Source organism: Manis javanica, chromosome 13 (assembly GCF_040802235.1).
Source record: "Manis javanica isolate MJ-LG chromosome 13, MJ_LKY, whole genome shotgun sequence".
NCBI lineage: Eukaryota > Metazoa > Chordata > Mammalia > Pholidota > Manidae > Manis > Manis javanica.
Window position 1 is genome coordinate 98599558 of NC_133168.1, and position 132913 is coordinate 98732470.

The window sequence follows — 132913 nt, forward strand, 5'->3', positions numbered from 1 at the left end:
AGCCAGAAGAAGAAGAAAATCCTACCATTTGCAACAACATAGCTGGAGCTAGAGGGTATTATGCTCAGTGAAATAAGCCAGGCAGAGAAAGACAAGTATCAAATGATTTCACTCATCTGTGGAGTGTAACAACAAAGAAAAAAAACCTGAAGGAACAAAACAGCAGCAGACTCGCAGAACCCAAGAATGGACTGACAGTTACCAAAGGGAAAGGGACTGGGGAGGATGGGTGGGAAGGGAGGGATCAGTGGGATAAAAGGTGCATTACTATTAGCAGACATAATATAGGGGGGCCACGGGGAGGGCTGTACAACACAGAGAAAACAAGTAGGGATTCTATAGCATCTTACTATGCTGACGGACACTGATTGTAATCGGGTATGTGGGGGGTACTTGATGATGGGGGGTGTCTGGTAAACATAATGTTGCTCATGTAACTGTAGCTTGATACCAAAAAATAATCATAATAACAACTTAATAAAAAATTGAAAAAAAGATTATCATTTAAATTTGAAGGAGGGATTAAACAATTTCTAGATAAGCAAAAGCCGACAGAATTTAGCTCTCACCAACCATCTCTACAGTGTATTTTCGAGGGACTGATATAGATGGAAGTGTTCCTAACATTAAATAGCTGTCACCAGAAGTAACAAAAGGGGATAGACAAAGAGTACAGAATATGACACCTAATATATAAAGAATGAGGAGGGAAAATTAAAAAAACAGCCTCCTTTAGATTGTTTGTAATAGCATACTTAACTGAGTTAAGATAGATTCTTAGATAGTAAGGAAGGTAAGGCACCCTTGAACCTTTGGTCACCACGAACCTAAAGCCTGCAGTGGCAATAAAGACATACCTACTGCTAATCACCCTAAATGTAAATGGTCTGAATGCACCAATCAAAAGACACAGAGTCACTGAATGGATAAGAAAACAAGACCCATCTATATGCTGCCTACAAGAGACGACTCACTTCAAACCCAAGGACATACAAAGACTAAAAGTCAAGGGATGGAAAGAGATATTTCATGCAACTAATAGGGAGGAAAAAGCAGGTGTTGCAGTACTTGCATTAGACAAAATAGACTTGAAAACAAAGAAAGTCACAAGAGACAAAGACAGACATTACATAATGATAAAGGGGTCAATCCACAAAGAGGATATAAGCATTATAAATATCTATGCACCCTACACAGAAGCACCTACATACGTGAAACAAATACTCACAGGATTCAAAGGGGAAATAGAATCAATGCATTCATGTTAGGAGACTTCAACACTTCACTCACTCCAAAGAACAGATCAACCAGACAGAAAATAAGTAAGGACACAGAGGCCCTGAACAACACATTGGAACAATGGACCCGACAGACATCTACAGAACTCTCCACTCAAAAGCAGCAGGACACACATTCTTCTCAAGTGCACATGGCACATTTTCAAGAACAGATCATATACTAGGCCACAAAAAGAGCCTCAGGAAATTCAAAAGGATTGAAATTGTACAAACCAGCTTCTCAGACCACAAGGGTATGAAAGTAGAATTAAATTACACACAGACGAAAAAGCCTACAATCACATGGAGGCTTAACAACATGCTCCTAAATAACCACTGGCTCAATGACCAAATAAAAACAGAGATCAAGCGATATATGGCGAGAAATGACAACAATAATTCAACAACGAAAATCTGGGATGCAGCAAAGACACCGCCGAGAGGGAAGTATATTGCAGCACAGGCCTACCTCGGGGAAGAAGGGCAATCCCATATGGACACTGCAAACTCACAACTAACCAAGGAGACAAAGAAGAAAAACTGAGGCCCAAAGTCAGTAGAGGGAGGGACATACTAAAGAGTAGAGCAGAAATAAATAAAACAGAGAAGAATAAAACAATAGAGGGAATCAATGAAAGCAGGAGCTGGTTCTTTGAGAAAATAAACAAAATAGTAAACCCCTAGCCAGACTTATCAAGAAAAAAAGAGAGTCAACGCACATGAACAGAATCAGAAATGAGAAAGGAAAATACAGTACTGACAGCACAGAAATATGAAGAATTATGAGAGAATACTATGAAAAATTATATGGAAAGAAACTGGATAACCTAGAAGAAACGGTCAACTTTCGAGAAAAACGCAACCTCCCACGGCTGAGCCAGGAAGAAACAAAACCTGAACAGACCAGGGGCCGCAGGGACGCTGACCCGGGAACCCCCGACGGCAAGGCCGACAGGCACCTCGGGAAACACTTCTGATTCCGAAGGCGCGGCCCCCGGCGGCCCGTCCCCCGCCGCCCCGTCCGGGCCACGCCGGGCCCCTCAGCGCGCCCGGCCCTCGCCCTCGAGGCCGCCGCCGAGAACCTCCACACGCGGCAGGACGCCCTCCGGCCTCCCGCCTGCGCGGCCCCCGGCCGGGCCCAGCGAGGACCCACCACCCGCGCAGCCCGCCGAGCCCTCGCGCGGCCGCCCCCTCAGCGGCGCCCCCGCGCCCGCAGGCGGAGGCACAGGTCCACGCGGACACATACCCTTCGGCCCGCAGAGCCGTCGCTGTCGCCTTCACCCCTGAAGCGCGGCCCGCCCGGGACGCTCGGCCGCAGCTCCGCCGGGAGGAAGGCGCCGCCGAGCACAGCGCGGGTCCACCCTCACGCGGTCTCCGCGGGGCCCGCTGCGCGGACGGGGCGGCGGCCCGGAGCATGGACGGAGCCGCGGGAGCTGCCTGGGCCTACGGCGCCCGCGAGGCTACCGACTCTTGAATGTGGCGGCGGCGGCGGCGCCTGCAGCTACTCAGCAGCCGCCGAGCTCACTGGTTCCGCGCGCTCGCCCAATGGCTGCCGGCTCCGCGGCGGCGCCTGGCTTATTGGCCGCGAGTGCCGTCAGTCGGAGGCGGGCCTTCTCGAGACCTGCGCGCTCATTGGCCGCCACGGCAGTCCCGCGCCGGCTGTCATTTTCTTCGATAGACTTTCAGTTTTTTCATGAGATGACCCACACGTTAGTTTTTTAAAAAATTAATCAATTAATTAATTCAGGTGTCCTTAATACACAATCACATGAGCAACAATGTGGTTACTAGATTCCCCCCATTAAGTCCCCCCCCACACCCCATTACAGTCACTGACGATCCGCGTAGTGAGACGCTGTAGAGTCACTACTTGTCGTGTCCGGGTTGTACCGCCCTCCCCGCGCCCCCCCTGCCTTCTGTGCGCTGCCCCTGCTGCCCCTCATTCCCCTTGTCCCTCCCTCCCGAGTCCCTTTCCCGCTGGTAACTGTCAGTCCATTCTTGGGTTCTGTGCGTCTGCGGCTGTTTCGTTCCTTCAGTGTTTGCTTTGTTCTTATGCTCCACACGAGTGAAATCATTTGGTGCTTGTCTTTCTCCGCCTGGCTTGTTTCACTGAGCGTAATACCCTCTAGCTCCGTCCATGGTGTTGCACATGGTAGGAGTCGTTTTCTTCCTATGGCTGAATAATATTCCATTGTGTATATGCACCACATCTTCTTTATCCATTCATCTACTGAGGGACACTTAGGTCGCTTCCATTTCTTGGCTATTGTAAATAACTCACCTGTTATTAAGTTATTTAATTTTCAAGGGATTGGGGATTTTCTACATATCTTTGTATTACGGATTTGTAACTTAATGCACTACGGTCAGAGAACAAATACATTTTGTATGATTTCAATTCTTTGAAATTTAGTTCACTTTTGTGATCTATGTGATCAATATGTTACATGCTCCTGAAAATTCTGTTGTTGTGGAGTGGGATGTTCTATTAGTGTTGACTAGATCTAGTTGGTGGATACCATTCAGTTTTTCTGCATCTTTGCTGAGTTTTTTATCTACTTGTCCTATCGGTTACTGAGAAAAAAAGTGTTGACATATCCAAGTAGATTGATGGACTTGTCTGTGCTTTCCCTTGAGTTACATTAGTTTTTCTTTTCTTTCTGTTAGCATTTTGGGATGCTTTTAGGAGGTGCTGTAATATATCCTCCTGGCGAGTTTATACTTTCCTCATGATGTTTGGAGATGGGTGTGAGCGCGGGGCCCGGTCCCGCTGCCTCTGCGTGTCTTCGGCGCGGGCGCCCCGGCACTTGCACAGCGCACCTGCTGTTGCGGGAAAGCAGCGCGGGACGCGCGGCAGCAGGGTGCCCAGGGCGGCACGTGGCCGGCGGCGGGCGGCCCGGTCCGTGCCCGGGGTGGGGGGCGGGGCTCGAGGCCACGGACACCACCCTCGGGCGACGGGCGCGCCCAGGGGCCCAGGGACTGTGGTCCCCTCCTGTGGGGCCGGGCCTGCCCTACCTCCCTACCGTGGCCAGGAGGGGAAAAGCCCTGCCTCCGGGAGCGCAGCCCGGGCCCGGGGACGGGGATCTAAGGCCGGCGCTGGCCGGCGGGTGGGCGCGAGTGGAGGCGATCGGAGCGCAGGGCTTATGGGCTACCGCGCTGCGGAAGAAGCCCAAGGCCTGCCTGCGGGGTGGGGGACCCGCCGGCCTGCCCGCGGGTTGGCCCTGCCTCTGGGCGGGGATGCCAGGCTGAAGGGGGGTGTGCCCACTGCCACCCCCAGCCCCCATGAAAAGCCCTGACCGTTTGCGTGTCAGGAGGACGGTGGTTCTCCAAGGCAGGAGCCTGCCACTCCCTCGTTTGCTTGCAAGTCAATAAATTATTCTTTCCTTTCCTCAAAACCTTGTCACTGTGTTTTGTGGTTTGACCTCAGGGACGAGGAGCGGGTCTTGGCATCAGGAGCAGCACCCCCGACCCCCCGACCAAGTGCCCGCAGGGCCGCTCCCTCAGTGTCAGAGGCCACAGGGCCGAGCTGCCAGGGACGCAGAGCTCCCGGCTTCCTCCTTGCTAGCCACAGGGGACTGTGCCGGCCAGGAGTGCCTGCTGTGTGGCGGGTCAAGCACAAGCCTCTAGAACTCCCTGTAAAGTATACATTGAAAGCAGTACTGCCTTCCAGGAGAGCTTACAGACTGGAGTGACCACCAAGGCCTTGGAAGATGTCGGGTGGTGATTTCCGCAGACCCTTATTGAAGTCACTCACTTGGCCTACTCAGAAAAAGGATGAATCTTGGAGATGACAGTGCATGATGGTCACCGTCATCGGAGTGTCTCAGATTGCAGTCACTGCTGCACATGGGGCTTCATCACTTGGTCCCCAAGCACCCAGTGTGTAAGTATTGGTCAGGAAAATGCTCTTTGTTCTCCTGTGAGTAAAGACCAGCAGGGCAGTTACCTTTCAGCCGGCAAGGAGAGAAAACTATCTCAGAGGTATGTCCAATCTCCAGACTTAGGTTGTCCCTTAGTTCGAAGGAACCTTCCTGTCCTTTTCCTTCCAGAAGCCGTCACACTGGCCCATCCCATTGATGGCACTACGCCCACTGGACCCAGGGATCAGGAAGTACAACTTGTCTAAGCACCCTGATAGAGCAGTCACGGGTCAGAAGGTGGGAAATAAATGCAACACAAATTCAGGGGCCTTTCATCTTCGAGAAGTTTCTACAAGTCTATCGTGTGGGCATGCCTACCTCTCCTAAGGTGATGAATGAGGTGCTGTAACTGGACTCTCCTCCACCCCCCACACACAAAGGGCACAGCAGCCTGGTAGACCACCTTGCATTTCAGAGGCAGCACAGACCTCATTTCCAGTCTGCTACTCTGACCCATTTACTGATTGGTCTGAAAAGCACCTAGTCTGAGAGCAGCCTGGACCTTTGGAAGGTGGATGCCAGTAGATGGCAACACTTGGAACCCCTCTCATTGCTGCCCCTTAGAGGTGCACACCTGAAAACGGCCTACCGGGGGACTGACCAGCCCAAGATCACAAGGCCTGAACCCAGGCCTGACTTGTGTGCTGTTTCACGCTCCGTGCCAAGCCTGGTTTGCATTCTACCATCTCCGAATCTGTGCATCAGACACACGTGACACCAGCCCCCAGGAGTTTTAGGTGTCATCCATGTATATCTGGGGATGTCCCTAGGGAGGAATGTCTGGCGTGACCCTGCCTGTGCAGGTTGGGACGTTGGGCAGCTCCTGGGAGGTACCGTGGCCTCAGCAGGCCAGGAAACTGGGGAGAAAAAGCGGCCTGAGCTCAGCTCTTGTCTCCTCAGAGCTGGGACCCTGGAGACACTGCCAAAGAGCGAGGGAATGGCTCTGGTGGAGATCTGTGTAGTCGTGCATGGCAAGGGCCCGGAGGGTGGGCAGTCAGCAGCCCAGAGGGGCATGTGGTAGTGTCTGAATGCAGTGAGGGGCCCTTGAAGAAGTGATGTCACTGAAGACATGCCCAGTAGAACCTGAATTGTGACCCGGACGGAACCCAGATACTGGCCACAGACCCCAGTCCTGCTCACTTGACCGGAGGCGCTCGACAGAGCAACATGCGATCTTGTTGTGCGGAGCCTTCTGAAGGCGTGGGAGTCAGGGAAGCCGAGACGGAGAGTCCTGCTGCTCGCTGTGGGCGCTGGCTCAGTGACCTCCTCCACCGCCTCTGTCCGTGTCTCCCGAGGAGCCCCGAGGTAACACAGGGCGGCCCAGAGCGGGCCCCTCCAGGGCCAGGCCACAGTGTGACCCATCCCGGGCTGAGCTTCCCACGGCCCTTCCTGTGTGTGTGCGGTGGGCGTGGGGCATGGGTGGGTCTGAAGGCTGGGGATGAGAAGGGCCGTTCCTGGGTGGCAGCACGTTGTGAGGTGGTGGACCCCTAGCGGGGCAGTCATTGTCACAGCTCTGGTCTCAGCATTCAGCACGTGGAGGTGAGTGTTGGGACCAGGTACTTCCACCCACATGTTAGTCCTGAGCCGGGGGTCTCCTCTCCTACCCTCAGGGACTGGACATCTATGCAGAGATGGCCCCGTGTGCCTGATCTCGGGGGCAGGGTTTGGGGTCCACACTGCCCCCTGCGGGGAGGCCCACGCAGCCCCGGGTGCCTCCTCTGCAGCTACGAGGTGCCAGCTTTGCAGGGCTCCACCTGGGAAGCGAGGAGGAGCTGGTGGATGGATTCACCTACTCCATCTCCCTGGACCCGGGGCAGGCTGTCTACACCCAGGACCCCGTTCCAAACCTGGGGTTTGCTCTTGTCTCCTCAGAGCTGGGACCCTGGAGACACTGCCAAAGAGCGAGGGGAGGGCTCTGGTGGAGATCTGTGTAGTCGTGCATGGCAAGGGCCAGGAGGGTGGGCAGTCAGCAGCCCAGAGGGCTGGAACCCAGAGAGCCTGGAAACTCATTCCCGGGGGCACCCCGTGCCTCTCCTTGCTCGAAGCCCAGGGGGCTGGGGGTCTCGGGTGGGCTGCGAACCTCCCTCACCCTGGTGGTACCTGGGTTTCCCACTGACTATATCCCTCCTGCCCCCCTCAGCCTGAACATGAGCCAACTGTCCCTGGGACTGAGGTCCCCAAGCTCAGGGCTCCCCGGACACGTGTGAGGAGGAAGTGGAGAAAGCGCTCGGCACGAGTGGGACCAGCTCCAAACACCAGCCGGAGCGCTCCTGAGCTCACCCTCCCTCCCGAGGAAGCCGAGCAGCCGACCACGGGACAGCGGCTCCCCTGGTGAGCACCCACTCCCTCCTCGGCACAGTCGGGCCTCTGCCCACAGCCCGCAGTGTGTCTTGAGCGTGCCCACATGTGTCTGAACCGTGGTGTGCTCCTCTGACAGGTAGGGTGGCTGGTGATCAGCCTGTTAGGGTGCCCATGGGGAACACGGGCGGAGCCTCAGAGGGGCTCCCCAGGCACTGGGTGCTGCAGAAAGGACTGCCGGCCAAGCTGGGCCACTTCGGGGCTATTACTTCTCTGTACCTGATGAAAAGCCTTTGGCTTCACCCGTCAGTGGCCTCAGTTTGGAAAAGCACAAGGAAAGCAGCCTTGGGAGCAGAGGCTCGCGATTCCCTGTGGCTGGGCCCGGTCCTTGTCCTCACTGAGGCCACATGAGGGGCCTCTGGGGGCAGCAGAGGGGTACCTGGACAGGTTCTGGGGGGACTTCCTTCAGCAACAACAGGTGTGCAGCACCCACTTGGTGCAGGCCCTCTGGGCACACTTAGCATAACTGAGTGAAGGAAGCAGACACAATACTGGGACCCCGTCCAGCGGGGAGTCAGGCAGTCACTTCAGGTGTCATCTGCAGGTCGTGGCCAGGGAGCATCATGGGTGATGCCCTCACGGCCTCCTCATGTGATGGGGGGCATGACGAGGGCCCAGAGAAGGAACTGAAAATGTGAATTTTCACCGGGCACAGAGGGGGCGCTGCCCGTGTGCACAGAATGGGCAGAGGAGGCGTTTCGGGCTTGGGGCAGGGGGCGCCCAGCAGAGCACAGCAGGTCACTCACCTTTGGATTCCCACGGGTGGGCTGATGACTGGGGACTTCCTACTCTGGAGGATGGGAGAGGATTGGGTCCCAGGACAGACACGCAGGGTCAGGAAGGGGGGTGGCAGGTGTTTGAGCAGGCAGGGGAGGGCAGAGCGGCTGGAAGGACCAGGCTTCTCACTCTGCCACCCTCTGGCCTTCCCGCAGCCCAAGGAGAGGACGGGCTAGGCACCTTGCCTGGGAGCCTGAGAGTGTGCCCGGCGTCCATCATGACAGCCAGCCTTCATCCACCCTGGAGGGCCAAGTCCTCCACCACCTGAGCCAGAAGGAGCACCTGGAGCCCAGGGTGGCCGTGCTCAAAGGTGAGGGGCTGCAGCCAGGGGACCATCTAGGGTGGGCTTCCCAGACTGGGGTTCCCTTATAGGCAGTGAGGTGCGGGGAATCGGGCCCGGGGTGACCCTTCCTCTGTGTCCTGCTCCAGAACCACGGCAGAGGCAGCTGGGTCCAGAGACACAGAGAAGGCCGTCTTCGAGGCTAGAGCCCATCCCGGAGCTCCCTGAGACCCCTGAGTTGGAGCTACGGCCGGTGTCACCTGCTTCAGCCCCTGGAGAGCCGGAGGATGTCCCAGCAGTGGCCTCAGCCCCGGCGCCAGGCCCCGAGCTGGAGCCCCATGAGCCCCCAGGTGTGGGTCCCAGAACACCTGTCGGAACAGCAGTGGGCCTGCCACACCCAGAGTCGGGCCTGGACCCCACCAGACCCTGTGCCATGAGCCCCTGGGACATCCCAGGAGTGGTCTCATGCCCCGAGCTGCAGCCCCTTGAGCCCTTGGGCCCGGGGCACGTAGCACCTACCGGAATGGCACCAGTCACGGCAGAGACAGAGGCAGGGCCAGTGCCCACCAGCCCCTGTACCGGGAGCACCCCCTGTGCCGTGAGGGAGGAGCCGATCACCATCCTGCAGTTCCCCCGCCGCCTGGTAGCCGAGCAGCTGACCCTGATGTGTGCGGTGAGCGGAGCGGGCTCTCGGAGTCGGGGCTGGGCCTTACCTGTGTCACGGGCTGCCCCAGACCTGCCCTCCCCTGACGTGGACTCCCGTGATGTGGGCCCACGTCCCAGATTCCCCAGGGACTCACCCTGTGCCCTGGGAGACCCTCCCCACGCCCAAGACTGCACTGACCACAGGGGGACAGTAGGGCTGGCCCTTAGGGGTCCTTGCCGACCAATGAGGAGTGGAGGGAAGGTGGGCAGGGCCTGGCCGGGCTGGGAGGGGCAGGGCAGGGGAGGGGTGCTCAGGGAGGTGCCACTAGGGCCTTAGGTCCTCCGGCCATTGGCCTGGCAGGCCAGCACAGCCTCTGCACATCACAGGCCCCTGCAATGGACCTGACGGCGTGGGAGACACTGATACCACCAAAGGGCCTGGGTGGAGTTGTTTTGGGGGAAACTGCACCTGAGTGGGTACCGGGATCCATGGGGTTGCAGAATGGGAGGCAGATGCCCCAGGATGGCAGGGTGAGCTGCCTTGTGTTGCAGGGAGGAGGTGAGCGAGGGTGCCTGCGAGCAGAGCCCCTCCGTTCCCCACCACTGTGGGGCCCTGGGCATCCGGTCCTGGGTGCCTCAGTGGATGGGCTGCAAAGCCCGGACGGCCACAAGGCTCACAGCACACTCCCAGCTGCCTGGGCTCCAGCTCCGACCGGTGGCTGCCTGGCACAGCGGCACCAGGGGCACAGCTGGGTGACACCCCTTGTCATCCCCAGGAGCTGTTCACCAAGGCCAGCCATAATGAATGCAAGACCTACACTGCATACAAGCCACACATGGGAAGAAGGTACCAGCCAGAGAAGGCAAGCATTGAGCACGTGGCCCCCACCATCCATAAGGTCATGAAGCAATTTGAAGCCACGGTTAGGTTGGTCACCACCTCCTGCCTCGGGACCCCGAGCATGACGGCCCGAGACAGGGCCCAAGTGGTGGAGTTCTGGATCCGGGTGGCCAAGGTGAGTCATGGGACGGCCCCTGGGGTCCATCCTGGTGTCTTGGGACCTGCTCCCCCCCTTTCCCAAGTCTCATGATGAGTGCCTGCGGTCTGCCCTGCACGGTCCCTGGGCCCTCCTGCCAGGGTGTGGTGATCTGGACTCGCAGGCCCCAGGGGGGAACAGCCATCCTGCCCCTTCCTTGGGTTAAGCTACAGTCCTCCACCCAGGAGGGCGGCTCACCAGGTACCAGGTGTGCTGGGCTTAAGGACAGGAGTTCATGGGGGGACAGAGCAGAGAAGCAGGCCACGCTCTCAGCTCTGTCTTCCCTCCCAGGACTGTGAGACCTTCCTGAATTTTGCAGCCTTCCACGCGATTCTCGTGGCCCTGCAGTGCCCTCCTGTAGGTCGTCTGAAAAGGACCTGGGGACATGTTTCCTGGTGGGTAGTCCTGTCCCCGGGACCAGGGCACCTGAGGGGACAGGGATACCCCTAGGTCTGGGAGTGTCCCCTCAGTTGGCTGGGACTTCCTGGGAGGCGGCAGAGCCTAGGGACAGGGGTGGTGGGCTCTTGAAGCCCCTGTGGGTTAGGGCAGCGATACCCCTGGAGGAATCAGTTTCCCGCAATGTCAGGTGTGGGTTGAAGCCAACTGGAGATCTTGAGCATGCGTTCTGCAGCAGGAGGTCTCTGCCCCAAGGACAGCGACCTGGCCCAAAGCAGATTCGCCCCAGGGAGAACTGGGAATGGAGGCCCCGGGTGGAAACACGCAGCCCCCTCCCCAGGCCACGGAGTCCCCAGGGCTCAGGGCCGTGCTGGAAAGCCTCCTGCAGGACAGTTGATATCTGGGGTCCCCAGGAAAACGGGTCTGCCCCCAGACTCCCCACCTGCTGGCCACATGTCCCCTCCTCCTCTCCCTTCCCCTTAGGAAGAGCGCCTACATGTTTAGAAAACTTAAAAAGAGGGACAAGAATGCTGATCGGCAGTGTTTTCACGACGTAAATGAAGGCTAGAGGTCTGGAAGGGAGGGGTCCTTGGGGCAAGTCCTCTGCCGTGCGGGGCCCCAGCCTTGGGGCAGACTTGAGCTGTGCACGGTGAGAGGGGGGAGCTGATGGGGGAAGTAGGGTCCCCCAGGCACCCAAGTGCCTCGTCTGTCTCCCTCCCTGGCCACAGTTGACTGGGGGCCTGGCATCCAGTGAGGACCCAGAGGACAGGCCCCCGGTCAGGGCTGGGGCTGGCACGGGGTCGGCAGCAGGGGTGGGGCCTGTGGCTGAGCAAGGTCGGCGTCTCCCTGGGTCCCCTCAGACCGTTACCCTGGGGTGCGGACCTGCCAGGTGAGCGGGTCCAGGGAGCACAAGACGGGCTTCAGCTTGGTGCCCATCCCACCTTGTCGTGTGAGGGGAGCAGTGGTGATAGCCAGGTGACAGTGGGTGCTCAGGGCACCCTGGGAGGCAGGGACCTCCCCACATACTCTGCAGGTGAGGAGCCTCTCAGGGCCCTTAGCCGCAGCCCAAGGACACAAGAGAGGATGAGTGTGTGCCGGAGCTGGGGTCGCTCTAGGCTGAGGGCCTGCTGGAGGTGGGGACAGCATAGGTGCCAGGGGACGCGCGCAAGGCACCCATCAACCAAGGCCTGGTGGTGGGAGGCCGTGTGGGAGGGGAGCACGAGCACCTGAGTGTCCTGGACCTTGCAGGTGGCGACGCGCCTGTTGACGCGATGGCAGTGGGACCAGAAGACACCCCACTACCAGGAGAATCAGGTGAGAGTGGCATGGCCTGGTGCCACCAGCCCTGAGCTGCCAGCACTGGGGTGACCAGGAGGGCGAGAGCAGCTGGGTACGGGGAGAAGTTGGAGGACAGGTGCAGGGACCACAGGTCCTGGGATTGGCCAAAAGCCAGCCCTGGGAGGGACCGGGAGAGGAGCGCAGGGTGAAGGGAGGGGAGGGAGGCAGCAGAGGGTGGTCCAAGGGAGCTGGGGCTGCGGGTGTGGGGTTCAGGAGAAGCTCTGTGGGCGCCCCTGAGGTAGGCGGGGACTCATCACCTCCCCACCCCCGTGGCACAGGGCATGGTCCCCTTCCTTGGACATATTCTCGATGACGTGCCCATAGACCAACTCCCAGAACATAACGATGAAGTAAGTGAGCCCAGCTGGGCACAGGGGGGCAGGAGGGTGAACTTTGGGGAGGAGAGAGCCCCAGTGAGCCCACACCTCTCAGCACCCGGCCCCCACTACTTCTGAGAGTCTCCCCGCCACCCCAGGAGCTGGACCTCTAGGAGAGGACGCACATAAGCTCCCTGGTCCTGGCCCCAGGGAAGGCGGGGCTGAGGGCTAGAGGTGCAGCATCTGGGCAGGACTGTCCTCCCCCTCAGGCCCTGCCCAGGGGGAGGCGTGTTGCTCCTTCAGGGCAGGAAGCACATCAGGGGGCTGGCAGTGCCTGCCCGCCTGAGGCCCCGTCTCCCTGTCTGCCATCACGGAGAGTTGCATGGGAAGCTTGGCCTCAGCTCCCCAGTCCACTCCCCGCCTCTCGGTAGCCCCGATCCCGGGCCAGGTCCGGGTGCTGTTTCTGGGCAGGCCTGCCCCTTGGAGGGCCCTGGAGGTCCTCCACCTTGAGAAAGGGTGGGGACGTTCCGGCCTCATTCTGGGCTCAGGGGCTGTTTCCAATGCACTTAGTCTGCCTTGCTGCCTTCCAGGGTGATGGTATAAAATAAAGTTGAGTGCCCAGCCATGAAAGGTGAGGGATGGAGTCAGGATCCCCTGGGCGGGACCTTGTCCACCCCATCCCCTGGGTCTAACGTGTCTTGAGAGAGTTAGGCCACACAGAGCTGAGGACACTGAAGGCATTGTCAGGTGGGGGATGGGGGAGGCATCAAGGCCGCCTTCCTGGAGGAGGAGCTGGAGACCCAACAGGGGGAACATGCAGGGCTGGATGGCATTGGAGGGAAGGCGGGTTCCCGTGTGAGCAAAGATCCGGGACCATCCCAGTGCCCCCACTCCTCACCCCCCTCCTCGTCTGCATCCTGTCCTTCCTCTGCCCCAGGTCATTTCCATCCTATATGAGATCGGGATTCAAAGGCGCGTGGCCAGGCAGTACGACCTGGAGCCCGATGAGCACTTCCAGTCCTTTCTCCAGGCCATGGAGCCCCTGGATGAGCAGCAGAGGTGAGGCCGGCAGAGGTCAGGCGTGGGCTGCAGCTGCCCGCAGGCTCTGGGAGAAGGGACACTGACGTGTGGCTCCAAGGGCTCACAGGTGTCCCTCTGTCCTGCAGCTACAACCTGTCCTGCCAGCTGGAGCCAGAGGGCCAGAGGGCCGGCAGAAAGAGGCTGTTGCAGTTCTTCAGGTGCCACAAGATTTAAACTTCCTGGCCAGGGCCAGGTGAGTATTCTGGGCGGGGGCGATCGGCAGGGGGTGGGCTGCTCCACAGCCTCAGGGAAGCTTCGGGCCACATGGGGTGTGGGGGCGTCCTAAAGACAGGTGGGGCTGGGATCCCCCAGCTCCTTGGTGGACCAGTCCTGTCAGACTGAAGGGTGGTTCCCTTCCCCCACTGGCACTCGGTTTCCTTACTAAAGAGGCAGTTAGGACGGATGGCCCTAAGCCCAGGGTAGAGAACAAGAGACTCGTGCTCTTACCCACAGTGCATGCCTTCCTTCCCTTCTGCAGACCAAATATCAGCTGTTGTTGAGATGGAAGTACATGAAGACTGTTTAAAACAGTTGTGAAATGATAATTGCAGGTAGTTCATCTGTGCAGTTCAAGTTTCCAGTTTAAGGCAGATGATACACAACTGGAGAATTCTTCCCAGCTTATTAGGGGTCAGAACCTATTCCAATATTATGCCAAGAGGAAATTTACTTGCCCAAAAATATCGCTAAAGAAAGAATTTTAGTCTAGAAGAAAACATAGAATATTACTAGTTAAAGGCTATTGGAATTATGACAGGTCATTTTGTTTCAAAGTTTCCTTGTCATCATTGTCTTTTTACATTTAATAATACAGCAGCCTAAAAAATCTTTGGGACATAAACATGAGCAACTTCTTCATGAACATATCTCCCCGGGCAAGGAAAACATAAGCAAAAATGAACAAGTGGGACTACATCAAGCTGAAAAGCTTCTGTACAGCAAAGGACACCATCAATAGAACAAAAAGGCATACTACAGTATGGGAGAATATATATTCATAAATGATATATCCGATCAGTTACCAGCAAGGAAATTGAATTGGTAATCAAAAAACTACCTAAGAACAAAATCCCTGAACCAGGTGGTCTCACTGCTGAATTTTATCAAACGTTTAGTGAAGACCTAATTAATACCTATCCTCCTTAAAGTTTTCCAAAAAGTAGAAGATGAGGGAATACTCCCAAACTCATTCTACGAGGCCAACACCACAAAAAAAGAAAATTACAGACCAATATCCCTGATGAACACAAAGATGCAAAAATACTCAACAAAATATTAGCAAAAGAAATTCAAAAATTCATGAAAAAGATCATTCATCATGATCAAGTGGGATTTATTGCGGGGAAGCAAGGATTGGTACAATATTAAAAAAATCCATCAACATCACCCACCCCAGCAACAAAAAGAAGGACAGAAGCCAGATGATCATCTCCATAGATGCTGAAAAAGCATTTGACAAAATTCAACATCCATTCATGATAAAAACTCTCAACAAAGTGAGTCAGGAACCGTGGATGAAGCCCAAATATATATGAGAAATGTATTTTGGTGACCTGAATGACCAATGCATATTTTCCTTATGAATCACAGTATTGCAGTCTTATAGGCCCTCATAAGATCATTGTTTTTCTCTGAGAAGGGTGGCAGTAGAGGGTTTTGAGTGATAAGTGATTTGATTTGGCTGTGGCTACAAAAGGCTCCTTCAGCTGTCCTGTTGATAATCTGGAAGATGGCGAAGGTAGGGGCAGGGCCAGCAGACACACTGTTAACAGTGGTCCAGGTTTGGATTTTTTTTTTTGCAAAATGCAGTGTTGAGAAAATCAATACTCACCTCTGCGCCTCATCCCCAGGAATTCTGGCTTATTAGTCTGTGGTAAGGTGCCATTTTTAAAATCTCCACGTATGAGTCTAATGAAGAGCCAGGATTAAAAGTCACTTGGTTGGAGGGAAGCTTTTCAGAATTCTGCTCTTGCTACGCCTCCTGAAATGCCTTGATGCTGTCTATGACTTATTGATGCCACGTCCCCAAAGAAATCAGAAACAGCCCAGAACTCCTGTGTCCGTGGAGTAAGCACAGGGCAGCGAGGTGCTCTGCGCACAGGCCATCATGGCACTGTGAGCTCACAGGCCAAAATAACTAGACACCTGAGAAGTACATCCCTCATGAAAGAGAGATGAGAAACTGAATGTATCCCGTCTGAAGCAGAATTATTGAGATGAATGGATCCAGAATTTAAAATAAGCATCATAAAAAGTTTTTAAGGAAATAAAGGAAGATGTTAATCATATGAAGAAAAATTAAGAAATTGTTTAAAAGAACCTGGTGGAAAAATATTAAGCATGAAAAATACAATAGTTGAAGGAAAGAATGAATACAAGAGTCGGGGCGGAGAGCATGATGGAAACAGCTGAAGAGCAAATTAGTGAAAGAGAAGGTGAGATTGAAGAACCCTCCCAAGGGGCAGTAGGATATCATAAAGAGGGGGAAAATATACTTTTTTAAATGCCTTAGAATATGGAGGATAGAAACTGCCAACATGCAGAAAAGAAGAACTCTAGGAGAAGGGAAAGAATGGAGATGAAGAAATGTTTGAAGATAGAGAAAAGATTCAACTTTGTAAAATGGAAGACAAGAGGCCCTGGCTTGAAAAGGCTTATACAACACCAAACAAACAGATAAAGAAAAAAAACACCTACACCTAATTAGAGGCAGACATAAGAACATGAAAGATGGTTTCTAAATATTTCTAGAATGAAGCAGATTGCCAACAAACAAGAATCAGACTGACATCTAAGGGGACACTATGAGTGATATGGAAAGTAAGAGCAGATAGGAATATTAAGTTCGAGAAATAAATAAGGGGAAATAAAATTGAGTATACATCTTAAAATAAATTCAGGACTATTATAGCAGTTAGTACTAACTACTAGAAGGCCAAAAGCAAAATATATAACTTTTGAACTAGCAAAAAGGAATTCTTCCCATCTAGTGGGAAGCAGGAAAAAAAAGAAAGCCTTACTAAGTATAAATTGTGAAATATGTTCTAATATAACAATAATTGCAACAAATGGAAATGAATTAAACTCATTAATTAAGAAAAAAAACCTCTCAACAAAATGGGTATAGAGGGCAAGTACCTCAACATAATAAAGGCCATATATGATAAACCCACAGCCAACATCATACTTAACCGCAAGAAGCTGAAAGCTTTTCCTTTAAGATCGGGAACAAGACAGGGATGCCCACTCTCCCCACTGTTATTCAACATAGTTCTGGAGGTCCTAGCCATGGCAATCAGACAACACAAAGAAATAAAAGGCATCCAGATCAGTAAAGAAGAAGTCAAACTGTCCCTGTTTGCAGATGACATGATACTGTATACAAAAAACCCTAAAGAATCCACTCCAAAACTACTAGATCTAATATCTGAATTCAGCAAAGTTGCAGGATACAAAATTAATACACAGACATCTGCGGCTTTCCTATACACTAATGATGAGCTAGCAGAAATAGAAATCAGGAAAACAATTCCATTCGCAATTGCATCAAAAAGAATAAAATACCTAGGAATAAACCTAACCAAGGAAGTGAAAGACCTATACCCTGAAAAGTACAAGACACACATGAGAGAAATTAAAGAGGACAGCCCCACACAATACTTTTAACTGCAAACTTGTGAAACACCCTGAACCAGAGAACCAGCTGGGTCACTATAAAGTCATAAAGAGAAAATGAGGAAAAGAAACAGTGTTTTATTGGATTGAATTTTATTTAGTGATGAGAATGACTATCTTAGGGGTGATAATGGCATTGAGGTCTTGCAGAGAATGCTCCTATAAGAAACACACAAGTTTTCCAGGGGAAATGTCATATGTCTGCAACACTACTGGCTTAGAAAAACAAGCACAAACATTTGTATCTGTTTGTATACATAGAATGCTAAAGTAAGTGTGGCAAAATGAATTTGGGGGAAGGCTATATATGAGTGTTCATTATATTCTTCTTGCAGTGTTTATGCAGCTTCGAAATTTTTCAAAATAAAAAGGCAGGAAAAACAAATCACCCTCCCCCCTTCCCATCTGTCCTTCCTGCTGTCACTTCTCCTTCCATGCACAGCCAAGATTCCTTGGGGGTGTCTGTGCTCACTCTATGTGCTGATTTAATGTTCAATACAGCTGTTCAAACCGAAAAGCTCCTGATCTTTGTGGGTTTTTGTTTTTTTGCTTAACAAAGTGGTGTATGTCAATTCCTGTGGAATTGATATAAAATCTTTTATATATAATCTTATGAAGATTTCACATAAGAAATACTCCCACCACGGCTGATTTCCAGCCACTGTGGCGTCATTAAACAGAATTGGTAAGAGACGCGGCAGCGCACATAATAAAGCACTTCTCACATACAGGTGTGATCCAGGTAAAGAATCTCAGCAGCATAGTTACGTGTCATACAATAATCAGGGAGTGTTGAGTTTGAGTATTTATTATCTTTGTCTATAATTTGACCATAAGTTTATACAATGAATTTAAAAACAAATTTTTAGATTCAACAACTGGCTCCAAAATTCCTGAAAATTGGACTGTTGGCTTTCGTCAGCCAGTACAAGCTGGCTCCAGCACACCGCTGTAAAAAAATCTCAGCTGCCTGCAATCTGGCTTCCACCGCCGCCATCCAACCAAAGCCCTCCGGCTCCTCCCACGAGGGACCTCGCATTGCAAAATGCAAAGGACAGTGGATACCCCGCTGGCCTGCCCCCCTTGCCTTGCCTGCGTTCTCTGCAGCATTCCACGCTGCTTCCTTCACCTGCCCTCTCCATGTCCATCCAGGGCTTCTTCCTACCTGTTGACAAGTCCTGCCCAGTCTCCCTTAAGGGATCTTCTTTCTCCACTTTACCTTTGCGCCTTTGATATGCCTATTTGACACAGTCTCCCTAAGTAAACCTCGTCCAACTCCATGATTTCAACTACAACAAAGGAGCCTGAACCACAACCACAAACCTGTATATCCCAACCACTTAACTAGTTTGCTCGTCTTGGGGCAAAACACATTGCAAGCAGATCTGTTCAACCCTGAAGCCAGGGAGTGTATTTTGCCTCCCTTTCAAGTCTCATAGACCGTATCACAGTTTCATAATGCAAAAGGCTTCAAAAGAGCAAAGGCAACATACATTCACTCCCCCGCGGTATCAGCCCCCACTCTCCCCCGGCCTAGATTGCTTGGCCAAGTCAAGGTACCGTCACTTGGTGGTGGCATTCTCTAAATGGAAAATGGCATCCTGCTGGTGAAATGACAGAGGCCTGAGTGTTTCAGGGCACGGAGTGTCAACTCCCTGAATCCGTGCAGGAGCGGCCCACACCCAGCCTGGTCTCAGCTTCCCCTACCTGTTCTGGACCAAACCAACGGGCGCCTTCCCGAAGTGCTGCACGAAACGGGTTTGTTCGCTCTTGCTGCTGGAGCAGCTCACTTGCCCGGCAGTCGGTCCCCGTCGGTCACTGTCAGTGAGAGCCAGACTCAATCGGGCTGCTCCGCCAGTCAATCAGTCGGCCAGTACCCAACCGAACCGGTTTCTAAGGCCGGTCCCGCTATTTGTCCTTCCGGCTACCGGAAGCCCCGAGCTGCATGGGCATCCCCGCCCCTTCGCTGTCTTAGCCAAAGGTCTCCGCCTCACAGGAGTGCCCGCCCCACGGTCCCATCCAGTCACAGGCCCCCGCTCTCTCGAAATCCTGCCCTATCAGAGGCCTACCTATCAGGCTCCGCCCCATCGGAGTCGGAGCTCCAAGGCCCCACCCCCCACCGAGCCCTACCCAATCATAAGCCTCTCCCTCTCCGAGACCACGCCCCTAGGGCTGGCTTTCCTCATGAACACGCAACGCTAGGCAGACGGAGGATGACGCAATCGAACCGCGACGCGAGAAGGTCAGACGGGATCCTCCAACATGGCCGCGGCGGCCCTATGGGGGAGCTGGTGCCGCTGCCCGCAGGTGAGCGGACGTGCGGCGCAGGGAGGGCGGGCCAGGGAGCCCTGGGCCCGCGACCTCCAGAGCCTCCTTCTCCTTAGGTCTGTGGTCCCCTCGGCCCTTCCCCGGGCTAGACAGGAGGCTCAGGGTTGGGTCGTGGAGTCAGCCAGAGGCCGGGGCGGGGGGCCCGGAGCGAGGCCAGAGGGCGAGGGCCGAGCGTGCCCGGCCGGGGTCGGCAGTGCGCGGAGCTCGGCGGGGAGGGGATCACCACTCACCTACTGCTCAGACCCCACGTGCGCCGGGGAGTGCGTGGTGGCCGCGGCGTTTCGTGAAGAAAAAGGAACGAGAAGGCAGAAGACCGTGACGCTCACGGGTCGCGTTTGTACGCCAGGTCCCCTCGCCAGAGCATTTCCTGCCTCGCCTCTGACCCTCGGCGTGAAAGTGCGGGACGTACTTCTCGGCCTGACTGAGAACTTGGGTTCTTAGGGGCGGTGGGAGTCGGGGCATGTAAAGCGTACTCAGCTGCTCGTCGCTATTTTACAAGTTCAGTTTAGGAAACTGGGAACTCAGGTTAAGCAACCTGCCCACGGTCTCAAAAGTGGCGGGGTAGCTGACCTGGTTCAAAGACCACGTTATTCTGACACCAGAGCCAGACTCGGGGGGAAAGAAAATATCTCATGGGAATCTGAATGTTGGGAGAAAGAAGGTGTCTTCAACGCGGGACTGATTTTTTTTCTTAGCTGCTTATCTGTTGAGTCAGGGTTTAGAGGTTTAGTTCACACGTGTTTGGATTTGGGCACAAGACGTAGCGGGGGCCAGCGTCAGATTTGGTCCAAGTTAGACAGCCATCTCCTGTTTCAGACTGTTGCTGAGTCAGTGGCTCCAGGAATAATGTGCTTAAGTACATAGAGAAATACCAACAGGTTATTTAAACTCCCCAGAGTTACTCTTGAGTAGCTATGGGAGATGGTGGCATCAAAGTTTGAGATGATGGCTAGAATTCGTAGAGACAGGAAGCATGGAACAGGGAGAGAAAAGGCCCAGGGGATGTGGAAATGGGATGGTGGTTCTGTGGGGTCGTGGACCAGTTGCCTGGCTCCTGCAGGTGCAAAGGTGTAGCCTTGAAGAGGCCCTTGCCTCACGGAGCTCAAGTTCACCATAAAGTACAAGAAGAAATGTCTTTGATGTGACATGAGCAGGGTCTTTGCCCAAGTGACTCCCCTCGGTTACCCTGCTTGCAGCCCACCTCAGACCAGGGCATGGTAGGTTTATTGCAGAGTTCTGCCCAAGGCAAGTAATCTGTGTTTACTTCTGGCAGCCCAGTCTCCAAGGTCGGCAGAAGTGGGGTGAGCTTGTGAGAGCAGATTACCTGCTGCCAGCTTCGAGGCTTTGCTTGCCCATTTTAAGACTAAGATGAAATCAGACTGGCATATTGAGCCTTCCGCCATAGCATGGCATTTCCCAGGATGCATCTGGTTTCCCCCACGTTCAGAGGCGGGAGCAGACACAAGCCCTTAAGGTGCAGATCAGTGTTTTCTGTTTCCACCAGATTCCACTGGCTTCTCAGAATTTTGGGGAGATTGCAGAGCATCTAGCATGCAGTGGGCATGCTACGAAAATCAGCAGATCAGCAGGCGACCCTGCTTTGTCAGTGTGACCTGCTTGCTTCCTGGTCACCCTCTTATCTGAATGGATCTTTCTCTTTTCTCTCCCAATCAGAGATGCTTCAGCAGCAGAATCCAGTTTCTGTCCAGCCACAACCTTGCACTGCTGCCCCACGGTACCCATCAGATACGCCGGCCAGGTGGAGAGCTGTCCCTGGTGAGTGACTCAGGGCGCAAGCAGGCAGGCAGGCAGAAGGGGGCCGTCTGAAGAATCAGATCTAGTTCAGAAGACCGGGCCACACGACATGGCCCACACTGCCTGTGGCCTCTGACAGGCGAACATTCCACCTCCAAGGCCCTCGGAGTTCTAGAGTCCGGTGTGCCCGAGCCTGTCTGTATCCCAGGAAGTAGAGGACGTGGTCAGGGATGGGCCCTGCCACAGAGTGGCATGCTGTGTCAGCTCCGATAGTTGGAAAGGCGTCACGGTATGGAGCTGAGCGCCCCCTCCCTGCAGCTTCCACCTGTGGGTGCAAACCCTTTCCTGGTGACAGCCCTCTAGGCCCTGGAGCAGAGTCACCCTCTCTTGGGGCTTGGTTTCTCTGGGCCACATCTCCCCCCATCCTTTACGTCGCTCATCACAGATAGCATGTTCTAGAGCTTTCACCCCCCTCATCACTTCTCTTCAGCCTCACTTCTGTTGGTGCCTCTCTAAGCCCCAGACCAGGCCCTCTTCCCCCAGTCCTCAGGCTCCCTTACTTCTCCGCCTCGTCTCAGCCGCCCCCGTGCAGTCAGCCACTCGCCTGTGCCTGCCTCGCACGGGCTTTCTCTCCCTGCCCCTGTGTTGGGGCCATTGTGGGCATGGGGTGGGCCCTGCAGCCCTTCCCCTGAGTTGTCCCCTCGCACACCCTCAGTGTGCAGCCTGAGGGAGCAGTAGGTTGCCCGGTGGTGCCGTCCTGGCCAGCCGTTGGGCTTCCCCTGGAGAAAGGCTGGCCAGCACCCGCTCCTGCAGAGCAGCACCCCGGCTTGGCGCAGCATTCTCTGGGGCTTGATGGGGGCCGGGGCAGCAGGCGCCCCTGAAACGCAGCATGTCCCCTGCCACTGTGGAGAGCCGGCACATCCATGGTGGTGGGGGGATGACTGGCACATGCGGCTCATCCCTGTGCGTTGACACCCTCACTGCGATTCTTGAAGTTTTCTCTTTCCTGAGCCCGTTTTCAGCAACAGCTGACGATGCAGGGCTCTCTCCCCAAAGCCAGTGTCGTGGCAGGCACAGCACTGGCTCTTGCTCCCAGAGTGCGGCTCTCCTCTGGCCTCCTCAGGGCCTGGCCTCTGGGGGTGCTGGGTTTTCCTCCATGGGGGTGACCCCTGAGCTTGGGCTCTCAGTGACAGCAATCCTGCGGGCCAGAGAGGGATGTTTGTGCCAGTCTCAAAGCAGGGCCCTTGGGTGACGTGGGAGTGGCCCCAGAGGAAGGGGTCCCCCCAGGCCCCATAGCCCAGGGTTTAGGGCCCTGTGCAGGCTCCTTTGGGGTGAAGAGCCCCAGAATCCTGTCCTGGGCTCCAGTCCTGGGATGAGGGCCCGCTTGGATGTTGGCCTTTGCTCGTGAGTGTGTCTGAATCCCCGGGAAGATTCCAAACCACCTGTGGCTCATCCAGCGTTTCCTGTGTGTGGGACAAGGACGGAGCCTGGCATTTTGGTTTTTTTTCGTAGACTTTTATTTTTTTTGAGCAGTTTTAAATTCACAGAAGAGTGGTGTGGAAGGTACAGAGAGTCCCCATCCACGGCTTCTCCCCACCCCTCCCACCTGGGCACACAGTTCCCCGCATTTGGTACAGCTGATGAGCCAGTATTGCTGCTAGTAACAGACGCCGGTAGTTGATGGTCGGGCCTCTCCCAGTGTTGCGCATTCTTTGGGTTTGTTACTGTAGAGAGAGTGGCTTCCCTGCCCTAAAGGTCCTCTGTGCTCTGGCCGTGCCTCCTCCTCCAGCCCCACGGCAGCTGCCGATCCTTTCACCGTCTCTGTAGTTTCGCCTTTCCCGGGATGCCACAGAGTTGGGATCACACACCGTGGAGCCTGTTCAGATTGGCTTCTTTCACTGAACATTATGCCTTCAAGGTTCCTTCGTGGCTTGAGAGGGAATAACATTTCATTGTCTGGGGGAACCCACAGTTTATTTACTGCCTGACGCTTTTTTAAGTTTCTTTTATCTCCCTTTTAAAAGAGATGGCTACTGACTCTTAAATGTGCATCATCAACAGACAGGAGAAGATTTTTTAAATTCTCTGTTTTTTTTACATTCCTTTTAGTCCAAATCCTATTCTTCTGGAAACAGGAAAAGCTTTCTCTCTGGCTTGCTAGATAATATCAAACAGGACTTAGCCAAAAACAAAGAAATGAAAGAAAGTATTAAAAAGTTTCGAGATGAGGCCAGGAAGTTGGAAGAGTCCGACGCGCTGCAGGAAGCCAGGAGGAAATACGTGAGTCCCCTGGCTTCGCGTCTCCCTTGGCTGGCACACTTGCTTCCCAGCCCCGACGGCCCAGTAGAGCACAGGCCCAGGGTGCGGGGTCACCATGGTGACGGCAGGGAGCCAGCAGCCAGTGTGGGTCACCTGGCCTCCCTTCCCTGCCATCAGGGCAGTGTCCTCTGCAGCCCGCAGTGCTGGCTTCTGGGAGGTTGTGACAGGATCAGGGACTCAGAGCCCTCCCCACTGGCTGGGTCAAAACCTGCATCCCCAAGGTCCCCAGGCAACCCTCGCGCTCTAGGTTGGGGGTGGGATGCTCCTGAGACTCTCCTGGTCACGGTTCTCTGAGCAAAATGGGTGGGAGTGGGCTTCGGTGCGACTCGGATCACTAATTCCTGCTTCGTGTCTTCTTGAGCCGCTGCTAAGCACCCGCCTTTGGTTGTAAGGCACCTGTTGTATCATAACAAAACGCAACAACGTCCTTTCCCACAGAAAACCATTGAATCTGAGACCGTGCGGACGAGTGAAGTAATAAGGAGGAAGCTGGGGGAGATCACGGGCTCTGTGAAGGAGGTGCGCACCGGGCACCCCGCCACCTGTTTCCCCTGGGAGGAGGGCAGCTGGCAGCTGGCATGGGTGTCAGCTACCTGGCTGGGAGGAGGGCCACGTCGGCCTGCCCGCCTGCCAGCAGCTCACACCTGAGTTAGGAGCCCAGCAGCTTCCACAGGGACAGCTGGTGCTTGCTTCCTGCCCAGGAATGGACCGGAGGCACGGGGCGGGGGCGATGCAGTAAGGCCGCTCAGGGCAGGGCCTTCTCCTAGCTTGTTTGCTTTCCGTGGACAGGGCTCTGCATGCCCACCCGCCCTCTCCTTCCTCCCCCGGGACTGCTGCTCATCTGGGCCCATGGGGGCCCAGGGCGCCTGCCTGTGCACGGGTGGCCATGGACCCAGCGTCTAGCCCAGAAATTGTGCCCAGGTCTCAGTCCCTCTGCCCACAGCGCTGTGAGCTAGAGCTCCCGATCCCGCTTCTGCAGGCCCGGCCTGGCCTAGGTCCGGCAGCTCCCATGGGCCCCCAAGGCCGCCGCATTGACACGCCACTCCCTCCGCCTCAGTAGAGTCTCGATGAAGTCAGTAAAAGCGACTTTGGCCGGAAAATCAAGGAGGGTATGGAAGAGGCTGCCAAGACCGCCAAGCAGTCGGCTGAGTCGGTGTCAAAGGGTGGGGAGAAGTTGGGCAGGACCGCCGCCTTCAAAGCCCTCTCCCAGGTGAGCTGGCTGCCGAGGCCCCAGATCCCAGACCCGGGCTCCCGTCTCCTGGCAACCCTCGGGGTGCAGGGGCCCGCTGCTGGGAGGCCTGCTCGGGGTGCCAGGCGGTGGCCTTAGGTGTCACAGCGCCAGGGAGCAGCGGGTCAACGCACCAGGGCTCCCGCCTGCCCTTGGCTGCCAGCCCCTCAGCCGGCGCCCGTGGCCCGGGCGTCTTCAGGCTCGGGAAGGCCCCTGGCACCCATGCCGTGGTGGCTGCCCTTCCCTCCAGGGGGTGGAATCTGTGAGGAAGGAGATTGACGAAAGCGTCCTGGGGCAGACCGGGCCCTACCGGAGGCCAGAGCGGCTCCGGAGAAGGAAGGAGCTTTCAGGAGGAAAGTCCGAGGGGGAGAAGGTGTTCGAACCCAACGAGTAGGTACCAGCCGGGCCTGCAGCTGGGCCCCTGCCCCTGCTCGCCTGCTGCCCCTGCCCGCCTGTCCCTGTCTGGGGCCATGGGGGTCCCAGACCCCCGTCGGTTTCTCGAGCTATTTCCCTGCCTGAGGCTTCCTGGCCCCTGGGAGAACCTGGGGGGAAGGGCGGGTGGTGGGAAGGGGAGGGAAGGCAGGAGCCAACCAGTAGCCCAGGCCTGGCACCCTGCTGCTCCCTCCCCACCTGCCCCTGCTCACACTGCGCCCCTCCCCATCTGCCCCAGGGAGGCCCTGGGGGTCGTGCTGCACAAGGACTCCAAGTGGTACCAGCAGTGGAAAGACTTCAGGGACAACAACGTGGTGTTCAATCGTGAGTGTTCACGTTGCAGGGCTTGGCTAACACAGGGCGGTGACAGTGGGCACTAACTGACCGTGCCCTGTGTGCTGGCACAAGCCAGGCTCCCGCATTACAGCCGAGGAGACGGTCAGAGAGGACCAGTCACTTCCATAGGGCCTCCCAGCGAGGGAGCAGTGGAGGTGTGGCTGCACAGCGCCTGTGCAGTGGCCTGAGGGGAAGCCCCTGCGCATCTTGCTGCAGGGACCCTGCGGGGGGGGTGGGGTTACAACCTTCGCTGTAGCCAGATTCCACTGCGAGGTGCTCCCTCCCAAGGGATGTCAGCACTCCTTGCTCCCGGCCGTGTGCCCTTGTCCGGTGAGGATCACTAGGAGCGTCTCCTGCGTGGTGGAGGCACAGGGTAGTTCACATGGCTCTCACCTGGCCCGGAAGGTGGCGCCTCTCCGGAGGGCCCCTGACCCGCCCGCCTCCACAGGGTTCTTCGAGATGAAGCTGAGGTATGATGAGAGTGACAACGCGCTTATCCGGGCCTCCCGCGCGCTGACAGACAAGGTCACAGACTTGCTGGGTGAGTGGGGGCCCCAGACCATCCCCCGCAAGCCCTGGCGAGCTGCAGGCAGAGTCCGGCCCTCACGCACTCCTGGCTTTGCTGCCCCCAGGGGGCCTGTTCTCAAAGACGGAGATGTCGGAGGTGCTCACAGAGATCCTGCGGGTGGACCCCGCCTTCGACAAGGACCGGTTCCTGCGGCAGTGTGAGAAGGACATCATCCCCAACGTGCTGGAGGTGTGTGCCGTCCGGGGGCCGTCCGCCCGCAGGTGCACCCCAGGCCCCGAGCCTCAGCCTGCCCCAGGGCGAGCGCACCACCAGCACGGCCCAGCTCAGCAGACACCGCCACAGTCCTCAGAGGCCTGACTGCCCCCCGCACCCTGCCCTGTGAGCCCGCGCCTCTGAGAGGGCTTTTGGGGTGGCCCGCGGCCCCGCTGGTCCCAGGGAGCGCGGCTCTGGTGCTTCCTGCTTCACCCACACGTGTGCGTGCTCTGGGGATTGACTATCTTGAGGTCGGGCAGCTCCTGCCTCCCCTGCCCACCGAAACCTGCGGGGCCACTGCCATGTTCCCTCCCGCTCTGCGTGAAACTCAAGGTGGCCCTGGGCAGCTCCCCGGCCAGGAGCTTGTCTCCCGGGTGCCAGGGGCCGCTCGGGAGTGTGGGGAGCCGCAGGGAGGGTCCTGGGGTGCACACAGCTCCATGCAGGGGGACAGGAGCCCGGCAGCCAAAGGGGGCTTTCCCGAAAGGGTTCATCTTTGGGAGCCCCGAATCCCAGCTTTCAGCTCCCCCTTTTGTTCAGGGACCCACCACAGCTCACCTTCCCCGAGGCCCCTGCCTGGAGGTCAGCTGTCCTTTCCCTGCCGCCTCTCTGCCTCCAGCCCCCAAACGTGGTGGGAGCCCAGCCAGGCCCAGCCTTCGGAAGGCCGGCCCACCTGAGTGCCTCCTGCCCCTCCTGCCGCCTCTGTCCACCAGCCTCCTCCTGGTCCCTTCTCCCTGCCCAGCCTCCAGGTCCCTCGGCCACTCCGGGCTGGGTGGCTGGGGCTGGAAATGGAGTGGTTCCCGAAGGCAGCCTCCATGCAGTCCCCACGGGTACCTGGCTCCTCGCTCCCCCTCACGGGATGCAGCCCTCTTCCAGTTCCTGGGGAGCAGCACCCAGTGCACTTTGGGCACCCACCCGGGAAGAAGGCTGCCTGCCAGGTGGGCCTGGCCCTGCAGACGCCCGCCTGGGCTGCAGGCGGAGGGAGGCTCCTTGCCTCCCTGGCCGGGTTTCTGGCCACAGCCTGGGCCCCGCACACTGCAGGCCAGCCCCACTGGGACCCGGGGCCTGTGGAGGGAAGGTCCCGCTGGGACGACTGTGCCCAGGTTCTTCTGCCTGGAAACCTGCTCCCTTCCGAACTTATTATTTTGTTCCCCTCTTTTTAGGCCATGATTTCTGGAGAGCTTGACATTCTCAAAGACTGGTGCTATGAAGCTGTGAGTACTTCCTTTTTTTCTTCTCCATTTAGGCCTGAAAAATAAATCACAGTTTGAAGACAGACTGATTGGGTGGCTGGGTCTGGGAAGGGTGGGACCTGGGCTATGGGGGATACAGGCGGGGGCCTGGGGTCAGGGAGCAGGTAGCAAAGGATGAGGACAATTGGGGTGCATTAGACGCTTCCTCAGCACACGAGCCTTCGTCACCTTCCCCCCACCGGGCCAGATTCGGTGGTCACCAGGGTACAGCACAAAACAGAGTGCTGGTGGACTAGTTAGCCGTCCTCACGGCAAGCTCCCCAAACAGACTGCCATAGATTCCTGTCCCAGGAGTGGCCAGACAAGGCCCGGCTGCTCCCAGAGTCCTCTCTGGCGCCCAGGGCCGCGCAGCACTGGGCTGCGCCGGAGGCAGGTGGGCGTCCCCAGGAACACACAGTGCCCGGCCACCTCACCTCGCCTTGACCTGTGTCCTTCTCCGGTCATTTCTTTTCCCCCAGCTTCTTTGTGTTGAGCAACCCAGGCTCTCGGCTGCCTGTCTTCTGTACCCAGCTCCCAAACAACTTGGGAAAAGCAGAGGAGAAGGTGGCACATTTTCTTTTTAAACACTTGCCTGCACGGTGACTAATCCAACGGGCATTTATGTTGTTTTACTTTGGGACCATCACGACGTGGCTGATTATGTCTGCCAAAGCCACCGGGGGGCCCTGCAAATCCTTGCACAGGGGCGTTTTTAAATGTCATGTTTAAGAAACCTCACAAGAATCAGATTGGCACTGTTTCCCTTTTCTCGGCGGATCAGCTGCCTCCGGATAAACCGGATCTGCCGCAGTGCCTTCCAACATGGTTGCCTGCTGAGCCCTGGGAAGCCTCAGAGGACGGAGACAAGGCTGCACGTGTCCTGGGCATGGGAGCTGGCACAAGGCAGTGGGGGTGCCATCTGGGCACCACTGCCTCCCCGGCAGGCCAGGCTACCTGTAGCCGCATAGGAGGCGGTCCAGGCAGTTCATTTCCGAGCGGCTACGGGTTAGGACAAATCCTAGAAAAAGCGCTTGACTCCAGGCCAAGATTCAGAGAGGTGAACACGGGGAAGCTCAAGACTGGCCAGAGAGACCTCAATTTACCTCTGAGGGAGCGCACGGCAGGCGTGTCCCGAGGGGGTCACCCACGTTGCTGATTAATATCACTTTCCTTCGGTGGTCTTGGTACAGTCTTTCTAAGGGGGGGGAGTGTGGTCCAGGCCAGTGGATGGGTGGCACTGGCACCAACCCCCCTGCTTGGACCTGTGCCCCTGGCATCTGCCATGCCTGGTGGGGGGCAGGCACAGGAGACGTTTCTGGAAGGTGCAAGCGCTGAAAGCGGGCAGCTGGGCCGGGAAGCCCGCTGCAGGGAGTGTTCCCTGGGGGCTGCAGCCGTGGCTGGGCGGTGGCAGCTGCAGGGCCCCGTGGGGGACTCGTGTGTGGGTGGCCCCACAGGTGCGTGCACCTCTTGTTGCAGACCTACAGCCAGCTGGCCCACCCGATCCAGCAGGCCAAGGCGCTGGGCCTCCAGCTCCACTCGCGGGTCCTGGACATCGACAATGTCGACGTAAGTGTCCTCTTCGGCTTGTTGCCGCGCTGGGAAGGTGTGCTCGGTGGGGAGGAGCCCACTCCGCGCCCCACCCTCGAGCTGCTGCGGCAGGGCCCCTTTCCCCGAGACGTTCCCACAGGCCTGCAGTTAGAGAGTCCTTAGGCATGTGGTGGGCACAAAGCCCCAGCTTCAGGGCCCCCAAAGCAGTGCTGTCCTGGACCCTCACTAGGAAGGGCAGGGGCTTTCAGACTGCTTAGGACCCCCCGCAAGCATGTCCCCATTTCCTCCCCGTGGGGAGTGGGAAGCATGTCAGCACTCTCTCCCCTCCACCCCCACCTGCGCGGATGGCATCCGCGAGGTCCCGAGCCCCCTGCCTGTGCTGTGGACCCGCCTGTGCACACGGTGCTCCGCGAGGCTCCCTGCGTCTCCCCAGCCTGTGCGGGTCGGCGCTCCGCGAGCTTCTCTGCATCCACACAACCCCGCCCAGATACAGGGAGACTGCACACGTGCTCAGCAGTTCAGATCTCAGTTCCCGACAGGGACGGCCTCACGGGGTGCTGGGGCCGGGTGGCAGCGGGGAGGGGTCAGCAGGAAACGGGTGGGTCCCTCTCTGAACCTCGCCCACCCTTTCGCCCGCAGCTGGCCATGGGCAAGATGATGGAGCAGGGCCCTGTACTGATCATCACCTTCCAGGCCCAGCTGGTGATGGTGATCAAGAACCCCAAGGGCGAGCTGGTCGAGGGTGACCCGGTGAGTGAGGCAGGGAGCCCAGCACAGGTCGGCGTAAGACGGTGGCATGGGTGCTTCTGGCTACCCTGCTCTGAAGGCGGTTCATAGCCAGGAGGTTCTATGATGCCATGGGGACAGCAGGACAGTGCCTTGCAAAGTCCCAGGGCCCTAGTGGGGCCTGTGGAGGTCAGAGGGGTCTGACCTGTCTGATTTTAGCAAATGCTGAGTGGCCCTAGCCTCTCCCATGACCCCTGGCACCCTAAGCCAGCCCCTCCCTTGTCCCCCCAGCGTCCCTGTGGCCTGGCCTTCCCCCTACCCCACCCTCTGTCCGGCTCCTGCAGGACAAGGTGCTGCGCATGCTGTATGTGTGGGCCCTCTGCCGAGACCAGGACGAGCTCAACCCCTACGCAGCCTGGCGGCTTCTGGACATCTCCGCCTCCAGTACAGAGCAGATTCTTTGAACGCCGCTCAGGACGAACCCTGGGGCTGGACGATCACGCGGTGGACACACAGGGACAGGTCCTCCTGCAGCAGGGAGGCCTGTGGGGACAAGAGGCCTGCCTCACCCTCTTCCCAGGGCATCTGCACCACCAGACAAGGGTACAGCTGCTGAGGCTGCTCCGACAGCCCCAGCCCCGGTCCCTGCTCCGCCCTGTGGGGGCTGCTGGCTTGGGCCGCTGAGGCGCATGGACCAGACAGTGCCAAGACTCCAGGGCCCGGGGCTCCCTCCCAGGTGGGGTGGTGGGGCCCAGGCCCTGCCACTCAAGAGCGGCCCACTGGCTGTGTCGGCCAGGCCAGTTAGCTCCTTGTTACTTTTCACAGTGCCCTGACTATTCTGTACGTACGCCGGAGATTTGGAAATAAAACACCAAAGTGCAGGAGAACAACCTGGGTGTTTCGCGATGTTTGTGCCGAGGCTGAGGGTCTGGAGGGGTGGGAGTCGGGGCGGGAGCCGGCCAGGTGCTCGCAGGGAGGCCGTCAAGGTCACTGAAGAAACTGCAGCCCCAGAGGGAGCAGCGTGGTCTGATCAGGACCCTATTCCCAGGTGAAGGGCGATGAAAGCCACGGAGGTTTTCAGTGACCTGGCTGGGGTCTCAGGTTGGGTCTCCAGGACTGCAGGGGCTTGAGTGCCCTGAAGTGATATGTGGGGGTGCTGGGATCCCCCAACAGGTTGTGGGTGATGGGCATGGGCGTGCGAGGCAAAGGTCGGGGTGTCAGGTACTCGTGGGGGCGGGGAGGGTGGGGTCCTGGGTGCTCACGGCTCCCCTGCCAGGGTCCCCTCGGCGGGGCGGGGCTTCCCGGCGGCCGGGCGGGGTCGCAGACCGCGCTGCGCTCCCAGCACAGCCTCCGCCCCCCGCGGCGCCCCGCCCCCGTCGCCATGGGAACAAGCGAGGCGGCCCGGCTAGCGCGCGGCGCCCGCCTCGGTCTCCGCCGCTCCAGGCGGGTGGGGTGGGCTGAGTTCGGGCCGCCGCCGCTGTCGCCGCCGCCGCGGGGAAGGCCGGAGCAGAGAGCGCGGGTCGCGGAGGAGAGCGCGGCCTCCGGGCACCCGGTGCCCGTCCCGGTGCAAGCCAGGGTGAGGGGCGCGGCTGGCGGGCGGGCTGGAGGGCGGGGGCGGGGGCGGGGATGGCTCCCCGGACGCGGAGAACAAAGGGACGAGGCTGGGCCGGGCCGCGCGGCGTGCTGGCACCTGTTGTGCGCCGGCCGGGTCGGGCTCCCGGGGCCCGCTCTCCGCGGCCCCACCTGCGCGCACGCCCGGGGCTGGGTCTCCGCGCGGCGGCAGCGGTCCTCGGACCGGGTATGGGCGTCGCCCGGGACCAGGGGCGGGGCGGGGCGCAGGTCTCATCCTGATACCCGGGTGCCCTCCTCCGCAGGGCGCGCGGCGATGTGAGCCATGAGCGCGGCGTGGACCCTGTCCCCCGAGCCGCCCCCGCCGTCGACGGGGCCCCCGGTGGGCGCGGGCCTGGACGCCGAGCAGCGCACGGTGTTCGCCTTCGTGCTCTGCCTGCTGGTGGTGCTCGTGCTCCTAATGGTGCGCTGCGTGCGCATCCTGCTCGACCCCTACAGCCGCATGCCCGCCTCGTCTTGGACCGACCACAAGGAGGCGCTCGAGCGCGGGCAGTTCGACTACGCGCTGGTCTGAGCCTGGCGGGACCTCCTCCGAGGGCCCCCACCCGTCGGGGATGCCGTGGGGGCACGGCCGCCGCCGGGATCCCTCCCGGAGCCCCAGCCCCCGGCGGGAGGGCGTGAGGACCAGCCGGCCCTTCCCCTCCTCCCCCGCCCATCTTCCCTCCTGGCCAGGCCGGAGCCTCACTTCGTGCCTTCGTCCCGCCCTGCTCTCGCCCCGTGACACCGGTCCCGACTCCGAAGCCCGGGCGGGAAGAGGAACCCCCTCCGCCATCGTGTAGGTCACTAACGCCGAGCATGAGTACCATGTGCGTTCCCGGATGCGGGGAGCCCCGTGTCCCCCCTCCGACCCCGGTGGTCTGGCCATACTCCCGTGCCCCACCCCATCCCCTGTAAGCGCTGAGCCCCCTGGCTGGGCTCCGGCCCCGCGCAGGGTTTACGCCGCGCTCCTGTGTGCCCTGCGCTGCCCGCCTGGGAGACTGAGCCTGAGGAGCGACCATGCTGCTGTGTCCGGGATGCGTGGCGCCCTCCGAGGGGGAAGGGCGCGGCTAGGCTCACTCCCGCCCTCAGCCCTCCCCGTGCAGGTCAGCATGCCCCGCCCTTGGTCACCACCTGGACCCCTTGTAGGCCCTCCTGCCACTTCCCCTGACCCTTCCTGCCATCCCCCCATGGCCCTCCCCCTGCCTCTGAGCCAATGGTGATAATAAAAGCTATTATTGAATGCTTACTACGTGCCAAGAAGCTGTTGGCTTGGCGCCTCCTGCGCATGGCCTGTTCCCTCTTCGGGATGCAGTGTCAGCACTGCCCCTTACGGGCAGGGGGCCTGATGTCCGGGCAGCTTGAGTGGCTTGCCCACACTGCAGGGCTGGATGCTTGCCTGGCGGGAATGTGACCCCACGTCTGGCCTCCACACGCGGTTTGCTGCCCAGTGCTGTGGAAACACCCAGATCCACATTCCGGGGGTGGTGGTGGATGTATCACCATCTTGATAGACACCCCCCCCAGCTCCAGACACAGCCCAGACTCCCCATCCCTTCCCTTGATTTGGGGAGACTCCGGAGATGGAGGAATGGACTGAGCCTGGTGGGGAGGTGGGATGGGTGCCCTTGCCAGCTCCGGATGTTGTCTCCAAGAACTGGCATGGCCTCCTGGCACTGTGAGCATGCAAACCTTTGCCTGGCCCTCCTGCCCACCATCATGTGGACCTTGGAAACCATTGAGTGTGGCCCCCGTGGGGCTGTGATCGTGGAGTGGGCTGGCTCTGATCCACTGCCTGCCCCAGGGATGTGTTGTGCGCCCTCGGGAAGCCATGTGCAGTGTGTGTGGGGAGAAGAGTGTTTCTATAAAAGGCAGGCGGTGTGAACGCACAGGCTTTCCAGGCAGACAATTCACCAGTTCTCAGGGGACTAGTTGGGCTTGGGAGGAGGCGTGCCATGGGAGGGCACCGGGTTCCCCCAGCCCTCCTCCCAGACCTAACCCTGAATCCACACCTTAGGGAGATTGGAGGTGGGACCCCGTATCCCCTGACCAGGCCCACCTCCAGTTGCCCTCTCCCCTCCATCTGTATGTGAGGCAACCCCCACCTGGAAACCCTCCCTGTCGGGCCAGGCCCAGGCCTCCCCCACTGCCACAAAATCACCAAAGGTCACCCTCATGGCCACTGCCAAACCAAGGCCATTTCAGATGGGCCTGGCGGCAGCTGCTTCTACCAACAACTGCGTCCCCATCCCTGACGTGTCACCCCACCCCCAGGACCCCAAGCTCTGGCTCTCCCACCTCCGGCACTTCGGCATCCCCCACACACACTTTAACTCACAGGAGAAAAAGAACTAGGCGGACGGACGAAAGCTTTATTCAGTTACAGGGCACAGATCAGACATGGGAGAGGTAGGAAGTGGGGTGGGGGGTAGGGGGGTAGAATCTGACCATGGTTTTGGCCCAGCTGCCTCAGTGGTCCCCTAGGACCATGGCGCATCCTCTGTGGAAACCCCACTGCATCCAGCATCTTATTAAGGGCTGCCCTATGTATACCACCTGTGCACCGCGCAGGGGGCCTTCCATGACCTGACCCTCAGGACAACCTAGGGCCACTGAGCAGGGCTGAGGGCCAGGGACTCACAGACATCTAGGGTGGCCTCTACCTGCACGGCCTTCACCTTGAAGGGGGAGCCACCTGGCCAAGGAGCTCCAGGGGCACCAGGAACGGATTCAGGGGGCAGACCCCAGCTGCTTGCCAAGTGGATCTCTGTTCACCAGGCCCAGCATTCTCAGGGGCGTGGGGGGTAGCCTGGCCGTCCTCTTCTTGTTCCCTGGAGCCCGTCCCACCGCCCCCAGCCTTGGGCCCCAGGCTCTCCCTGGTTGGGTCTGGCTGAGGGGCCGTCAGGCTTAGGTATGTATCTGTCATATGTGCCACCAGGGCAGCGCAGGGCAGGCGCGGCAGCTCCTCAGGAAGGGCCATGAGCAAGTCAAGGACCACAGCTGATTCTGCAGATAGGGAGAAGGGGTGAGGAAGGGCCTGTGCCCGGGACCCCCCTCCCACAGCCCCTGCCCCCCATGCTTCTCACCAGCTGCAGAAAGCTCAGGGCCATGGTGACTGCGGGAGATGGCTGACAGGTACTTGTAGATCTTCTCGAAGTCCACAGACAGGTCTCCCTGGCCCGAGAGGCCGGCCCCGGATTCTGAAGGTGCCTCGGGGGCGGGGCCGGGGGCCTCGGGGGTGGAGCTAGGGGTATCCTGCCCTCCAGGGGCACTGAGCAGCCGTACCTTTCCACGTGCCTGCGTGGGCTTGGGGGGCTTGGAGTGCAGGAGGCTGACAGGCTCCGTGGCCGCGATGGTGAGCACCTGGCAGGCAGAGATCAGGGAAGGAATGGCGTGAGTCCTCCTCCAGCTGGCCACACCCCTGCCCTGCACGCCCTCCACATGTACCTCCTAGCCAAATCCTGTCACCCTGAGGAAGGCATCACATACATGAGGTGGCCTCAGAAGCGGGGACAATGAGGCTCAGGGTGTCTGGTGACTGGCCAGAGTGACAGAGCTGGCAAAAGGCAGGGCTCGGGACCCAAATCCACCTTACTGAGATTCATGACCCTTTCTCTGGGGACACCCCCGTCCCGCCTGAAGATGCCATACCTGTGAGAACCCCACAGTCAGGGCTTCCTCCAGCGGGCCTGTTATCTTCTCAGCCAGATCCACCCATACCTGGATGCGGCAATCAGAAGGTACAGGTCAGCCTAGGGAGGGTTCCCAGAAGCCCTGCCCCTCCTAGGAGTCTGTAAGTCTGGGGAGAGGAAATCCCAGGGCAAAATACCTCTAAAAACCGAAACCAGTCAAAGGGAGAAATAAAAGTTTAAAACCCATGTATTGCTTACAAACTGCAGTCCAGGGCCGGCTCTCCTCTGCTCCTGAAGCAAGCAAGCCAGCCCCTCCTTTTAAACTCTCAGAGGTGCCTACGGTTGCCCAGGTAATTACCCATAGACATGGAGATGAGCTTCTCTCCACCCCTGAGGATATGCAAATAAACTGAAGCCAACTCCGGAAATGTTAGAATTTTACCCACAGAATCCCTTACCGGGTTTTCACTAGGGGGCTGGCCCTGGAGAGCCTAGCCCTGCCTCACCTCAATGGGGGCTGGGATCTGCGTTTCCCGGAGCCTTCGACCCTGTGGGCCACCTGGATAGACCCTCTGAATGGCTTCCCGGGCCACGCGGCACTTGAGCTGCCGGAGAAAGTCCTGGATCTAGGGAAGAGAGAACGGGCTTCTCTAGGTCCAGGGCAGGGGAGAGACCAAAGCCCACTGCCATCACTCTTAGCCTCCCCTAGCGAGTGGTAAGGGTCTCAGGGCTGCCCGGGGTCTTGGGCCAAGAGCCCATGTGTTGACCAACTACCTAGCAAAGATGTAGGGTCCAGGCCCTCCCGGTATCCAGGACCCACCCACGTGATAATGATCGTCCTAGTCACCTCCCCGCTCCGTCCTGCATCTCACTTGAATCTCGCTTCACGCCGGCTCCCGCTGCACCCTCGCGGGTCTCAGGCCTCCACTCCTTCGGACTCGGGACTCGCTCCGCCCCTAGCCTCACGCAGGCACCGCCCCCGCCCAGCCGTCCTCCGAATATCGTCCAGCCCCCGCGCGGCGCGGCCTCCCCCTCGCCCCGCCCCTCAGTCTCGCCCCCGGCCGCACCTCGGCCCGCCCACCCATAGGCTCCGCCCCCTACCGCCCCGCCCCCAGCCTCGCTCCCTTCCCGGGATCCATTCACCTCGGCCTCGCTCCGGCCCGGCAGCTCCCGAGCCAGCTCGGTGGCGTCCGGCTCCGGCTGGCCCCGCCGCGCCTGCAGGAGGCGTAGCAGCTGCCTCTTCTCGCGGGCGCTCCAGGCCGCGGGACCGGTCACCTCGCCAAGATAGCGCGACGGCGCCGCTCGCCGCCGCTGCGGGGGCTTCATGCCGGCGGGGGAGGTGCCGTTTCCCTGATGGGCGGGCTTACGGAGGCCGCTGGGGCCAGAAAGCACCGCGCGGAGGCGGGGGCATATGGGGGCGTGGCTCTGCGCTCGCCAGCCCCGGGGCGCCGCCTGGACGGGAGACGTCCGGGGACCCGGCATCCGAAGTGACGTGGGGCGGGCGAGGGCGAGACCCCCGCCCACATTTTCTCTCATTCTGTGAGCTGGAGCTGAGTCCTTAGATCCGGGGCCCGCCCTCCGTTCCTGTCTTGTGAAACGCCTACTGCGTGCTTTGCTTCTTCAAGAGCGGTGGCCCAGCCCTGGGGACCTTGCGCAAGTGATTTAGCCGCGCCGAGCCTCAAGGTCCTCCTCATCTGTGTAACGGAGCTAGTAATCCCGCTCGTATCTCTGCTCAGGAAAGGGGGGGCGGTAGGAGTGGACAGTGAAGATCGCAGAAGTTGGGTGAGCCTCAGGGGTGGAGGGAAGTGGGGCTTACTTAAAATTTAAACTGGTGGGGTTGGGTGCCCCTTTCTGTTTGGGACAGAACGCCATTGTCCCCGGGGCTGTATCTGCCCCCTTGAATGGGAGTATGGCCCCGCCCCCAGCCCCACCCCTCCAGTCTGAACCGCTCCCAGACCGGAATCCCACCGGGCCTGGTCCCGGGCCACTGCTTCCTGCCCCCCCACCCCGCGCCAGGCGTACACGCAGACTTCAGAGCTCTGCAGGTCAGGTCAGATGTTTATTTTGAGACAGGGTGGGAGAGGGGTGTGCAGGGACCGTGGTCCCATCAGGTGCGATATCCACGGAGGCCGGTTCAGTACCGGCGGGCCTGGACCGAGGCCGTGGCTGGCGCGTCTCTGGACCCTGCTGGGGGCGCGCCATCCCTGGGAAGGGGCGACCCAAGTTAAGTGAGGGAGAGGACACAGGCCACTCCATCCCAGCCGATCACTGGCCTCCTCCGTCAGTCTGCGTGCCGGGGTGAGCGTGGTGTTAGGTCTGAATCCCGATTCTCGCCTACTGCCTGTTTGGGGAGCCCGCAATCGGCTGCGGGGACCCCCTTGCCTGAGTTCTAACCCCAGCACCACCAAACTTTGTGACCTCTGACAAATATCGACCTGAAGGCTGTTATGCAGAGTAAATTAGTTAACAGGCGTCAAACATTCACAACACTGTAAGCGCTGTGAAGTGTTCTCATCACCCGCCCCCTCCAGCTATCCTACCGGCCCCACTCCCCACTCCCGGCCCCACACTTTTACCTGCCTACTGGGACCTCCTGGGCTGGGGGCCGCTGGGCGAGTCTCTCGGGAGCGGGCTGGGGGTCTGGGGGCGCTGGGAGAGGCGGTCTGGGGAGCAGCGGGGGTGCTGCGCGTAGCGCCCGGGTCGAGCGCCCCCTGGGGGCGGCTACGGGCGTAGCGGACGCAAGTCTGGGGACGGTCAGGGCCCGCGCAGGGATAGCGGCCGCCTCGGGTCCCGACGCGCGCGAACAGACTGGGCCCGGAAGGAGATCCCAGCGGGCGGAGGTTGGTACCTGGGTGCGCGCAGATGAGGCCAAGCCCCGCGGCCAGCGCGGCGCCCAGCACAAAGGCGGCCAACACCAGCGCCACCACCGGCGCGGGCTCCAGGGCCGCCGTGGCCGGCGCGGCAGGCTTGGGGCGCATGGGTCGGCCCGGGACGCCCTTGGGTGGCTCTGTTCTCCCCACAGAGGAAACTGGGCCCAGGCCTCAGACGTCCTCCCCACCCACCTTCCCCTGCCCCAGGGATCCCGCGGAGGAGGACTGCGCGCTCACGGGGCGGCGGCCGCGGCACGGTGACCACGATGGGCTGCGTCAGCGTGTGCAGGTGGGGGCTGTCGGCACCCAGGCTCTCGCCGCGGCCGCGGCTGGCGCCCGCGCACGCCTCATCCTGAGGCAGACACTGCGGGAGTGGGAAGCATGAGACGGGGGTCGGGCCCTGGAATCCACGGGCTGGGCACTTGGATCCCCCAAAGATCTAAGTGCCCAGCCCTCTGTAGCAATCAGGAGTCACACCACTAGACCCCTGGGAATCTGGCCCCTTCAGGGGCCCAGAGCACAGCCCTTAAGATACACAAGCAGGCAGTCGCTCAGCCCACGAGGACCCCAGATTTCAGCCCCTTAATAAGGTCCCACACCCCTGAACATCTTACTTGTGAACATTACATGTGCACAGAGATGTGGCCCCTTAGCGGCCTGCTGCATGCAGCCACCCAGCCCTGGGGCACCTCAGATCTCCGCCCGAAGGACCCAGAGCCCTGCCCCCGAGAGAACCCAGGGCCCACTCCTTGTCCCTTGAGGAACCCTTGCGTAGAGCGCCATCGGCCCCTCAGTCGTCCATGTACCCAGCGCCACCCGGCCTGTGAGACCCAGTGTCTACCCCCAGCTCCGAGAGCCCCGTCCCCAGGCTCCAAAGCGCCCCAACTCCCAAATTGCCAAACCCCAAAGAGCTCCTCCCCAGATGCTAGAGGCGCTTGTGCCCAGCTCAGGAGTGGCCCCGGCGCCCCGATTCCTGGCCACGCGCCCGCGCACCTGCGACGGTGGCGGCAGCGTCAGAGGCGCGGGCGTCCGGCGGGCTTCCCGGAGGCGGCAGCAGCGACTCAGCTGGCAGTGCAGGAACTGCACCGAGGCGTTGGAGACCTGGCGCCAGAGGAAACTGAAGCGTGTGGGGGCGGGAGTCCCCCAGAGCGGGGGACGGCGGTGGAGGGAAGGCGACCGAGGAGTCGGCGGGGCAGCCCCCGCGCGGAAGCGCCAGAGCGGGCTCAGGGGATGGGCGCGAGGACGGCGTCACCTAGCATAGGTGTAGGGCCAGGCCCTAGCGCGGGGAGGGGCGGGCCAGGACCGCCTGGGGGCAGGGTGGCGATCAGGATCGGCCCCCGGCACCTGCCGCCCACCGGGCCCTGGCACGTGCCCTCACCCGCACCTGCACGAACACGCGGCTGTCGGCCGGGACCTCGAGCGGCCCCGCGCCGCGCGAGAAAGCGTCCTCCGCGTCCAACAGCTCCAAGCTGATAAGCGGTCCACGCGGCCAGGGCCCCTGCGTCGCTGGTGGGGAGAAAGGATGGCACAGAGCCAGGAAGACGCGCTGCGCCTTATGCCCTCGAGGCGAGTGACCCAGCCTCCTCGACCCCTTTGGAAAATGGATGCAGTTGCCGTGTAGGATTCACCCACTCTCGGCTCCACGCCGCGTTCACCGTGGGCGTAAGAGTGGTTATGATGGGCCTCCTCGAGACCCCAGGGACTGCGCCCAGCAGCAGCTGCTGGGCGCAAAGCGGCACACCCCTGGGAAAAGCCCCTCTTCCCGGACTTCACAGGAGGGTGAGGGGCTCCCTGGCGGACACCCGGTCTAGGGGGCCTGATGGCACAGGGTCGGACTGGGGATGCAGCTGCTTGGCTTTGGGGAGGGCGCCGGCCCTAGCGTCTGCTCCAGTGGAGACGCAGAGGCTGCCTGTCGTCAGTGGCCTGGGGCAAAGGCGAGCCGCCTTTGGGGGCCAGCGCTCCGCCGGGGTTTTGGCAAACCATGCTGCCAGTCAGGGCCACCTGCACACATCGGTCCCTGACAGTCGTCTGCCCGTTGCTGCCCTTCCAGTCCTTGGCCTCAACTTGTCTGCTGGGACTATTTGAAATTGGGGATCCCAGAGAGGCTGGAAAAGGGGGATGGGGTGGACACCACCTCCCACTCTCCCAGGCGGAGTGGATGAGAGGTCGTCCGAGAACGGTGACAAGAAGGGCTGTGTGACCGTGTCCCCCAGATCATACATACCAGGTGGCCTGCTGGGCAAGGTGGTGGTCCCCAGGAGCAGGGCCAGAAGCAGAAGCGTGGTACCCAGCATGCTGTACCCGCGGGGAGCCAGCGGCAGAGGCTCTAGCCGGGCAGCACCCAGGCCCACCAAGTAGGCATGCGTCCCGCCCTTGGCTGGGCAGCCACCCCAGGAAGCAGGGAGCAGGGGCGATGCACTAAGGGGTCGACGACAGCAGGTGTCCAAGGCCTGCTGGGGATTAAGGGCTCCTTTCCTGCCCTACCTGTGGCTGGTGGGGTGGGTGGGGAGGTCCTCACATTAGATACTTAACAAGCAGGTCACTTGAAACAGCACCCTACCAGGCCCACCTCTCTTCTCCACCCAGGGGCTGCCTCAGCTGGCACTGCTGCCCCTGCCCACCACCCCAGGGTCGCGGCTTCTGGGCCCTCCCGCCCAGGCTTCCAGGGTCACGACACACCACAGACTCAGAGGAAGAAATGGGAGGGGTTTTATTCTCAAGCATCTAAGGATTTATAAACGTGGGTGTTTTGTTTTTAAAAGGGACCAGGCGATACTGGTGGCCTGAGAAGGGGCTGAGGGCCAGCGGGCGGGGCCAGGCCCAGCTCCCCTACCTGCCTGCCCACTCCGCCCACTGCCTGGTGGAGACAGGGATGGCTGGTGGCTGGTGACGGAGGGGAAGGACATGGGGGGGAAGGCTCCCCCAGGCCTCCCATTTAACACTGAAGGGGGGTGGGGCGGGCAGACACACACACACACCAAACAGAAACTAGTTAAATAAAAAAATAGACCCAGGCAGCTGGCCTCGGGCCTGCACTAGCCCTGGGACCAGCCATGGGACCTTCAGGCCGCCCGCTCAGGCCCCCATGGCTGGGCCTGGCAAGGGAGGGCCGGGAGGCCAGGCCTGTTGGCCCCCCACTGTGCCCCCATCCCCATCCCCTCACAAAGGGGACTTGGGGCAAGAGAAGGTGGCTGTCCCTTCCCGAGGCTGGGGAGGGACAGAGAGGCTGGCTGGGGGTACTCTTTAAACATGCGGCTTCTTGTGAGTTCAAGAGTAACAGGTCCATAGGATAGATAGCATACAGTGGCGCCTAAGTCTAGACTGCTTCAGCTACATTCAGCGAGCTTCCTCACCTTTGGTGTTGGTTTTGTGGGGCTTTTTTGTTTTTGTTTTTGTTTTTGTTATTTTGTTGACCACGTGATTTGCATGCATCACCAACCAAAAGGAAACCCCCCTCCCGCTGCAGCTGCTGGCGGCCCCGGGGCCTGTGGACTGGCCAGCTCTGGGCGAGTCAGGAGGCACTCAGGACTATCGTGAGGGCGAGCCTCCCGGCACACCCCTAGCCCTCAGCCCGCCCACCTCTGTTCCCATCACACGTCCTCGGACCCCTACACCCCTCCTCATACCCTTGCTCCCCGCCTGCCCAGGCCCCTCGGCCCACTCCCGCCTTCAACTCCCCCACCACCTCCCTGCCGCACCTGCGTCTGCTGCCCTCCACCACACCCACACCCGCCTTTCCTGAAGGCCACCCTGGGTGGCCACGGCCCCTGGCTCCCTCTGTACCCTGAGGTCCTCAACTCACCCCCCACCCCAGCTGTGGCCAGTCTCCAGCCCTAAGGGAAAAGGAGCCCCCACAGCCCACCTCTGGGACACCCCTCTACCCGGCTGGGCCTTCAAGGCACAGTGGCCCAGGCCCCAGCCCCATGTGCCCCAGGCAGGTGGGCAGGGGCCCCCCACAAGCAGCTAAACATGACTTTGGTAAGAGTTTCTGAAGGTACTGACAAACCCCATGAGAACAGCTCTTCTCCCCCAACCCACCCCAAACACCCCACCCAGTACAATAAAATACAATAAACTCCAAAAAGGACCCCCTGAGATCAAAGAGAAAGAGGGACACCAACCAGCCCAGGTCTGGCTGCAGTTACAAGGCCCAGCCCACCTTCCTGGGGCAAGGATGCCAGCCGATGGTGACTGTCACCAGAGATCCAAGGGGACCCAGGAGTCCCCCGTGGAGCCTGGCATGGGCCAGGGGAGAGGCGAGGTGGGGAGGGAGCCGGGGAAAGCCAGAGAGGTAGAGAGGGGGTGACAGGAGGAGATGAGGTGGAGCATGTGCACAGCAGGGGGTGGGTGGCAGCACACTGCCAGTGAGGAGGGTGTGGGGTGGGGGCTCTCCCCAACCCTGGGGGCCGCCCCAGCCCAGAGGTTATGACTGAATAAATAGCGAGTCTGTCGCGGCCTGCTGTCTTCCGTTCACAGTGTCTGTTGGGGACTCGCACGGCCAGCTGACCCCAGGACAGGAAGGGCTGGGGCCTGGTGGGCACATCTGTCCACGGCCACCAGGCAAGGAGTCAGGGGTGGGTCGGCACCCCTACTTCCTGTCCTCAGCCCTCGGTGGCCATCTGGGTCCCAGGTCTCCCCTGGCGGGCAGCTAGGTGACCAGGTGGGAAAGGGGTGGCCTGCGGCCACGCCCCCGGCCCCCAGTAGGGCTGGCCATCGCCACGCGGCTACCTGAAGAAGGGCAGATGGTGTTGGCTCAGGACTCCACTAGTCCGCGGCGACTCAGTCTTCGCCATGACATCCTTGAACCAGGAAGCCACGTCCACCTCCAGCGTCTCGTAGCGCTTGATGAAGCTGTGTTCCTGGGGGCCCAAGGGTGGCTCTTAGGGCTGGGGCAGCTTTCCCTCTGGTCCAGCCCAGGCCCCAGGCATGGAGGGGAGGGGGCTGGGAGGACCGGGTACTCACAAGTAGCTTATTATACTTTGGTCTCTTCCTGTGATCTTTAGTAAGGCTGTGGAAGGAGAGAAGAGCAGTCAGCCTGGGAGGGGGCTCAGCTGCCCTCCCACCCAGACCAGAGATCCTTGAGGTCCCTGGGGAGGAGGAGCTGCGTCCCGGTGGTCCTACGCAGATGGCTGCCGAGCCGCAGAGGCCCTGGGGCCGGCACAGGGGGGTCCCACCTGTGATGCGAGCCCAAAGTGGGTCGTGAGGTGCCCGAGGGAGAGGTGGGGGGCTCCTCCAGAGAGATTCAGACAAGGACGACCTGCAGGCTGCAGGCTTAACTGCTACGGTTGCGGGACACATGCCCTCAGCCCTGGGGGACCTCTGCTTGCTCTGAAACTCCACAAGGCCACCCTGCTGACCAGCCCTGGGCCAGCAGTCCCCTGGGCCTGGGCCTGGGCCCACACCCCATTCCTGGCTCCTGGGGCTCAGGCGCCAGCCCCGACCTGCCTGTACCAAGCCCCACCCCCACCCCAGGAACTCCCACTGTTCCCAAACCTCCCCAGCAGCCAAGAGTGTTGGGCCAACCTGGCCTTGCCCGCCCAGGGCCCAGGACGAGGCAGAGGCTCCTCACCAGTCTTTGACGAAGGACTGAAAGTCCCCCGAGAAACCCATGTGGCCGGGCAGGAGTGGGGGCTCTTCCTGCAGGACTTTGGTGAGGACCTCGAAGTCCGTCTTGCAGTTCTGGTAGGGAAACTGGCCCGTGGCCAGTTCCACCTGGGGAGAGACGGGCAGCTGGGGCAGTGGCGGCCAGGCTCTGCCCTCCCCATGCTGAACCTGTCCAGATCCCGAAAGGGTGCTGTCTCCAGTCCGGGACCCCAACTCACCAAGGAGATGCCCAGGCTCCACACATCTGCCCGGATGTCGTAGTCTGGCTTGGTGGGATCCGGGGGGTCGATGCGCTCCGGCTGCCGGTGGGAGAAGGGGAGGATGTGCCCCTGCGGCTGGCCGTGCGCTGCTCAGACCCCCAACGCGCTCACTGGGCCCCCACTTACTGCCATGTAGGCAGCACAGCCTGCGCTCCGCGTTTTGGCCTTGGAGTCCACCAGGCGGCCGCTGATACCGAAGTCACAGAGTTTGATCTGGCCCCGCTCGTCCAGCAGGATGTTGGAGGGCTTGACGTCCCGGTGAATCACGCCATGCTTCTCCTTCAGGTAGAAGAGCGCCTTCACGATCTGCAGCGCGGACAGCGGAGGGCACCGGTGAGGGGGGCCAGGGCCTGGGGGCCACCCTCCCGGCCACATCCCAGCCGGACACCCACCGCCACCGTCATCTTGCCCAGGATGCGCTCCGGGATGGGACCCTCCACCCGCTTCTTGAGCTTTTCTGCGCACGTGCCCATGAGCTCCATGGCGATGAAGACGTCGGTCTGCGGAGGCAGCAGGGGGCTTGGGGGGCTGCAAACCTCCCTCCCACTCTATTCCAGCCTGGCACACTCAGGAAGCAGCAAGAAGAGGCTGCCCCCTCCCCCCACAGGCTACCAGCGGGCGAGGGGAAAGGAGCCCCTAGGCCTCTCTGGCGGCAGGGTGGGCTCACGTTGGTGATGAAGGTCCCGAAGCACTGCACGATGTAGGGGCAGTCGTGGCTCTTAAGCACCACGTCCAGGTCCATGAGGATCCGCTTGTTCTCCTCCTTGTTCCCAGAGCGCCGCATTTGCTGCAAGGGAAGAAGGGAGCCTTGGCTCTGGCCGTGGGGGCGGGGCCACCAGGGAGGGGAGGGGCCATCAGGAAGGGGCGGGGCTCACCTTGACGGCGATGACGTGGCCTGTCTTCCGGAAGCGCATCTTCCACACCTGGCCGCACGTGCCGCTGCCCATTTCCCCCAGGTTCTCCAGATCATTGATCTCTGCCTGGTAGCGCTGGCGAGGGCAGCCAGAGCTGAAGGGCCCACGGGGCTCCGGCATGCCTCCCTCAGAGAACCTAGTCCCGCTGCGGGGCCTGCCCACCGACCCCCCCCACCCCACCCCCGCCAGGGGCCATGAGGAGTGGTACCTGGCCCCCGATGGTCAGGTAGCCTGTCTGCTTCATGATCTCCTGCAGCTTCTGGTCAATCTCGATGCTGGGGGGACAGGGAATGGGTGCCAGTAGACAGGGTCCAAACCAATCTAAGGCCACCCAGTCCCAGAACTCAGAGATTCCCACAGACTTAGCCCCCCCAACACCGACCTGCAGATGACCCCCACTGGCCAGCTGGCCTGTTGCGATGGCTCACCTCTCCATGCTGCGCGGTGTGAACATGGTGGACGGAAGCCCCAGCATGTGCCGGGGCCGGGCAGGGGGCGTGGGGTGCTGCGGGGAACTTTCGGAGGATGGCGAGCGGCTGCCCCCATCATTGGCCAGCGGGAGCTGCAGGGCTGGGGTGGTGAGAACCAGGGGGAGAGAGGGGGTTAGCTCCCAGTCGGCCCCAGCTTCAGGGCTGGCACTCGGGGGACTCACGGCTCTGGTCTCTCCCTCCCTGACAGCCCTCAGGTAGGCCGCCCCCACCTGCTGGGCTACAGGAACTGGGGCCTCCCTCCACCCCTGGGCCCTTCTCAGGGTGCCCTCTCCCACCCCACTGACCTGGGAGGGGATGGAGTGGGCTGGTGGGGAGGGGTGGTCCCCAGAGGCTGAGGCACTGTCCCCAAGTCTGTGCTGGCAGAGAACCGAGGCTTGAGGCTAACGGCGCCCCTCACCCCAGCAGCCTCCCTGGCATGTCCCTTTCCTCCCCACCCCAACCCAGGCAGCAGGCCCAGGGCCACAGGACCCACACTCTGGGCCAAGAGAGAAGGGAATACCCACCAGCATCAGCCTGGGCTCTGGCCCTGTGGGCAGCACTGAACCTGGCTGCCAACCAGAGTCAGGCAGACCACCCTAGGAAGCCAGAGGGCAAGGGACCCAGCCTTCTGCCTGCCTTGCCCCACATTCTATTCCAAGGTCAGCGAGGGCCACCCTCTGGCCAGCAGGCTCATCTCTGAGCCTCCCTGCACAGCCTGTGGAGCTGGGGACAACAGGAATAGGGGCAGGACCCCAGGAGGCGCAGAGTCCTTCAGGTGAGGGGACCCAGGTGGCGCAGCCCCCCCGGGGCTGCTGGAACTGAGGGAGGGGGTGCTGGGCCAGCCAGTGGCATCTGGTTCTTCCCAGCAGCCTGCATGCAGACAGCTTGGGCATGCTACAGGCAGGCAGGCAGGCAGCGGGGCAGGCAGCGGGCACCCCAGAACGGGCAGGCAGCATTAGGGGGCCGGGGGTCAGGAGACAGACAGACGGGAGCCAAGGCTTGGGGCCCAGCTGCCCAGGGGAGGTGCTGCAGAGACAGGCCAGAGAAAGCCCTGGGACAGGACAGCAGGCTTCCCAAAGGGCTAGGAGCTTCCCTGGCTGGGCTGGCAACAGTGTGGGGGGACCAGAGGCTGGGGTGACCCCTGGAGGAGAGATGATCCTCCACTGACCCCAGTCAGAAGGGCACTGGCTACAGGCACGCTCCAAGGCTCGCCTTCTCACCGGGGCGGCCAAGGGGCCTCAGGGGCCGCCCCTCTCTCAGTAGCTCCTGCCTGGCCCACCTTCCCGCCGCCAGTTCTGCAGGCACCTGGTGATGTGGGCCCGGGACCCATGGGCAGGGGCACATATGCCTGAGCTGCTGGCAGCTGGCTGGCAGGTCTTTGACACTGGTCTGCAGCCCTAGGGAGGACGCAGGGCCTGCTAGGGCCTGGGAGGAGCAAAGGAAGAGCTCCAGGGACAAGGGGGACATGGCCAATCCCAGCAGTGTCCACTGGCCGGGAGGCCACGATGCCTGTGTGCCCTCCTGGCAGCCCGGCCCCCTGCTTTGTCACGCTGTGGCCAGAATCAGTCTTAATCCCTCCCTCTGCGGCTCAACAAATCTCAGGGAGCCTTAGGACCCCCATGCTCCCCCTGAACCCGGATTCTCTGGGGACACTGCCAGGTTCTCATCTCCTGGCTGGTGGTGGGGAGGGCGGTCGTACTGCCAAGAGCTCTGGGACGAGGACCACACTCCTACCCTCTGGACACCCCTTAGTGCCCCAACGGGGCTCCTCCCTCACCGGGTCCACCCAGCCCTGAGGGCTGCCCCCGAGCCCGGGGAAAAGGCTTCCGAGGGACAGAGGCTTCCAGCAGGCCCCTCAAACTGAAGCGCGGTGGGGATTTGAGGGGGGTTGGTGTCGGCTGGCTAAGGAACAGGGAGAGGCACAAAGAGGCCCTGAGAACAGAGATCCCAGAGGTGGTGCCGGGCCACACAGCAGGTTAGGAGGGCAGAGTGAAAGCAAGAGGCAGAGAGAGAGCGCGCACGGGAACACAGGGCCAACGGAGGCCCCCGATGTACCAGACTATCAGCCCGACGCGTGTGCATGCGCGCGTACACACACACACACACACACGACGTGACACAGACCCCCATACACGTGCAGACAGGCAGGCGACAGGCCAGAGCCCCCCGTCTCACACACACAGCCAGTCACACGTGCACTAGGCAGCCAACTGCACTTGCGAGCCCCTCCAAGCCAAGACATCCGCGTCCATCCCGCCCGCAGCCCGGCCCGTGCTCGGGCCTCTGCCTCCATTCACGTGCTCCCCCACCTTCCACAGCTTTGCTCCAGAGATTCCCCGACCGCCCCCTGCAGGAGCCCCGGCCCTGCTCTACTCCCTCTTCTCACAGCTGTCTCACGGCCCCCAGCCGCCCCCAACCCTGAATGTGCTCGCTGTTCCCCGCACCCGCACCCCCACCCCCTACCCCCACCGGAGTGTCAGCCGCACGCACGAGGAGGACTCAGTTCCTCAGTGCCCAGAACAGGCACAGCACGCAGGGGACAACGTGTGTTCGCTGAGTTGCTGAAATGAATCAGCAGGCTGGCCCACCTGCCTGGCACACCCATCTGTCCCTCTCTCACACACACGTGCCTGCATGCACACGCGGGACCCTCCTGAAGGCAGCAGACTCCCCATCAGTAAGGAAGCCCACTTATTCTTCCAGGGGGTCCAAACCTGAGTCTGACAGGAAGGGCAGAGCGGGAAGGGAGAGTTGACCGAGGCAGGGGCCGGAGGCCCAGACACTGACGGTGTGGAAGGAGAGAGAGTGAGACAGGAGATGCACGCACGCACGCGCACACAGCATGGGGGTGGGGATGGCATTCTGCGGGGCAGCGGTTAAGTCAATGGTGCAGATGTCCAAGCAGCGATGATAAAAAGGCTGGTACCTGCTCGCTGGGACGGGGCAGGAGCAGGGCTTAGAGTGATCACAATAACTGGATGGGGAAAAGGAAGAAAAAAAACAACACCACGATAAATCACAACAGAAACAACCGATTTGTCCAAAAGAAAAGAAATCAAATCATAACGAGGAGGAGGTGGGGAGGGCGGGGAGGCACCAAACCGCAGAGATGGGTACAGATGACAGAGATGGAGGGCGGGGAGGATGGCATGAGCTGACAAACACAGATGCCTGGAGGGGGTTCCTTGGGGCCTGCCCGCTGGGGACCTCGCCGTGCCTGGCTCTGCAGCCGGGACAGTCACCCCGTGAGGCGCCCTAGGCCTCACACCCAGCCCAGCATCACTGCCTCGGGGCTTTCTCTGAGCCCCCTAACAGACCACCTCCAGGGAGGAACCCAGGTCATCCCAGGTCAGAAAGGGGAGGGGAGTAGACCCCACACAGGTATTGGGGATGAGTGAGCTGTGGTCAGGCCGGGTGAGCAGAGTGAGGGTGGGGTACCCAGATAAGGGGGTGTCTTCCTCCTCCTGTCAGGACACCACAGGGACCTATGTATCTATAAGGACCATATCAGAAAATACACAGAACAACCTGCTGGTTGAGACACACACAGAAAGCACGTGGGGAAGGGGCTGCTGTTCATCAGGTCTGCGAGGAGGGGAAAATCTGATGCCCTCCAGCAGAGAGGCTTGGGGAGCACGGTGGTGACCAGGAGAGTAGAAATTATTCCAGGCCAGGTGTGGGTGTTGGGGGTGGGGACGGCTCTTGATTCCAGATGACAAAATGCCAGGGAGGTGAGCACTAAGACGGTGGGATCACAGGGCAGGTGTACGTGTGCTGCCGGCGTGCCTGGACGTCACACTGGCCTCAGGGCTCCCCGGCTAGGTGCGGGTGGGGGGAAATCACTTGAGCCCTGGCAACAAAGTGGCCAGGCTGGTGGTTGGGGGAGTCTATTTGTAGGGACCCATCGCAAGATGGTGGCAATGAAACCAGTCACAGAACATGGGGCCTGGTGCTGATGTGGGAGGGGGTCGGGGAACCCAATGACAAGGTCCCAGGCTAGGCGGACACGGTCACAGAGGGGAAGGCGAAGAATCACCTGGTCAGAGAAAGGTTACATGCGCTCAAGTGATCTCGGGCCAGGTGTGCATGGGTGTGAGTGGATCACCCGCTGAACCCACATGACACGGACCCACGTGCAAACAGGGGGGAGGGGGCCGGCAGGAGTGGACTCCTCTGGTGGGAAGGGATGTGTACATGTTTGCGGGGGACCTGGATGGGCTCGCGGCCTCGTGGTGTAGGGGGTACGCGACTCAACGTGGGTGACCGCGGCTCCGGGGATCACGGTGACGGGGGCGGGTCACCAGGTGGGGGGGAGCCTCGCCTGGGGCCGGGCAACTAGGCTCCCAGACCCCGCAAGGGTGAACCCCCGGGCCGGGAGAGCGCCCCCCGGGAGCCCGCCGTCCCCACGCCCCCGGGTCACGGTGACCCTCTCCCCGCGAGCTGACAGCAGGGGGCGGGGAGGAGGAGGAGTAAGAGCGCCCCGGAAGCGGGGGCGGGGCCTGTTTGCGTGGGCGGGGCCTCCCACGGCGCGCGCCCCGCCCCGCCCGCCCCCTCCCCCAAGCCGCCGTGCTTACTGGGCCTGGGCCGCTGGGGGCTGATATCTAGGTTGAGATCGATCCTCCGCCGGGCCTCGCGGTTCTCCTGCTTCAGCTTTGCTTCCAGGCGGGACAGCTTCTGCTCCAGGGAGGACGCCGCCATCTTCCCCGCCGCCGCCGCCGCCGCCGCCGCCGCCGCCGCCGCGCACCGCCCGGCCGTCCGTCAGTCCGGCAGACAAACACCGCACTGCGCCTGCGTTTGGATGACCCCGCCGAGCCGCCGTCTCACCCCGCTTGGCGCATGCCCGCGGCGCGCGCCCGCCCTTCCCTCGTGCGAACCTCTGCGCTTGCGTACTGGTCTCGAGCCTGGAGGGATGACTCCACCTAGAGCTCACGGCTGGCAACGTGCAGTCTCTCGAACCTGATGCGCATGCGCGATTTCCGGAGCTCCTGGGCGAGCGACGTAGTGTGGAGGCCCACCTACTCGGAGGGGAAAGCAGCGCGCATGCTTATAGAGTGGGAGACGAAATCAAGCGTGTGGCTCCTGGTGCGCACGCGCAGCCTTAGCTCTCAGAGGCTCTTGCCGGTGTTCTCCTGCTGTGACCTCAGTCTCTTCCTGGCTCTTAGGTGGCCGGACCTGTTTTCTGGCACCCACGCCCTCTCAGAATTGCCTTTCTTGTCTCAGATAGCACTTCATTAGGATCCTGTTATGCTTAATTGCTGCCTTCTCACCCTAATTAGGCACCCGTGGGATTCCCTTTCCATTTCAGCAAGCTCAGTGTCGCCCAAGGACAAACGGCAGAGGCCGCATAGGGCTCGGGCCGCTGTCAGAGCCCCAGGAATCCAGCGGCATGACCCTGACTTAAGCGACAGGGCCAAGGACAAAGCCAGAGCTCCAGGTCAGACCCGCGTGGGACTTTATTAAAGACCCCGCCCTCCATCTGTCCCGCCCTGGAATGTGCCCAGCTCCTGGACTATGCACAAGACGCGCCCTGGGGTTAGGCGTCTCAGCAGCCTAGACGTTTTCTTTAACTGGTCTGATGGGTGCTGGGGAAACGTCCCTATCCAAAATTCTAGTTCCTAGAGGGCAACTTGCCTGTGCTCTCAGTTGCCAGGAGGACACGCGCATTTTGCAGACACCTAAGAGGTGTCCAGTCTCAAGCGGTCAGAGTCAGACTGGCTGAGCCCAGAGCCCTGCCCTCTCCCAGTCCAGCTCAGGAACACTGCTGGGCGTTGAAGGTGTGTGGGGTCTTCTTTGGTGACTTCTGAATGGAGCAGATACAAAAGTGTGTAGTCAGGAGAATCACAGGGAAGGCAAAGGAAAAGAGGTCCTTCAGAAAAAAAGCTAGGCAGAAGATGCCGCCTAATTTCTCCTGATTTGTTAAGGGCCCTCTGTCCCTCTATTCCCAGGAGACTCCCACCCTCGATCCTGGCATGTGAGTGTCACCACTTAACTGTAGTTGGTGAAACAGAAGGCTTGGACACCAGAGATAAGAATTTTGGTTCTTGTAATTAGTGTTATTTATTAAGCACCTACTGGTATATGCTGCCTGGCACAGGTAATATTGGAAAGGTAAAGCTTGTGCCCATCCTCAGAGAAATGTAATATCCACAGATGTTCTGAGCCCTGGGGTATGCCAACCTTAGGACGTCCATGAATGGATATGTTGAGGGGCTTGGGGGTATCCATTGACTGCTTAAATTGTTTGCAGAACGTGGCTCGTACATGAGCATTTTCCTGAGGAAGGAGGTGTCCAGCTTTTCTCAGCTGCTCAAAGGGTCTAGGACTTAAAAAGGTTCAGAATCCTTGCTCTAGACATCTGGACATCTGTGCTGTCAGTTAGCATTGCCCAATAGACAGCACTAAGGACCACCTGCATCAGAACCCTGTGGGATGCTTATTTCCAGGCCAGGAACTTCCTGAGTCAGTCTTTCAGGGGTGGGGCCCCAGATGTTCTGTTTTGGGGATGTTGATTTTGATGCACCACCAAATATGAGAACCATTTTTCTGAGTTTGTGTATGTGCAGGTATCATTGGCCAACAACTTATAAATAATGATTAGCATCAGAGTTGTGGAGAGGGGGGTCCACACTGGTCCCCTGTGTCTGTGTGCCCTCCTTGGGAGAGAACCCCAGATCTGGGGTTGGTCAGGGGGAAAGGGTTGAAATCCCATTGGGATGTGACCCTCCCCCATATGTGGCACTAACTGAACATCCAGGGGGAAAGGGCAGCAGTTCTGGCCCAGGGCTGGGAGCAGACCAGCCAGCCAAAGACACAGGCATGGTTTTGGTCTGTGAATCCTGAGTTAATCTCTCTGTGACATTCCACCCCAAATCCACAGATTCCCATCCCTCCCCAGACAAACCAGTCACAGGATCTGGCTCAGGCCCCGCAAGGCTCACATCTGCTCTTCCTCTCCTGGCCTGGGCCCACCGGACCACCTCCCGAGAAGACAGTAGTAGAGATTCTGGGGTGAACCACCAGGAGTACCTCAGCCTGCCCCCGACCCTGGCTTCACTCTTCCATTTTCTCCCGCACCTCTGCCGGCAGGCCCTCGTAAAGAGTGTCCTCCACTAAGAGCCCTGACTTCTTGAGACCCCCACAGTTGCCCAGTTCTTCGGGCAGCGCCTCCCAGCGGTTGCCTTTGAGCTCTAGGCGGCTGAGGGCCGTGAGGGCCCCGACCTGGGGCGAGAGCTGGCTCAGATGGTTGTAGCCGAGAAGCAACGTCCGCAGCTTGCGGCAGAAGAAGAGCTCGTAGGGCAGGGCCTCCAGGGCATTGTAGGAGAGCGCCAGGTGCTGCAGATTCTGCAGGAGGCCCAGCTCGGGCGGCAGGGAGTGCAGCCCGTTACGGGAGACGTCCAGCAGTCGGAGGCTGGAGCACATGCCCAGCTGGGCGGGCAGGGTCTCCAGCTTGTTGTGGCTGAGGTACAGCTGCTCAAGGCCCCGGAGCTTCCGCACATGCTCGGGGACGTAGGCGATCTGGTTGTGCCACAGCCTGAGCGTGACCAGCTTCCGACAGTGCTGGAAACTGAGGATCTCCTCGATGGACCGCAGGTGGTTGTCCTTGAGGTCAAGTTCCTGCAGTGCACCCAGGCTGAACACAGCGTGAGGGATGCGCTCCAGCCCGCAGGCCACCAGCTCCAGCTGCCGCAGCGCCACCAGCTTTTTGAGGCTGTTCAGGGTGAGCACACGGGTCCCGTCGTTGTAGAGGCTGAGCCGCTGCAGGTGCCCCGCTACATCAGTCACGCTGGCTGGCACTTTGCTGGCGTTGCTCCGCAGGGACAGCACCTTGAGCTGCTTCAGCTCCCGGAGGCTCTCGAGGGTGGCTGCCCGGGCCAGCTCCGGGGGGAAGAGCCCCTCGAGGTGCAGCTCCTCCAGGCCACGCAGCCCGAACACCCAGAGGGGCACTTGGCGCAGCTCCTCGCACTTGACGCGCACGACCTTCAGGCGGTCCCGCAGGAAGGCCTGGGAGGAGAAGGGCAGCCTGGTGGGTGAGTGGAGCAGACTGACCTCCTGCAGGTTTACCAGCTGTGAGAGGCCCGGGGGGAAGGTGAGATCGCTGATGGCCTCCAGGCGGAGCGCCTCCAGCTCACTGAGCTCGAAGACAGTGTCCGGCAGCCCTGGGAGCATGCAGAGGGCCAGCTCAAGCCGGCCCTGAGCATTGCGCTGCAGCTTCTGCCGCAGCTTCTCGGGCGTCCACTCATGATTAAGGCTGAGCTGCTTCAGGCGGCTCTCGCTGACCTCGGAGAGGAAGACGGCGAAGCGCTTGGAGTACAGTGAGTCGTACTGGTCGATGAGATGCAGCATGAAGGCGAAGTCATTCCTGATGTCTGGGATGTCACCCATGCCGGTCTCCTCCCGCACAGAACGGAAGGAGTATTCCTTGAGGGGCCGATGGAAGAGCCAGTAGAGCGTGTACAGGCAGGTAATGCCGTAGATGCACACGAAGGAGATGTAGCAGAAAGCCAGCTTGGAGAAGAGGTGGGCCTTGGTGTGGTTACAGCAGAAGCGGACGTAGCCCGTGACCTCGGAGGTGTCCACCTGGCAGGACACCAGGAAGCTGATCTTCTCCACGTAGATGAGGCTGTAGACCAGGATGGCAAAGAACTTGCAGACTTTGAGCACCGTCTGCCGGATGTACATGGTGTACAAGATATCCCCCTCCTCCACGTGCAGGCGGAACTTCTTGACCTTCTCGAACAGGGCTTTGGCCTGTTCGCCCTCCTTCTTGTCCAACAGGGTGACGGCCGGAGGCTCAGTGACCACCTTCTCAGGTTCTGCCAGCACCTTCTCCTTCTCGCCCTCACCTGCCTTCCCCAGCCCTGCCGAGGATGCCTCATGATTCTCCCCAGAGACCTCGGACAGGGCCCGCGTGGTCCACGGCGAGTCGAAACACTTGCCCAGGATGGAGACGAAGTGCTCGATCTTGGAGCTGGTGCCTGGGAACTTGAACCAGAAGCTGGTGCAGACCATGAAGATGAGCGTGTGAATGACGACCAGGTAGGGGAAGTACTTGGCGTACCAGTGGAGCGCCGTCTCGTAGCAGAGCTGGTTGATGAAGCTGTACTGCTGCAGGTCCAGGTTGTTCTTGAGGCCGCTTACCTCCCGGGGGCCCCCAAGCTGCTCGGAGACCCCGTGAGGCAGCAGCTGCTGGCACGGAGCCTCTGATAAGTTCTCCCAGGGTTCACGACTGGGCAGACAGATGATCTTGTCTTGCGTCACCTGGGGATGGGGGAAAGGGCAAAAGAGGCTGAGGGGGGCCAGCAGGGCCCGAGGAGTTGAGGGGAGAGAAGCAGGCTGGAGGTGGGAGGATCCCTGAACCCTGACTGCCCCCAGCAGGCTGTGGCTTCAAAAGAGTCACTAAACCTGAGAGCACCAGTCTTTGTCTTAAAAAAAAAGGAGTTGGGTTGAATTGTGTCTGTGTCCCCCGGAAAGATACATAAGTCCTGACCCCAATACCTGTGAATGTGGCCTTGTTTAGAAATAGTCTGCAAAGCAGACACAATTGAGTTAAGATGAGGGCATTAGGAAGGGTCCCCTCCACCATGACAGTGTCCTTATGACAAGAAAAAAGGGGACAGAGACCTGCGCACAGAGGGAAGATGATGCGGAAACACAGCGAGGTCATCTATAAGCCACAGCCTGCCAGAAGCCACGAGGATCTAGGAGAGGCGTGGAACAGGTGCCATCCCCAAGCCCTTGGAAAAAAGAGACCTTATCCACTCTGATTTCGGATCCCAGTCACCAGCAATGGACTTCCGGACTTCCCAGGCCCCACCCCCGGAGGCCCTGCCCTCACCTGGAGCGTGCAGCCGAAGACCCCAATCATGAGCATAGCCACGGTGAGGTACTCGGCCAGCACATCCCACCAGGGTTTGAGCAACTTGAAGGCCGGCTGCGGCTCCGTGAACTGCTTGAACTCTGCCACCGGAATCATCTTGCCTGTGGGAGAGGAGGCAGGCGCCCAGGGACCCTCAGCAGGGGGCACCTGGCCACGGCCTGCACTGGAGCCGGACACAGGCCTATGCCCCCGGCCCCAGGTCTGGCAGACGCCCTTCCCCCTCCCCCAGAATTCACCTCCCTCTGGAGCCAAGAGGCTCCTGTTCTCACCACTTGTGCTGCCCGGCCCCTGGTCCTGTTCTGATGCCGCCTGCCCGCTCAGAGCTCAGGACGGGCGGCCGTCCCCCGGCTTGTGCGTGTGGCCTTCCCCAGGCATCTCCTCCCACCCCTTGTCACGGAGCAGCCCGAGGAACACTCGCTCTGCTGCTCCGTCTCCGGAAACCCGGTGTCCCTACAGCCAGGCTCCCTCCGCCCCTGGAGCAGAGAGTGCCCCCGGGCCCAGGACTTCCGGGGTGTGGGCCCCCACCCCCTTCAGGGGCGCTCTGGGCACCTCCTCCAACCTCCAACCGGAAAAGCCGGCTGGAGCCTGGCTCTGGTTACGGGCCCAGAGGCAGCAGGGAGTGGTGCAGTGGAAGGCTGCTCAGCCCCGGGGAGGGGGTGGGATGACCGGGGCACAAGGGTTTCCAGGTGGGCTGATGCCCAGGGCCTGAGGCAGAGGACAGACACCTGGGCTCTGATTGGGGCGGGGTGCCAGGATGGCGAGGAGCAGAGGATGCGGATGCGGCTCCCAGGGAGAAAGCCAGGGTGGCACCTACCACATGGCCAGGGCTGGGTTGCCAGGCCCCTGGGCGGCCTGCCCACTCTGTTTGTCCCTGGGCTTCCTTTCAGACCAAGGTATCATTATTCTAGATTTGGACAGCCAGGGGCAAGTCATAGCGGGGTGGGCATGGGCCACAAGCTGGAACGTCACCCCCACAGCCAGGCTGCAGGGTGGCCTCCCAAGAAATCCTCCTCTCTTCCTGAGGCTGGAAGGGAAGGGAAGGGAGACAGCAAGGCCTACCCTCCTGGCACCCATGTTCCACAGCCTACACAGCCCAATTTCCCGTGGGTTCTGAGAGCCTGCCGTCCTCCTGATAGCCTGTCACTGGGCACAGGCTGGACAGCAAGGGGTGGTCTCTGGACCGCAGGCCCGCCCACACCCATCAGTCTCTCTGACACCTCCATGCGTCTCTTTTTGGTCCCAACTGGCCCTGAAGGCCTTAGGGTGACTCCTAGGCAGGGACGGGGACAGGGTGGGGCAGGGATACAGGCTGCAGGCCCTGCCCATCCTGCTGAGGGTGGGGCAGTCCACTGCAGCCCTTAATCCCCCCAGAGGCTGCCAGTGATGGCATGCAACACGGGCACATGCCTGCCCACACCCTGGCTCCTGGGCTCTCTGACTCACCCAGGAGCAGGCGCACGCTAGGGGATTCACAAGTACAGTATCCCCGGCACATGTCAGTCCCTCACGCTCAGTCACACCCTGTCCTAAGCAAAAAGCAGAGGAGAAACGCCCCAGTGCATTAGCCAGTCTCTGTCACCAGGGGCAGCTCAGCAGCCCCCAGGGGCTGCATGAATATTGCAGCCACCAAAAGGGACACCTGGGGGCATTCTGGGGTGTGCACAGTGCGGGCATCCACTGAACTGAGGGCAGATCCAGGGCCAGGGAGCCGGTCAGACACCCTCTGCCAGGTCCAGCCCCTAGGTTCTCCCTGCCCAGAAAACCTGTCCCTTCTAGGGAACACTGCTCAGCTGCCCAGCCTAAGAACAGTGACCCTGGGGACTGTGGCAGGAATGCCACACATGCAGGCAGGGACCAACCTCATGACCGAGCCCAGCTCACAGCAGTGGAAGCTCCACCACCCACTGGCGAGGGACCACAGTCAAGGACCAGAAGCATACACCCAGGACCAGAGCCCAGGAGCCAGGGTGTGGGCAAGGTCCCCATGGAAGGCCCAGGGGCCCCCATGGAACGAGGTGCACACACAACACCGCCCAGGACACATGCTGCAGTTATCATTATCCGTCTCCATGACTCAAACCTGATGGCCTGAACCTGCCATTAAGCTTCCGCAGACACAAGGCTGGGCCCCCTTTGTCTGAGCAGGGCTGGTGGGGCAACTCGAGGGGCGGGGTGCCCCGAGGAAACAGCAGGGCCACAGGCAACTTAGAGCCACCAGTGCTCTCAGGGCCTCGTTTTATCCCACCTCTGTGGGCGTGGGAGCCAGAGCCCCCCTTTCCCAGACTCGAGCGTTGTGACAGAGCTTGCTCAAGGCTTCAAGGCACGAGTGGCGTTTCAGGCACGACCCCCCCAAGTCCCATCTGTCTGATCGCACCTGCTCTGTTTCACCCTGAGCAAGAACCTCTCACTGAGATGCAGCATCTTTCCTGAAAGAACCTCAGAGGGGGTTCTGGCCAAGGGGCAATGGGGGTGGCTCTTCTGCAGGCCAGGTTGGGGGTCTGTGTCAGCACAGGACGACGTTCATGCCCCCTACCCAGCTTTAGCTCGGCCCATCCATGCCTCACCCCTGCTTCTCCTGTCCTAGGCCCTCCCCAGGCCCCCACCTTGCTCCCCAAACCATGGTGGTGGAGGGTTCTTCTGATCTGGCCCCCTCTCCCCATCCACAGCCTGTGTTGGGGGCCAAAGAAGACACAGTGACAGGCCTTGGAGAACACAAGGTCCAACCTTTGATGTTTACACAAGAGAGAAATTGGGGTACGTGGCTGGGGAGGGTGGCCCCTTGGTGGCAGACCTAGGGTCGGGTCCAGGCCTGGGGACTCCCAACCTCCTACTTTTCCAAGCTTCCCTGCTAGGACTTGGGGGTCTGGGGAGTCTTGAGGTTCAAGAGTCCCAGAGTGGGACAACCTGGGGACCTAGGACCGCACGTGGTAAGGTTCTGGGGTGTTGGGGGGGTCCCAGAGACAGTGCTACTGCTATTGACTCTGCAGGCAAGAAGGAGGAAAGGGGTCAAGCCCCCCGGGGTCTTCCCCAGCCTGCTGATCTTCATTCCACCCTTTGCCCCCCAGAGCAATGCCCTTGGGCTAGCCACGGCTGAGGCTGTCTCCCCCCAGCCCCTTCCCCAGCTCCTTGAGTGCCTGGAGCAGGGTGGGCTTGGGCCACAGTGCCCCCCGTGCCTGGGATGGACCTCCAGACCCCCACCCCCACCCCCACCACTCCATCCCCAGCAGGGAGAGCCACCTACCCCACAGCTCAGGGCTGGATGATGGGCCCAACTGCTTGGTGTCTGGGAGCAGAGTGGCTGGGACTCCTGCAGGATTCCCGGGCCAGCCTGGGTGAGTCAGGGCCGGGGGCGGGGCAGGAGCCCAGGAGCCGCCCCACCGCCTTAGGGGAGCCCCAGCCCGGGCCCCACCTCCTCTTCCTCCCCAGGCAGAGCTCGCGGTTGACCCCTACTCCCCGGCCCACCGGACTGCGGGAGGAGGGCAGCCCTAGCCCAGCAGTCCCGAGAGGAGCCAGGGTGGGGGTGGGGGGCTGGGACTGAGGATCAAGGACTTTAGGATTCGGGGCGGCTGCAGCGCCTGGGGACACAAGGGGGTGGAGGCACTGTGCTCCCAAAGCCAACCTGGGGTCGCCCTGCAGGGAGCCAGGCTGAAGAGAACCCAAGGGAGGGCCTCCTCTGCCCACCCCGGGGGCAGCCACCAAGGAACCTGCGACCAGGAGAGGAGGGGAGGGGGCTTTCCCCTTCCTGCCCTGACCAACCACCCTCAGGAAGCCACCAGAAGGTTCTCGCCTGCCTGCCCCTGCCCAGCCTGGATGCCTGCCCTCTGCTTGGATAGCGAGGGGTAGGAAGCTTCTCCCAGGTCCCGGTGGGGGGCACAGAGGTCAGAAGGCTCTGGGAGTCAGGCTAGGAGGGGGGTTTCTGGAAAGGAGGATTTTGCCTTCCCACCCCCACTCTTTCCTCCCCACAGGGTTGGGTGGAGGAGGCCTGGGCTGGATTAGATGTGCAAATCGTCCAACTTGGCCCTCAGGCTTCTGTGGTTGAACCTTGACCTGCTCTGTCTGCAGAACTCCAGGGACTGGGGACCTGGTCAAGGTGGGAGAGAGGGACCCCTTCCCAATGAGTTCAGCAAATGAGCAACAGCCGGAGACCTGACCCAGGGCATTGGGACCCCATAGGCTTAGGTTCCTCTGTGAAATGCCGCAATGGGCGCCACGTTTGGGCACTGGGCCTCAGTGAGTTCCATGTGGGCGCGACCACAGGCCACCAAAAGCCAAACCTTCATTGTGTGCACAAGATAGGCAAGGCCCCTCCTCTCTCTGAGCCTCTGTCCCAGCAGGGCAGGAGACACAAATGGTACATGAGGATAAGGTTAGTTTGTGATATGACAGGGTTGGACATAGTCTCCTTGGGCTTCTTTGTGCCTCTGGAGAAGCTGGGGACCTGCGCCTGGAGGGGCAGATTCCAGTTTTCTGCCAGAACATCTTGATAACACATTGCTTTGGGCGCTTGTGCAAGGATCTCCGGGTCACTGGACGGAAGCCCCACGCACTTCAGACACCACATCTCCTCTGCTCCCGCAGTGGCCCCGGCACTTGGAGTGGTGTCTGGCACCCAGTGGGCATCCAGTACATGATGGATGGATGGATGAGTGAGGTTTTGTCTTAGATGCAGACCCTGAGACAAGGAACTGCATGCAGATAACTTTACCTGGAAGGCAATTCCAGGCAGCACTAGTGGTGGGGCAGTGGGGAGGTGAGGCTGAGAAGGGGCAGAAGTCAGTAAGCATTAATGACAGTGCGTTAATGAGTGAACAAGCCTGTGGGCAAAGAGGCTCCACTCAGCTGGGGAGCTCTGGGAGATGATGGGGAACATGCCTCCGATTGTCCCCACCCAAGGGGTGACAGAGCTGACATATTGATGCCTCAGCTCCTGTCTGTCCCCGCTGAGGTGGCTCTGAGGTGGGGGAGGGGTGTTGACTTCTGACTTCCCCTGCACGTGGGGACTGTGGGTGCTCAGGGTATAAGGAGGGAGGGGGCATCTGCCACAATGTAGATGCTTAGTGGCATGGCTGGGTCCCAGGACACCCTGCTCACACCGCTTTCCAGCTGTTCTCCAGAAAGGCTGCCTGCTTGGTAGTGCCTTAGTTTTCCCACATTGATAACATCCAGCCTTTTAAAAAATTGTACAAAATCTGCATCACATAGAATTTACCATCTTAAAACCATTCTTACATGTACAGTTCAGTGGCATTACGCACATTCATGGCATTCTGCAGCCGTCCCCACCATCCACTCCAGACCTTTCCATCTTCCCAGACTGAACCTCTGTCCCCATGAAACAGTCACTCCGTGTCCCCTTTCTGAGCCCCCAGCCCCACCACCCACTTTCTGTCTCTGTGGATGGGGCTCCTCTGGGGACCTCCTAGGAGTGGGATCAGAGAGGATTCATCCTCTTACATCTGGCTTATTTCACTGAGCACCGTGTCCTCAAGGTCCACCCACGTTGTAGCAGGTGTCACCACAGAATGTCCTTCCCTTTTATTTTTTATTAAAGTATCATTGATGTACAATCTTATGAAGGAGTCACATGAACAATATTTGGTTACTACATTCACCCATATTATCAAGCCCCCACCCCCACCCCGTTGCAGTCACTGTCCATTAGCATAGTGGAACGTCCTTTGGTTTTAAAGCTGGATAAGATGCACCACTTTCCTCCGCCAATGGACGGACACTCAAGTTGCTTCCACCTCTTAGCTGTTGTGAATAGTGCTGCTGTGAACACGGGTGTGCAGGTATTTCAAGTTCTCGTTTTCAGGTGAGATTGCTGGATCATACTGTCCTTTCTGTTTAATTTTTTGAGGACCTGACATACTGCTTTTCACAGCGGCTGCACCACTTTACATTTCTAAAAGTGCACAAGCGTTCAAATTCCCCCTACATTCTCACCACCACTTGTTCTCCCAGGGTGGGGGAGGGTCCATGGAAAAGATAGGGTCCAAAGAACACCCCCTCCTCACACTTCTGCCCCCTCCATGCCACGGTCCCCAGCCCAGCAAGGCTCTCCACAGAGACCACTGCCAAAATGGCACCTCCCACTCCCGCTGGCTGGCCTGGGCTGGCCAGCCTTCAACGGGGTTGTCTCTGTCCCTTCATGTCCCCGTTTTGACACCTCCTAGCCCGCCTCCCTTAACCTTGTCCCCGCGAAAGCGGGGCTCTGCCAGGAAGCCTTTGCTGACTTGACTTCACCCCTCCTTGACATCCTTGCTTTCTCTATTGCCCCCAAATCCGAGGTGCACCCCTCAATCCCCAAGGAGTAGGGGGTTTTCCGGAGTCTGGCAAAAGTCTTCGGAAGTGAGAGGCGAATAGGCCCCAGGGGATCCTGCGGGGCGGTCGCGAAGGCAACGACAGGGACCAAGGCCATCGAGCGGCCGGATTGGCCGATTGGCGTTGGTCCCGCCCCCAAAGTTGCCAGGGCCCAGCCTATCGGCGTGCAGGCGGGCCTTGGTCGCCAGGTGGTCGGGCAGGGGGCCACGGCAGGTGCGTGTGTTTGGTCGCGGCGAGGCCGGGCTGGGACCCCGCGGGACTCCCTCCAGGTCCCTCCCGCGGTGGCCGGGTCCTTGGGCGCAGCCGCGGAGAAGCCGCGCCGCCCTCCCTCCAGCACGCGCCTGCCCGCTTCTGCGCGCTCCCGGGTCCGGATCAAACACGCGCCCGCGGCTCCCCGCTTGCAGCCCGCCGCCCCCTCCCCTCGCCCGCCCGGCGCCCGCGGCCTCCCAGCCCCACCCCAGAAGACCGGAGCAGAGCGGCGGGCGGCTGGAGCCCGAGGTGAGCGCGGCGCGAGCAGGTGGAGGCGGCGGCCTGGACCCGGGTTCGGCGGGGGGCGGGGACGCGCCCGGGACGCGGCTCTTTGTCTCCCCGAGCCTGTTCGCGGGCAGCGGGGCCTCTACTCCTCCAGGCAGGTGCCTGCATCCCGCGGGGAGGCCCGGGGAGCGCGCTGGAGGCTGGCAACGGGACCCGGCCGTGAGCGTCCGGTCCTCCATCTGGAGCCTGTGGCATCATACCCCTTTCTCGAGTCTGGTGGCCTGGGTCTCGGAGGGGCCGAGGGGTAGGGGCGTGGATCTCGGGCCCTGAAAGGGAGCAGAGGCGGTGGGCTGCGGCGGGCAGGGCCTCTCCACTTTGGGGGAGGACCGCGGGGGTGGGACCTGGGGACAACAGCCCTGAGCAGCTGAGCTGGTGAGCAGGTGGGTGGCTGAGGGGGGAGGGAAGTGGATCCGGGCTGGGGCTTGGATGCCCATGGGTGGCGACGCTGGGGAAGTGCCAGTGGGGTGCCAGGGCTCGGGCTCCTGCGGTCAGAGCAGCGGTCTGATGCTGATCTCTGCCTCCCCGGCAGGTGCGGCATGGACAAGAGGGACAAGGCCAGGGCTGGGGCCACCGCGCGGACGCCGGCTTCTCGCCCTCCTGGCCTTCCGACCCCCAGACCCCCAGGGTCCCCCCGACCCCCTCCCCCAGTAACCAGCGCGGCCCTCCGAGTTCTGGGAGCCGCGGGAGCTGCGGGGCGAGGGCCCCTGGCTGAGCGAGCTGGGGGCGTCCGGGCAGCCGTCGTCCCAGAGACTGCTTCCCGGGTGGGACCAACGCGGAGCGCCGGGACCGGCCCCCGGAGCCCGGGTACCGGCCCCTTTCCCCGATTCGGACGCCACTTTCCTACCCCCTTTCTTTCTGAGGCCCCAGTTTCCCGCCCGTCTCCTGGCATGGTCTTGACTCGTCTTCTACCCGCAGCCTCCAGGCCCCCGGTGGCTGGGAGAGGGGAGCGGCCCCCTGCCAAGACCCCCAGCCCGGCCTCTGTCTCTAGCCCGGGGCGTTCCAGCGGCACCGCCAGGTAACACGCCTCCTCTCCCCTAGTCCCTTAGCCAAGGGTTAGTGTCACTATCTGGAACCTTTTAATTCTGCACTTGAATTGGGGCGTGGGAGCCGTTGCACGTCAGTGGGCGCCAGTGGAAAGCCATTAATGGCCCGCAGGAGCCCATATGCCTCATTTCACAGACGGGATAATGTAAACTTGGGAGAGGAAGCAGGGGCGGGAGCTCTGCCCTGAGCGCGTTCCCTCCTGTCCCCAGGGGAGGCCCTCTTGGGCAGAAGGGGCTCCGGCCCCAAGCTGAGGATGCTGCGGCCAGAGGAAAAGCCCCAGAAGCGCCCAGAAGGAGCGCCCTGAGCGCCGCGGCACGGAGAGGTAGGCGGCCTGGGGAGGAGCGGGGTTCCTGGGCAGTGAGAGGCATCAGCCGGGAAAGATCGGTGACCGTTCGGCCTTCTGCTTTGTCCCCAGACTTACCGGGGCCCCCTCCAGGCACCTCTTCCCCGGCCATCTCCCGTCGGTCCCGGGCTGCGGGCGCTGAGGTGGGTCTCCCCCGAGCAGCCCCGAGTGCTCGGCCGCGGCCTCCGAACGAGGCCCCCAAGAAATCAGTGGGCAGCGCCCCGGAGCGCAGCACAGTGGAGCCGAGCGCCGCCGCCAGAAGGCGACCCAGCGCCGGCGGGGGCCTCCAGAGGCCAGCTTCGCGCCCCCCGGCCTCCAGCGCCACTCCTCTGTCCTCTCCAGCCCGCTCTGGGGCCTCGCTCGCAGGAACACCCCGCGTTCCGGGGCATTCTTCGCAGTCCAAGTCGAAAGGGCAGCAGGTTCTGCGCCCCCCACAGGCCACGCCCCCAAGGAGGAGCTCAGTCCCCGGGCCTCGACCCTCTACTCCTTCGACCATACCCCCTCCGCCAGGTTTGCCCGCACAGCCGGCACCACCTCCCCTCACCACAGCCACTGGCCTGCCAGACACGCTCCCGCCCTCGCCTCCGACCACGCCCCCCTCGACACTACCCTGCCCTTTGGCCACGCCCTTTATACTAGCCCCTCCTCCCTCAGCTACATTCTCTCTTCAGACCCTCCCCTCCCCTCCAGCCACACCCCCTCTTCAGGCTCCACCCACACATCAGGGTGCCTCCTTTCCGGACTTGCCCGCCTCTCCTTCGGCCACTTTTCTGGTTCCATTCTCTCCATCAGTGGCGCCCCCTCCGCAAAGTATGACCCCCACCCACTCTTCTGTTTTGCCCCCTCTTCCGACACCGCGTTCTCCCTTGACCACACCCACTCCGCCGTCCTTTTCCGCTTTAACCACGCCTCCTCAGCGGGATAGTCCTGTCCTGTCTCCGCCCCCTCTTCAGACTCCGCCCTGTGCACTGGCCACGCCTCCAACGCAGGACCCTCCTCTGGCCACATTCCCTTCGCAAGCCTCTCTGACCAGCCTCTCTCCGCAGGGTCCCCTGTGCTCTACGTCGGTCTTGCCCTCGCTGTCTCTGCAGGCTCCTCCCTCTCCCCTTGCCACGCCCCCTCTACAAATCCCGCCTCTGGCCATGCCTCACTCACAGACACCGTCTCCTCTGACCACACCTCTTCCAGCCCTGCCCTCTCCCCAGACTCTGCCCCCTACACAGACCCCAACACCTCTGCAGGCCATTCCGTCTTCAGCCGAGGCCCCTCTGCAGGCTCCTCCTTCTCCTCTTACCCTGGACACGCCCCCTTACCCAGCCCCACCGTGTTTGGCCTTGCCCCCTCTTCAGGTCCCTCCCTCCTCCATGGCCGCATCCCCTCCTGAGGGTCCACATTGCCTGGCCTTGCCCTCTGTGCAGTCCCCTCCCTCTCCCCCTGCCTCACCCCCTCTGCAGGTCTCTCCCCTCCCCATGACCTCGCCTCCTCTACAGACCCCTCCTTCTCCCCCTATGCACGTCCCTCCCTTTCGCTTGGCCACGCCCCCTCATCAGGCCACGCCCTCCCTCCCTGCCTCAACCCCTCTGCAGGTCCCTCTCTCCCCTATGGCCACACTCCCTCCGCAGGCCCCACCTCCCTCTCCCCCTGCTTCCTCCACTCTGGAGGTCCCTCCGCAGCCCCTGGCCACGCCTCCTCCGCAGGCCCCTTCCTCTCCCCCTGCCTCCCCGACGCTGCAGGTCCCTCCGCTCCCCCTGACCACGCTCCCTTCGCAGGCCCCACCTTCCCTGGCCGCGCTCCCTTTGCAGGCATCCCCCTCTCCGCTGGCCTCACCCCCTCTGCACGCCCCACGCCGTCCCCCGACCCCAGGTCCCGATGCCCCGGTCTCGGGCCCGCGGCTGACCCTGGCGCTGGCCCCGGCTCCGCCGCCGCCGTCGCGCAGCCCATCCAGCACGCTGAGCGGCCCGGACCTAGCGGGCCACAGCAGCAGCGCCACGAGCACGCCGGAGGAGCTGCGCGGCTACGACAGCGGGCCGGAGGGCGGTGCTGCGGGCTCCCCGCCCGCCGACGCCGAGCTTGCTGCCTGCCATCCGGCCTCCTGGAGCCGCAGCCCCGCGCCGCCGCTGGCCGTTCGTGGCACCCCAGGTGAGCAGCCCTCCATGCCGCCGAGCCGAGGGGGTGAGGCGGGAGTGCAGGAAGCAGGGCTGCGGGCGAGGTGCTCCTCGGGGGCAGTGGGTCCTGAGACCGGGGCCGGGAGGGCTGGGGAGGGGTCGGAGGCGAAGCCTCTCCGCTCGGGGGCGTGGTCGTGGAGGGGCGGGGCAGGGCGCGGGCCTGCGGCGGCGGGGCTCCCACTCGGGCACAGCGTGGCCCTTCTCCCTGCAGGGGCGCCGCTTCCCTGGTCTCCCGCTGCCGGGTCGGGCTCCGCCGAGGGCCTGTGTACTATCTACGAGGCCGAAGGGCCCGAGTCGGCGCCTGCCGCCTCCGGCGTGCTGGATCCTGGGCCTGGGTCTGGCGCGGGCGGTGGGAAGGCGGCGGCGGCGGCGGCAGCGGCGGGGGTGGTCCCGCGGGGCGCAAAGCCGGCGCGCCTGGGCGAGCTGCCGCTGGGGGCGCTGCAGGCGAGCGTCGTGCAGCACCTGCTGAGCCGGACGCTGCTGCTCGCGGCAGCCGAAGGTGCCGCGGGCGGCGACGTCGGTGGGGACCCTGGGGGCTCGGGGGCCGGTGGCGTCGGGGGCGGTGCCCGGACTGCGCTCAGCGATGCTGAACTGGGCCGCTGGGCCGAACTGTTGTCTCCCCTGGACGAGTCCCGCGCCAGCATCACCTCGGTCACCAGCTTCTCCCCGGACGACGTGGCTTCCCCACAGGGTGACTGGACCGTGGTGGAGGTGGAGACCTTCCACTGAGCCAGACCGTGGGCCCACTCACTCACCCCGCCCCAGCTTTAAGATTCGCCCCTCCGATAACGCCTGTCTTAGATCCCCTACCCTCCTCCGCCAGAGTCCTGGTCTGTGGGTCGGTCTCAGCCCCCTAGAGCCCTAGAATTGTGGCCGAGGCTCCCGACCCACCCGCCTACGGCCAAGGTTCTGACTTCGAGCCCCGCCCCTTTGGCCTAGGACTCCCTCCCTTCCCTGGAGCCCCGCCCTCATCGGCCTGTGCCCCGCCCCATGTCCTGTGTTGTCAGCCGCGCGCAGCTCAGAGTTTGCAATAAAGCCTGGAAGTTGTAGCCTGGGCACCTTTGCGGTAGCCGCTGGGGCCGGGCCGGAGGCGGTGCTGGCGGCTGTGCGCGAGTAGATTGTAGCCCGGCTGAAGGCCTTGCGCACACTGGGCAGCAGCGGCTCCTGTACGGAGGATAAGACGGCACGCGAGACCGGGCAGCGGTGCGACCCGTCCAGCGCCGCGCCCCCACGTGCGTGGACGCGGGCCTTTTCCCGTCTGACGTTGGGCCAGGTGGAGCCGCACGACCGAGATGTTGAGCCAGTGTGTGGACAAAAGACCAAAACTCACTCTACAGTCCGTCAGGGGAGCCGGCGTCCCTTGGGGGTAGACACGTGGGAAGGGCTGGCTCAGGTCGGGCAAGTCTGGGGCCTTTCCTGAGGCCCCTCTTCACAATGCACAACCCCCTTACCTTCGCCACCCTGGGGTGCGTTTGGGAGGGAGGGGTAGCCCGAAAGAGGGCGACTTCGTACCCACCTTGCACCCTCCCAACTCTGGGTGCACTGCGCTCTGCTCACGGAGGAGGCTCCAGTGCAGAAGGCAGGCCTGTAGCAGGGCCCGAGATTCGTCAGGAGGACCCAGTATAGGGCCTAGGGCCCCGCCAAGGATTTCGTGTCCCTAGGGGGCTGACTGTGCCGTGTGGGGTCTTTGGGGAAGTAGCCTCGCCTAAGGCTGGGTGGGAGACCAGGTAGTCTGCCCATTGCCCCTCCTCACCAGGTGTCCTCTCCGTGCCCCTTTCTGCCTGCCAATCCATGGGCCTCACCTTTTCTCCCAACTTAGCATGTCCTCTGCAAGCCCCTCAGGCAGGCGTCCTCGCCTGTGGCTCACAGTGAAGGTCTTCACAGTCATCCTCTGTCCCCATATATCTCCCCATCTGAATTCCTTGCCCTTCCTTCCAAGGCCCAGTTACCTTGACCATGGACCCCCTTTGCCCAAGCCCAGCCCAGGCCCTTTATCCCAAGTTCCCCTACAGGAAACATCCTCTAGCCCTTTCTGCCTTAAGGGTCTTCTGCTTCATAGCAAGAATGATAGAGGCCAGTGGGGACCACAGCCCCCAGGGCAGGTGAAAGGACAGGGTATGACCCCGTGTTAGGCCCGTAGCCCTGTTTCTGCCCCCAGACCCAGTCCCCGAAGTCCACTCTAGCCAGGTTTCTGTCAGACACAGATCACCAAGTCCTGCCTGTCCCCACCCAAGATATGGCCACCTCCCAGCCTGGGGTCACAGGAGACAATTGGCTCTGTCCCACTGGGGCCCTGCCACTGCCACCCTGGGAGCCGGTGTGTGCAGGAAGCAAGCTCCATGGGGGAACCCCACAAAGGACGCTGCCTCTGGGCCTCCTTCCCCCAGGGAAGCCTCCACTCATTGCTCCCACCGCCCAGCTTAGTTTGGACTCTGCCCTGGCATCACTGACCCCCCAACTGTGGTCCCCTTACCTAAGCTCTCCCTGGCTCCCCGGTGCCCTCAGTTCAAAGCACAAACTGTGGCTCCAGAGCAGAGAAGTCAGTTCCTGGTATGGCCATGTCCACTCTCTCCTGTTCCTCATCACAGGACATCATGTGTCCCCTGCTGGTCCCTGCCTCATCTGGCTTTATGCTTTTGCCCTTGGATCCGGCTCCAACACCTTAGCCTCTTACAGGAAGCTTTCCCTGATCCCCCAACACTTCACACGCTAGCGCGTAGGCTCAGCCCCGACCCCCACCCCACGTCTGTCTCTGCTGCACTGGGAGTCCCTCAGAACCAGGCACGGAAGAAGAGCACCCTGAAGGCTTCAGTGAACGTGTGCTGAATGAATACAACCAGATCCTGCACCTTCCTGAAGCTCCAAGACCTCACACTCCCCATTGTCTCTCAGGGGAAGCCCAAGCTGAGTCACCCCAGTGGGAATCATGCCCCCAACCCACTCCTCCCCACCCATCTCCAGAGCCACCCTTCTGCAAATGCATGCTGGAAGGATCCGTCTGGCATCCTGACCTCTGGGGTCCTCTTTGACGTGCTCCCCCCCCAGCCCCCACACTTGCTCCCACCCCTCAGTGAATGTCCTGCTTTCCTCTCCATGCTGCCTCCATCCCGGGCAGCCTCTCAGCACCCTAGCTGGCCTGCTGTGACCTTTGCCCCTGATTCTCTTAGATGGAAGGAGGCTCCCAAGGGCGAGGACAGCCCACTGGCTTTGCAGGAAAGGGGCTGGGGACCCGGTCTGCTTGCAGTTCCTCCAGGCACTCCACACTCAGTGTCCCTTATCTGTGACTGTGTAAATACACTTTATTTTCCGTCTTTCCCACCTGGGCAACATGTGGAGTGTGAACAGGCAGTGTGCAAAATGGTGGTGGGCAGTGTGGGAGCACATAGGAGAGCCCCAAGATGCCCACTCTGGTCTCCAGACATTGTAACACTGAGGAGTGGGTGACCAGGAAGGGGGGCTGAGCATGGGTCCCCACCCCAGGGGGCGCCATGGAGACTGCTTGTGGCGCTGCTGCTCGAGGCTTCAGGAGCACCAGGGGTCAGCCCCGGGGGTCACGAGGCGGGGGTGGGGGTGGGGGTTTGGGGACATCGCTGGACTTTGGCACCGTTCTCAGCTCTGACTCCATAGAGGCCCCAGGGCCAGCAGGGGCAGGCGAGGGCAGGCAGCTCCCTGGGGGAGCCTCCTTCCCTGGGCTTGGCCCTGACCCTGGCTGGAGAGCGAGGCTAGGGGCACAGGAAGGGGAGCGGGGGCTGAGGGCCCCTGCAGAGAGGCTAGCCTGGGTCAGGGAGCCCTTCCATCGCTGGCCAAGACGGTGCGACGGGGGCATCTCACAGAGGAAGATGTGGGGCGCTGGGGAGAGGGGATGTCTTCACTTCCTCGCAGCTGCTCTGGGCCCCAGAAGCAGAGACAGTCGCTGCCCTGGCCTGGGCTGCTTCCCACCAGCCGCGCACACCCTGGTGCCTTGCACACAGTAGGGGGGCTTTGGTTTCTGCTGCAGGGGCCACAATGCCTGCACCAGGCAGGAAAGCCCAGCCTGGCCGTGTGTCCCCTGCGGCCAGGGTCCCCAGGAGCATGGTGGGAGGTACAGCCCAGCTTGGAGCTGCCCTTCTTCCTCAGGCCTCCTCTGCCTCCTAGGCCCTTACGGGCCTGGCCGCCCTTGTCCCAGAACTGCTGGAAGGAGGGAGCTTCCTGCTCATCCAGTCCCGGGACCTCTGGGGTGTCCCCTGCCCTGGCTGCTAAGAGGGGCACCCCCCCCCAGGTAACTGGGCCCGGAGGGGTCCGAACCAAGACGTGTGAACACTGCTGGGGAGGGGCGGCCTGCCGGGACCCTGTGATCCTCAGCCTCCGGCCCTACCCTCTCACCCCGCTGCGCTGGGCCCTCGGGTGGGCGTCAGTTTCTGCAGTCCAGCAGCCCGTGGACGCACAGGCAGCGGCCCCTGGCTCCGGGCGCGGGCACGGCCTCAGTTGTCCAGGCCCTGACTATAGGGTGCAGCCAGCTCGTCGGCGTCGCTGTCGGAGCTGCCCTCGCTGTCCTTGGCCGGCCGCTCCAGATGGCGGAAGAAGCGCGCGTCGCGCGGGGACAGCGGGTAGAGTGCGTCCTGCAGCGCCGCGCCCACGCCCACGCCCAGCAGCTCCTCGTCGGACGATGGCAGCGAGTCTTCGTCCAGGTGCCGCGCCAGGCTGAGCCCGTCGAAGGCCAGCGGGTCCTCGAAGGGCGGCGGACCCTTCAGCAGCCGCACCTGGGGCGGGACCGGCGCTGCAGGCGGGCACGGACGCCCCGCGGGCGGAGTCCGACCCCCGGCCTCCCCCGCTCGGCTCCCCGAGGCCCCCGCGCCCCGCCCGCGCCGCCCACCTCGGCCTTCAGCTCCTCGATCTGGTCCTTGAGCTCGCGGATGTACTGCGAGGAGTCCGAGTGGTTCAGCTGGCCCTGGATGCGGCCCTCCTCCCTCTGCGGGCGGCCAGGGCGCGCGGGGTCAGGGCGGCACCCGCCCTGGGGCCCGCCGCCCGCGCCCTTCCCGCCGCTCACCTGGATCTCCAGCTCGGCGATGCGCTGGCGCATCTCGGCCACCGCCGCCATGCTGTCCGCCTCCCTCAGGCGCACGGCCATCACTTCCTCCTTGCTCTGCGGGCGAGGGAGAGGGGAGGTCAGGCGCGCGGCGGGCCGGGGCCCCCGCAGCCAGGCCGCGGGCGGGCGCGCACCTTGCACTCTGCCTCCGCCTGCTTGCGGCGGCTTTCGCTGAGCTGCGTCTGCAGCCCCTTGTTCTGCGCCGCCAGGTACTGCAGCTTCTCCTGCAGCGCAGCGCGCTCCGCCTCCACACGGTCCAGCAGGTTCCGGTGGATGTGGTCCTGGGAGGGGGCACGCAGGGCGGGGGCGGGGTCACGGCCCGGCCGAGGGGCCCGCCCGCGATACCACGTGCCCGTCCCCAGCGCGCGGCCACCTGTGTCTCCAGCTCCACCACGCGCTGCCGCAGCTCGCGGCCCTCGGCCAGCGCCTGGGCCTCGCGCAGACGCACGCTCATCAGCTCGTCCTGCAGCTCGCCCAGTGCCATCTTCCGCGGGGACTCCTTCCAGCGGCCGCCGCGGGACAGATGGGCCTGGGGGCAGAGGCCAGGGTCAGTCCCGGCTGCAGGGCCGCCTGGAGGGCGCGCCCGGCCGCTTCGTGCGCGTCACCTGCCAGGTGTCCGACAGCTCCTGCAGCTGCAGCTTCAGCTCCCGCGCGGAGGCCACCGCCTCGCCCTCCCGCACCTTGAGTGCCTTCAGTTCCTCCTGCAGCTGCGCCACGTTGTTCTCGTCGGGCAGCGAGCTGTTCCTCTGCAGGAAGAGAAGTGATCAGAGCCCAGGGGCTGCAGAACCGGGACCCCAGCGCACATTTCCTCCGAGAGCCACCTTGGGCAGCCCTGCTGAGAGTGGGTGCACTCTGCACCCAGGAGGAGCTGGGAGCCGTCCCAGGACCACGAGAAGCAGGCCAGCACCTGCTCTGACGGGACTGTCCTAGGCTACACCCACCCCCCCATAAACGTTCCAGCCGCCCACCCGCCTGAGAACCCGAGACCCAGAACCTGTCCCAGGGGGAGCTGAGAAGCCCGCGGATTACAGCACCCTGTCCCTGCCCCCCACCCCAGGCCAGGCAGCTCCTCCCCACTGAAGGGGCTGAGGGCGTCCCAAGGGCTCAGGGGTGGGATTTGTGTTCTAGCTTCTTGGACAGAAGTCCAGCTTGCTGCCTAAGGTCCTCACTGGTCCTTGCTTGGCTCTGGGAGCTGGAGGGAGGGCCGTGGATCTACCAGGTGCCACTTCTGTCCAGTGCTGGGCTGGCTGATGAGGACTGTGAGGCAGATAGCCCCACACAAGGCTAGGGCCCAGATGCCCACCTGGGTGGGCACCCCAGATAATGCAGAGCTCCTACCAGTCTGTGAGGGGTCCTAGTGACCAGGACACTTCCCTGTTCCCCCAGGCTCTGTGGGTGTTGAGTCAATACTGAGTCAGCATGAAAGGAGTTGAGGACAGACCCAGGAGGCCTGGGGCCCCTTCAGGGCTGTAGGTGGGAGAAGGTGGCCCCGATCAGCCCCCTGGGTGCCTTTTCCATGAGAGTGGAGTCTGGGAGAGCAACGCTGACAGGCAGGGGCCTTCCCTCCCTCTCCATCCTGGAACCCAGCGCTGGGGGAGACACACAGGTGGGACATGTGTCCAGGGAGCCCAGGACAGCCACCACATGGCTGGCTGCTTGAGGCAGGCGTGCACCTCAAGGAGCTGTGCATACATGCGTGTGTGTGTGTGCCTCCAGGGCTTGGGAGGGTCTGTAAGTAAGGGCCTGATGTCCCAAGGGCCCAGACCCTAGGGGAGGCCATGTGGGAAGATGCAGAGGACAAGTGAGCCAGGGAGGCACCCCGGGCTTCTCGGCAGGGGTGGGGTGTCTGACTCCAGGCCATGCCCCACTGGCCCCCCAACCACCTCTTCTTGGCTAGGGCCTGGCCATGCCCCTCTCCAAGTGCACCCAGCAGCCTCCCAGAGTCCCCTAGTGCCCACCCGCTGCCCAGTCATACCTTCTCCATGTCTAGGACCTTGTCCTGCATCTCCCGCAGGGCCCCCAGGGTCTCCGTCTCCCGCAGCCGTGACTGTTCCAGCTCGGTCTCCAGGTGGGCCACGAAGTCTTCTGTGAGGCGCGGGTTGTCCTGGGGGCAGGCAGCCTTCCTACTAGCTGCCAGGGCCCAGGCCTTGGGCCCTCCCTGGGACCCCTGGGCTGCGAGGGGGGCTCAGGGCATGGGTAGAGGGGGTGAGGGGAGCCGACCCCCATCTTGGAGGCTCAGGTGCTCTGTGCTTAGCCTCTGCTGGGAAACCACACAGGGGACCTGGTGAAGGGGTCTGCCCCTGGCCTCGGGCTGCCTGAAGGACGCCAGTGACTGGTTCCCAGGCTCACTGTGGCTAGCGGAGGACGGGCTCTCCGAGGCACCCCTCCTGTGCATGGTCAGCGCCCAGATGTGGGTGGAGGTGCAGGCAGGGTCAGGCTAGGGTGCTCTTGCCCCCCACTTACCCTCTCTACCTCCCTCCTCTCCACCCCCCATTTCAAAATAGGATGGAGTGTGCAGGGGCCCCTTTCTTGCAGGGCATCCAGAAGCTCCTACGGCGCCCAGGTGGGGACTCCAGGGGTGACGGCTGCCGCCTGGCTCCGTGACAGAGGCCTGGCTGGTGGGCCAGGGAAGTCCCTTGGGCCAGAGCCGTGGCCTCATCTTGGTGGTTCTCTGGGAGGTGGCCTGGCCCCCTTGGCTGCCACCACTTCCACATGAGGGCCTCCTTCACAGCCTCCCACCCAGCTCCCGGGCCTGCTCACTGCCCTCGGCCGTGTGGGTCCTGTAGGCCCCTGGATACCGGCGGCCCCCCTTGGCTCAGGTGGACTCTGGGACCCACACCGACCCGGGGCCCTGCCAGGCTGTGCCTCCCCTGCGGCCTGTCCTGGAGAGAAGACCGTGCCCCAGAAGCGCCCTCTCCAGCACCTACCTGCCTCCCAGCCTCGCCTGTCTCTGCACCCTAATGGCCAGAGCTCCGGGGTGGCAGGTGAAGCCTCTGACCCCAAAGGGGGCACTGAGCGACGGTGGGGACGAGCCAGCCTTGGTTTCCCCGTTGGCCCTGCTGCCCCCGCAGCGGTGGGGTTGTAGCGCTGGCGGCACTGCCCGCAGGCCAGCAGGTAGGCGGGGCCTGAGAGCCCCCTCCGGGGCAGCGGACTACACGCCGTGCTCCAGCCCCAGGGCCCTCCCACCACTGGTCTGAGTTCCTGACCCAGGACAGACGTGGGCTGGTCCCGCGCCCCCACCCCGCCAGCTCAGACCAGACCCTCTTCTGACCGTAAAGTGTGGGGCTCCGGAGGAGGGAGCCCCCTCTCCTGTCCCTCATCTCAGCTGCTCTCCTGGAGAGCTGGCCCTTGGGAGACTCCAGGGCTCCCCCAAGGGACCACAGCCGCCTCAGCGGAGGGCGGGAGCCCTGCAGGGAGCCTGGTTACCGGGGGCCCCCGTGCTGAGGCTAAGGGCGAAACTGCACCCACTCTGAGTGGCCCCCAACTCCCCGCTTTCGCCGCAGCCCCCCCAAAGTAACGGGAAGGCTTATCGCGAACTGGCGCAGGAGCCCGGAAGGTAGCCGGGCGCGGGCCGGCCTCGTACCTGCCGCTCCTGCAGCTGCCGGATGGTGGTCTGCGCCCTCTGCAGGTCCTCGGCCGCCGAGCTGCACTGCTGCCGTACCACCGCCAGCTCCCGCTTGATGACGTAGTTCTCCTCGGCCTCCTGCGCCCGTGTCACCTGCCCCTGAGCACAGCGGGGACGGGTGCCGTGACCCTCTGCTCACACCCCAGGCCCTGCCTCGGGCCCGCCTTCGGGGGAGGCCCGGAGAGCGGGAGGTGAGCTGAAGGGCGAGGGGCGAGCCTCCCGCACTCAGAGCCTGGGATGGGGTGCCTCATCGGGCCTGAGCACGTGGGTGGGGAGGCAGGGGCAGGACACCGGGAAGAGCCTGGAGGGGCAGACCCGCCCTGGGCCCAGGCTCTGGGGGCTTAAATGGAGACGGGAAGCGCCTTCCGCTCCCCGCTCCTGGCTCTTGGCCTCTGTCTCGAGTGAGGAGAAACAGTGGTTATCTAGGGCCGACGGCAGCGCGGAGGCCTGGCCCTCCCTGCTGGTGAGGGTGGGGGCCTGCCCGGCCAAGGCTGGGAGGGGGAAATACACCGCTCCTGGACACCCCCTGCAGTTCTGGCCGACGGGGCCCTCACCTGCCCGGGCTAAGAGCACCCCCCAGCCTCATCCTATCACCACACCCAATTTGGGCCCCCCAATCCCAGGCTCAGAGCCACTGGGTGGCAGGCAGAAGTTTCCAGATAAAGCCATTCAAGATGAGGCAGTAGCAGAAGCAGATAAGAGAAGTTGGCAGGCTTGCAGGTAGAAGCAGAGAGGGGCACGAGGGCGGGGAGTGTGTGTGTGTGTGTGTGTGTGTGTGTGTGTGTGTGTGTGTGTGCGCGCGCGCGCGCGCAGTGCACACACCAGGGCCTGTCGCTGATGCACCCTCAGGGTCCCCTGGAGGTCACAGGTGTTCTGTACATGTGCATGTAGCCCAGACGCACCCACATGCACCCTGCTTTCACACGCTCTCCCCTCCCCCCAGGGCAGCCTGTCTCCCCTGTGAAGCGGTCCCCAGGCACCCCCATGCGCAACGCCAGGCCTGCCCCCCTCGCCCCCTGTGGCAGCGGCTGGGGAAGGAGTGCCTCCTGGTGTCGTGTCCCTGGCCAGGAAGGAGGAGGGAAGGGGAGACGAAAAGCTACAGTACCTGGATTAACCTATCAGCCAGAGCAGCGCTCTCCTACCCGGCGAGGGGTCCGAGTGACAGGGGGAGGAGGCAGAGCAGAAGGCGCGGGGACAGGAGAGGGGGAGACAGACAAGAACCACTCGTCACTAATGCGCTGGACTACTTCTAGAAGCAGGGGTGGGAGGAGTGGGCCCGGAGACCCAGAGAACCAGCAGGAGAGGACCCAGAGGTCCAAGCCAGAGCAGCTCCGTCCTGGGGAGGGGTCTGCGTGCCGCGGGGAGGGGCCTGCCCCTCGGGACTGGCCGGCCAGATGAGCGCCCTGGCCCTCACGCTGGAGCAAGGGGGAGCCATCCAGGGTGACGGCAGGGTGGCCGCCCTGGGCCGCAGGGTGTGTTCCAGTTGGGAGGCGGAACCAGCCTCCAGGCGTTGGGGAAGGAAATGGGGCCCACCTTTACCCCATCTTTCAAAACAGGTCGGGGCCAGGGCCGTGGCGGTGGCACCCCACCCTGGTGCCGGTGGCAAGGCCACTCCCCCCGCTGCTCTGAGTCTCCTTTCTCTTGAGGGTGAGGCTTCCAAATTACAGGGTGGGGTGCGTCGTGGCCCAGTTCCGGGGCCCCTCAGTCAAGGAAGCAGTTCTGCCTCCTTCCCCAACCCGGGCAGCCTGGGGGTGGGGGGGGACATGGGACACAGGTGGATTGTGGAGTTTTCAGCTGACCAACCTCAAGGGACGTTTCCCCGGGGCCCCAGTTATCCGGCAGCCCAAATCTAGGAGGGGCTCAGGGAGGGCCCGCGGGATCTGCACCCTGCTCCTCAGCCCGCCGGTTCTGGCTGCTGGGTGCTGCCTGGGGCCTGGGGATCCAGGCTGGTGCCAAGCCCCTCACCTTCTCCAAGGTCTCTATCCGCTGTTTCAGGAGCCGGTTCTCCGTCCGAAGCCTCTGTGGGGGGACGGGGGAGAGGGTGTCAGAGCTCCCTCCCACTCATGTACACACGGTGTGTGTCTGTCCCCTCTGTCCCCTCGGGGGCCTGGCCACCTCCAGGCAGGATGCAGCCAGCGTCTTATGTTCTGGGTCAGTGATTCCAGAAAACAGGGCCAATTCCTTCCCAACGGCTCACCAGATTTATTTTTAAAAAACAAACCTTATAATGTGATGGCTTCAATGGATGTGCACTCTGTCGGGGGGGGGCAGTGAGCACCCCCACCCACCTTGGGAGTCTGTTTCTACCCCGCGCTTGGGCCTGTCGGGGGCCAATATGGCGCCTACCACAGGGCAGAGGTCTCTCATTTTGGGGGGAAGACAGTCCCCCCCCCACCGCCCCTGATGGCTTTGCTTCAAGCTCCCGGGTTAAATTCAGTTATCCGACAAACTGCTCTTGGCATTTGGGTCCAGGCGAGGGGGGACTTGCTGATCACTCATGCTTCTGTTGGGCGGACAGCTCAATTTCTGTGAGCCACTGAGTGCCAGCTCTGCACGACACTTGTCACTCGCCCTGGCCTTGGTCGGTTCTGGCACTTCTCTCCCTGGCTCTGGCTTTTCCTCCTGCTCTGACGGATTCGGGTTAGGCATCTGTGTTTCTGCACCCCCCATGGCCCTTTGGGAAGCAGGTAAGGTTTGTATATGCCCTGCACCTAGTCCCAGCGGAGGTCCCCTTAAGAAGTAGGTACATAAATAGTTCGGGTCAGCAGAGTAGTGAGGGTCCCACCTCCCTGGGGATCACACATAGACCAGTTCCTGGTTTCTCCCAGGGAGAAGAAGGGGATGGAAACACCCAAGACACTCCCAGGAAGCAACTGCGGTCAGAGAGAATAGCAGACTTGATTGATGGTCATCGACGCATGTCATGGGTTGGGGAAACTGAGTCAGGGCTGTATCCAGCTCAGGTCTCTGGCACATCTGGAAGCCAGAGCCCTGACATCTGGCCCTTGGATTGCTCTCCCCTCTCTGGCCTCAACCAACCACTGCCTAAGCACAGAAAGCCTTGGGTGGGGGAGTCAGATACACCCGACTGACAGCACACCTCTCCTGCTCACTCCAGATGGAAGACAGGGGTGAACAAGGACTCGGGGGGCTGTGTGCAAATTGGCCTTCTTTTTTTCTTTTAAATGTGCTGTATTTTCGATGCCTTGACATCCTGTGGCCTTGCTGCTCCTGGGGAGTCTACCCTCCCAGGGCTAGCTAGTTCCTAGAGATAGTGAACAACCGCCTGCCAGCCTCTCACACACAGACCAGCCCATCCGAAGCCCACACCCCACCCGCCTCCCTATCTGACTCTCACACTCCCAGCCAAGAGTTCCCCTATCTTAAACGTCCCAGGATAATTAGGGACCACTCCTATAGCTCAGAGCTGGCAGAAATTATTCAAACCAGCCCGTGCTAAACTCGCTCACACTTGCTCACACTGCCTGGCCCCTGCCTTCCTGTGGAAAGTGCAGTAAAGACTCATGCCCATGCTTTGTCTTGCCTGCCTTCTGCCTGACCCTGGGCCTCCCTGTGCACCCCGAAAGGTGAGGCGTGCCCCCTTCTCTTGGGAACTATAATAAATTTCTTCCAAAGGCAGTTGTTTCTGTGTCTGTCACCTTACCATACCTGATTAAAACAAATCCCAGGTATGTTTAAAATAGCATAAATGTGAAAGAGCAAAGGGCAGGGCCCTGGGGGAAGGCATCTGCCTGAATCCTTGAAAACCTGTGGGGCTCTCAGGCTCCTCTCATGGGAAATTTCTGGGCTTGGCATGTGGACTGAGGATCTGCTGTGTCCCCAGATACAAGTGGCCCTCGTGGTAAACAACGGGATCACGCCCTTGTCTTGTGCGTGGGCAAGATGGGCACATGTTTGGACTGGTGCATAAGTCAAGCTGCCATTCCTGAGAGAGGGAGATGCTTGAAAACTCTGGAAGACCTACAGAGAGGGCCAGGGCAGCGATGCTCTCTTTCCCCCTTAGGTAGTGGGGGCAGGTGACCCAGATTCTAATCTAGGTTCTGCCTCTGTCTCTTTGAAGAGGTGGAGATGATGATGAAAGTGGTGCTAGTGGTAATAACAGTAATAATAACTGGAACAAGTGTCACCCCCATTTTGCAGAAGGGGACACTGAGGCTCAGAGAAGTGAATTCACCTTCCTGGGTCACACAACTGGTCCTTGGTAGAGCTGGGACTTAAGCCCTGGTCTGTGGGGCTCAGCCCCAGCCACTGTGGGACTGTGCCCATGAAGAGGACAGAGCCAGGCTGGGGTCTGTTGTCATGTCTGTCCCCCTCCCTCACTGGACCGGTCTCTGCTGTGCCTCTGGCATACAGTAGGTGCTCAATCAATGCTTGTTGAGTGAATAACTAAAATCATGTGTAGAAGGATGAAAACAGAAGGAAGGGGAGGGAGGGGAGGCTGGAGAAACCACAGGTGGGCGCAGACCCTGTCCCGCCCCCACCTCGGGGCCCCCACCATCCAGGGCGGCCTTCCTGCCGCTGCAGCCCGTTCTGACACCCCGGCTGCCGTGCTTGGGCCTCCCGCGCGGCTCCCTGGACAGCCCCGCACCCTCCCCTGCCCGTTTTTACCCACAATACTTCCTGGAGTCCACACTCTCTACTTACTGGTTCCGTGGCCGTACCCCCACTACGAGGGAGCCCCACAAGGGCCGGGACCCGGCCGCCTTGCTCACCGCCGAGTCTCCAGCCCCCGGCTGCCGTCGCTCACAGGCTGGGGCGGGCGGAGGGCGGACCCCTCGGCGGCAGAGGCCGGGTAGCGCGGGGCAGGGCCGCCCCCTAGCGGCCGCCTGCCCCACAGCGGGAGGACGCTTCCCGGGGCATTCGTCCCGGCCGCACCTCCCGGGGCCTCACCTTGATCTCGATCTGCTCCTCCATCTCCTTGCTCTTCATGGCCGCGTACTCCTTCTCCAGCCTGCGGAGGGAGGGGGGGGCTGACGAGGCTGCTCCCCTCCCGCGGGGACCCCCTTTCCGCCAGCATCCCCGCCGGCACTGACCTCTTCATCTTCTTGGGGTTGTACTTGACCTGGTACGCCTTGAGGATCAGCTTGTCCGGGCAGCTGTCGAACTGGTGCGGAATCACCCTCTGGAAGTACTGTGGGGACGGCGGCAGTCACCACATGGGGGTCCTGAACACAGGCACCGCCCTGGCCCCGGCTGCGCCCCGCTTCCCTGCAGGGGGGCCTGCGCGCTCCAGGAGGGAGGGTGGGCGGCCGCCAGTCAGCCAGGCCTGCCATGTCCTCGGTACAGGGCCCGGCCCGCTGTGGACACCCTGGCCACCGTGTGCAGAGCCAGCGGATGCGGGTGAGAAGCAGGAAGGGGCAGAAGCGGCAGCTGGCAGCCAGGACTTGGGTTTGTAGGGGAAGAGCAGGCTGCAGGAGCTGGTGAGGGCCGGCCCAGGGTGCGTGCGGTGGGCTCTGAGCACCGGGACCCTCGGGAGGAAGGGGGAGGCACGCGGATGCCCTCCGGCCGTGAGAGGAGACTGAACAGGTTGAGGAATGTGGGTGGCTGGAACCTCTGTGGTCTGCCCCCCCCCCAGCCCCCATCCCAGGGCCCCCGGGGCCCCTGCAAAGGGTTAATGCAGGCGGCTGGAGGATGCAGTTGCTGCGCCTTGAGGCCAGGCTGGCTCATGTTCCCCAGCCCAGCTGGTCCCCTCTGGCAGATGCGGACAATAGATGCCCGTGTTCGTGGACACAGCCGTGGCCTTTGTGCATTCTTTCCCAAAGCGCCAGCTGGAGGGTGCTGGGAGGGGCAGGGGCCCGCAAGATGGGTACCCGGCCGTGAGAAGCAGGGCAAGGCGGCTGGCTGGCTGCGGCTGGACGAGAGGCTGGGCCCTCGCTGGCCCAGTTGCTGGGTGGGAGACCCCACCCAGGCCTTGGGGTTTGGCTAGTACTCGCCGCCTTAGGCTCTGGGGGACCCGGAGCCGGGAGCAGGAGAGGGTGGTGTTGCCTCCCAGGGCTTGGCTTTGGCCTAGGTCTTCCTCTGTCCCTGCTGCCAGGCTGCTGGCCCTGGACTGTGTCTGGCAGAGCCCGGGGGCTCCTCAGGGCCCACGCTGGGCCCCCAGGGACCCCTTGGGGGCCAGGATAATGGGAAAGAATCAGGACGCTCAGCAGTCCTTCCTCCCTGGCATCTGGGCCCTCCCCCAGCTCTCGGGAGGGCTTGGCTTGCCCAGGTGCCCCCGATGGGGGGCAGTCCCACCCAGCCCGGTCCCCGCGGCCTACCTGGGACATGCCCTCCATGTCCAGCTGCATCAGCTCTGTCTGGTTCACCTGAAGAAGGGTGAGGCCCACCCGGAACACAATCTCCAGGCCCTGAAAGGGCACGGTTCAGTGCGTCGGGGTCCTGGTGTCCCACGGAGCTGTCTGACTCCTCCCCTGGGGCCTGCCCTCCCTGGGCCTGGGCCCAGCTGGGAGTCGCTTCCAGCGTGGGGTGTCCAGGAAGGGGCGTACAGGGTCCTCACCTCGTACATGAAGATATCGAAGACACGGGTGGCGACGGGCAGCGGGAAGGTGGTCAGGAATAGCGTGAGGAACCAGGATGAGGCATACATGGACGTGTGGAAGCTCTGGGCGCGGAAGTGGGTGTTCAAGTCCGGGAGCTGCTCCTGGGGGTGGGGAAGCCATCACTGAGGCGGCTGGGAGGCACAGCCGCCTGCGCCCACAGGCTCCATCCTGGAAGTGCTGGGCTCTGCACCCTCACCTCCAGGGAGCCTTCCCCACCTGCCCCAGGCAGCCCCAGCTCCCTTCCTCTGCACCCTCCGCACTGCTTCTGGGTGAGGCTGAAGCATCCAAGCACCCTGAGTAGCATGAGGCGGGAACCCAGGCACCACCCGGTGGGGGCAGCAGCTGGTAGCGGGTGCTGGGTGTACATGGTGGGGGACAGGCACTGGCATAGCTTCTTGTGGGACCCTCACCATTGCCCCAAGAGAAAGCTTCCGAGGCTCAGTGGGCATTACATCACTCCCCAAGTTCACCAGGAGAGCCAGGGGTGGGGCATGGCGTGAGCACATAGCAGCTCACCCCGTATTTCGTGACTGGCTAGTCTCTGGTGCCCCCACAGCCCTGTGGTGCTTCATGCCCAGCAGAGCTCAGGGGACACACGTTTGACTGGCCTGAACTTCAGACTGCTGGAAAGTGACAGAAACTGGGGAAACTGTGGCTGGAAAAGGTTGTTAGGACCCCCTGGACATGCTCTTTACCAAGAGAGCAGACTGTCAGCTGTCTCCCTGCCTGCTGGGAGCTCCCTCCCGGGCCCGGGGCTCCCAGGTGCTGGCTGGGGGAGGTGTGGGCCTGGGGGCTTCTGTGGGCCTGTGCTTGTGACAGGCTTCCTGAGCAGGCAGGGGTGTGTGTATGTGTGTGCCTGTGTGTGTGTGTGTGTATGTGTGTACGCACGCACACAGGCTCTGTCTGCCAGGCTGGCGGGCCCTGCAGGGGCTGCTATTTATACACCTATTTATAAACAGAGACGGCTGCAGCTCTCCGGTAATCAGCATGGGCAGGCAGACAACACTTCCTCCTTCCAGCGCCGCAGCGTACCTGGAAGCACCCTTGGGCAGTGTCCCATGGGCCCATCAGGACAGGCCCTTCCTGAGCAGGACCACTGGCAGTGATTTCTCGCAGAATTGTCACTCAGAGACCCACGGGGGCCTGGGTCGGCACCCGGGCGCAGGCTGCAGGGGAGCAGGCTCGCCACCTGCTCTTGCCTCCGCCTGCTCACCTGCAACATGTACTCGAACTGGTAGATGCAGAGCCCCAGCTCGGCCATGCTGGGCTTGAAGAGCTCCCGGAGGCGGTACTCCTGCATCAGCCGCACGAACACACAGAAGGCCTCCTCCTCGGGCATCTGCGGGACAGGCGGGTGGAAAGCGCCCAGGGCATGGCGCTGTGCTGTTTCTGTTCTATTTACGTTTCCTGGACACAGACTGTGCCGGGTTGCCTGGACCCTCACAACAAACCCCTGTATATAGTGTCACCCCTGGCTCACTGATGGGAAACCTCTCCAGGCCTGAGGTTCCTGCCTATGGCCTCCTGGCAGGAAACAGGGGGGCTGGGGTGAACCCCAGCTCTGGCTGCCTCCAGAACCCACAGATGGGATGCCCTCTGGCCCACACACCCCTGTCCCCGTTCTCCTTCCTAAGCCTGGATTCTCTGGAGGAAACCCCCGGCCCCAGGAAACACCACACTGGCTGGCCTGAGCCCTCCACCTGAACTCCTCCTCCAACCCTGGGAGAGGGCTGGGCAGGACACCCACCCTTCCAGCCCCACTGCGCCCACTGCCTGGGGCTTGGCCTGGCGGCTGTCAGAGGCCACAGGTGGATGAGCAGGGAGGCCACAGCCCATGAGGATACTGGATGGAGGGAGCACTGTGGGGCAGAGCCAGGGCACCGGCCCCCGTGGCGAGTCCGGCTGCAGGCCACCTACCTGCATGAGGAGCAGGCCCACGATGAAGGCGCTGCCCTGGCAGTAACCCACTTCCCGGTCCACCAGCGAGTACGCCTGCACAGGAACACACACGCATCAGGGCAGGCCTGGCCACGGCGTGCCCACGTGGGCAGTGCTCCGGCAGCCCCAGGCCTCACCTTCATGACATTGAAGAGGACCTCCTGGCCCAGGCTGTCCTGGCCCTTGAAGAACTCGTGCTCAGGGTAGGTGCGGGCAATGTCCCTGCGGATGAGCTTCTCGCAGGGCGAGGACATCTTGAGCAGCTCTGAGTACTGGTTCTTGACCGGCATGTCCGTAGCGCTGCACAGCAGCTGCCACACGATGGCCCGGAAGTGGTGCGGGATGCCCTTGCGGATCAGCTCCTGGCCGGGACGGGAAAGGGACAGAAGGCGGCGCTGGACTCAGCGGTGCAGCCGCCCTGCCACCAGGCCCAGCCCTGACACGGGGCTCACCCACCCCCGGCCCGGGGCCCAGTGCACAGCACGGAGTCCACCCTGCTTAGCCAGCCGCCCCCTCTCCGTTCTGGAACGCGCTGGGGCAGGAAACCAACGGGCGCCTGAGACGCCAGCCCCACTCAATGCTGTCCCCTCCCGCCCTGGCCAGGCACCCCGAGAGTGCGTGCACATCTCCACTCTGCTCCGGGGCCCCTGCTCAGAGCCCTGGCCTCCGCTGGTGCCGCAGTCTGGTGGTCCCACGGCTGTGCAGGCCACCCGCTGCCCCAGCCACCTTGATCAGCTTCTCCTTCTTGCGTCTCCACTCCTCCCACTCGTTGGCGATCCGGCCCCACAGGATCCACGTGTCCTCCTCCAGGTGGCTCAGGTTGGAGGAGGCCGAGGAGCTGGACACCAGCGAGGAGCCGCTGTTCCGCCGGGAGCCGTTCATGGAGCGCATGGACTTGGAGTCGGCCTCCAGGAGCCTGGGCAGGAAGGGCCGGTGGAGGTGGGCCCCATCCCCCCAGGGGTCCCCGGGCCGCCAGGGATTGGCTCTAGTGGTTCCTGCTGCGGGGCACTTGCTGAGCGACTTTGGCCAGTGCCCTGACCTGTCTGAGCCACAGTCCTTATCCTGGGGCCCCTGGTTAGGCCGGCTCCATTCTAAGCCCAGCACTGCACCCGAGCCACATGAGCATTAGCACATTTAGTGTCCTACCAACCCTAAGGGGCAGGTTAAGATCTGCGCTTTACAGATGAGGAGCAGAGAGGGGGAGGGGCTTGCCAGGTGTACCCAGCTAGCCATGTGTTTCTGATGCTTTGACATCTGGGGCCTCTCTGACCTTGGAGGGACGGCCCCTCCCAGGCCTAAAGGAGTCCTGGAAATGGTGAGGGACTGGCCAGCCTCTGCGCCTTTTGGGTGCATACCAGCCAGTCCAGAACCCACCCACCAACCACTTTTCTTCTCAGGCTGTCCTACTGGGGGCCACTCTCCCCTCGCCATCGGCCCAAGGCCAGGTCCCAGGCAGCTAGGCGGCCCCCGCCCCCAGAGCCCACCTCCCCTGCCTCAGCCTGCCTTCTTGCAGGAACAACAATAAAGGATCTTTCCCCACGCTTCCCCTGGCTCCCTCTGCCTCCTGACCGACCTGGTGCTCCCCGCTGTGGCCCCCCGGCCGTGCTCTACCCTCTCCGCGTGGGACTGTAACATAATGGCAGTCCTCTCCTGATCTGTTGGCCTTGCTATGCCTGGGCTACAGTCAATCTATGTTTACAGTGGGGGAGGCCCAGTTCTGGAGAGTCAGAGAAGCCTCCCTCCTCCCTCCAGCAAAGGCTTGGTCATTGAGGCCAGATTCACTGGGCCTCCTGGAACCTCGGTCTCCTCACCAGAATGGGGGAGCCGTCATGCAGGGTTCAGAGGAGGACCGCAGACATCCCTTGTGAAGCCTCTGGTGGGCTGTTACTTTGCCCAGAGCCGGGCCCAATTCTGAGTGTGAGGGGGCAGCCCAGAACTTCTGTTTGGGGCTCAGGCTGCACCCTCAAGGCCCCTCCTTGCCCCCAGGCCCCAACTCACCGGTTCTGCTCTTCAAGTTTGGCCAGCAGCTCCAGCTCATCGGGGCTGAGGTTCTCAGAGTCAGAGGTGGGGGAGCAGGTGGGGGCTGACAGGGCCTCCTGGGACGAGGAGTCAGGGCTCAGAGTGGGGCTCGCCATGGTGGGCCAGCTTGTCAGCAGAGAGCAGGGCCAGGTCACAGCTCTGTCTGGGGACCGGAGACACCTGTGGTCGGCACGGGGCGGGGTGCCCACCCTGTCTGGCTGGTTCGGGGCCAGCTGAGCATGCAGCTCGCCAGGGTACATTTCCTCAGCCCGGGCTTTCCAACTTTGGTCTGTCCTGCCAGTGTATCCCTCTATCCCTCATCCCCACGCACCCCAGCTCAGCTGATGGCCACGCCAACTGGCCACTCCAGATGCTAGCCACTGGGATCCCTGCCTGTGGAGTCCAGAAGGCGGATGGAGACAGGAGGACCATGGCCAGGGTCTGAGCTACACTGCTGTCCCTGGGCACCGGAGGCCAACTCTTGACTTGACACCCCTGAGTCTTCAGGAGGGCCGGGGGCCAAGGCGTCCTGTCCCTCTGGGCCCCTGCTGGGACCTTGGGAGTACAGGAGCCCCTGCTTCGGCGGCCTTTCCTGGCAGCTGTGGTCCCTGCCCCCAGTTGCGGCCTGCCCTGGGAACCCTGCCTCCATGCCGGACCTTCCCCATGTCACCAACCAAAGTGGGCTGCTGGGACGGCAGGAAGCGGAGATGCTCTACTGTTAATTGTCTGGTGCTACCAGTGGCCGGGAGAGCGACTCCCTTGGGCTGGGAAGCCAGGAGCCATCGAAGTGCTGGGAATCTGTGTCCTGTCGGATGCAGAGCTATAGGCGCTGACTGGTGTCCTGATCTCGGCCTGCCATGTGCTGGGCGGGTGCCATGTGCTGGGCGGGTGCCAGGCCCATCTCTCCTTGTCTTCCTGGGGATGTCGGCCGCCCTACTGGGGGCTTCAAGGACACTGGCCTCCTGCCTCCTGCCAACCTCAGGAGAGGAAGCTCGGGACCATGCCAAAGGCAAGGGCTCTGGGCTCCAACGGCCCTGTGTCTGACACATGGCTCTGTGGCCGTGGGCCGGTCACTCAGCTTACGGACTGGGGCTCTTAGGGGACCTCTCTGGGAGGGGCCTGAGAACTGAGAGTGCCTCCACACACCACACCGTGCCTGGCACTTAGCGACTGCTCCCTGAGCGCCGGCCATTCCTACCCCTCGGGGGTTCTGCTATGCCTAGTGTGGGCACTGCTGGCAGGATCTGGCATCGCCCTGGTGGGAGAGGCTACGGGTCAGAATGGCTAGGGGAGGGGAGGCAGGGCCTGGGGCTGGTGTTCCTTCTGCTCAGTCACACTGCCTCTGGTGAGTCCCGGCTGACTCCCACTGTCTAAGAGACAGGGGTCCCCAGGAAGAATATCATGCCCCCCTTAGCACCGTTGTGGATGCCTCCTTCGTGCCGCCCACTCCCCAGTGTGCTCTGTGCCAGGGGTCCACAGTATGTGGCCTGGACTCCGCCCGCCCTGGATCAGACAGCTTGGCCCGCAGAGAGGCCCTTGCCCAGTCCCTGCATACCCTGAAGGCCTTTTCCTCCCACTGCCCATCTGGCCAGAGACCACCTGCCCTAGACATGGAGCCAGTGAGCACTGCCTAGCCAGGAGTCCGTCATTCCTGAGAGGGACACGGGGGCCGCCGCGGGCCAGATGCAGAGTCAAAGCCTGAGGCCGGCTTGCGGCAGACATGGGCTGTGGACAAGAGGGGCTGGCCTGGAAGCACCAGTCCTGCTGGCCTCGGAGTTGGGAGACCGGGGAGAAGGTGGTGGAGGTGAGGATCAAGGCCTCGTAAGCACAGCTGGATTTGGGGAGCAGTGGGGGCCTCAGAGAAAGAGACCACGTGTGGCAGGTCTTGCTGAGCCCAGGGGCCCTAGCCTCAGGGCATACTTCCGACATTTTCCTCAAAGAGCCGGAGAGAATGGCTCAGCTCTGGGTTTCTGATTACAAAAAACAACCAGAGGCCTTCCACTAGCAGAGTCTGTTGAGCTATTTGTCACATATTCATGTGTGCTTCATACAGGAAATAAAATTGATCCAGTGCACAGGGCTGAGATTCCCCGTCTGAGAAGCAGGACCTTCTGACCCCTCAGAAAGTTCCTCTCAGCTGCCCCCCAGATCCTGAACACTGGCAGGCCCCGGCAGCCATCCTCCTGATGCATGCACACAGACGCACACTCATGCACACCCACATGCACACGCAGCTTCACGCCTGGATGCACCCTGCACACCATCTCACACCCACACGTACCCACACTACTCGGTGTGTGCACGCACACTCATACACACAACATCACCCCCGTGCTGACCATACCTCACGGCCCTTGGAACTAGTAGATGAGGACGGACACTGGCTTGCTGCCCCCCTGGCTCTGGGTGCCTCCCCCACCCAAGCACCAAGACTCACTGGTTCATCCATTCCCTCCCTGGGCCTTACTGAGGGCTGTGGGAGAGCCAGGTGCTGTTCTAGGCATGCGGACATGGACTGGAACGAGGCAGGTGAGACCCACCTCCCAGGCCTGCCTCAGTCCTTGTCCCTTCCTGCTCTTGGTGACCTCACTCTCAGGGCTTAAATGTCCAAAGAAATGTCAGTGATGGTGACACCTTCTTTCCCAGCGTTACTTTCTCCTGAGCCCCAGTCAGGATTGCCCTGGGCCCCTGGTTATCTCCGTCAGACTCCCAGGGCAGGAATCACCACTGTCTGGGCCCCTGCTACAGTGCTGCCCCACGCTGAGCCCAGCACAATGTAAGAGTCAAGAAATATTGAGGAATGGAAGCCCCGGCCCACCCACAAATACCTACGAATGCCCAAGGCCATCTGAGGGCCAAAGATGCAGCCCCTGCCAGCCCGCAGCATGCACAGGGCAGAAGCCAAGCCAAGGAACAGTTGTCCAAAGTTTTATTACAGATCTGGAGGGAAGCTTGGGTCAAAAGATAAAGTAGAATGGAGACCAGCGTGGCAGACCGAAAAGTTAAACAAAGAGTTGCTATCTGACCCGGCAGTTGCGCTCCTAGGCATCTACCTGAGAGAATGGAAAACACATCTGTGTGGGAGCCTGGCACACAGCTGTTCATAGCAGCGTGACTTACACTAGCCAAAAAGCGGAAACCACAGGACTGTCCACCATCAGGTAAGCAGATAAACTCGATGTGGTCTGGCTACATGGTGGAATATTATTGAGCCTTAAGGGAGGACGCTCTGACATGTCCTACAGCGTGGGCGGACCTCGAAGACATGGTGCTCAGTGAGCGACCCAGACACAAGGCCTCACAGCGTGTGACTCCATTCGTGCGAGAGGTCCAGAACAGGCAGATGTGGACGGACAGAAAGCCGACCGGTGGCTGTAAGGGGCCGGGGCCTGGGCATGGGAGGGATGTGGGAACTGCTCTCGGGTTTCTTTTTGGAGGGTTGAAGAGCTCTGGAATTCGACAGTGGTGATGACTTGGTGAATGTACTAAAAACCCAATGAACTGTTTGCTTTAAAAGGGGGAATTTTATGTAAGTGAATGATAACGCCGTTAAAAAAATGGTAAAGGAGGGTGTGGGCTGACAGAGGAACCTCAGTGCAGAAGCAGGGCGGAGGGGTGGGAGCCCAGAAGAGGCTGGAAGGTTCTGCAGAGGCCAGACCCCCGCAGGGCCTTGTGGCTAAGGCAGGAGCCTGTCTGGGCTCGCTGTTCAGGGAGACGCCTGGCCCCCGGTGCAGTCCTCAGACTCCACGCTCTCCTGACCAGAGCGGCCCCTCCTCCTGTTGCAGGCGGGCCTGCCTGTACCCACCGGCTCAGGCCTGGCTTGCTGCTCAGGCTCCCCACTTCTGCGCCTGCCCCCCCCCACACCCAGTCCTTCAGGAGCGTCTACTGCTTCCTGCCTGTCTTTGCACCTGCTGGTCTCTGGAAAGGCATTCTCCAAGATCCGGTTTGAGTGTTTTTTTCCATGAACCCCCGCCTCCAGTGCGCTGGCTCACTTCTCCCCTCTCCCCCTGAGAACGACCCCCTATGCTCCGGCCCGAGACATGTTCCCCGTGGTTCCTCCTCTGCGCACCTGCCCGCCCTACCAGGTTGTGAACATTCTGAGGGCGAGGGCCTATCTTCTTGATTTCTACTTCAAGCTCCTAAAGCGGCATCTGGCATTTAGTATGTGCTCAGTGAACATCCGATGGATGAAGGAGAAACATTTCTGTGCTGCTCAGCCCTGATGACCAAGGTCAACACCGGCAGTGATGTCGTGTCGACAGCCTGTGCCCTTGATATAATGAGGTGAGGACACTTCGCCTCGGTGTCTTTTTCCCAAAGACGCAGCACCCCAGTGTAACCATGAGAAAAACACATGATAAATCCAGATTAGGGGACATTTTGGAAAATTCCTCACCAGTCCTCAAAATTGCCAAGGTCATCAAAGACAAGAAAAAACTAAGAAGCTGTCCCAGCCAGGAGCCGTGGTGGGAATACATCACAGAGGACCCAGGACACGATCCTGGGAGGGAACGAGGATATTAGGGATAAAGTAGGGAAATCTGAATGAAGTGTGGACTGTAGCTAAGAAGGTATGAATACTGGCCTGTTAATTGTAACAGTGTTCAGCGTAGTGCACAATGTTACTCCACTAAAAAGGGAAATGGTGAGCTATGTGGGAACTCTCTGTTACATTGTGGATTGTTCTGTAAATCTAAAACTATTCTAAAAAACAGTCTGTCTTAAAAATTACGAAGGAAGAAGGATTGCGGGCCGGTGCAGACAGTAAAGGACAGTCACAGCACGAGAGGTGCCTTGGCGAGGGGTCACTCCTGGGGTCCAGTGAGGCCACAAAGAATTTGCACTTGGATTTCTGAATCCAGAACCTTTGCTCGAAGCCACTCACACTGCATTCTTTCACTTCAGGAATAACGTACGTAAAACACGGCGTGCCCAGTGTACAGGCCACTCGGTAAAGTGCAGCCATTGGCTTTCAACAGAAAGGGGAGCAATTGGGGAGGAGCCATCTTGCAGAGCCTGGCATTTTCAGAGGCAGGAATAAAGACCCCACAGTTCCTTTCAATCTCGGCTCCCTGCCTCCCCTCCCCACCCTGGCTTCTGGTCCTGCACCTCTACTAATGGGAGGCACAGGATCATTTCTGCACCTGATGCTTTGGGAGAGGCCACGTGCCCCAGGGCCACCACAGCCCAGGCTGGCTCCTCCTCCTGGGGAAATGGCTGAGTTGCCCCTCATCGAACGAGGACTGGGTTGTTGTTCTCAGCACACGCAGCTAGAGAGAAATGGGATTTGCCAGGAAGGCACCTGTGTCAGTGGCAGAAAGTAGGCTGGTGATGGGGTAACTTTTTCTTGTTTTTTAGGTCAGGATTCCACAGGTCATAAGGGTGCGTCCCTCAGATTTTAGCCTGAAGGTGTAAAAACTCTGAAAACTGTTATCATTGTTATTGGTAATAACAGCTGGATTCAGGGGTCACTGCCGGCCCTCCCCTTGTCCCTGGTTCTGGCTGCCCCGGATGTACATGCATGTACCCCCCACCCCCACCCCCATGGCTGCGTGTGCAGCAGAGCTCTGCGCCTGAAGTCAGGACTTCAGAGCCAGCGGCCTGGCTTCAAATCCCTCCTCCATCACCTTCTATCTGTGGGGTCCTGGCTACGATGTGCTTCGCCTCAGTTTCTTCATCTGAAAACAGAATTAGTGGTACCTATCTCACGGGTCCTGTTGGGAGGAAGCCCTGAGCTAAACTTGTCAAGTGCGTGGGACAGGCGCTGGCCCATGCGTGGTATGTGTCTTTGCCGGATGGGAAGCTCCACGCGGGCAGGGGCTGTCTCGCCCACTCCTGGACCCCGGAGTCCAGCGCCCCAGCAGGCATCCACCACTGTTGTGGAATGAGTAAACAAACCTCACCCCTCGGCAGCCAGCCCCACGGAACAGCCCTGCTTAAAGACTCGGCACAGTAAAACTGTTGCCACTGTTATTGGTAATAACAGAGGCGGAAGCCCACACCTTCAGGCTGAAATCTGAGGGATGCGCCCTTACGACCTGTGGAATCCTGACCTAAAAAACGAGGAGAAGTTATTCCCCTGCCCCATCACCAGCCTACTTTCTGCCATGACACAGGTGCCTTCCTGGCAAACCCCTCATTTCTCTCTAGCTGCGTGTGCTGAGAACGACAAAGAGAAACACTCATAAGCCTTCCAGGGACAGGTGAGGAGGAAGAGGCGTCAAGCAAGGGCCCTTGGTTCTTCAAAGCCCAGACGGCATCGTCCCTGCCGTCTCTGGCGGCCGCGAAGGCCCTGGGCGCCAGGCACGGGGGTGAGTGGCTCTCCCAGGCACACGACCCGCCCCTTCCTATGGAGGAGATCCGGACCCCCTTTCGGAAGCGGGTGGGGAGGGGATACCGTCAGCTCCCCGCACCGACCACGTATTCGCTGAGCACCTGCTCTGTGCCGTCCTCGCCTGGGACCAGCTGTGAGCGGACAGACACACGCGGCCCCGCGGGACTCGCGGGCTGCTGTGGGAGGCAGACCACTGGAGACAAGCCCATCAGCACATCACGGCACGCTGAGAACTCAAAGAAAAGTGCCAGTGCCGCCTTTGAAATCTCACTGGCAGGGATAAATCTCTTCCCTGGCCCCAGGACTTGGTCCTCCTAGCCTGCCTTCTTCCCACCTCCGTGTGGCGTCTAGAGCATGTCCGCCAGCCCTCCAAGCTCTCCTGACTGTGGGTCCCGTCCAGCAGCAAGTGTCCCACAGCGTGTGCCCCGTGGGCAGCACTGGGACGGGAAGCCTATAGGGTGGAGCCCACCAAACAAGGCATCATTTCCTGACTGCACCAAGCTCGCTGCTGCTTCCTGGGCCTCTGGCAAGACCACCAGGCTGCCTGAACGCCCGTCTGTGCAGCATGCTGCATGTAATTTCGCCTCATGCTTCCGCACGGCAGGCAGCAGGCCATGGAGGTAAGGACACATGCTGGGATCCCACGGCCTCTGGGTGCTGTGGAGGGTTAAGTGAGATATGGGGAATGGTGCTTGGCACAGGGCCTAACACAGGGCAGGGGCCTGATTGGTGTGCGCGACTGGTTTCAACGCCTGTCTGGTGATGTCCAGAGGGTCACCAGATGCGGGACGGGGACCACACCTGACAGTCCTTCAGACCCCAGCACATGACGACTCCCAGGACGTGGCGGGGGTCAGCATCTGTATTCTGCCAGCGGGGGCTGGGGCCACATCTGCCCCTTCCACCCGCACCTGTGACAGCACTCACACTCAGACACCAGCTGTACCCCAGACCGACTAGAAGTGCCTCAATACGTCCACCAGCCCTCCCAGGGAGCCTTCTCCTGTGTTCCTAAGGAGGTCACGGTCTCTCCTGGGGAGGCTCTGGCCCCACTGCGTCCGCGCAAAGTCCCCTCCGGGGGAGGTGTGGAGTGAAGTTTGTTTCCAGCACCTCGTGACCTTCAGGGGTCTTTGCGTTCCCTCCTCCCCTCGGCTAGTGGGCAGGACAAACCTCTCCCTGCCCTCTGTCCCCGAGAGGTCCCTATGTGGCCACAAATCCCACAGACCATCTCTCAGCCCTTCAGACTTCCTGTGGTGCAGCTTGGCTGCAGGGGGACGGCCATCAGCCTGTGAGGCATTAACCAGGGGGCCAGGGTGGCCAGTGGGTCTGCTGGCACCTGCAGATAGGTGCTGCACCTTCCTGGACCCCACCAACCCCTTCTCTTCTGCATGATACCCAGCAGACATTCAGGGCCACAGCCTAACATCACTGGCTCCCCTGCAGGACAAAGCACAGTTCCAAGGCTTTATCCCCCCCATTTTCCAGATGGAGAAGTTGAGACCCTGAGCCAATCTGTGCTTCTTCCCAGGGCTGTCCACGGTCCACTAATGACCATCCACAAAGAAGCCCAGGCCTGCTTCTCTGAGGGTTTCCAGGAAGCTTATGTGGCTCATGGGAGCCCACACAGGACATGCGGGGCGGCACGGATCTGGATTCCACATGAGCCGGACCAGTGCCTCACTCCCTGCAGACCTGGCCACGCCAGCCTGCAGCTCTGTCATCTCTGCTCCTCTCTGTCTCCCCTCATCCCAGCGCTGGGGCCGCACCGCCTGCAGTTCCTTCCAAACCACCCGCCGTTGGCCACTGAAGCCCAGGAGAGCCCACAGGTTGGACCCATGAGTACAGCTGTTGGGTGGCAGGACGGGTGGGGAGAAACACAGCCCAGAAGGACGCTCACACACGGTTCCTCTGGCCCCATCACAGCTGGGCCGAGGGACAAACCAAGCTGACTACTCATTCACGTCCTACCCAAGCCTCTTCAGCACATTTTTTCCCTTCTGGAAATATTCCTTAACAAAGAGCTGTATGCTTCTGGCGGCCCCAGCTCAGCCCCAGAGGGTCCCAAATGCCAGGAGAGAAGGAAGCTTTCATTTTGGCACAACACCCCATTCGTGGGTAAAGGAACTCAGTGTGGGCTGTCAGGGGCTACCCCTGCCATGGGAGGCCAGAGGACGCGATGGGGTCGGGATGCGCAGTCCTACCAGTCTGGTCAGACTTCGGAACCAGGGCCAGGAGTCTGAACACCCACCCTCCCCGCCAGGGGGTGGGGTGTGCATAAATCAGGGGGCGGGCAGTGGTTCCTTTTGGGAGACTTTGGTATAGGAGAGAGAGTGAGTGTCCTTCCCTTTGAAGAAGGGCAAGGCAGAGAGAATTATAAAGGGGAAGAGGCCTGGGGCAAATGTCCAGAGGGGTGCTGGGAGATTCTGGGTCACCCTGTCACCCTCCAGGGCCCCAGTGGGGACGCTGACTCTGGGAGGCTGGTGTGGCCCAGCAGGCCAGGCAGCTCGCATCTCCCAGTCTCAGCCTGAGCTAGGAGCTGCCAGGGGCTCCAGGAGGACCCAGTTGGGTGGGACCCAAGGAGGCGCTGAGCATCCTGCATGTGTGTGTGTGTGTGTGTGTGTGTTGGGGGGATCTGTGTTGGAGGCCCTAAGCTCTTCTCTGTGTGTTGGGGATTCAAGTGCCTGGCTCTGTGCGTGTATGCACGTCAGGAGCTCCTGCATGTCTGTTATGTCAGGGGCCAGGGTATCTGTCAGAGTGAGTTGCTGGGGGTCCACGGGAGTCTCTCTGTGTGAGAACTGCTGGTCCCAAATGTGTGTGTGTGTGTGTGTGTGTGTGTGTGCATGCATGTGCAGGGCTCTCAGAAAAATGTGTGTTTCTGAGTGGGGAGGGGGGTTCAGACATCTGTTGGGAGGTCCTGAGCACGAGGAAGCAGGCATCAAGAGGAGACAGGATCCGGGATACAGCGGGAGGACCCCAAGGAGTGATTTTTAGGGGTTCCCTTGGGCATGGGGTTGCTGCGGGTGGGAGATGGGCGGCCAGGCTGAGGTGAGACCTGTGGGAGGAACCCTGATTCGCAGAGGCTGGGGGAGGGGTCCTGTGGGGTCAGGGGTGGGTAGGGCTCTGAGGCTGGCACCCTTGGTGGTGAGTGCAGGTCTGGGCCCAGAGACAGGACAGAAGTGAGGGGAGGGACGGGGTGGCAAGGGGTGTGCAGGTGGGGGGGATCCTGGGGGATCGGGCGCGGGCGGGGGGGAGTCCCGGATCTGGGGGAGGGGCGCTCCTGGGGGGCGGGTCTGCGGTTGGAGGGTGGGAGCCCGAGGGATCCGGAGAGGGGTCCTGAGGGTCCGCGGAAGGGGTGAGCAGGGGTCGCGGGCCTGCGGGGGCCTCCCGAGGAGGGGGCGAGGTGGGGAGGGTGCCCGGAGGGGTCCGAGGCGTGGGGAACCGGCGGGGAGCGGGCCGGGCCGTGCTGCTCTCGGCCGGGCTCCGTGCTGGGGGTGCCAAGGGCTCCCGGCGCGGGTTCCGCGGCGGGGCGGCCCGACTCTCGGTCTTGTCCGGCCCCCGCGGGCCGCAGCGCGGAACCGCCGGCCTGAGAAGGCGCCGGAGGCCCGGCCCGCGTCGCCTCCTTACCTGCGCCGAGCGCGCCGCCATCGCCGTGCCCAGCCTCGCTGTCCCGGGCCGCCGCCGGCTACCCGCCGCGTCGCTCGCCCCGCAGCCCCGGCCCGGCCCCCCTCAGCCGCCCCCCGGGACCGCGGCCGCCGCCGGCTCCGCCGCTGCCATTTCACCCGCTGACAGGAGCCGCTGCCCCGCCCCCAAGGCTCAGCCAGCCAATTCGCCACCCCCGGCACCCAGGCTCCGTCCACTATTTAGGAGTGACGGTGCGTCCGGCCAATCCGGGGCCACTCCGTGAGGCGGGTCCTGGCTACGGCCAGGAGGTTGCCTCCTCTGAGGAGAGAAGCGAGTTGGAATTAAGGAAGCAGTGAAGGACAGGTAGTTTTGCCTATTGGATTGTGAAATCCTGTTGATCAACACCTTGCGGGACCAATCGTGAGGAAGGAGGGGGGTGTCTCTGAGGGAAGGCTGCGGCCCTGAAGAACCCCAGACAGAGGCAGCGAGCTTTTGGCCCTAAGCCCCGCCCAGAGCCGGGCTTTCTGCCCAATAACGAGACGTACTGAGGTTGTCCATTATTATCTGCCCCTCAAATCTCGGCCTTGGCAACTGTTGGCACTCTATAAACAAGACTGACACCTGGTGAGCCAATGACACTGAAGGAGGGCGGTGAAGTGACGCTCTCTGACCAATGAGGTCGTGAGATTGGTGAGTCGGGCCTCCCGGGCGGTGGAGCTTGAGGCCTGCATTCAATGAAATAGGGGAGGGGCTTAGGGGGCGTGGCCTGGCCCGCCGAGGGGGCGGGGACAGATAAGGGAGAGGCTAATGGATTGGGGCTGGGAACGGGCGTTGCCAGAATTCCCTAAGGCTGAGGGCTAGGTGGTGAGACCGCTTCGGCTTAGAGCCCCGCTGTGCTGGGGGTGGGGCTGTTGGGGGTGAGAGTCCCACCGAAGACCCCAGCGCATGCCCTGCCCTAGTCTAGGCCTAGTTAAGTATCTTCTCTGAGGCTCGCTGTAACTGATGCTCCCCTATCAAAGCTCTGATCAGAAGGTGTTATCCCTGTTTGCGTGGCCCTCCCATCCCCTACCTCCCAAGACTGACGGGAGCGAGGGTCGGGGGTGATGCAGGGCCTAAGTCAGGTCTCCCCGGGTCACCCGCATTGCTGAGCAGGGCCCGCGACATGAGAACTGCTTGTAAATACCTAACGGATGAATGAATAAATGAAGGTGGGCCCACCACTCTTTTACCAGGGAAAGGAATGGTGGTGGTGGGGGAGGGTCACTCGGGTTAGGAAGGGACATGTAGGGACAGTCACTGACAGTGGGCAAAACTTGGCGAAAAGGACACGTTTCCACCTCGAGAGGAAGGGATGGGCCCTTGGAAGGGACCACCCAGCCAGAGGAGAGAGGGCGATGCGGTAAGTTCAGAATAGGGGCTGAAAATGGGTAGACAAAAATGGCTGGGACGCAGAGTGTCAGGACCTTCCAAGGTCTGAGATCTCAGCCTTCTAAATAGTTGGGGGTTCTGTCTGGTTTCGGTAGGCATCACTGACATCTGACCACGCCCCGCCTCTACCTGTCCATCTCTGTTCGCATCGCTCTGAATCTGTCCGCACCTCTTTGCTGTTATCTATACTCTCTCTCTGCCTCTGTACTATTCTCTCTCTCTTACTATCTGCATTGCATCTATTAAAATCCTGGAACTGATAAGAAAGTCCCCAAAACATATTTCTAAAATCCCGGGTGGTAAAAATAAATCTAATTAATTCCTTCTCTCCCATGCCTATATCTCCCCCCTCCATCTTCTTTTTTAAAGAACAGATCTTTACCTCCCTCCTTTTAAAAATAATCTTGTATGCCTGGCATTTCGTCATCCTGACAGTCACAAGGTGACTGGATTTGCAGTGTGAAGCTGAAGTGAATTTGACGTTGTCCCCTGACTCCCGGGTGGGCCTGGGAGGGGGCCTTAGGCCCCCGTGGACATGGTTAGATGCAGGATGCAGGGTATTAAGTCGGGACAGTAGGAAGCGGTGAGGACTGAGTAAGCAGACAGGGCTAGCCCTGAGCTGGCTGCCTGTGGTCCCTCAGTGTGGGGTTCTCAGGAGCCATCATAAGAACAAAAGCCAAAGTCTTGGGGTTCGCCCCAGTATCCAGAGGTTGTCCCCCACTAGTGATTTCCCTCAGGAAAGGGTGGTTTGTGTGAGCCACCACTTTTCAGAAACAGTGCAGCTCCCTGGACCGGTAGGTAGGATGTGAGAGACACAAGGGCCAGATTGCTTAGGAAATAAGAAGCATGTAGTGTCTGGGCAATAAAGTCAAGCACCGGGAAGATGTACAGGACGTTTGACTGTCTCTTTGTCACACTACCAATTTCACATAGAGGATGGTTTTATTCTGGGGACACTTTGATTCCATTTTTATAAGCACGGTGGGAAAAAAAAATCCAACACATTTCTGTTGGAAAAGACTTTTGAATCATGAACCGCATTTAGCCAATTAGATTCCTGGATCACTTTCCTATTCAGGGCTGTTAAACTGTTTCCAGATTTTTTTCAAACTTCATTTTTACTTGATGGAAATCATTTTTATCAGGAACATTTTACTGTGTGCGTTTTGGAAACATTTGATTCATTAATTGGGCTCTTTCTGTCCAACTTTGACCAACGGTCCATTCTACCACTGTGGGGTGTGTGTGTGTGTGTGTGTGTGTGCCACATGGTTATTGTTTCCTCGAAGTCGAATTTTGCATATTCAAATTTATCAAAAGGCTCTTCTCTCAGTATTTAGCTGGTAACAAATTTGAATACAGTCAAAATATTTTTCTGGGTTCAACTTTGGATTCAAAATTTGTAATTGAACATTGATTAGTGTGAGCTTAGACCTCGTAGGTTTTCTCATAGATGGAAGAAAAGCCCTAATATATTTCACTCCTCCTGTGAAGGAGGCAGGACTTGAATTTGAGTTGGCTTTGACACTGGTTCTGACCAGCCAGAAACGATGATGGGCTAGGTCTGAGCCTAGACTTTTAGAGGTTATAGCAGCTTCCGCCCTCTTCCTTTTTTTTGGAAAAATTTTAATTGTGATAACATGTATGTAACCCAATACTTGCAATTTTTTTTTAACAAATAACCAGAGGCATTCACAATGTAGACTTAATACAGGTTTTGAAATGAGTTTTCATGCATTTTATAGGACATTTATAAGATATTTAAACCTCCAGAGAAACAATTTTGTTTATGACTTTGAATCACAGTTGTCTACATTTGAGTACTAAATAGGGAGAAATGAGAGGTCATCTAGTCTAATATGTCCCAGTGTGTGGTCCATGGACCACCTGCATCTGATGCACTTATGAACTTATTAAAAATGTTCTTCCTTGCGGCCTATCCCCAGGCTTCCAGAATCAAGATGTTTGATGAGAGGCCAAGACATCTACACTTTCGCCCAAGCACCTCACATGATTCTTATGTATTATAAAGCTGGGATTCAACCATGTAGATTCTGTAAATGAGAAGCTGAGGCCCAGTTTACTCAAGGCCACCAATAAACTATTGGCAGATTTGGGAGTAAAATCCATTATTCCTTACTCCTAATCCAGAGTTGTTTCTCCACATTTCAGAGAACAGTAAATAAGCAAAAAAGATAAATATATTGCACATGAGAGCAAATCATCCATTTGTACCAGTGTTACTAGAATAAATAGTTGGTGGTCATGGCTGGTACATGCTTACAACGGGCCAGATCCTGTTCTCAATACCCAAATATTAATTTACTTAATCCTCGTATCAAACCTCTGAGGTAGGTACCATTTTAATCTCCAATTTATAAATGAGAAAACTGAGGCACAAAAAGATCAAGTAATCTGCCCTTGTTGTTGCAGGATTGTCAGTTTCACAGACGGGAATCCATAAAGAACACCACGACGGATCTCATTTCAGTTATTGTAATAGAAGAAGGAGGTAGAAGGCTATAAAATATCTCTGATCGAAATTCTCTAATTGAAATTCACCTCCAGAAGATTAATCCTCTGGATAAACAAATTCTTCTTTGAACTACATGAATATGTTTAATTTGATGACTACATTAATCTAGCTACCAGCCAACACTCGCAATTCGAAGTGTACAATTCAGTAATATTAAGTACGTTCACAAGGCTGTGCCAACATCGCTGCTATCTCGTTTCAGAACTTTCTCATCATCCCCAAATATAAACTCTGTTCTCATGAAACACGCCCTCCCCACCCCCTCCCCCAGCCCCCAGCCCCACCACCCACTCTCTGTCTCTGTGGACGGGGCTCCTCTGGGGACCTCCTGGAAGTGGGATCAGACAGGGTCTGTCCCTTTGTGTCTGGCTTATGTCACTGAGCAGCATTAGGTGAACTTCCAGAGAGGTGGGAGGCAGGGAGGCCAAGAAGAGGTAAGAGGCCGGGAAAGACCAGAGTGAGGAAAACCTATTTTCAAGAAGTCTGGTGACAGTAGAGGGCAGAGGAGGGTCTCCCCAAAGGTGGGAGAAGCATGCCCATGTCCTTGGAAGTCTCCTTGTTCCAAGATGTGAGGCACAGTTCACCTGCTTCACCAGGAATGGAGCCTTCGGGGCTGAAGCAGCAGCCCAGCCAGGAGCCCGCTTTACTGCAGGGCAGAACGGCCGCGGAGGGGCACAGGCTTCTCGGAGCTCTCGAGGCCCGCAGCGCCCACGAGGGGCTAATACTCAATACGAAGAAAATAAGCAGACCCGGAGGATTGCTATGTCACTGTCAAGAACATCATGGAGGAAGGGCGGCATGCCAGGCAGAGGACTCGGGCCCTGCCAAGGGAGGGAGGTAGCAAGGGGGTGGTACCTGTGTTTGAGGCGCCTGGACCACCAGGCGGCGCTGTTCCGCATGGCGGGAAACCAGCAGGCTCCCGGTGCCCTGACCCCTCCTGCCTGCATGCCACGGTGGTCTCCTGGTCTGTGGTTGTTAGCCGAGGGACTAGAATTCCGCTGCTGGAAAGTTCCCGCGAGGTCAGCCCAGCCTGGCCCACATTTCAAAGAAGGGGAGAATGATGGCCCGAAAGCCGCAGGTGGCGCTTGTCTGAGCCAGGCGGAGCTTAAGTGGGTTCTGATCGGGGGCAGACCGTGGGGGGAAACTTCCGGCTGTCAGATCAAAGCTTACGGGGTGTGATAGAGTCTCTATAGCCCAATGAGTTTGGGAAGGGGCTCCAAGTGGGTATGGAAGGAAGGCTTCCTGGAGGAAGCGGCATTAAAAGGTGATGAGATCTGTCAGCGCGAGAGACAGTTGACAAAACCGGTGGGGACGCGGGACTGGGCAGCCGTGTGTGTCCGTGTACAGATTGAACTGAGCAGGGGAATGAGCTAACATCTGCCCGCTTACTTCATTTTTTCGCTGGGCACTTGTTGAACACCTACTTTGAGCGATTGTCCCCAGGTGGAACTCACAGACTAGAGAGGGAGGCAGGTCAGGAAGCATGGGATTTCTGCAGGGATGTGGAGAAGCGGTTGGGAGAGCCGGGAAGAGGCCCTTGACACAGCCTGGGAGGAATCCAGATGGCTTCTGTGGTGTAATAAGAAATATATTTGGTGTTTGTACGCCTGGTTCCTGGCTCAGAGCTCCTAAATCATTGTAACTTCCTAGGTGTTAGGAATGCCTTTTGTTATTCATAAAGGGCCTTTTTTATCACACCTGAGTTTATGCTAATGAGGTGACAGGGACGGGCGGGAGGGGGGGACCCTAATTAGCCTCAGGATGGGTCTGGTCTCCAGAAAGACCTAAGTGGTTGGAGGCTGCAACTTTGGGGGCTGGAGATAAACCTCTACAAAAACTCTTGACCCACAAGATCTGATGAGCTTCCCGGTTGGTGAAGCCTTTGGGCGGGCACACGCCACATCCAGGGGGACAGAGGCTCTTGTGCTTGGACCCTTCCGGACCGCCCCATCTGGCTGTGCATCTACATCCTTTATAAAAAACTGTTAAGTGCAAATAAATGTTTCCCAGTGGTGCCGGGGTTCTTGTTCGCGGAGTTGCAAGAATGAACTTCGGGAACCGACAAGGCAGAAGATTCACAGAGTTTTTCTTGAGTCACAGAGAAAGAGAGCTTTATTCAGGATGAGAGGAAGTGTGCAACTCCCCGCAGGCGCAGGGAGGGGAGGGTTGCCGCTGGGACCCTCGGTGTCTCGGGTTTTATGCCTGCTGCAGCGGGAGTTTGCTATAGGTGCAGCCAGAATGCTAGTTATATTTTAACCTGTGTCTGTGAAGGTTTCCCGGATATTCTGTTGTAAGCTAATGGGCCTATGCGACTATGGGCAATGAGCTGTTCTATACCACTTGGTCCCCATGCTGAATAAACTGTTACTTTGTTTCAATTTCAAGTACCCTGTTTCATCAGACTGTGTCCTTTTCCAGGGCCCACACTACTCTAAACAGGGCAGGAGTTACACCCTGCTGCCTTCCTGTTTCACCAGGGGTTTGTGAGTCATTCTAACAAATTATCAGACCCCATGAGGGATCACCGGAACCCCTGATTCATAGCCAATAGGTCAAAAGTACAGGTGACCTGGACCTGAAGTTGGTGTGTGAAGTTGGGGACAGTCTTGTGGGATCTTATAGGATGCACCTCTGTGATCTGTTAAAAAAAAAAAAGACAACAGGTCCGAAATGTCGTCACTTAAACTAAGCCCCATTCACCAAACCAAGACTTAATTACAGTTTCTGCTCTCCCAGAAGGGGAATCTTAAATCAGGGATCAGCTGGTCAGAGCTGGACAGGCAATCTGCCTGGTAGACCCCTGCCATCCCACACAGGCACAGCCCCCCTGCAATCACCAACCCCCTTTTTTGCCTAGGACACCTTCCTTGTTCTTCTCCCTTCTGCTTACATCTCCTGCCCTTGTGCAGCTCTTCAGAGCTCCTTGCTGTCTGCGACATGGGCTGGCTGCCGGATTCATGAATCACTGAATAAAGCCCGTAAGATCTTTAAAATGTACTCCTTTGACTCTTTTAAAAGACAGATCTGACGCTGTCTCCAGGTTGATGATGTCAGAATTGAGTTAAGCTTGTGGGACATCCAGGTGGTGTCGGCTGAGAACTGGAGAATTGCTTGGTGGATCGTGGAACACACTGGAGAGCTTCCAGAAGGAGGTTCCATTCTGAAGGATGGATTGTTTGAGCACAGATGGAACCAGTGGTGGAAGAAGGGGCGTTTTCAGCATGTGCCAAGATCAGGAAATGAAAGAGTGTGACTTCCAGGAGGAAATGAAAGTTCTTCAGCAGGATTCTAGAACCCTAGGAGGGAAAACGAAATGACTCGTCCAGGATTCAGTCAAGAGTCATTGAATGCTAAGCAACAGTGCTAATAATGAATGTGGTAGAATAGCCCACCCACAAGAGAGAATCTTGTCTGGCCTTCCCAAGGGGTTGCTGCTTGTGGCTCTGAGGATGTGTGTCTGGAGTTGCAAAAGCCACCACCTCCTCAGGAAGTGCAGCTGGGCACGAAGGGCGTGCCAAACAGGACAGACCCGGCTTTGCACCCCAGCTCTGCCTCTGGCTGCGTGGCCATGAGCAGGCCTCAGCTCTCTGAATCTCAGTTGCCCCCCCTGTGTGAAATGGGGACACAAGCCGTCTTAGCCTGCTCCGGTTGCTGTAACAAAATACCATAGACTGGCTGGCTCCGACAACCACCTTTGCTTTCTACAGTTTTGGAAGCTGGAAGTCCAGGATCGAGGAACCGGCAGGTTCCGTGCGTGGTGAGAATCCACTTCCTGGTTCAGAGACAGCCATCTCCGTGTCCTCACATGGTGGAAGAGGCGGTGAAGATCTCTGGGGTCTCTTTCACAAGGGCACTAACCCCATTCATGATCTAATCACCTCCTGAAGGCCTCGGCTCCAAAGACCATCACACTGAGGACTAAGTCCCGACAGAGGGATTCTGGCAGAACACATTCAATCTATAGTCCAAACCTACCTCACAGGCCTGTCATGAGAAACAACAGGCCTGTTAGCCCCAAGCAGATTTGTATTTTATAAACAAAGTAAGATTTGTTTCCCTGTCCCTTTCTTTAAGGAACACAAACTCTTCCAAACGCCCTGCAGTATATTACCCAGCTTGGATCTCCTGTGCTCTGGTCAACCGGTCCACCAGCACCGGCCATTCTGGTGGTGTTTGTGCTTCAGGAACATACAGGCATCGTGATTCATTTACTCATACACTTAACAAACACTGATGGAGTACCTACTGTGTGCTGGGCAGTGATCTTGACAGTGGGGATAGAGCAGAGAAGAAAATAGACTCAGCCTCCTGCCTCTGAACAGCCAAGCCCCCAGCTGTTTTTATAAAGTTTAGTGAAACAGACCTTCCCATTCACTCACACGCTGTCCGTGGTGCTTACACGTTACAGTGGCAGAATTGAGTTGTTGAGGCGGAGGGCATATGACCCTCAAGGTCATAAAGTATTTGCTACCTGGCTCTTTCCAGAAAATGTTTGCCAGCCCTTGGTCTAGAAGGTTACACCCTCAGGGAGATAGCTAGTAGACAAACAAATTTTGTGCATGAATCCAGCCCTTCTTCTCTCCCTTAGGCTCCCCAAATATGAGGCAACCCATCAAACCTGCTTCCTCTCTTTTTTTGAGCCATTTTGAGTTGGGGGCACAGAGGCAAATAGAAATGATATGCTTTTCTAGTCTGAGCCCCAGGCTCCAGCATTTATGAAGTGAAGTAATCTCTGAGCCTCTGTTTGCTCATAAGAAAAATGGGAACAATAGTAGCTGTGTTATAGGATTAACTGAGATCATGTCCAAAAGGCATTTAGCACATAATAAGTGCTCAAGGAATCGTGGTAGGATTTCTCCTTCTGGTTAGAGTGCACAAGGACTCAGCGGACCCTCGCTTTCATGGTGACAACTGGAATAATCCATACTTTTCAGTAGGGGTAGATAAGGGTATAAATGCAAGGAAGCCTTGATGAGCTGGATTTCAGAGATAGAATGAGCCCTCCGTAGGTGAACTGGCAGCGGTGGCGGCTTCCATACCAGCCAGCAGGCAGACACTAGCTCTGGGTGTGGGTGGGCCTGCATGGGTGGAGATGTGCTCAGGGAAACAGAGCACCTCAGCCAGTTCCTGGACGGTAAGAGCAAATGTGCGAATGGTGGCCACTAACGTGTTGCAGTCCAAATCCGGACAGGAGGGCATCCCTGTGGAGGGTTGGCCGGGTCTAGCATGTCAGAGCCCAAGTGCGGTGGAAAAGAGCAACACCAGGGTCTGTCTGCCTGGTGGGAGGTATTAGTGCCCAAGGACAGTGAAGAAAGTCATCCACGCAGGATAGGAGATGGTGGTGGAAGGGGGAGAAGGGTTATAGATGGGAATGGGGCAGTGGATGCAATAAATAAATATATAAATAAATTTGGGATAACGGGAACCAGGTTTCCCACTTTCAGAGAAGGGTGTTACAAAGATGTGCAGAGAGAAAACTAGAATGAGGATTATTGTATTTAATTGGAGATATTGGTGTAAACTCATAATTTTCAATATATATAGAGAATTACGTGTGTGTGTGTGTGTGTGTGTGTGTGTGTGTGTGTGTGTGTGTGTTCCTGGGACCAGTGGTACCCTGGTAATAATCAGCACATGTTAACACACAGGTCTTGGTTTCTGAAGGCCACTCTCCACAATGCACCTGGGGCTCCTTGGGAAAATGGGTGATTCCAGAAGTTGGGACGGGGGTTGGGGGGGAATCCTGGAACATCTCATTAGACCAGAAAGGAAGTATTGAAGGAGATTCATGGAGAGGATGTGACTTCCCACTGTCCCACGGCTGGACGTGGCAATTGGAGTCCCCTCACCCTCTCCCCCGTTCTTGAAATGTATGCTCTGCCCCCTCATTCCCAGAGTGGGAGGCGTTTTCAAGGACCCAGTCTCGAGGGAGGACTCTGTCGTTGAGAGGACAGTATGCATGACGGAACCCCATTAAGTCCTCTATCTAAACTTTTACGATTTTTCGGCAGGTGCAGAGATCTATTGTCTTCTGGCCGCCTAAGACAAAGCCTTGCATGTGCACCTTGCCTGTTAAAGCTGCTACCTCCCAAACTGGAGTGGCATGCCTCTCTGTTCTCTCCCTGCCCTCTGGACACAGAGGCCAGTTTCAGATTTCACCTGGGAAATTCCTGAGGTCATGAACCACAAGGAAGGAAGACTGATCAGCAAAAACATGAGAAGCATGTGTCAGAAAGACACCGAAGCCTGCATGGAAGGCTTCCACTGGCTTAAGTCAAAGATAATTCAAGTATTAAAAAAAATGGGGAAAAAACGGAACATCAGCAAAAGTGGCAGAGTAGATTTTGTCCTCCCATAAAAGCAATGGAATGAACTGCAAAATTTGTCAGAATCAGCCTTTTTAGAACTCTGGAAATCAACCAAAGCTTACAGTAATTCAGGGAGCATTTAGTCAAGAAAAATGGGTGAATCACAGTAAAGAATAACAAGCTTGGTGGAGTTGTAACTTACCCTAGTCCCGTTCCCCACTGTCCAACTCAGAAGTAGTCTTGAAAAATAGCCCATTTTCTGAGTATTAGAGGGAGGAGAACACAGTTGAAACTTTTAAAGAACCTCATTGCCAAGGAGGGGTCATTATCTGACCTGTCTAGTGGTTCCCTGGAAGACCTCACTCAAAAGTCTTGTCTTTAACTGAACTCACTTGAACTTGACCATTGCTGAAAGTCTCTCCTCTAAGGATACTTGTCAAACATTTCCATCACAGCTGCCTGAAGCAATCGATAACAGCTGGGCCACGTGATAGCCTAACCAAAAATTGTAAAAGGGCAAGTTAAGGATTGAGAGGTCCCTATGGGCTTTGAAAAGTTCCAGCATATTCCTGGGAATCTGGAAGGCCACGTGCACATGTGTAGGGTTGTGGGCATCCCCAGGAGAGATGTGAAAGGCCCCAAACTCTCATTTCTGGCTGATTCTGAGGCTTTTTGAAAGCAAGAAGTAGACTAACAGAGTGGCAAATTTCCTGGCAGTCTTGAAGTCATGTCTGAGCACACAGAGACCCTTGGCCTTTTTAGTTTCAGCCATTCAAGGAAATTTCTTTCTATTCCTTAGTTCACCACTAAGCTGGTTAGATATTTTAGTGGCCACATATGAAAAAGAATATAGATTTCACAGAATTAGATCACAAAAGTCATTAAGCAAACAAAACATAACCACAGCAAACAGCAATGACAACAAACATTTGGAGGAGGGAGAATCTATTTCCATAGACGCCTTATTATACTATTCAAAATGTCCAGTTTTCAACAAAAAAATATGAGATACAAAACATGAAAATATTACAGGAAAAAAAGCGGTGAATAGCAACTGTTCCTGAGAAAGCTCAGATGTTGGAGTGATTAGACAAAGACTTTAAATCAGCTATTTTTAATATGTTCAAAGAGCTAAAAGAACTAATAATTAATGAGCTAAAGAAAAGTATGAGAACAATAGGTCACCATACAGTGAATATCAGTAAAGTGATAGAAATTATAAAAAGGAACCATGTAGTAATTTTGGAGTAAAAAAAAATACAGTAACCATCAGAGAAATGCAAATTAAAACCACAATGAGATATCACTCCACACCAGTAAGGATGGCCACCATCCAAAAGACAAACAACAACAAATGTTGGCGAGGGTGTGGAGAAAGGGGAACCCTCCTGCACTGCTGGTGGGAACGTAAACTAGTTCAACCATTGTGAAAAGCAGTATGGAGGTTCCTCAAAAAAACTCAAAATAGAAATACCATTTGACCCAGGAATTCTACTCCTAGGAACCCTAAGAATGCAGCAGCCCAGTTTGAAAAAGACAGATGCACCCCTATGTTTATCACAGCACTATTTACAATAGCCAAGAAATGGAAGCAACCTAAGTGTCCATCAGTAGATGAATGGATAAAGAAGATGTGGTACATATACACAATGGAATACTATTCAGCCATAAGAAGAAAACACATCCTACCATTTGCAACAACATGGATGGAGCTAGAGGGTATTATGCTCAGTGAAATAAGCCAGGCAGAGAAAGACAAGTATCAAATGATTTCACTCATCTGTGGAGCATAAGAACAAAGCAAAAACTGAAGGAACGAAACAGCAGCAGAATCACAGAACCCAAGAGCGGACTGACAGTTACCAAGGGGAAAGGGACTGGGGAGGATGGGTGGGAGCGGAGGGATAAGGGGGAAAAAGGGCATTATGATTAGCAGACATAATGTAGCAGGGGGACACAGGGAAGGCAGTATATACAGAGAAGACAAGTAGTGATTCTATAGAATCTTACTACGCTGGTGGACAGTGACTGTAATGGGGTATGGGGTGGGGACTTGATAATCGGGGGAGTCTAGTAAGCACAATGTTGCTCATGTAATTGTACATTAATGATACCGAAATAAAAATAAATAAATAAAATAAAAAAGAACTGTTAAAAAAATACAATAACTGAAGTGATAATTTCACTAGAGGGTCCAACAGTATATTTGAACAGGCAGAAGAAAGAATCGGCAAGAATTGAAAGTCGTTCCATTGAGATTATCCAGTCTGGGGAACAGATGAAGAAAAATTGAATAGAACTTCAGAGACTTGTGGGACATCAAAAAGTATAACAATGTATGCATTATGGAAGTGTCAAAGAGAGGCCAGAGGGAAAGGAACAGAAAGAATATCCAAAGAAATAATTCTTCAAATGCTGAACACTTCCAAAATTTGATGCAAGTGTTGGGTTACACATCCTGGTGTTCAATAAACTCCAAGTCGGATAAACTCAAAGAGATCCACACCTTAGACACATAGTCATCAAACTATGGAAAGACAAAGACAAAGAATTTTGAAAGCAGCAAGAGAAAAGGGTTTCATCATGTACAAGTGATCCTTAGTAAGATTAAGAGCTTATTTCTCATCATCAGAAACCACAGGGGTCAGAAGGCAGTAGGGTATTCTAAATGCTGAAAGAAAAAAACCTGTCAACTAAGAATTTTATAACCAGGAAAACACACTTTTCAGCAATAGAAAGAAAGTACTGATATATACCACAACATAGATGAACTTTGAAAAGATTATGCTAAGTGAAGGAAGCCAGACACAAAAGGGTGTTGTATGATTCCATTTATGTGAAATACAGAGAATAGGCAAATCCCTTGGGACAGAAAGTAGATTAGTGGTTTCTGTGGTGTGGGGGAGATGTGGGAATGGGGAGTGACTACTTAATGGGTATAAGGTTTCCTTTTGGGGTGACGAAAATGTGCTGGGGCTAGATAGTCATGATGGCTGCACAACATTCAACAACATTGTGAAAGCAGTAAGTGCTACTGAACTGTAGAGTTTAAATGGTAAATTTTATTTTATGTGTATTTCACCATAATAAAAGAGATGAAGGGAGTCTTTCAGGATGAGATGAAGGAACACTAGACAGAATCCCAAGTCCACATAAAGGAAAAAAGAGCATCAGTAAAGGTAGCTATGTAGGTAAATATAATTTTTTGTTTGTAACTCCTTTTTACTCTGATTTAAAAGACAAATGTATCATGCAATTACAAATCTAAATTGATGGGCACATATGTATAAAGATGTAATTTGTGATAATAGTGGCACATGGTATTAATCTGTTATAGATTAAAATGTTGATAGTAATCCCCAGGGTAACCACTAAGAAAGTAATTCAAACATATACAGTAAAGTAAAAGTATCAAAATGATACATTAGAAAACATCTAATTAACATGAAAGAAGGTAGGAATGGGGGAACTGAGGAATAAGAAAGACATAAATAAAATAACCTAAAGAAAAAAAGCAAATTGGCAGATATAAACCATACCTTATCAGTAATTACATTAAATATAAATGGATTAAACTCTCCAAATAAAGGTAGAGATTGACAGAATGGATTAAAAAAATGATCCTATTATATGCTGTCTATAAAATATTCACTTTGGATTAAAAAAGAGCAGTATATAACCAATTGAATCAGAGGAATCCAGGAGTCCATACATATATAAACTGAAAGTTTGATACACATAGTTTCAAAGTGACTGTCTATGAAATGCTTAAAAACTAAAAAGAGGAAATAGTAATTACCGAGTGTAGTGGCAAGGACTCAGAGGTCGACTTGCCTGTGTCCAGCTCCCAGCCCTACTGTTTACGAGCTGTGTGATGGCAGGCAGTTGCTTGCCCTCTCTGTTTCTCAGTTTCCTCATCTGTAAAGCAGGATAATAACTGCCCCTTTCTTGTAGGGTAATGTGTGAACTGTCAATGCCCTCCCCCAGCCAAAGACCACCAGGAATACACCTGTGGCTGAACAAATTCGGGTTTATTATTTGCGTTGAGGAAGAACACACCACAGAGACCTGTGGGCCACGGGCTAAGTGCGAGGACTTCTGAGTATCTATCATTAGAATAGGTGATTCATGCTCATTACTGGTGCACTGTATGAAATCTCAACATCCGTGGGAGGCGGGGTAATTGTTCCGTTGCCCAGCGGAGGAAGCTGAGGATCTGCGACGTGGGGCCGGAGCTCCCAGCCCTGGACAGGGCCTGGAAGAGTGCCTTCTGGCAGCAGAGTCGCCCATGCAGCTTCTGCCCCACCCTACGTGACCTCTCTCCCACTTGCATGTGGCCCTTCATCTTCCCCCCCGCCTCAACCTTTCTGAGAGGAAGTGGTCTCCCCGTCCTGTTGCAGTTCTTCTTCCTGAACTGGGAGGGATGGACTGCAGAGGACGGGCTGCGGGGTGGAGGGGCGGGGGGGGCTCCAGGGGGTTATAAAGGCCATAGTCCAGAGAGGAGACAGGAGCAGAGAGCAGAGGGAGATGGCAGGGATGTGTGACGCCGAGGAGCCAGATGGCTCCAGTGAGCGCGGGCCCCGACTGTGGGGTGATGGTGGGGAAGGCAGGGCGCCAGGGTCCTGGGGGGACTCTGGGTCCGGCCTGACATCAGGGTCCAGCAGGATCAAAGCTCGGCTGAATGTGTTTTGTCCTATTCAGAGGAGATATTTGAGAGCCGGCGATCAATGCAGAAAAACCTTGGGTTATCCTGGAACTCCAGAAGCTTACCAGGTACTGAGGCGGGTGGCACCCGGGAAGGCGCCCTGCAGGCTGGGCGGGGTGGCGCAGGGTCTGTCCCGAGCCCCCAGCCACGCCCATTTGCCGGTGCCGCAGGATGTCTGGCGCGGGCCCCTCTTGTGCTGCTTCTCACCGCGCTGGGCTTCTTCCTGCTCCTGGTGACCACTCTGGTTCAAGGTGAGTCAGGGGCTGGGGGCTTGGAGACAGGCCACTTTGCGTTTTGCCTCTGGAATGGTCTTTGCCCTTTTCTACAGTCCCGGAACCCACTAGGGCTGGGGCTCTTGGGCTCCATGTCAGCTCCTGTGTGACCATGAGCTGGTGACTAGCCCTCTCTGAGCCTATTTCCTCGACTGTGACACGCAGCTCATTTTCCTCCATGGATGGGGGTGCTTAGACTGTTGGAGACCTTGAAACAGGGCCAGACACGGTCAGGTCTACAGTCAGCGCTCAGGGGAATTCTCTGCTCTGTCGTAGTCTCCAGGCTCCAACAGTCCCTGCAGGGAGAGAAGCCGGACCCTCAGGGGAGCCAGTGCTTGGGTGAGAGGCTGCACGGCAGGTTCCGGGGTGGGAGAGGGTCCCAAGGCTGCATCACCTTGGACAAGGTGAAGGGAGGGAGCACAGAAGCTGGGGAGGAGACTGGACCCCCTGTAAGGGGTCCCGGAGGGCTGCCGGTGTCCGGCAAGTCATTCTCAGAGCCTCAGTTGTATCATGGGCTCTCGGGAGTGAAATCCATGGATAATGTTCTCCGGGGCCCTCTCTGCACCAAGCACACAGTAGGTGCTTAATAGTCGAAGTCCCCTTCCAGAGGATGTGTCTCAGAAGCAGAGACAGTCAGGCTTTGAGGACATCCTCCAGCAACTGACCTGGATGAATGCCACCCTCGGTAAGGGCCAGATGCTCAGGTCAGAGGGGAGGTTCAGGGTTGCAGGTGGGGCTGGGGACCCCCCTTCTCTGGCTGCCAGTCTGAGGAGGAGCTTTCTCATGAGCTTCTTGGGGACTGAGCTAAGAGCTGAACAGGAGGGCAGCCCTGGGTCCCTAAGGTCTGAAGCAGGCATCGGGGGTGCAGGAGCCGAGCTGCGGTGCCAGCCCCAGCCTCTCCCCACCTCCCCAGCTGGCCTGTGCCGCCCCTGCTCCTGGAATTGGGAGTTCTTCCAGGGAAACTGCTACTTCTTCTCCCAGACCAAGGACGCCTGGAAAGCTTCCGTCGCCGCCTGCCAGGGCATGAAGGCCCAGCTGGTGATCGTCAACACGACTGAGGAGCAGGTGGGCCGGGCAAGGTTCCGGTCTGGGGCTGGGCCCTGCGACTGGTCAGCAGAAAGCCTTCTGCCACCGCCCTCTGCCCCGTGAGAGCTGGAGGCTCGGTGGCCAAGCTGGGCTGGGGAGGCACAGTCAGGAAAGGCTTCCTGGAGGAGGAACCATATGGACTTGGAGGTCACGTGGAAGCAGAACAAGTATGAGTGCAGCCCATGTAAGGGCAGAAAGGGAACTCAGGCTACCCTTGAGATCACCTATAATCCGTCCCCGCACTTTGCTGCGAACTGAGACACCAGCTACCCCGTGGCATACGTGGATGCACATGAACACATCCGTGGCATACACACACACACACGTGAGCACATACGACCTAAGTCGGGCAGTCGGCTGGACTGCAGAAAGAACTCCCCTGGGAGCAGGGCACCATGGGGATGTGGGCAGACATGGCCCGGATGGGTGGCATTCAGGGTTCTTCCTCCTGACGCCCTCCCACCCCACCCCAGAAATTCCTGACCGTTTGGAATGCTAGAAAGAACCAGCGCATCTGGATCGGACTCAGCGACCACCACAGCGAGGGGGCCTGGAAATGGGTGGACGACACCCCACTCCTGCTCAGGTGAGCTCCCCGAGACAAAGGCCCCAGGAGGGGTGGGCAGGTAAGAGACCCGCACCCCGAACCGGGGCTGCTCAGACTCAGGGACTGGAAATTATCCTCCAAGGGCCTCGGTGGAGGCGCACAGCCGGGGCTGCACCCCGGGATGAGGGTGGGGGTCCCATTCTCTAAGTCTAGGTCGGAGGCCCGGGAATCTGCATCCTTATTTGGCCGGAGCTGGTTCTGGCACAGGCGACGCTTGAACCCACACGTTGAAAACACTGCCTCTGAATTCCTCAGCACCTTCTGGCTGGTCCTTGGACCTCTGCTGTCAAAGGCCGGGCATCAGTTTCTCAGAGGGTGGGTTGGGGTGGGCTCTGTGGTGGGGCTCACCCCCTGATGGTTTTCACAGCTTCTGGCAGGAAGGGGAACCCAACAATCATGACAATGAAGACTGCGGAGAGCTGAGCGGAAATGGCTGGAATGACAATAAATGTAGCACAGAAAATTTCTGGACCTGCGAGAAGCCCTCGACACCCTGCCCTGAGCTCTGAGGGCCACCGTCCCGACCCCACCCCTCATCCTGGCCCCCGGCCCCACCCACCTAGGGACCTAGGGTTTCCCCTTGGGCGAATTCCCATCCTCCTGAACCAAGGTCTTTGAAATCCTTACAGTCTAACACCTCTTTCTCCTCGAAGGGCCGTTTCTCAATAGTCTGTAGACCACCTTTCTTCTTCCGTTGGTGGTCTCAGCTCCCTGCCCCCTCATGACACCCCGTTAATAAAGTCACACGTTGCTGTATGCATTTTGGTGTATTTACCATCTATATCTTTGCCAATTAGTTCCAGTTACTATACGTTTATTATATGTGTCATGGAAACTAGAACATTGCCTTCTTTCAAGATGTTTTTCTCTATCACTGTGCATTTTATTTCCCAATACGGTTTTGAGCCAGTGTGTAATTTTGGTCGGGAATATGCGTCTATGTAGTATATGCCTATCTATCTATCCATTCATTCAAGAACCAGTTATTTGCTCAGGGACCTTGAAAATGGGCTTCAGGGAAGGTTCATGATTTTCTTCATATATCTATTTAAGACACGTTATTTCTGGGTGTGTGTTTTCATTGCCTATTGATGCTGCAGAAACAACACACATTTATTATCTTCCAACCCTGGGAGTTGGGAGTCCAGCGTGGGTGTCATTGGGCTGATTGCATCAGGGCTGCATTCTAGGAGATTCCAGGAGATTTAGCAGAGATTCTAGGAGAGAATCTGTGTTTTTGCCTTTCCCAGCGTCTAGAGGCCACCTGCATTCCTAGCCTGGGGACTCCCTTAGTTCTTCAAAGTCTTTCTCGCATTTCATGGATCGAAAATTCTTCGGCTGCCCTGGCCCACATTTTAAAGACCCTTGTGATTACCGCTGGCTCCGTGGGCAGCGCAGTGTAATCTATGTTACGGTCAGCTGATCAGTGACCGTATTTCTCTCGGCAGCCTTAATTCCTGGTTTTCCACGTAGCACAGCATGTCCACAGTTTCTGGGGATTAGGACCCAGACATCCTTCAGGGGATATTATTTTGCCCACCTCATTGCATTTCTCGTTATGCTAAATAGGATACATCTCAATGACTGATGGGAGTTGATGGATAATACCCCACCCCTGTCTGCTCTTGACTTAGACAACTCTGAGGCCGTGTTCCACACGAGCTTGCAGAGGTCAGCCGCGGCCAGCTGCCCACCTTGTCAATAACGCCCACTCTTTTGTGTGACTTCTGTCCCTTCTCTGTGCCACTTTTCCACTTCCTCCCTGGCGCTCTCCAAGGATGTGACACCACAAAGAGACCTCTTGCACTGAACTCCTGTCTCAGGCTCTGCCCCTAGGGGGAGTGGGCCACATTCAGGTTGGGTGTATGTGACTCATTCTGAATGGTGTGCCAGAACCACACCTGCTCAATGGGTGGGCTGAGACTCGATGGACTCGGACATTTCAGAGTGAGTGGCCACCCCCTTGCAGTCTCTTTTCCAGCCCTGGCTACCCTGGTAGCCACAGCGATAACTCAGACACAAGATAGCTTCGCTGACCCACAATAGATTCTTGAAGAATCTGCCAGAAGGTGTGCTTCATGCAACAATGGGATGATCATTTCTTACAGAGGCATGGATTAGAACTTCGGAGGCTATTTCATTATTAGCAAATGTACCAAGGATGATGACGGCCAGGTTTCTCTGTGTTGGAGAAAGAAGTTACAAACAAGGACAGGAAAAAGGCTAGAATGAACTTGGAGGGGTTGGACTGGAAGTCTAAATGTTTGCAATTTCTCTGTCTGGATTCACTAAGTTCTTTTTTTTTTTTTTTTTTTTCTGTTAACGGGGCATTTTAGGAGCTATGCAGTTCAATGGTGCCCTCTTCTGCCACCGCAATAAATGTACTTACTTCAGTGGGGTTTTTTTGTTTTGTTAGTGGAGGGAACAGGTTGAGAAACCACCAATTTACCGGTTTTCTTTTGTCTTGACACATGTGTGGCTTCCCCAAAGCTCCTGCCCACCCCTGAGGGTTTCTCTGGCCATGGAATTGTGCTCAGTTCTCAAAAGAGCCAGGCAGATAGCTGATGCTCCTGGGGACACCCCTCGACTGGCAGAAACGGGTGGCCCCGTGCCCCCAGCTCTCACTCCTGGGTGGGGACAACTCCTGAGGCAGGGAGGCTCCCAGAGGCCTGTCCCCAGCAGAACGGAGGTCCTGCCCCTGTCCTTCCTTTTCCCCCTTTCTGTAAAGTGGAGGTCATATTATCTACTCCAGGGTGGGAAGATTCAATGAGGTCATATACAAAGTAGTTAGAAAGGTGCTCAACTATCGTAGGCATTAAACAAGCCCACATTTATGATTCAGCCGCAACTCCCAAGAGCAGTCCAGGAATCACCGTAAATGATGCCACCGATAAGCCAAGAAAAGCAGACTGTGGAAGTCAGAGGGGCTGGGGGCTCCAGGAAGATTGGGGGCTCTGCCCGCCCCCCTATAGCCCTTTGTGGAGGTGACATAACTAGCTTCTTTTTCCTTGTGATTTCCATGGATTTCACCAAGAACGTTCCACATGCAGCCGTGCCACGTGGGACCACCTCTCCTGGCTGCCGACCCCAGACCACACGCGTTGCCTCCCCAGGATTCCTGGAAGGTTCTGTCCATCTCTTCCAGGTCAAAAGCTCTATCCTCTTTCCTCTAAGTTTTTCCAGTGGCACGTCACTGCCTGTTGTCTGTTTCTCTTCGGCATCACAGAGTAGGAATAAAAACTGTGGTCCCCAGGAGGTCATGGGCATGCACGACTCCAAGGGGCTCATGGTACAGCAGCGGGGCACCCTGGGCAAGGCCGCCTGGGGCCCTGGGCTCCTGGGGAGGGGCAAGGGCTTGGCTGGCTCTGGTCACAGCTTGCCCAGGCTGAGTCAGCGCTCTGCCCGTTCAGAGGAGGAAAAGATGTGACCAGCAGGACTGAACATTCTCCCAGAGACTTTGACTGGGACAGATCTGGCTTCCAGAACTTCTCAGGTGGAACAGGATCTGGAGGTGGGGAGCAGGGTGTGGGCACCGACAGATTCTGGGGGCCTGTGGAGGTAAGGCTGGGGCAGGCTTTCCCTTGCACGTGCCGACGCAGGGACACACGCATGCTGGAACTGCCCATCTCCTCTTCCTAGGGTCTGGGGCTCCCAGACCTGGGCTTTGGCTGCAGGCATAACCTTGGGAGGGTCCATTCCTGGGGGAAGAGAGGGCCAGAAGCCAGGACTTGTGACCCTCTGGGTTTCCCTGGTCAGCTGCCCACTGGCTCTCCCACCTCTGGTGCAGGGGGAGCTGGAGGGGGGATGAGTCCCGGCCCCCCCAGGGTGCACCCCTTCTCCACGTGTCAGTCTTCCTCAACTTCAAACGGGATTAACCAAGATCTTAACTCTCAGAAACGATGCCCTTGAGGGCCCAGTGCAGGGCACGGAACATAGTAGGTGGTTAATAATTGCTGTTTCTTTTTTTTTCCTTGGCACGGTCCCCAAGATCCCCAGGTCCCAGGGGCTGGAGCATTCAGGGTCCTAGGGCCTGGATGGATCTGCGGGGTCCCATGACTCTGCTAGGGTCACTGCTCCTCTCTGAACCTTGGTGTCCTCTTCTGTGAAATGAGAACACCGCAGAACGAGGATGATTATACGTGGTGTTCCCAGCGGGCCAGGCACACTGTGGGCACTAAATTAAGCCAGGCTCTGGGTTGGATTCCTGGGTTCTCCTGGGGCTGAGGGAGGGTCTCAGGCCTGCAGAGAGGGATGGGCCATGCAGGGTGCAGAATCAAGACCGTGACACTAAAGGGTTCGGACAGTGGGCAGACACAGGGTGGGGTGCCCCGAGCTGAGTCCCAGCCCTGACCTGCCTACCCCAACAGCCCACCTTTGCTGCCTCTCGGGAGTGGTTACTTTTTCTCCAGTTCTAAAGGCAACTGGCACGACTCTGTCGCTGCCTGCCTGGAAGTGGGGGCCCACCTCTTGTAATCAGAAGTGGTGAGGAGCAGGCATTTGCTGGGACCCAGCCTGGTCTGGGACATGCCTCTGGCCACCGGCCAGCTGGAGATGAGATAATTAGAGGGGATTTTCTGGAAGGGAGGCTGCTTAATCCATGTGCAACACCTGGTGGGAGAAGGGTATGAATCCGGGGGTGCCAGGCACCTTGCAAGAAGATACGAACAAGGTCTGAACACACGTGTGAGTGTTTGGGGGCATGCATAGGATATAAACAAACCTCAGGGATGGCGAATGTTTAACCACTAGCTCTCTGGGCTGGGGGGAATAAGTCCTGAATGGAAATGTTTGCCAATTTCCCTGGTGTAAACATTCCTGTTTCCCACCGTGGCTGATTTCAAGTCATCAGTATGGAATGGACAGAGACAGGGGGTCAGCTCTCAGGGCTTGGTTCTCCCTTTTCCAGGACATTAAACTGTCTTGAGTAACTTCACTCAGAGATGCTTAGCCCCTGGAAAACCCAAGTGTGCGTGCGTGAGATGGGAGACCCACTCTGCACGTATGTCTGCAAGCTGGAAGGTGTGTGCTATAGGATACAGACGTGAGGGACACACTCAGACATCCTGAGCGCCTGTGGGGCTCTGGATCTGGGATACTAGAAGGCAGAAGGTGGGCCTGAAAAAACTTCCTGCCAAGAGCCCAGGGACATGCTGAACCCAGGAAGTGGGGGCCCAGAGCTCTCTACTGACCTCCCCGCTCCATCCCCCCAAATTCCTCATCAGCGGACTTCCAAGAATCACTGCTCAACCTGGGTTGGACTCTCACACCTGTGACATGAAGGCACGCGGCACTGGGTGGATGATGGACCCCTGTCGTTCAGGTAAATCTCGGGAGAAGGGGATGCTCGGTCACATCTTGGTGAGGTCCTCAAACCCGCATGTGAGCTTTACCTGGGGATCCCCCCGACTTCCTGACTCCTAGACCTAAGGGTTTGGGACTTTCACTGAGTGGGGGAAGGCAGTCTTCTCATACCCACATTCAGACAGGACAGCAGGTGCCCCCAAAGCCACACTCAGAGCTGCAGGAGGAGCTTGCGGACCGGGTGGGTGCTTGTAAATGGAGTGTATGCATAGACTGTCTGATACGGAGTGAGGTTGACAGATGGGGTTGCCACTGAAGAGACTCTTATAGTCACAGATCCCAAGAGAGGGGATGCATGACATGTCACAGGGGCTGGAATGGGGCCCCTAGGGGAAGCAGCAGGGTCTGTCAGGGGGCAGAGGTGGCGGGTGGTGACGGTGGGCAGGAGCCTTTGGTGTGATTTTCACAGGCCGGGCTTTGCAGCTGCGTGACTTCTTGGAGCAAAGAAGATCCCAAGAGCGACAGGAAAGAAGACTGCGCTGAGTTTGGGGGCGGCGGCTGGGACGACCCCAGCTGTGATCTTGGCGAGCTCTGGACCTGCACAGAGCCAACTGCCTCCTCCCCCGGGGACTGAAGGCTGGTTTCTGTTCTTGAGCCTAGAAGCTGCGGCCCTGTCACTGCAGAATCTGCAGAGCTTCCCCTGCATTCACACCGGGGTCGCTTCTCCTGGTCCGAGGGGCTTGAGATCTTGACAGAAGTTCCGGACTCTTCCCCTTGAGATGCTTCATCTCCCAGGGGCTCAGCTCCGTCTTCCTGTGATGCCTTGAGGTTCCCCCTCGGCTCAGAGGTTGTAGTTCTGGGCACCCTGGTCCTTGGAGCTGAATAAAGCGACCCAGTGGGGGATGCAATCAGGGCGCACGTGTTGCATTGATCTACTCTGTGTTCCTGCCAAGATCGCTCAGTTCAGATCGCCCTGTGCTGCTGCCATGTCCCCTGGAGCTTTATCACATCAGTGCACGGCTTCCGTCTGCTCAGTGTCTATCTGCCATCACCTGCCCCCCAACAGAGGGCCTCTCTGCTTGCTGGAGCTCCTCCTGAATCAGGCTGCAAGCCCCGGGGAATTAGCGCCCCTGGCCAAGCAATGATGGATGGGAGCCGGCATATAGGCGAGCCAGCCCCCTCCTCCCTCGGTGACACGGTAGACCCAGATCCCCTTCAAGGAAAGACACATCACCCCACTGCTTGGAGGGCTGTGGGCGGACAAGTGTCAACCCCTTTGGGGACAGACTCAGCCACAGAAAGCCACCTCTCCCAAGGTCATGCCCCTTCCTGGCACAGCTCACGCCGGTGCAGGGGGACAAAGGTCTGGCCCTCTTGGCCCAGCACGGGAATCATTCTGGTATCAGGGCCCCCCTCGGGGTCAGCGGGGGCTGTCGTCAGACCTGCCCGGCCCCCGTTTGCTTCCTGTGGTACAATAAACAAGAGATGTGGTCTTTGTCCAAGTGTAAAGCGTTTTTCTGAGTTCTGTGAGCCAGCTTAACAAATTCCAGAACCTTTGAGGGGGGTCAGGGGAGCCCCCCAACTTGGAGTCAGCCAAGCAGAAGTGTGGGCAGCCTGAGCACCCCACGTGCAACCAGCATCTGATGGGGAATCAGAACTTGTGGGGTCTCACACTACGTCCACGAAGATAATGTCAGAATCCGAACTGCTGGGTGAATCCTGGGACTTTTGCCTTCTTCCCACACTAGTCCAAACCCTTGTCTCCGTTATTCAAGTCCTTGTGCGATCTGGCCCCAGCTGACCCTCCAGCCCCGGGGACCACTGCTCCTGATTTAGTTTCAGCTTCTCCAAAGAGTCCCCCTCCCCATCTTTGCATCTGCTGATATCATGCTGGGAACACGCTTTCATCCAGCCATCTCCTCTGGAATTATTCTGACTCCTTCTCCAGGCCCCTCCTCCTCCAGGAAGCCCTCCCAGATCCTCCAAGCTGAGTCAGATGTCTCCCGCGGTCCTCATAGGGCCCCGTGTCTCCCACATTCATCACATCGCTTTAAAATCACTGGTCATGTGTTCCCCACCTCTGGCCCCCTGGAAATGGATCCCCTTTCCTTGTTCTGGGCCAGGACTGGAGGTTAGAGGTCTGTGGCCAGCCTCCTGCCTGGGAACTCCCTTCCCTTTTATTGCCACTGCAGCGAATTCTGGGAATAGGACAGGGGGTGGGCAGCCCTCTGGTGGCCTTACTAGGCTGGACAGCTCCCCAAGGCCTCCCAAAGTGGCTTCAGCTGCACACAGGTAGGAAATAGACTCTCCTCCCTGCCCCTTGGCTGCACCCTACCCGGTAACCCTTCGTTTTTCTGTCAACCCCGTGCATGCCCTGGACAGCCCAGTGCCAATGTTACCTCTCCCCGAAAACCCTCTCTGATTCCCCTGAAACGAATTCATTGCTGCTCCATCTAGAGTCTTTCCAAAGAACATATTCTAATGAGCCTGCGCAATCCATGTGGGGTATTTTTGTTTCCTTCCACTGAGTCCTCACGCCCCCTGCGTCCTGGTGTCCCCTCGAGCCCCAGAAAGAGGATGTGGGCTCCCAGCAAGTTCTGCCCTGCAGTGAGATCCTGCTGCTCAGTCAGCGGTCAGCGTCCGTTGTCACAAGCTCCATTTCTGATGACAAAGGCAAGACGGGCTTTCCAGGAAGAGGTGTGGGACTCATCCAGTTTGGAAAATAACCTTCCTGGGCTCTGAATTGTCCTCTGAGTAGTGTTTTTTTTATTATTATTATTAATTTATTTTTTTATTTTGGTATCGTTAATGTACAATTACTTGAACAACATTATGGTTACTAGACTCCCCCTATTATCAAGTCCCCCCCACACACCCCATTACAGTCACTGTCCATCAGCATAGTAAGATGCTATAGAATCACTACTTGTCTTCTCTGTATACACTGCCATTCCATGTCCCCCCCACCCCCGCTACATTATGGGTCTAATCATAATGCCCCCTTTTCCCCCTTATCCCTCCCTTCGCACACATCCTCCCCAGTCCCCTTCTCTTTGGTAACTATTAGTCCATTCTTCGGTTCTGTGATTGTGCTGCTGTTTTGTTCCTTCAGTTTTCCTTTGTTCTTATACTCCACAGATGAGTGAAATCATTTGGTACTTGTCTTTCTCCTCCTGCCTTATTTCACTGGGCATAGTACCCTCTAGCTCCATCCATGTTGTTGCAAATGGTAGGATTTGTTTTCTTCCTATGGCTGAGTACTACTACATTGTGTATATGTGCCACATGTTCTTTATCCATTCATGTAGTGGTGGACACTTAGGTTGCTTCCATTTCTTGGCTATTGTAAGTAGTACTGTAATAAACATAGGGGTGCGTTTGTCTTTTTCAAACTGGGCTGCTGCATTCTTAGGGTAAATTCCTAGGAGTGGGATTCCTGGGTCAAATGGTATTTCTATTTTTAGTTCTGTGAGGAACCTCCACACTGCTTTCCACCATGGTTGAACTAATTTACATTCCCCCCAGCAGTGCAGGAGGGTTCCCCTTTCTCCACAACCTCGCCAACATTTGTTGTTGTTTGTCTTTTGGATGGTGGCCATCCTTACTGGTGTGAGGTGATGTATCATTGTGGCTTTAATTTGCATTTCTCTGATGACGAGCGATGTGGAGCATCTTTTCATGTGCCTGTTGGCCATCTGAATTTCTTCTTGGAGAAGTGTCTGTTCGAGTCCCCTGCTTTTTAATGTCTTCTTCCTCCCTCCACACCAGAGGCATCCACTCCGGCGTGTGTGATATCTAGTGTGACTGTGCGTGTGTGTAATGACATAGATGTCACGGTGCCGTGAATCTCACAGGGTTTCTGTTCTTCCCTCCTTCCTTTCTGGCTTTATTGAAATAGAATTCACAGACCATGAAATTCACCCTTCCAAGAATATGACAAACTGCTGGGGTTTACCGTATTCACACAGTTGTACGCTGGTCTCTACAACCAGCGTAAGAAGATTTCATAATCCTGCAAAGAAACCGCAGGCCCATTAACTGTCTTTCCCAGTTCCCCGTCTCTGCCCGCTGTAGGCAGCCACCAATCTAGTCTCTGCCTCTGAATGTTTTATATAAATGGAGCCATACACTATGTGGCCCGTTGTGTCCGGTTCCCTTTACTCAGCAGAAAGTTTTCAAGGCTCACCCACCTGGAGGTGTGGATCAGGACCTCCATTTTATGGCCAAATAATATTTCACTGCAGGAACTTACCCACATTTTATTTCTCCACTCACCAGCTGCTTGACATTGGGCTCAGTTCCACTTCCTGGCCATTACGGATCATGCGGTTCTGAACGTTCATGCCCAAGTTTTCATGGGGACGTACGGTTTCATTTCTCTTGGGTACAGACCTGGGTGAGGATTTGCTGGGCCAGGGGGTAATTCGGCATTTCACTGTCTGAGCAACGGTCAGACCATTCTTCAAAGGAGTGGTGCCTTTTCGGAAAGGCCTTCCTGACTGCCCTGCCTAAAATTGCAGCCTCGCATCATGCATTACCTCCTTACCAAGCTTGGCCTTTCCCCCTCTCCCTGGTGGGATGCTCTAATATAAGTCTGTATTTATTGCTCTAGGACATGATTGCACAGGGCACGTATTTCTTCCTTAGCTTATTGTCCCCCCTTCCACAGGACTGGACTCTCCATTAAAAACAGGAGTTTTTGCCAATCTTGTCCCTTGCTGAATCTCAGAGCCTAGAAAAGTGCCTGGTATACAGCAGCTCATACACCCCAAGAGCAGGTGTCCCCAAAACCTAGGGAGGATGCTGTGGCCACCTGAATGACATACCCCAGAGAAACCCACACAAGAGGCTGGGTTCCAGGAGGAAGGATCAGAGGGGCAAGTGCATCACTGGGGAATCAGCACCAGATGGGACCTGAGTGGGGAGGAGACTCCTGCTTCTAAGAATTTTGATGTTGACAGAAAAAAAAGTGTGGATAAAATTAGAGTTCCTGTGGCCAGGATCCTCACCTGGCCCTGCTTGACTAGCTCACTGCACACCTGTGGGCAGTACATGGCTGCAAGGCTGCAGGAGAGCAGAGCAGAGGCTGGAGTGGTGGTAGCGCTGAGAGGCCCGGAGGACGGCTGTGTGGGACAACTGTGCAGAGAGGCCCGAGGACAGCTGTGTGGACAGAGGGGCCCAGAGGACGGCTGTGCAGACAGAGGGACCCAGAGGCAGAGACCGGCTTGCTGCCTGCAGACTCTCTCTGAGTGAACGGGATTCTAGTGACTGACCTGCCACCTGGGAATAAAGTTGGGTATAACCCTTTCACCCCAAGAACGTTTTGCTGTCATTTTCTTTGGTCACACTGCATCCATAGAGAACTTGCCCGGGGCTGAAACCCATTGGCAAGTCAAAAGGCTGTTTCTCCTCTGTCTTGGGAAGTTCTCTGACATACCCACTGCCTTCCTGGGTGCCCCGAAGAAAGCAGACCCCTCCCAGCTCATCCCAAACTCTGTTGTGCTGCACTTGCTTGTGGCCCAGTGTTTACGGCGGTTTCAGTTAACTCTTGCAGAGTGACAGGCCATCCGACCAGCTGCTGGCTTACAACAGTGGCTTGTAATTTGTCACAATCCCACAGGTGGACCATGAGTACAGCAAGCTGGCTGTTGCTGACCGGCCAGGCCATGAAGCCGCCTACCTTGGCCCAGGGGTAGAAAACTGCTTTGTGTTTATGGAACATTCCATGAGGACCGGTCTACACGCCTGGTTGGAGCGATTCCTCGGATAAAATTCTCTGCATGCCTCCGGGCACCCGACCTTGCTTTCCTGCTTCAACAAATCAAGAAGCCGCATTTGTCAAGAGCTCAGCCCTTCCGTCTGAGTTTTGTGCACCCGCCTTTGACGTCTCTTCTATCCCTTCCTCATCTTTGTTTCCTCTTTGCTTTCCTTTTATTTATTTATTTTTAAACTCTCTTTTCATCTGATTTTCTGATGTACCGTCCCTCTCATTCTCCCCTGGAACAAGGCAGGAAGATGCGCATCAAGTACACTTTTTAAATAAGATGCAGAGAATGTTTGTTACTTCCGAGGGCTGCTGGGAGGATTCGGAAAGGTGTGGCGTGTTTAAATACCCCCACGAGGGGCTGGCGTGGAGGCAGTCATTGATAACAACGTAACCCTGCTTTTCCGCCAGGTGGCCCCGGGGGTGCAAGCCTTTTATCCAACTGATTTTTGCTTCCTTTCATTTTTTCGTTTGGTGGACTCACAGTTTCTTCACATATGATATCAGGGCTCCCGCTCTGCATTGTTGACATGGGGGATGTCCTGTGCACTGCAGGCTGTTCAGATGCATGCTTGGTCTCTGGGCACTAGCAGCCCCCCTCCCAAACTGTGATGACCACAGGTGTCTCCAGACATTGCCCAGTTACCCCCACGTTGAGAACCACTATGCTATAAAACCTACTTTTTTATTATGTTTGCTATTTGCGGTCTGTCTCTCTCTACCCACAGCTAGAAATGTTTGCCCCAGGAAGGGAGGGATTTGCTTATTTCAGGCATTGGTGTACGCCAGTTCCTAGAATGATGCCCGGCACACAGTAGGTGTCCAATATTTGTTGGAAGGATGAACGACCCATCTAGAGGGGTTTGTGCATGGGGATGGAGCCCGGCCTTGACATTCAAAACCTCTGGCCTTTATTGCAGCATCCCTGGAATGGAGGCCTTGCCACTGCCCACCTTTGCACAGTGGAGAAAAACAGAAGCTTCTAGAAACTACATACATACACCTCCACCCAATAAGAGTCCAGGACCTTAGCTGACCACCACCCCCAACAAACACCTGTGTTCTCCCTTCTGCCTGAGGATTGAGGGTCAGGGTCACACCCGGCCTCTGGCAGGCAACTGCAGGGGAGTTAAGGAGAGAAGCTGAGCTGGCGGTGGGTTCAGGTCCAAGGGGCATTCTCAGGAACCTGCAGGGGGGTCCAGAACTTGGGTGGGTTCAGCCAGTCCCTCTCAGCAGGAAGCCCAGCCCCAAACCTGTAAGAGATGATCAGAGTCCCCAGGTGATGCCTCCAGCACCAGCCTGGAGATGTGGCTGCAGAGACCAGTCCAAGAAGGCTAGCACTAAGTGTGTGTGACACACACACACTACCCCCACCCTACCCCAATTCCACTGCACCCATACCCCTAGCCCAGCCCAGCCCAGCCCAGAAAGGGCCCAGTTCTGTGATTGGTCAGTAGGTCCCTGGAACCAGGAATCGAGACTCAGAGAAGCTGGGAAGGAAGAGAAAAGTGGGTGGGGCGGGATAAGGGAAAGGTTGCATTTCTATCCGGGCCCAGGGCTGGGTGCCTGCTCACCATGGACACTGAGGAGTACAGCAAATGGGACGATATGTTTGACGGGGTCCACGGAGGTATGAACAATGGGGCTGCCTTGCTAGCCCCCTTGGGTTCCTCTCTGGCTAGGGGTTTGGGGTCCTGCGGGGGAAAGGAGGGGAAAATCCAAGAGCGGGGTTCAAGTAGTGGGTGCAGGAGAGACACCACAGGCTGTAGAACCAACTAGACTGGGATTCACATTCCACCTCTGCCACTTAGGGGCTGTGTGACCACAGGCAAATTGCTTAACCTCTCTGAGTCTGTTTCCTGGGAGGAATCCAAGCGTCCAGGGCTCTGGCGCTGGGGCCCAGGGGTCCAGGACGGGCCTGGTGTAGGAGTCGCTCTGTGTTGTCCCAGGGCACTGGGGACGCTGGGGGCGGAGACCCCTCTTCCTGGTCCTGGCTGGTGTGGTGAGCGCGGTCCTGTGGGCCCTTGTTCTGAGTGTCCTATTTTCCAAGGGTGAGTGAGTGGGTAGTGAGGGGAGGTTGTGGGGGACCTCCCTGGGGACATAGGCCTTCCCTCAGCCCCAGGGAGGACCAGCTGAATCCTGGACCCCTCGCCAGGTCTGAGCGTGAGCATGTGTAAATAGTTTGTGTACTTGGGGCTGTGTGCACTCACATGTGCGTGCAAGTCCCTGTGCGTTTGTCTCCTCTCCGCGTGTGTGCACGTCCTGTGTGCTGTAAGTCTGCCCGCCCCCTCTGTGCATCCCAAGACGGGGTCCCTGCACCCCCTCTTGAGAGTTTCCTAGTCCCAGAGCGGCCCCTTCAGGATTCCCCTCTGCACAGCCTCCACCGAGCGCAGGGCGCTGCTAGACCGCCAGGACCTGCTGAGGACAAACGGTGCGCGCAGAACGGCGGCTCCTGGGCCCCAGGGGTGTGCGGGGAGGGATCGTCTGGGACCCTGGAGACGGGGTAGGGGTGGGGTGGGGACATCACAGTCCCCGGGCTGGCCCCGGCCTGGGGAAGGATGTCCCGTGAGTGCCCGAGGGTGACCTGGCGTGCGTGGGGGTGGGGCGCGGGGGCCTCCTTCCAGCCTCGAAGCAGACAGCGGCGCTGGGGGCCTTGAAGGAAGAGGTCCGAGCCTGCAACAGCTGCTGTGAGACGCGCGGGTTGGGCGCGCGGGGCCGCGGTGGGAGGAGGCGACCGGGGGTGGGGCTTGTGGCGGGCGGGGGCTGGGGCGGGCCCGGCCGGCCTCAGGCTCCCGATCCCACCCTTATCCTCTTCCCACCTTCCCAGGCTTGGGGACGCAGGCGCAGCTGCAGGCCGCGCGCGCCCAGCTTGCGGAGGCGCAGACGAAGCTGATCGAGCAGCAGGGCGCCCTCAGGACACTCGGAGACCGCGGTGAGGGCGGGGCTTCGCCGCCACCCCTGATCCCTCACCACGCTGTCCCGCGTGACCCACATCCCGGCCCCTCCGTGACCCCCGAGGTTCTGACCTCTGTTCCCGATCCTATCTCCCATCCTCACCTTGACCGCTGGACTCTGACCTTGACTACAGCTCCCCATCCCAACCACAGCTGGACCCTGCCCAGCTCTGGAGCCCTCGACCCTGAGGTCCCTCTTGCACGGGACTGACCACGGACATGGATGCCCACCTTTACCTAATCATGACCTGCTCCTGACCCTGACCCCGGCTCTAATCTGGACTCCCCTGACCTCGCAGTGACCCAGGGCTTGGCTGAAGCGGGCAGGGACCGCGAGAACATCCGCAGTGAGCTGCTCCGGATGCTGGAGGCCGCGCGGCTGGGGAACAGTGAGCAGGACGGAGGGGCGGCGGGGATGGGGTACCCTGCGCCAGAGCCTCGCGGTGCCCTTATCCGCCGGACCCGGTGCTTTGACACCAGCCACATCTCTGTGGCTCCGCCCCTGGGCCCGGGGGTCCGCCCCCCAGCCTCTCCGCCGCCCCGCCGCTCCACCGGGGAGCAATCCGCCTGTGACTCTCGCCACCCCGCAGGCTCCTGTGAGCAGTGCCCCACGCCGTGGCTGCCCTTCCAGGGCTCCTGCTACCTTTTCTCCAAGGCACAGGCCACATGGAACGCGGCGCAGGAGAGCTGCGCGGGCGCGGGCGCGCACCTCGTGATTGTAGGGGACCTGGATGAGCAGGTGCGCAGCCCGGCGGTGGGGGCGTGGCCCGGGAGGTGGGCGGGACGGGAGGCGGGCTCGCAGGCTCAGTGGCTCCTCACCCACCCCCCCCAGGGCTTCCTGAGTCAGTACACGCGTGGCCACGGTTACTGGCTGGGCCTGAGGGCCGTGCGCCGCGGGCGCGGGGTCCAGGGCTACCAGTGGGTGGACGGAGTCACCCTCAGCTTCAGGTAAGGGAAGGGACCTGGGGAGGAGGACAGGTCAGAGCCGAGGGGAAACGCTTTGGCCCCATCTCACGCCCTCGGTTGGGATGCGTAGACCCCAGGAATTGGCTGAGGGCTCAACTCTGGGGGTTGGCAACTTATACCCAGGTGCATGCTCAACGTGGACCCTCAGGGTGACTAGGTTAGACCCGTGCAATAAACAGGCTAGCCCTTAAGGGCGGGGACCTCAGGCCACTCTCAGCCTAGACGCTCGGCCACACCTGCACCACACCGTTGCAGCCACTGGAACCTGGGGGAGCCCAATGACTCTCAGGGGCAGGAGGACTGCATCATGATGCTACATACGGGAATGTGGAACGATGCGCCGTGCAGAAACGAGAGGGATAATTGGATTTGTGAGAAGAGGCGCCGCTGCTGACCCCGCCCAGTGCCCCGAGCCACGCCCACCAGCAAACGTACTATCGCCTGAGTGGCTCGCCGTCCTGGCCCCGCCCCGCCCGCCCCCACTAGTACCGAGAACCACCCGCCCAACCCGGCCTGGTCGCAGCCCCTGCGCCCTGGGACCTCTGCTCCCGTCTCATCGCAAACCCCTCCCACGCGAGTATCAAGTATCGTTCACCGCCTCCAAAATCCCGGCTCCTGGACACTGATTTGACCGCACCTCCCTCCCTAGCCAAAGTCAGGCGACTCAAGACGTGAAGCTGTTCGGTTTTCTTGCATTTTTCTACATATTGGGAGGCCTCAAAGATAGTAGTTTTGTGAGCTGTTTTGGCCGCCCTAGGAAGCATCAATAAATGTTTGAGAAATGAGTCTTGGCTCCTGGTTAGCTGTTCTCAGATTTATCCCTGAGACCCTGATATCCCTGGGAGTGACCCCAATTTCTCCAAGTGACCTCCTATCTCTGTGACACCACCCCCTCCCCAAACCCCGTGAGTAACCTGCAGTGGCTGTAGGTACTGGAGACACAGGAATGAGCCAGACTGTCTTTACCCCACTTTACCTGCCATCTGGTGTAACTGGGCAGTAAGTTCAATGGAAGATTGCAGGAAAGAGTGACCCTTGGGGAAAGGATCTGTGCTGACATACTGCAGTGGTGGCCCCTTGCCCTGAGGACACTGTCACTCTATTGTGGAGATTAAGGCAGCCTGAGACAGGTGAGAAAGGGGCTTCTGGGATCTGATGGGCAGGTCCCTTCTGTCTCCTGTACCTAGGTTCTGTGTCCACTAGGAAGGGTGATCAGGAAATAAATCCCAGAGAAGATAGCCTTCCCCGTGGGAGTAACAGCTCAACCAGAGCCACTGGAAACACCTGCAATGAATTCTTAAACACCTGTAACATAGCGGTCATCACTTGAGATCCAACTGCCACAGATTCACTATTTGCCTTCTCTGTGCTACACTGTTTTCCCCGTGATCCCCCACACCATGTGTACTAAACATAATTGCTGACATCTTTTCATGGATTAAAACTGATCCAACTCCTTATTTACCTTAACAACGGTGGACAGATGTCTGTCTCAAATAGCCCTGGTTTGTCCTTGTCCCAGATATAGTTCTTTTTTTAAAAATTGTTCTTAAAGTCAACTTTGAGAGTTTCCAGGTAGGTGAAAAAAAAAATCAGCTTTGAGGTATAGTTTATGTACAGTGAGATGCACCAATTTATCACACTCATTAGGATGCTGTCTATCAAAAAACAAACAAACCAGAAAGTAATAAATGTCAGCAAGGATGTGGAGAAGTTGGAACCCTCTTGTATTGCTAGTGAGAATGGAAAATTGTGCAGCCACTGTGGAAAACAGTATGGCAGTTCCTCAAAAAAATGAAGAATAGAATTACCATAGGATCCAGTAATTCCATTTCGGGGTATGTATAAAAGAATTGAAAGCAGGGTCTCAGAAAGGTATTTGCACAACCATGTACTATTCACAATAGCCAAGAGGTGAAAGCAACTCAAGCGCTTATTGACAGGTGAATGGGTAAACACGATGTGGTCCGGGCACACACTGGAATATTACTCAGCCTGGAAAAGGAAGAACATCCTGACACCTGCTACAACGTGGATGGGCCTTGAGGACCCGGTGCTCAATGACATAAGCCAGACGCCGAAGGACAAATACTGTCTGATTCCACTTAGGGGGTTACCTGGAGGAGTCAAATTCCTAGGGTCAGAAAGTAGATGGGAGTGGGGGTTGCCAGGAGCTTGGGGAAGGGAGAAATGAGCTGTTTAACGAATATAGGCTTTCAGTTTTGCGAGATAAAAAATTCTGGAGACTTGTTGCACAACAATGTGAAATGTAAATGTTCGTTATGTGTATTTTATATCACCATTGAATATTTTCAAATATTAATGCACCCACTTTAAGCTTATAGTTCCAAGTTTTGAGAAGCGTATACAGCTACGGAGTCACCACTGCATTGCATGTATAGCACATTTCCATCACCTGCTACAACTCCCTCCCCACCCCTGCCCTGGGCCACATCTAATCTGCTTCCCACCACTGTTGACTGACTTGTCTTTCCTGGGATGGCATATAAACTGGATCACACAGTACGCAGTCTTTGTGCCTGGATTCTTTCTCTAGGCGTACTGTTTATGAGATCTACCTGTGCCCCCATGTGTCTCTATAGCCAGTTCCTTTTCATTACTGATTCCTCTCCCCTTCCGTGGCTAGACCACAATTTGTGTATCTGGTCACCTGTTGATGGATGTTTGCATTGCTTCCAAAGTGAATTAGTTTGAATTATGCTGCCATGGATATTCTTGCTCAGATCTTTTTATGGAATAAAGTTTTCATTTCCCTCAGGTAAAGCCCTGGGAGTGGGTCAGATAATAGGTGTTTAAAAGAAACTGCCGGACGTACTTCCAAAGTGGTGGCACCATGTTGCACCCCAGCACTCAGCAATATTTAGGGCTCCAGCTGCTTGGGGAGCATATTTTTGACCTGTGGAGAGACTTGAGCCGTTCGAGAGCCAGGGGGGGACTTTATCTAGAGGAAAGAGGGGGAGGGGAGGAAATGATGTTGCAAGTTGGAAGTAGGTAATCTGGGACAGCAGGACACTGATGGTAACACGTGCCTGATAATACTTGTTTTTTTCATGGCAGTGCAAGATGGTGGGGCTGGGAAAAGCAGGAGGTTGGGGGGGGGGGTTCTCTGCTATTTGTAAGTGCCTGCAACTTACTGTGAAATGCATAGCAAAATAAGCTGGCCTGAGGGTGGGTGCAGGGGGAGATGGATGAACAGACTCGTGATAGGTTGACTGGAGCATCTAAGGATGATTTTTTCATTCTTAAACTCAAGTCTTCTGTGTGCCTGAAAATTGTCATATGGCTTTTGGGGAGTCACAGTCTAGAAGGGACAGGAGCAGGCGATGAGGAGGTGTAGAAGGGGGTGAGCCCACATGGTGGGACATTCTGGAAAAGCAATCTCCCATCCTCAGCATTTCCAGCCTGAAGGAGGAGGCGGGGGGTGCAGGGAGAGGGGGAAGAGGTGCCTGTCTTGGACAGGCCACAGGGGCTCTTGCTGGGAAGTGGGGTGTGGGGGGGATGTGGCAGTGGGGGGAATAGATGGGTGGCTTCCAGCTGCCCTCTGACCTTTTCCCAGCAGCCCCCTAGTGGCCACATGACCACATACTCTGGGGCTGAGTCAGCCAATCCGGGGTGACCTCGGAGCCCAGCCAGGTTTCCTGCACAGACCAGCCCCACCCGTCACCCCACTTTCCAAGGAAATGGCCTTGTAACAGAGTAGCCTGTCTTTTCCAACCTTCCCCCAATTCCAGGAAACTCCCTGGGATCCCGAGGCTTCATATGAGGTTGGCTGAGGCGTCCGGGGAAGCCCCCAGAGCTGGCAGGGCACACTCCCCTCTAGCCCTCGCAGGCCCCTTCCCCATCTGCCCCACTCCCCACCCGCCCGCAAACCCGCCCCTCTCCTGTGTCCCCAGCTCTCCGAGACACTGATGGCTCGGATGGGTGAGTCTGGTGTACTCGCACAGAAAGCCCAGAGGCAAACACCTGTGCTTGGCTGCTTCCTTCTGGGTGAGGGTGGGCGTGTGACCTCGACTCTCTGCCCTCAGTTTTTACATCCATCCGGTGGGGATAACAACACCAACAGCATCTACCTCTCTGAGGAATGTGGGGGGTGACAACAGCCCCTGAGAGATGTCCCCGTCCAACCCCGAACCTGTGGGCATGTGACCTTACATGGGAACAGGCTGTTTGCAGGTGGGGTTAAATTAAGGATCTGGAGGTGGGAGATGATCCTGGGTTACGGGGGGTGGGGGGGGGCGATGCCATCACGAGGTTCTTCACAAGAGGAAGGTAGGGAGACCGGACTGAGAGCGAGGGGGAGGTGAGGGAGGAGCACAGCCCCGGGGGCTGGGGAGAGTCCCAGCGCCGGCTGGAGGGGGGGCAGAGGGCCGCGGGCCAGGCTCCTCCAGAGGCTGACGGGAAGCAAGGACTCACGGCCCCGCCGAGCCCCCAGGAGGACGGCAGCCCCTGGTTTTAGCCCAGTGACACCCCTGTGGGACTCTGACCTTCAGAAGTGTTAAGACAGCAGCTGCATGTTGTCTAAAGCTGCCCAGGGAGGGGTCATACCTCACGGAGGTCAGGACTCTCGTCCAGATAGGACGCCTGGGAAGCCCTGGGCCGGGGACGCGGCGGGGACAACAGGCCTGCCTGTTCCCGCCTGAAGCTTGCGCCCCAGCTGATGTATGCGCAAAGCAGACACGTCCCCACACAAACTGGGGAGTCGCAGACATCGTTAGAGGGGTGCCAGAGGCACCAGGGGCCGGGGCCACTTGCCGCCCACAGAGGGCAGACACCTGCAGGAGGTGGCGGGACACGCGAGAGGGCTCAGAAACCGGGGAGCGGGCCGGTGAGGTGGAGCCCAGGGAGGGGGGCAGTGCAGGAGGGGAGGGGTCGGGCACACAGGCCTTGAGGCTTCAGGGAATTCGGGTTTTCTTCTGAGGGCCTTTGTCGGGGACAGGGGGCATCATGTAATTATGGGAAACGGCGCTAATAATGCTCCCATTTAAAATGTGGCCGTTCTCTCTATCTGACCTTGTGCAGGAGGCTTTATGCGCCCAACACCAGATGGGACAGAACTGTGTGCAGCCCACTTTACAGATGAGGAAACTGGGGCGGGAGGGGGTACAGTCACCCTGCAGGGAACAGGGAACAGGGTGGGGGTTGGAGCAGGGCCTCTGTGGCCTCCTGGCTGGCCTGCCCCCACCCCCACCTCCCATGGTGTTCCTCCCGGTGGGGTGCAGTGACCCGGTGTGTCCAGCAGGTGGGGAGACCTTTGGCTGCCCTGGCTGACCTCGGGAACCAGCCCCAGAACATCCAGGTGGGGCAGAAAAAAATGCCACCTAGACCCAAAGCCTCAAGGGGCTTGGGACCTGGGTCCTGGCTTCCTGGGTCCCTGAAGGGCTGGAGAACAGGGTCTCCGGGGAGATGACGTGGGCCCCATAGAACAGGGCCTAGGGTCCAGGATTTCTGGATGTCTGAGAAGCTGCGAGCCTCCACACAGTGTCCCAGCCTCTCAGAGAGCCGTGGGCATTGTCGGGGAGAAATCCCCAAATCTCCCAGCACAGGCCTGGAATGCTCTCAGGATTCCGGGGATGGGCTCGCTCAGCCCCCTGGTCCCTGGGGTGTGCGGGGGCCTGGAGAGTGGGGGATGTGGCCTGGGAGGCTCTCCAGAAGGAAGGATAGGGACAAGCCAACCTCTGAGTCCCCCTCATCTGCAGCCAGCCTCTCCCTACCTGCAACGTCACACAGAACAAAGCCAGCCCGGCTCCAGACCCCCAGGCTCCAGGAAGGTGGAACTGTGGAACCGGCCCCCCTATTCCACGCACATTCCCTCTTCCTGTGGACTTGCTGTCTGCATGGGTGAGGGTCCGGAAGGCAGCAGGGAGGGATGTAAGCGGGTGGGTGAACGTGGCTGTGAGCTCAGGGCCACTCTGGGGGATCCCTGGGGGACCCCCAGTCCTGGGAGAGGCCCATCTCCTCCAGGAGCTCAGGGCTGCAGAAAGGGGGATACAGAGGACCATGGGGGCTCAGAGGAGGCTCCCGGCCTGGACTCTGTGGTCAGGGAAGCCTCTGTGCAAACTGTCACCGCAGGCCACATGGACTCCAGGCGTGGGGCACTGCCAGGGCAAAGGCCTGGAGGACTAGCAGAGTTGTGTGCCTGCCAGGCGCCTGGGAGGCTCGTAGAGAGTGGAGGTGGGGGTGCAGAGGCGGCAGCCAGCCCGAACCTGAGCTGTAAGGTCAAGGTAAAGCCCTTGGATGCCAGGCGGGGGAGCTGGAACTTTGGACCACAGCAGAGGGGAGCCATGGAAGGTTGTAAGCAGGGGGGAGGATATGGTCATGTCTGCAGGGAAGAGACTGAGGAAGGGGTGGGCGGGAGACCAGACAGGGGCTGTCACCCTTG

The 132913-nt window shown here is 58.7% G+C and overlaps 10 protein-coding genes and 1 long non-coding RNA gene across 32 annotated transcripts; 5 read left to right on the plus strand and 6 right to left on the minus strand.

Annotated features, from left to right (window-relative positions):
* The first annotated feature begins 19303 nt into the window (after positions 1-19303).
* TIMM44 (translocase of inner mitochondrial membrane 44) lies at positions 19304-30672 on the plus strand. Of its 8 annotated transcripts, none has more exons than XM_037018379.2 (13): positions 19304-19407; positions 21103-21204; positions 23293-23463; positions 23941-24021; positions 24563-24712; positions 24981-25120; positions 25401-25486; positions 25947-26039; positions 26131-26255; positions 27440-27490; positions 28985-29074; positions 29696-29806; positions 30074-30672. In XM_037018379.2, exons 1-13 carry the CDS (start codon positions 19363-19365, stop codon positions 30464-30466), a joined length of 1638 nt encoding a protein of 545 aa, XP_036874274.2. In that variant the 5' UTR covers positions 19304-19362; the 3' UTR covers positions 30467-30672. The 8 variants fall into 8 exon arrangements, with proteins under 8 accessions (XP_036874274.2, XP_017535782.3, XP_017535783.3 ...); XM_017680293.3 differs by having other exon boundaries at positions 30127-30471; XM_017680294.3 differs by having other exon boundaries at positions 28963-29074; positions 30127-30364.
* A 480-nt stretch (positions 30673-31152) lies between these two features.
* On the plus strand, positions 31153-32636 carry CTXN1 (cortexin 1). The gene is made up of 2 exons (XM_037018384.2): positions 31153-31358; positions 31657-32636. Exon 2 carries the CDS (start codon positions 31677-31679, stop codon positions 31923-31925), a length of 249 nt encoding a protein of 82 aa, XP_036874279.1. The 5' UTR covers positions 31153-31358; positions 31657-31676; the 3' UTR covers positions 31926-32636.
* A 1109-nt stretch (positions 32637-33745) lies between these two features.
* On the minus strand, positions 33746-36392 carry SNAPC2 (small nuclear RNA activating complex polypeptide 2). 2 transcript variants are annotated; one of them, XM_017680289.3, is made up of 5 exons: positions 36163-36391; positions 35526-35645; positions 35039-35107; positions 34474-34750; positions 33746-34393 (listed from the first exon to the last, which is right to left on the minus strand). In XM_017680289.3, exons 1-5 carry the CDS (start codon positions 36343-36345, stop codon positions 34062-34064), a joined length of 981 nt encoding a protein of 326 aa, XP_017535778.1. In that variant the 5' UTR covers positions 36346-36391; the 3' UTR covers positions 33746-34061. The 2 variants fall into 2 exon arrangements, with proteins under 2 accessions (XP_017535778.1, XP_036874466.1); XM_037018571.2 differs by lacking the exon at positions 35526-35645 and having other exon boundaries at positions 36163-36392.
* Positions 36393-37065: 673 nt separating this feature from the next.
* On the minus strand, positions 37066-40409 carry TGFBR3L (transforming growth factor beta receptor 3 like). The gene is given in 7 exon segments (XM_073219521.1): positions 37066-37223; positions 37596-38026; positions 38127-38253; positions 38883-39020; positions 39022-39195; positions 39274-39395; positions 39883-40409. Coding segments are annotated over 7 exon segments (1446 nt in total). The 5' UTR covers positions 40184-40409; the 3' UTR covers positions 37066-37070.
* Positions 40410-40581: 172 nt separating this feature from the next.
* On the minus strand, positions 40582-49993 carry MAP2K7 (mitogen-activated protein kinase kinase 7). Of its 2 annotated transcripts, XM_037018180.2 has the most exons (12): positions 49712-49993; positions 48064-48111; positions 45096-45237; positions 44876-44942; positions 44629-44742; positions 44421-44540; positions 44146-44253; positions 43880-44059; positions 43712-43792; positions 43459-43601; positions 42852-42897; positions 40582-42748 (listed from the first exon to the last, which is right to left on the minus strand). In XM_037018180.2, the coding sequence occupies exons 1-12, from the start codon at positions 49833-49835 to the stop codon at positions 42614-42616; spliced, it is 1308 nt and encodes a 435-aa protein (XP_036874075.1). In that variant the 5' UTR covers positions 49836-49993; the 3' UTR covers positions 40582-42613. The 2 variants fall into 2 exon arrangements, with proteins under 2 accessions (XP_036874075.1, XP_036874076.1); XM_037018181.2 differs by lacking the exon at positions 48064-48111.
* A 1170-nt stretch (positions 49994-51163) lies between these two features.
* Positions 51164-58361, minus strand: LRRC8E (leucine rich repeat containing 8 VRAC subunit E). Of its 4 annotated transcripts, none has more exons than XM_017680295.3 (3): positions 58256-58361; positions 54973-55115; positions 51164-54395 (listed from the first exon to the last, which is right to left on the minus strand). In XM_017680295.3, the coding sequence occupies exons 2-3, from the start codon at positions 55108-55110 to the stop codon at positions 52188-52190; spliced, it is 2346 nt and encodes a 781-aa protein (XP_017535784.2). In that variant the 5' UTR covers positions 55111-55115; positions 58256-58361; the 3' UTR covers positions 51164-52187. The 4 variants fall into 4 exon arrangements, with proteins under 4 accessions (XP_017535784.2, XP_017535785.2, XP_073076690.1 ...); XM_017680296.3 differs by lacking the exon at positions 58256-58361 and adding an exon at positions 55284-56451; XM_073220589.1 differs by lacking the exon at positions 54973-55115 and having other exon boundaries at positions 58256-58339.
* Positions 58362-61715: 3354 nt separating this feature from the next.
* Positions 61716-81880, plus strand: PRR36 (proline rich 36). Of its 3 annotated transcripts, none has more exons than XM_037018231.2 (6): positions 61716-61836; positions 62402-62676; positions 62788-62887; positions 63126-63238; positions 63332-65398; positions 65636-66473. In XM_037018231.2, exons 2-6 carry the CDS (start codon positions 62409-62411, stop codon positions 66151-66153), a joined length of 3066 nt encoding a protein of 1021 aa, XP_036874126.2. In that variant the 5' UTR covers positions 61716-61836; positions 62402-62408; the 3' UTR covers positions 66154-66473. The 3 variants fall into 3 exon arrangements, with proteins under 3 accessions (XP_036874126.2, XP_036874127.2, XP_036874123.2); XM_037018232.2 differs by lacking the exons at positions 61716-61836; positions 65636-66473 and adding exons at positions 61986-62116; positions 81634-81880; XM_037018228.2 differs by lacking the exon at positions 61716-61836 and adding an exon at positions 61986-62116.
* Positions 68699-94732, minus strand: EVI5L (ecotropic viral integration site 5 like). 4 transcript variants are annotated; one of them, XM_037018235.2, is made up of 20 exons: positions 94590-94732; positions 84611-84811; positions 83339-83528; positions 82750-82974; positions 82592-82666; positions 81888-82013; positions 80632-80775; positions 80393-80482; positions 79169-79266; positions 79026-79086; positions 76080-76133; positions 75220-75252; positions 74073-74213; positions 72465-72593; positions 71095-71235; positions 70863-71018; positions 70624-70770; positions 70451-70546; positions 70277-70372; positions 68699-70163 (listed from the first exon to the last, which is right to left on the minus strand). In XM_037018235.2, the coding sequence occupies exons 2-20, from the start codon at positions 84745-84747 to the stop codon at positions 69885-69887; spliced, it is 2418 nt and encodes an 805-aa protein (XP_036874130.1). In that variant the 5' UTR covers positions 84748-84811; positions 94590-94732; the 3' UTR covers positions 68699-69884. The 4 variants fall into 4 exon arrangements, with proteins under 4 accessions (XP_036874130.1, XP_036874128.1, XP_036874131.1 ...); XM_037018233.2 differs by having other exon boundaries at positions 84611-84794; positions 94590-94728; XM_037018236.2 differs by lacking the exon at positions 75220-75252.
* Positions 94733-109293: 14561 nt separating this feature from the next.
* On the plus strand, positions 109294-112288 carry CD209 (CD209 molecule). 5 transcript variants are annotated; one of them, XM_037018591.2, is made up of 8 exons: positions 109296-109425; positions 109560-109631; positions 109734-109814; positions 110112-110174; positions 110443-110520; positions 110749-110900; positions 111395-111507; positions 111896-112288. In XM_037018591.2, exons 1-8 carry the CDS (start codon positions 109386-109388, stop codon positions 112035-112037), a joined length of 741 nt encoding a protein of 246 aa, XP_036874486.1. In that variant the 5' UTR covers positions 109296-109385; the 3' UTR covers positions 112038-112288. The 5 variants fall into 5 exon arrangements, with proteins under 5 accessions (XP_036874488.1, XP_036874486.1, XP_073076693.1 ...); XM_073220592.1 differs by having other exon boundaries at positions 109371-109455; XM_037018593.2 differs by lacking the exon at positions 109734-109814 and having other exon boundaries at positions 109294-109425.
* Positions 112289-123481: 11193 nt separating this feature from the next.
* Positions 123482-124573, minus strand: LOC140845729 (uncharacterized). The gene is made up of 2 exons (XR_012124566.1): positions 124436-124573; positions 123482-123846 (listed from the first exon to the last, which is right to left on the minus strand). It is a non-coding gene; the product is annotated as an uncharacterized lncRNA (long non-coding RNA).
* On the plus strand, positions 124116-127298 carry CLEC4G (C-type lectin domain family 4 member G). The gene is made up of 9 exons (XM_037018594.1): positions 124116-124223; positions 124543-124644; positions 124971-125024; positions 125218-125280; positions 125421-125525; positions 125847-125936; positions 126138-126286; positions 126380-126495; positions 126769-127298. The coding sequence occupies exons 1-9, from the start codon at positions 124169-124171 to the stop codon at positions 126905-126907; spliced, it is 873 nt and encodes a 290-aa protein (XP_036874489.1). The 5' UTR covers positions 124116-124168; the 3' UTR covers positions 126908-127298.
* The last annotated feature ends 5615 nt before the right edge of the window (positions 127299-132913 follow it).

What these genes read in the sequence shown, in the direction of transcription:
- CTXN1 (XM_037018384.2), top strand. Translation starts at nt 31,677, where the DNA reads ATGAGCGCGGCGTGGACCCTGTCCCCCGAGCCGCCCCCGCCGTCGACG.
- MAP2K7 (XM_037018180.2), bottom strand. Translation starts at nt 49,835, where the DNA reads ATGGCGGCGTCCTCCCTGGAGCAGAAGCTGTCCCGCCTGGAAGCAAAG. An exon ending in TGCCCCGTCCCAGCGAGCAG is followed by an intron (nt 45,238 to 48,063) that starts GTACCAGCCTTT and finishes TCACCACCCCAG; the next exon opens with CCCTGCAGCTCCCGCTGGCC. An exon ending in CAAAGTATAATAAGCTACTT is followed by an intron (nt 42,749 to 42,851) that starts GTGAGTACCCGG and finishes TTGGGCCCCCAG; the next exon opens with GAACACAGCTTCATCAAGCG.
- EVI5L (XM_037018235.2), bottom strand. Translation starts at nt 84,747, where the DNA reads ATGGCGAGCCCCACTCTGAGCCCTGACTCCTCGTCCCAGGAGGCCCTG. An exon ending in TGGCTGATAGGTTAATCCAG is followed by an intron (nt 74,214 to 75,219) that starts GTACTGTAGCTT and finishes CGCTGTGCTCAG; the next exon opens with GGGCAGGTGACACGGGCGCA. An exon ending in AGGTCCTAGACATGGAGAAG is followed by an intron (nt 71,236 to 72,464) that starts GTATGACTGGGC and finishes CTCTTCCTGCAG; the next exon opens with AGGAACAGCTCGCTGCCCGA.
- SNAPC2 (XM_017680289.3), bottom strand. Translation starts at nt 36,345, where the DNA reads ATGAAGCCCCCGCAGCGGCGGCGAGCGGCGCCGTCGCGCTATCTTGGC. An exon ending in CGGGCCGGAGCGAGGCCGAG is followed by an intron (nt 35,646 to 36,162) that starts GTGAATGGATCC and finishes TCTCTTCCCTAG; the next exon opens with ATCCAGGACTTTCTCCGGCA. An exon ending in TGACTGTGGGGTTCTCACAG is followed by an intron (nt 34,751 to 35,038) that starts GTATGGCATCTT and finishes TCTGCCTGCCAG; the next exon opens with GTGCTCACCATCGCGGCCAC.
- LRRC8E (XM_017680295.3), bottom strand. Translation starts at nt 55,110, where the DNA reads ATGATTCCGGTGGCAGAGTTCAAGCAGTTCACGGAGCCGCAGCCGGCC. An exon ending in TCTTCGGCTGCACGCTCCAG is followed by an intron (nt 54,396 to 54,972) that starts GTGAGGGCAGGG and finishes CCCCATCCCCAG; the next exon opens with GTGACGCAAGACAAGATCAT.
- PRR36 (XM_037018231.2), top strand. Translation starts at nt 62,409, where the DNA reads ATGGACAAGAGGGACAAGGCCAGGGCTGGGGCCACCGCGCGGACGCCG. An exon ending in CGTTCCAGCGGCACCGCCAG is followed by an intron (nt 62,888 to 63,125) that starts GTAACACGCCTC and finishes TCCTGTCCCCAG; the next exon opens with GGGAGGCCCTCTTGGGCAGA. An exon ending in GAGCGCCGCGGCACGGAGAG is followed by an intron (nt 63,239 to 63,331) that starts GTAGGCGGCCTG and finishes CTTTGTCCCCAG; the next exon opens with ACTTACCGGGGCCCCCTCCA.
- TIMM44 (XM_037018379.2), top strand. Translation starts at nt 19,363, where the DNA reads ATGGCCGCGGCGGCCCTATGGGGGAGCTGGTGCCGCTGCCCGCAG. An exon ending in CAACAACGTGGTGTTCAATC is followed by an intron (nt 25,487 to 25,946) that starts GTGAGTGTTCAC and finishes CCGCCTCCACAG; the next exon opens with GGTTCTTCGAGATGAAGCTG. An exon ending in AGCTGGTCGAGGGTGACCCG is followed by an intron (nt 29,807 to 30,073) that starts GTGAGTGAGGCA and finishes TTGTCCCCCCAG; the next exon opens with CGTCCCTGTGGCCTGGCCTT.
- CD209 (XM_073220592.1), top strand. Translation starts at nt 109,386, where the DNA reads ATGGCAGGGATGTGTGACGCCGAGGAGCCAGATGGCTCCAGTGAGCGC. An exon ending in CTGGATGAATGCCACCCTCG is followed by an intron (nt 110,521 to 110,748) that starts GTAAGGGCCAGA and finishes CCACCTCCCCAG; the next exon opens with CTGGCCTGTGCCGCCCCTGC. An exon ending in GACACCCCACTCCTGCTCAG is followed by an intron (nt 111,508 to 111,895) that starts GTGAGCTCCCCG and finishes TGGTTTTCACAG; the next exon opens with CTTCTGGCAGGAAGGGGAAC.
- CLEC4G (XM_037018594.1), top strand. Translation starts at nt 124,169, where the DNA reads ATGGACACTGAGGAGTACAGCAAATGGGACGATATGTTTGACGGGGTC. An exon ending in CAGGACACTCGGAGACCGCG is followed by an intron (nt 125,526 to 125,846) that starts GTGAGGGCGGGG and finishes CTGACCTCGCAG; the next exon opens with TGACCCAGGGCTTGGCTGAA. An exon ending in GGCCGCGCGGCTGGGGAACA is followed by an intron (nt 125,937 to 126,137) that starts GTGAGCAGGACG and finishes GCCACCCCGCAG; the next exon opens with GCTCCTGTGAGCAGTGCCCC.